At 41.0% G+C, this 123,086-nt stretch overlaps 5 protein-coding genes across 9 annotated transcripts; 4 read left to right on the top strand and 1 right to left on the bottom strand.

Annotated features, from left to right (window-relative positions):
• Positions 1-6,365: 6,365 nt before the first annotated feature.
• On the top strand, positions 6,366-14,777 carry grhl3 (grainyhead-like transcription factor 3). 2 transcript variants are annotated; one of them, XM_085343213.1, is made up of 15 exons: positions 6,366-6,382; positions 7,925-8,093; positions 8,213-8,271; positions 9,108-9,372; positions 9,487-9,726; positions 10,404-10,515; positions 10,629-10,723; positions 11,230-11,388; positions 11,484-11,553; positions 11,662-11,783; positions 12,650-12,675; positions 12,795-12,880; positions 12,986-13,071; positions 13,283-13,347; positions 14,660-14,777. In XM_085343213.1, exons 1-15 carry the CDS (start codon positions 6,366-6,368, stop codon positions 14,775-14,777), a joined length of 1,689 nt encoding a protein of 562 aa, XP_085199339.1. The 2 variants fall into 2 exon arrangements, with proteins under 2 accessions (XP_085199339.1, XP_085199338.1); XM_085343212.1 differs by having other exon boundaries at positions 11,484-11,559.
• Positions 14,778-20,964: 6,187 nt separating this feature from the next.
• Positions 20,965-21,708, top strand: cldn23l (claudin 23-like). The gene has a single exon (XM_085343545.1). The coding sequence runs from the start codon at positions 20,965-20,967 to the stop codon at positions 21,706-21,708; it is 744 nt and encodes a 247-aa protein (XP_085199671.1).
• Positions 21,709-24,799: 3,091 nt separating this feature from the next.
• cnksr1 (connector enhancer of kinase suppressor of Ras 1) lies at positions 24,800-52,896 on the bottom strand. 2 transcript variants are annotated; one of them, XM_085342823.1, is made up of 21 exons: positions 52,710-52,896; positions 51,605-51,762; positions 49,087-49,289; positions 48,861-48,945; positions 40,473-40,514; positions 40,223-40,342; positions 38,308-38,367; positions 35,246-35,314; positions 34,934-35,059; positions 33,326-33,426; positions 31,497-31,633; positions 31,137-31,261; positions 30,982-31,015; positions 29,810-29,985; positions 29,575-29,648; positions 29,349-29,420; positions 28,828-28,898; positions 28,433-28,503; positions 28,249-28,336; positions 27,833-28,017; positions 24,800-26,356 (listed from the first exon to the last, which is right to left on the bottom strand). In XM_085342823.1, exons 1-21 carry the CDS (start codon positions 52,759-52,761, stop codon positions 25,916-25,918), a joined length of 2,490 nt encoding a protein of 829 aa, XP_085198949.1. In that variant the 5' UTR covers positions 52,762-52,896; the 3' UTR covers positions 24,800-25,915. The 2 variants fall into 2 exon arrangements, with proteins under 2 accessions (XP_085198949.1, XP_085198950.1); XM_085342824.1 differs by lacking the exons at positions 48,861-48,945; positions 49,087-49,289; positions 51,605-51,762; positions 52,710-52,896 and adding an exon at positions 42,705-46,747 and having other exon boundaries at positions 31,137-31,264.
• rps6ka1 (ribosomal protein S6 kinase a, polypeptide 1) lies at positions 52,760-106,716 on the top strand. Of its 3 annotated transcripts, none has more exons than XM_085342827.1 (22): positions 52,760-52,909; positions 66,318-66,362; positions 96,851-96,967; positions 97,142-97,223; positions 98,126-98,206; positions 98,370-98,449; positions 98,653-98,759; positions 99,520-99,557; positions 99,927-100,069; positions 100,154-100,224; positions 100,824-100,912; positions 101,044-101,108; positions 101,217-101,319; positions 101,527-101,657; positions 102,919-103,044; positions 103,210-103,299; positions 103,396-103,554; positions 104,482-104,643; positions 104,749-104,825; positions 104,921-105,038; positions 105,149-105,286; positions 105,571-106,716. In XM_085342827.1, exons 1-22 carry the CDS (start codon positions 52,760-52,762, stop codon positions 105,691-105,693), a joined length of 2,295 nt encoding a protein of 764 aa, XP_085198953.1. In that variant the 3' UTR covers positions 105,694-106,716. The 3 variants fall into 3 exon arrangements, with proteins under 3 accessions (XP_085198953.1, XP_085198951.1, XP_085198952.1); XM_085342825.1 differs by lacking the exon at positions 52,760-52,909 and adding an exon at positions 58,534-59,185; XM_085342826.1 differs by lacking the exons at positions 52,760-52,909; positions 66,318-66,362 and adding an exon at positions 95,102-95,698.
• A 12,657-nt stretch (positions 106,717-119,373) lies between these two features.
• Positions 119,374-120,009, top strand: LOC146612375 (uncharacterized). Its single transcript, XM_085379228.1, has one exon. It carries the CDS (start codon positions 119,374-119,376, stop codon positions 120,007-120,009), a length of 636 nt encoding a protein of 211 aa, XP_085235354.1.
• Positions 120,010-123,086: the final 3,077 nt, after the last annotated feature.

The following is a 123,086-nucleotide window of genomic DNA, read 5'->3' as shown; positions in this document are numbered from 1 at the left end:
TAGCTGTCCCTCCCTTAATCTTACACTTTCACCCCCTGCCCTTACACCTAACTCTCCCCCGCTCACTTCCTCCCAACTATGATCCTTCACGCTGGGCAATGTGGAGTTTCTGGGAGTGGCTGCTGATGGCTCGGTGGTTGAAACAGTTGTTAAGGAAAGTGGGATCGATAGAGGGGGGGTTGGAGGAGCTTTCCAGACTCCTGGAGCCTCTCTAGCCCAGGTCAAACAAAGTGACCCGAGTGTTCCGCTAGAAAGAGCTCTTCATCTCTCATCCTCATCAGTACAACGGGTTTGAAGGAGTCCAAATACCTGTCAGAGTTCAATAATGCAAACCAAACACATATTGGGAAACTAGCTGCACAAAGTTCAAATAAATCTAGCAAAAACAACATTATTATGAACACACACCGGCTCATATGCAGGGCTGTTTTCATGGATACAATAGGCTTAGCTGACTAAGAAAACAAAATCATAATAGAAATGTAACAATGACGAACTAAGCATCAAGTATCAGTGCAAGAATGTTAAATTACTGAGTTATAGGTGACTAACCCTAATTCTGCTGTTTGGACTAAGTCAAAGAAAGATAATTCCAGGCTTGTTCTAGACACACACACACACACACGCACACACAAAAAGCAGGAGGTTTCAAGGTTCAAGGTTCTTTATTTGTCACAGGCATAGTTATACAAGTATAACACACAGTGAAATGTAGCCTGACACGCTCCTCGACATGTGCAAAAATGTATATACAGTAGTATATACATATACAGTAGTATATACATTGGGTGAATGTGCAGTAGCACAGCAAAGAAGGACTCATCCAGGCTGGAGAAACTGATCAGGAAGGCTAGCTCTGTGGTCGGCATGAAGCTGGACGCTCTGGTGACAGTGGCAGAGAAAAGGACACTAAAAAAGCTGCTGGACATTATGAACAATGCTGGGCATCCTCTGCACACGGCCATTAACAACCAGAAGAGTCTGTTCAGTGACAGGTTGCTTCTCCCCAAGACAAGAACTAACAGACTTAAAAACTCCTTTGTCCCACATGCCATCAAACTGTTTAACTCCTCTCTGGAGGGGAGAGGGAGGGGAAACAGGAGGACAAAGGAGGGGGGAACAACTAAGCTGTAGTGCCTCTTCACTTCACTGTGCAATACCTTTTGTGCAATACTTTTGTTAATAGTCAACGGTGCAACAGACCTCAATACTTGAAATGTGCAATTCACTTGTATTTTTATTTTTATTCCTATTTATTCTATTTATCCCCTTCGTATATTTTATTTATATTTGTCTCTGTATTCATATATGTGTGTGTGTGTGTGTGTATGTATATATATATAAATATAATATTCTGTAACTCTGTAACTTCTGTCGGTGCTGTGCTTTTTGGAAACCGAATTTCCCAGAGGAACCCACCAGAGGGATTAATAAAGTTTTATCTTATCTTATCTTATCTAGTAGGTTTTTCTTTTGGTTTTTCTTTTGGTTTGTTTTCAAGGCTCAAAGAAATGACCAGAACCTAGAGTACAGCTTTCAGATGAGCACAGTAATAAATTGTAGTAGTTGTCTATCAAGCTTAGTGGAGTGAAACAGTCAATTAACAGAAAATGGAGCACTCAGATAAAGTACCACTGGAGTTAATGTGAGTACCTGCCTGCACAGGGGTGGTTGATGCTGACAGTTTGTCTTTTTTTCTAATGTGTGTTTTGAGTTGTTAAGTGAACAGTTTTGCTATTTGCTATTTAAAAAAAAGTTAAATACCCACATAAGTGATTATTGATGATTATTGCAGTAACTAATCTCATGTTCATTATTCAGCTAAGCGCATCTGCAGCAAGCCTAGAAGCAAGAAGTCACTCCCTATTACACCAGTGAACATCCAGGGTTTGAAATAGTGGAGGAGTACAAATACCTGGGTGTTCACCTCAATAACAAACTGGATTGGTCCACGAATACAAATGCACTTTACAAAAAGAGTCAAAGTCGTCTTCACTGCTACGGCGGCTGAGATCCTTTGGGGTGAGCAGGACTCTTTTAAGGATGTTCTATGGTGGCTATCTTTTATGCTGTGGTCTGCTGGAGTGGTGAAAAGGCAAAGAGGGATGGGGGAAACTTAACAAACTGGTCAAGGGGGCAAGCTCTGTCCTTGATTGTCTGCTGAAGTCCATCAGCAGGCTCGGGAGGAGAGGATGTTGTCTAAGCTAACATCCATCATGGACAACACCTCCCACCCCCTGCATGAGACTGTACGAGCACTGAGCAGCTCGTTCAGCAGTAGACTTTTACACCCACAGTGTAGGAAGGAGCGCTACTGCAGGTCATTCTTACCAGCAGCTGTCAGACTATAACACAGTTTAACATGGTTATCCTACTCATCACCTGTTTAATCGATATATCATATGTTCTTTAATTGCTGCTACTTATTTGAAACATCTTTGTACACTGTATATTTCATTCGCATCATTCAAACACACACACCCACACTTGTGTATATATCTCTGTATATTTTCTGCATATTTTTATATGTTCGAATTTGAGTTGCTTGTGTGTATAGGACTACTTGTGTTTATATCTCCCTTGCTATAAGAGCTGTGTAACACCAAAATTTCTCATTTGTAGGATAATAAAGGTTTATTCTATTTTATTCTATGAAAGAGGAGCTACAGTGGCCATTTATCAGCTAGTTTTAAAGCATGAGCTCAGTTGAAAATTGTCGAGCAAACGGAAAATGTTGATGATACTCTGCGCTCACAGTCAGTGACCCTAAATGTCTCAGTGTGAGTGGTGAGTTCATTAATCCACTTCTGCACATGAGAAAATGTCTCTCTAGTTTAGTACCCTATGCCATATGAGGAGGATAATTTTGGCTTTTTATAACTGTAGCTACATTTTCCTTTGGCCATGCTATGCATGCATGGTTGTGATTGTACACATCGGTTCATAGTGTGGTATAAAGTACCTTGTTTTTGCTTGAATTTCTTTATAACTTCTATTGTGTGGACATAGCAAAGTCAGCTGAGCCAAATATCCTTGCTGTCAAAGCTGGTTAGGTGTCTAACCCATATCCTGCATGCATGTGTGTTTGTGCAGCTGCTTTGCCAAGAGAAATGTGGAAATATATAATTTATTAGTATGCACAGTATACGACACAAGATATTTCACAGTAAAATCCTCTCAGTGCAGCTGATGTGTTTTAAAGGCACTTTAATAAATCATACTAGCAATTTAAGGCTCCAGACACACTCAGAAAATGACAGTGGAGTGCAAAGGAGATCAAAATGTCATATAAAAATAATTACATGTGCATCTTCAACATTATAAAATAATTTGTTAGATTTCCTGCTTTAATTTTTCCAAAGTAATAATGTTTAAGGTTGTGTCGCAATCTCTTACTATTCTGCCATAAACACAATCCTGCTTCATTTTCACAATCCTAAACATAAAAATGACAAAACCTTGAAAACCTTCACTCATAATGTTGAATGCTTAAGATGGAATCAGTTGTGCCTGACAATGCTTTGTATGACTGGATTTTTTTTCAGCAATACTGAGAAATTGAATATTTATGAGAACACAGCAGGTAACAGCAGAAAACTGGTGCTTAAAAAGAAGCAGCAGAAATGGGAACTCCTTGCAGTTGCAGAAAACATGATGGGCCCTTGCAGTAACAGGTGCACAGTCTTAGCATAAGGGCAGATTTCCCAGTATGAAGAAGTCAGTAGACAGTATCACGCCAGAGGCATGTATCTCTCAATCCTCGACACACATTCCTACATGACAGACTAGGCATTAGGGCAGATGAAGAGATACAGAAAGAGAAAGAGATGGGGAGATATGTATAGTGTGGAGTTAATGAGAAGGATCAGCCACAGGACAAAAGGGCTGCTATTTTCATTACTTTGTTCTCTCTGCATGACTTCTTCACTTTGGTTTATCACTGTGGATGTGCGTGATCGTTGCGTGAAGGGGTTTAGTCGTGGCCACAAAGTCCTTAAGTGGCAGAAACAGATAAGACTCACTGGTCAAACGATCACAAGGGAAAGGAGAAGTAGGAACATGAGGTGAAAGGAAGAGTAAGTAGGAGATTGGGAAAGGAGAAAGAGAGATTTATGGTGGGAGAGAGGTGTTGAGAATGATCCTTCTCAGCAGCAGTGGTGCGTAGAGCTGGTGCTGACGTCTGTTTGTGTGCTAGCATGCATGGCTGCATGCTTGCATTCACATCCACACAAGCTGTCACACAGCACAGCAAAGCAGCCCGGCGCTTGTTGGTTTCTTACTCTACGGATAAGTTTCGAGGCAGTCCTTTGAACATCTTGACACCGCCATCCATCTTCCAATTCCCTGCATTGTCAGATTGGAAGAGATCTTTTGGGGGGTTTGGGGAGCACTGCTACATTTGACAAGAAGTCCAACAATAAACAGAAGACCTTACTTTCAAATAGAGTTTGCACAAAGATGCACTTTCTTTCCTAAAGATGATCACGCCTGATATTCAGGAAATTGATTGATTGCTCAGTAGACTTGCTGAACACTGGGGTGTGTGTGGGGGTGGGAGGGCGCTGCATTGGCAGAAGGATTGATGTCAGGTAAACACATAAGATAAAAAGGCAGAAAGAAGAGGTGAGAGTGGCAGAGTGAGAGTAAGGCAAGGATAAAGGAGCCAAGCATTTTGATATGCTAATTTTGCAGCTCTAATGGAGGGTAAACAGAGAGAGCATAAGAAAGACAGGGTGAGAGAGAGAAACTTGGAGAAATAGTTCACACCTTCAACGAGAAGAGTTGATAATTGCTTTGTGAGAAAAGATCCACTTCCATGTTACCGTGGCGTGTCTGTAAACTTCTTATCCCCATGTTCATGCGTTATTATTACTTTATAACTGGCTTTCATTTAAATTACAGGGTTTTTTTGTATGCGGCTGACGTTTTAGGTCATATTTACTTTGGAGTAATAAAAGATGCGTCATACTCACAGACTTCTTTCTTTTTCTCTTTTGATTCAGAGCCAATTTGCCTCAGGGCTTTCTGCATGTATGCGTGTGTTTCTTATCCAGTGAGGGTGTGCATGAGTGTGTGGGCAGACTGCACAGCACGCACCCTTGTGTGTTACCACGCCAGATTCCCTCAGGTGTCCCACAAGAGGGGCTCACACGTGGATGAACAGATAAACAGGTACATATAATCATCCTTGCTTTTTCTAGCTTTCGCTCTGTGTGTTCGTGTAAAAGGCTCGGCAGATTCTGAGCTACAGATAAAATCCCTTAGCGACAAGCGCCTATATGACTCCTGGTAGCACGATGTGTGAGCTTTGGTTAGGGAGTTTGCATCTTACTCTTAAAAAACTCTTGCACAGGGTTATTGTGAAAGAGATTCTAACCAAAGTAGAAGCTCTTTCTCATCATTTCCATGTTTCTTTCTTCAGATGTAGATCCTCCCTCCAAATGCAAAGCATAAAAAGTTGCCCAGACAGTCCTGAGTCCAACAGATTCAGGTGATTGCATTTTTTTTAATCCATCCATCCATCCATCCACTTTCCTAACTGTGGCCCTAAAACTTACATCTAGAGCCTATCTCAGGGCTCATTGTTGTTTATTTAAAGTTTTTTTCCTCTCTGTATGTGTCTTGGTCATCATTTGCTCATTTATTCTGTTATTCTCATTTTTTCATTATATTCTTGAAAGAAAAATCTATAGTTTGCTCTGAAAATTCAAAACACTTCAGATCATTATAAAAACAATGGAACAAATGAAAGATTTCTTTTGAAGTTTTAAATCTCAGGATTCTTCTGCTCTCTGCAATAACGCATTTATAAATGCAATGTAGCTTTTAAAAAGTAAAGAAACCAAAACCTTTCAGTGAAATAATAATGAAGGGGTGAGAGTGAGCAATGATACTGAAAAACTATTAGCATCTTAAAGCTGAGTTCCTGACCTCTGCTGCCTTTCTCAGAGTCATTACCAAACATTTCACACCTCTGGGATCACCAGTCTCCCCTTTTCTTTTCTTTTTAATCCAAAATGTTAATGAGATTCAAAGCTCTCCTGCCATGGATTGTCATGCAAAGTGAACTCCGGGCTTACACATTCACAGTCATGGTTTCTTTCCAATTTGGGAAGAGATCTACACCTTCCCCTCTTCACCTGTCCTATCACACACCTGTTCCACACCTCTCAGCCAATCAGAGGGGAGAGGAAACTTTGTCCGGGCATGAAATAAATCTGGGTCCTCTTCAGAGAGAATCACAACACTTGACTCATCTGCGTTTCACAGCTCTTCCCTGTTAGACTGAAGAAGAAGAGAATCCCCTACGAAAACTGAAGAGTGGAGATTAAAGGAGCCTATTCAAGCTGACTTGGACTGAAGACATGACCAAAGAGACTGAGTAAGTTCTTCAAGGGTTTTGTTTTAGGTGTTTTTTAGCTATTGTAACTGCAAGTTTTTTTTCCCATTAGGTATTTTTTTGTCTTTCCACAAGACAAAAACATTTTTAGTTTGGACTTGGTATAACACAGTGAATGGGTTATTTAAGATTCCAGCCTGGAATCCCCCGTTCTTCTTTGTCAATGGTACCCCATGTGAAAGGGAGCGTTTTTCAGGAGAAAATGTGCCTATCACAGCTTGTGTGTGTGATAAATTTATCACACACACAAGCTGTGATAGGCACACACAAAGTTGGCGTTTTTTGCTGTAGTGGGTCTGCTTCTACTTGCGCTGTCACTAACCTAGGGGGCCACAGAGCACAAAAGGAGCGCAGAAAATAAGAACCTCTTCTTGAGGTGTTGGAGACAAGGGGTAATGACAGCATGCGCTGCATTGAATTACGTAATGGTGAAACCCAAGACACGAGACCCCCCCCCGCCCCCCTCCTATGGACCAAAGTTAAAACCAGCGCTGTCGGCTTGTTTTGGGGGAAATACGCAGAGAATAACTTGTGTTTGTTGTTTTGGGAGGCTGCTGCTGAGTGTGAGACAGGTGCACCTCTGAACAGGTGTACCGGCTTTGCTTAAGGATTTGTGGCATAGCTAAAATTTGAAAGGACACTAGTATAAACTGAGGCTCTAATCTGGCAACCAAAGATTTTGAGGTACGCAGTTTTCCATGCTCATATGTATGTAATGTATTTTTAGCTTTACAGATACTGGGCTGAATTGCATTAATCAGCAGTCATCCATTAATGCGTGTGAGAAGTCGTGGGATTTCTCCCTAAGCGTTAGTTCTGTTGCGGCTGTTCACACCTGTGGTCTTTGCCTCATGTCATCACATTTGATTAACTGTTTATCTAGGTTACACTGCAGCTATTTGTTCATTAGCCGTTTAAGACAAACTCCAAAGGGGGCTTATCCTAACAGTTCTGATGTTAACAATTCAGTGTCGATGTGAGTCTCTACAAACAAATACAATCCCCAGAACCCCAGGCTCTTTGTGTGTGTGTGTTTCCAAGTGAAATGAAAAACCAGAGCTCACCTCTGTGACAGCTGTGGGTTTCTGTTTACTGAGCAAGAAAATCTTGTCATCTCTTTTAAGATCTGAGCAAATATGAGAGTTTATATAGGACTCACAAATGTAGTTTCTCTTTCTTTCACAACACTGGAAACCAAAAAACTCTATGCGTGTGTGTGTGTGCATGTTTATGGGTGGCCCCTGGCTTTTTAAGCCTTTTTGACACCGCTACGTCTGAGAGATGTTACTCAGCACGGTGCTTTTGCAATCGAAACCCTACAGGCTACAGGACAAGTATGTGCAGTGCTCCAGGGCCATGGTAAATGTCAAATCCTGATGGCTAAGCGATCGGAAACATAGTGGGTCTGCTATTAATTAGGACTTTAAAACTAAATAGTTATAGTTTGATATTTAAAGTTGTTTCAGTGTATATTTTAATTTGAAAGTCACCCTGCTAATCTAAACCCTTTCTGGCCTGTTGTAGGACTCTGGGACTGGTCTTTCAGAGCGAGAACTTCAGCTATAACAATTACTCAAACTACGCCATGGACTCCTGGTCTTATCTGGATAACTCCATAACTGAGCCGAACCCCTCAAAATCCAGATTGCCCGAAGAGCTAACAGCCCTCTCGATGTTTTATGAACAGTGCAAGGTAAATAATGTATAAGCACTAGTTGTGTTAAACCAAAGTAGTTCATCTTGAGTAAACCTAAAGATTCATTTTAATTTCCTGACACTTATCGCATTTCCCCCTTTTTCCTATTTTTCCAGACCCCAAAAGTGAACGCTGCCTGCAGCCGCACAGGCAACGTGTGCAAAGTACCAGAGAGGTAAGACAGAGTTTCTGCAGCTGCTCCCACACACACACTTTCACTCACGCTTCACAAACCAGTCATGCCTCTGACATTGTTTCCATGTATCTATAGTCATTCATAGTCATAGTCATGTCACTCTTCACCGCACAGCTTTAAATAGTTATTTCAGTCCATTTTTTTTTTGTCATTTCTGTGACAGGTAGCATGACTCAGATACTCAATCAGTTGTCACTGAACTGAAGTTATTCGAGTAATAATACAGAAAGAGAAAGGCAGGGCTTTAGGAGGCCGTAAACTGATGAGTGGGTAATCCTCTAGTCAAACACAGTCAGAGGGATTGTTGTCTTCCTCTCAAGCTCTTCCATTCATCTACCCTTCCTTGATCATCCTCTCTGCCTTTCTTAAAGAGTTTCACAACAGGAGGACAGGTAGCTGTTTTTTCTCATTTTGGTCTTTATATTCCTACTCCTTGTTAGGTATGTGAGAAAGGCCATTGTTGGGGCTCAGTGTTGTTCCCTCAAACATTTTTATCCGAGAAACTCAAACACAGAGAAGAGGGGGAAAAAACTGGATTAAGAGACAAACAGTTCCCGCCCAGAGTCAAACCGGGCCTTTCTACAAGTTTGCAGTAGCCGTGTGTGTGTTGAGACGCAAGAGGTGCTTTTACTGACCGTTGTACGTTTACTCTGGCAGCCTTTAAGCTTCTGTAACGGTTAAGGGCACACAATAGCCAGTCACTTCAACTATGTTTGTTTCCTTGATGTGTTGTTACCTGAGTCATGATGACATCAACAAGGTGGATTTTCTGTTATAGCTAATCTTCCCCCCCCCCAACTTCCCCATCCTGCCAGGAATCTGCACCAGACCAATGAGATTTCTCCACTGGACACGTCCGCTATCGCCATGAAGATTCTCTCTGAGAACCTTCCCATCCAGCCCAGCAATGTTTTGGGATCTAAGCAGATCCCGCAGATTTCCGTTCCCGCCACCTCAGAAACATACACCTCGCTGACCAGTGTTGTGGAAAATACTTATGACAAACAGGAGCTCAGCAACTTTTTTGAATTGCTGCAAAAGTGGCCAGAGAACACTGCTTTCCCTGACCCCAGCACTGAGGTAAACTTAGTACCATAATTTAAAGTTAAAGCCCTGTCTCCCATATAGTTTTAAAAGCTCTGTGCTGTTTCTTTTTTTCCTTCACTAATCCATATATCTCTGTGTGGCTATCAGAATCTTCCCTACAGCGACCCCTTCCCTGAAAACCATTCCAGCCCAGTCTACTCCCGCTCCTACACCAGTTCCCCATCTGAGAGATCCAGGAGTGAGTTCCAGTTTTCTCTTGGGGCTCCTGCAGCTTCTTCTCACAAGCCCAGCGAGCTCCCCATGGTGTATCTGAACAAGGGACAATTCTACCCCATCACTCTCCATGGGGTGGAAAGCAGCACCTGCATTACTGCCACCAAAGTCAAGGTGAGTCATCGTGACACATCATCAGGAAAGCAAGGACTGCTTTTGTTCTAAGTTATTCTCCAAGATTTGTTTTGTTTTCTGTGTGTGTCTTATGTAAAAAAAAAAGATGACTATTGTTACATCCTTCCCTTCGGGCATTTTGTTTTTTCCATCAAGCCAAATAACACCTGAATTCTTTGCGTGCCAACAAGGCAACCCTTCCCAAATATCTGTCCCTCCCTTGGAGACAGTTCCTTTAATGACTAATACCCTGCTGACACCCTGCACACCAGGTTGGTGCATTTAAAATGACAGCATCCTGCCCTTTATAATTTATTCCTACCTCAGGACAATGAGGCCAGAGCGCAGTACAGCTCACCTCAGCTACATTTGTCTGATGTGACACAAGCAGAACAGAAAGCAAAAAAGGAGTGGACAAGGAGAGAGGAAGGTGTGGTGCGGTTTACAGCCGTTTTCTTTGTCAAACGAATCGGAGGATAAGAATACACAAAAACACATGCTAGCTCAACACAAATAACTGGTGACAATTTGGGAGAAAGGAAGGATTTGGAGTGATGGATGACGTGCGATGAAGGAGAATTCTTAGATATGCGTGCAGGTGTAAAGAAATACGTACCAGCTAGACAAATGAATCTAATTTTCCTGCTCTTTTTGTCACCTTCCTTTCTCCACTTCAGACAGTGGTGATGGCCGTGTTTGAGAATGACAAGAGCCCAGAAATGCAGCTGCGCTTCTGGAATCACTGGCACGGACGCCAGCCAACTGTCAAGCAGAGGGTCATTGACATCGGTATGTTCTTTGCACATGGAAAGTTACCAAAAAAGTTACAAAAAAAATACTCCACTTTCTGTTGTGCCTTTCATACCGCTGTTAAAAAACCGTTTCTCTTTGTTTTTTAACAGCGGACTACAAGGAAGTGTTCAGCAATGTTAGCAATGTTGAAGAAGTGGCCTTCAATGCTCTCTCTTTTGTGTGGAACCCCAGCGAGGAGGCCAAGGTAAACAGACCGGCACAAAGATGCACCCACATCACTATCACACAAGAATGCACAGACACCTCTGACTGTAAGGCCAGTTCTATGAAAATAAAAGAACAGGTGGAAGTTTTAGAGGAAAATAGTGGAAAGGTAGAACAGGTAGGTGAAGGAGAAAAGGAGTGGCTGTGGTGGGAGTGGAGGAATCCCAGAAATGTGTTTGGCCCTAAGGCTCTTGTCACAACAACCGGCTAAAGACACGACAGCTTATGCGAGCTTCTCTGTGGCCCAAAGGCGCTGGGGTGGGGCGAACCTACTGCAAACGGCACGGAGCAGGAAGGCAGGGAACTGTCTCTAGTATATATGATCACAGGGAGAATGTGTAAAGGCCAGAAAAAAAGAAATCTGTCTACGAAACATGTCATTATGATCCTACTGGGACACATGAGCAACAAATGAAAAACATCAGTAAAAGCTGCCCGACACCATAGTGATGTATACATATAATAATCATTTCTCTTTTCCTCCAGGTGTACATTGGGATCAATTCCCTGAGCACAGATTTCTCCTCTCAGAAAGGAGTGAAAGGCCTGCCCCTGAACCTTCAGATCGACACTTACGACTTAAGCTCAGGAAACGGCCAAATGATACAGAGAGCTGCTCTCCAGGTCAAGATTTTCTGTGATAAGGTAACTCGCTTTATTCCATTCATCTTCTTATACGAGCAAACATGCGTTAATTGAGTCAGAATGACTTATCTAATGGTGTAACTGTGTGTCGTCAGGGTGCAGAGAGGAAGATGAGAGACGAGGAGAGGAAGAGATCCAAGAGGCGAGGAAAGAACACTAATGATGGTAACAGTTAGCACTGGAAATGGCAGCACAACCTTTATAGGACCTTTTTTAATATGCTATCTGTGAAAGTCCAATCTAACATCCCTCATTGTCCTCCTTTGTTTGCAGCTAAATCTTTAGTAAGTAGCTCCATAGGCAACGAGTGCACCTTCTTCCAGACCCTGGATGACCACATCACCCAGCCAGTTCTCTTTATTCCAGAGACACACCTGTCCAGCTTACAGCGCATGGTAGGTCCTCATTTAACAACAGTGCTACCCCCACCCATCCATATCCTTGCAGGCAATAGGGCAGGCACGAGCAAGGCAGGGGAGAAAAAAAAAACTGTGGGAAAGTATGCGGTGGGAAAAGTGGGAGGGTGGGGGGATAGTGGTGCCAGAGAAAGTGAGGTGAAACACAGGCCTGAGATCCGATGAGCTAATTGGAGTCGAAACCAGACACAAGTACAAGCAGCTACAGCTGCTGACACCGAGATTAAGCTATGAGCGCTTTCACAGAAACACATGCATGCACGCACCTGGTGAGACAGCACTCACACCTTTTATGCGGCAAGACACCCTCATATCCTCTGTTTCTTCTACTCAGATACACTTGCATTAGTAGTGTGGTGAGAGTGCTGTTCAGACAGGACATTTTTCCCACGCCAGGAAGCCTAGAGGAGCATGCAATATGTTCGGATCAATAATAAGAGGGTTCATGGGTTAGATGTCATTGCTGTTAGGTCCATTATACAGCTAGTCCTGATTTTCAGTGGCTAACACAAAAGAAAAATAAAGAACAGGAAGTTGCAAAATTGCTTAACAATGTGACGCATCACAGTTTTGTATTGCATAGCTAAAGCAGAAAATATCTTTGATTTAACAGTATGATTAAGCGTAGGATGGTGCTATCAGTGTCTCTCCATCAGTGTCCACACTTCCGCTGCTCCGTTAGAGGTTATGGGAAATGCAGCACTAAAATGATGATAACATTCCTTTTCTTTTAAAGTGTTAAGCATAGACAGCTCTGGGAAGGTGGGACATTAGGCAATGCCTTTATCAGTAGAGAAGCGTCTAATCAGATCTCTGGTCTCCTCTCGGTTTCCCTGTCTCTATAGGCCACTCCCATGGACGAAGCGGAAAGGTAAGCATAGTTACGCACACACACGCACAAAAAAACATAACATTTAGCCATCACAGTCAGCATTTTCAAACAGAAGCTAAGTGGCCGCTTTTGTCTAATGCAAATGTTTGCGCTTCCAGGAGTTCTCTGAAGAGGCTGTATCCAGACAGAGAGCAGACGAGCTCCCCAACCAACAAACAAGCTCGCAAAGAAGATGCACAGAGAGGTAGATAGAAACATGCAAGTCTCATAAAAAAATCTAAGTTAAATCAAAATTGAAAAAAAGTGTCCTCTTTGGTGTTAAAAAATGTTTTTTCTTGGTTTATATTAGTTCTTCTGTACGTGAGGACAAACTCTGAAGAGGTGTTTGATGCCCTCATGCTCAACTCGCCAACGCTGTCGGGCTTGCGAGAAGCTGTAAGTATCACATGATTGCTTTAAAGACACACAAAAACACATTCCAGAGTCCTCTGACTTGAGTTTCCTGAGGTGGGGATCAAAAGCACCTTCACCTGTTTACTTCTGTATTCACTGGAACATTTGTACCATACCTTTTTGCCAAAAGTGAATATCATATTTCTTTCATCAGATCATGCTAACAGTCTTCTCGTTCCTTTACTTTCCTCAGATTTCAGAAAAGTACGGCCTGCAAAAAGAAACCATCGGGAAAATCTACAAAAAATGCAGGAGAGGGTGAGCGTCCTGTTCTTTTGTTATGACTATTGCACTGTGATTTTACAAATTACCAAAAACAACAGAGATCATTGGTGGCACTAAGAAGCTTTCTTTTCCAATCCAAACATTTTTTGAGGAATTAACCATAGTGAAAGTGAATGGTTGTCTTGGCCCTCCAACCTTTCCGAGGTTGCTGATACCCTACCTCTCACCCTGTGATATCTCAGACAGGCTCCTGTGTTGCAGACAGATGGATAGACTAGTTAGTCTCACCAAGTGCACCTGTCGCCATGATTTGCATTGATTTTGGGCTTATTTTGTTGTTTTAATCTTATCTTCCCTTAAGGAAGCGCTTGTTGACAAACCGGGCGGGTAGGTTAGTTGGCTCGGCCCTGGAATGTTTTAATTGCAGCTCTTCTAAAGGAAAACTATATGACTGAAAGAAGATGAAAAGATTTTTTTAAGTCCTGCTGTTGAGTCACTGGCAATGGCTGTACTTATTTATGTTTTCATAACATTATCTCTTTGGAACATTAGAAAGCGGCATTGAAAGACGAAATTCCTGATATGATAAAGGCTTTGGATGTTTCCACTCGCTAGCTGAAGGCTGTCTGTCAGGTTTACAATTGTCACGCGTCTTTCAGCTCAATGGCGAAAGGTCATACAGGTAGCTGCGCTTTTTCCACGATGAATACGGATGCTTGTTATTTTAGATAGGAACGGTTTACAACTAGCCGCGAAAGAATAATTTCTATGTGGCTGACAAACTGTTGATAGTCTGTGCTTTTTCTTTTTGAGACTTACTGTCAGTAGCTGAAACACCTTTGGGTAATTTTCCTGCTGCTTGCTGGAAGCAATCACTGCAGGGGGAGCAGCTAAACTAACAGGTTGGGTTACATTCTCCCTGCAGTTCCCTCCCTGTCTATTGCTCTTGTCTTCAATCAATCCTGTCCCTGCAGGCAGAATGCACGGGCCAGTGGTTAGTTCAGTCATTACAGCCTTAAAGGCTAGTGTTAGTGCTGCAGAGGAGGAGGAGGCGGAAGAACAGGGTGACCTGATTTTTAACTCCTACTGATGCAGGAGATATACCGCCTCTATGTCTTTCACTTGAGATCTTCTTCCAAACAAAAGACATGTTGTCTTTAACCCTGGCAACCTGTTTGTGTCACACCAGGGTGAAAGGTTGAGTACACTGAACACATTATTAGGCTGTTTGAACACCGCAGTTTTAGAGACGAATATGATTTTCTCTAAATAGGTTAATGGTTTTGCACCTTGTTTCTCCACAGTCCCCGGAGTAACCCTGTCTTTTTGTTTGTCTCCCCAACAGGATCTTTGTCAACATGGATGACAACATCATCCAACACTACACCAACCAGTCAGCATTCCTCATCGAGGTTTCCGAGTTGGGCAACGGTCAGTTCCAGGTTACCCTTGTTGAAGTATGAGAAGAATCAGCCACCCACTCTGCTGAAGGATGAAGAAATAAAGATGCCAGTTTGATCAATTTCTTGAAGCACTGCCTGAGCAGACAGAATGTAGGATGTGGACTTCCAAAAAGCGAGAAGAAAACTGAAGTGAAAGCAGCACCCCAGTTTTTTACTTCTGCCTAAAATGTTGTACATATCATTCTTCTTCCCCGTTCTTGTGATTGTGTTAACGTCAGAGCAATAATGCTCAGCGGCCCTTTATGTATTTAATGTAAATAGGTTTTAAGAAGACAGTGTTGTATGAGCTATCTGTGTACATATAGAATACCAGTTTCCATAAACTGCTATGTATTTCATTTTTATTGAAAGAGCTCCGTGCATGATTTGTGCACAGCATTTTTTAAGCATTTTTATAGGTTACTATTCTAGCTGCTTGCGATGTACTCATCATTTCTTCTATAAAAACACAATGGTGCGTTTTTTTCTTACTCTCAGTCTGCTGTCACTATTTTTTTTTACTGCCAAAAGTATCCTCCTCTAGGTTCCTGTTAGTTTCACAACCGAGATCACCCAACACTGGGTTGCATTCAGAACCTAAAGTCAGACATTTCCACCCTTAAAACCACACATGAGTTAGTATTGGTCATCATTTAGCCCCTAAATTGTGGACATTTCCTGACTGTATGGTGATATCACAAATTTTTTTTTTCTGGAAACACTTCAAAAACACCCTCAACCCAGCCAGAGGACTTTCACTGTGTGCATGTATATGCATGTGTAAAAACTTGTTTGTTTCTTTATACATTATGCATCATTTCAAAGCGTGCATGTATCCCTGCGTTATTTCATAATTTTACAATCAGGTTATATTGGTCAAGCATTGGCCCTTTTGTATGAAAATAAAGAAAATGCATAAGAGGTTTGGGGTCTGTTTCTGTTTTTACAGCTCTAACTGAAATAAAAAAGAGATAAATTAGCAGTGGGAAAAACAAAAGATACCACTTGTGTAGAGGAGGTGTGAATAATTACAATTAGCCTAGGAGATTAAGTGCATATTGGAAAATTCAGAAAGAGCTGATTGCTCTCTCTACACATCAAACAAAAGCATGAAACTGATCTGTGCCTGAGATTGGTCCTCTCATATTCTGAAAGCATAAATGTTAAATAGGTGTGTGTGTGTGTGTGTGTGTGTGTGTGTGTGTGTGTGTGTGTGTGTGTGTGTGTGTGTTATTCAGACTCCAACAGACAAAATGTGCAGAAAATAGTATATTTGCATGAGACATTGTGAGAGGTGTCAATAAAAGTGAAAAGCATTGAAAAACAAAGTTTTCACAAGACTTTGCAGTCCTGTAAAAAAATGAAGTACTGTCTAATTGCCTCCATAGGAATTAAGGGGTTAAGTAGCAGCTAGGTGCTGCTTTGTTTTAATTGATCATCAGGAAGTGTGAGAACCTTTGTAAAAGCAGATGTTTTGGTGGTTTGCTGGTCCAGAAGATTCAGGTGTGTGTTAACACATTGCCACAATGTGTCTGTGAAGGTTCTCAGTCATCCAGGTCATCGTAGTCAAAGGAGCTTGCAAAGAAAAGCGTCTGGACTTCTTTAAGTTGCTTGAAGATGTTTCACCTCTCATCCGAGAAGCTTCTTCAGTTCTAAGGTCAAATGGTGGAGAGTCCCAGATATAAACCTAGTGGGAGTAACCCCCCACAGAGGGACAAAAGGACCCCCTGATGATCCTCTAATCGCCTGAGCCAAGGTGTGAAACTGGGTGTGGGTCCCAGTCCGCCAGAGTTTCGGGTGTGTTCATTGTGAAACCTGGCCCCACCTTATCATGCGAATTCCTGAGGTCAGCTGGCCCAGGATGTGAGTGGGCGTTAAGGCGTCTGGGAAGGGATCTCAAAACTGGATTATAGATGGCAAAGAGTTGGTGTCGTAAACCCCCGCCTCTGTTCAAAGATGGTCGCTCACAGTGGACATAGATGGCTTCTTTCACTCCTCTTTCAAACCATCTGTCCTCTCTGTCCAAAATGTGAACATTGGCATCCTCAAAAGAGTGTCCTTTATCCTTAAGATGCAGATGGACTGCTGAGTCTTGTCCTGTGGAGGTGGCTCTTCTGTGTTGTGCCATGCGCTTGTGAAGTGGCTGTTTGGTCTCTCCAATGTAGAGGTCTGAGCATTCCTCGCTGCACTGTACAGCATACACCACATTGTTAAGTTTGTGTTTAGGAGTTTTGTCTTTCGGGTGAATTGCCACAATGTTCTCAGGGATGGATGTCCTTGCAAATTCACCCAAAAGTCAGGTCGTGCAATGCTAAAAAAAAAATACATCTTAGGTTTACAATGTTGCATATGAACAACAAGATGTCTGGATCAAAGTCCTTAGGAAAGGAGATGTGAAAGCATGATAAACAGAGACAGGAAGCACAGGAAGCACCTCATACCAACTGTCCAACAGTAGAGCACAGTGGTGGAGGTATGAAGAATTGTTTTGCAATTGTTTAACAGCCTTTTACTCGGACCGAGGCAGCTTGGAGTCTACACTAGAATCAAGTATGTGATCATCGGTCCAACAGCTAATTTTAAAGCTAAAACTGGGTCATACAACATGACAGTGATCCCAGGAACAACAGAATGTCTGGACCTCAACCCAATTGAAATGCTGTGGCAGGACCTTGAGAGTAAAGGTCATACAGAAAGCAATGTTGCTGTAGGTGCTTCTGTCAATTAACAATCATTGGATGTACTTTTTTCACACAAACTGAAAGAGTTATAGATCTGGCATGTGACGGAACTTCTTTGTCCTGAGGCTTTATTGGGGTTGCAGCTGTATGCATCTCTTTTTGACATTAAAACTCTAACAATCAAGACATTTCTAGGTTTGTAGTAGTTTCCATCATACAGTATTTCTCCAATGCATCTCCACAAACTGTGACTTTTTAGTGGCTCACACCTTTCCATGTTCAAAGTGTATCCAGCCAAAGACACCTACAGGTTAAACTACCCTTTGACCACTATGACTGCCTTCTCTTCCCTTTTGCAGTGCCTGTCTTGCAGTGTTTACTTCATGTTTCAGCCAATCAAAATGTGGCATGAAGGAAAAAGGATAAAAATGCTCTGCAGTCCCACATAAATTGGGACACCTGCCAGTGTGGGAGTGATTGTGCAAGCTTGTGTCCCTATGTCCGTGTTCTCAAAACAAAACAGGATTCATAAAAAGGCAAACAATAAGCAGTCAGATTTTGATTTTCGAACACCTCTATGTGGTCGAAAACAGGCAGATTGAAGTGTTGGTATTACTCAGAAAGCTCCCCACATTCCCTACTTGGCAACAGCGACAGGGAAAAGCAGGGAGGGACTGTCCTAGATATAACACAGACATTGGCAAGTCAAAGAGAGAAACACATCCAGGAGAAAGTGGGATAGCGGGGAAGAGAAGCAGACAGCTGAGGAAGCAGCCAGGGGGGAAAAAAAGAGGAGGGGGCAGACACAAGGACACAGACATGAAGACAGAGGAAATTGTTGCAGAGGCAAGTGGAGAAATTTTTAAAGCAAGGGCAGATGAGAAGAAAGAGGGAAAAGAACAATAAAGAAGTCGTCGCACCATCTGCTCCCACAGAGAGAAACATGTTAGCCATTCAGACGACAGCAGGGAGGCAGCCAGCGATCTGCAGTGAGATACAAACAAACCCCTCCTGAATGGTAAGTGACTGCTACTTCATGGACTGTGTCGGTGTGCGTGCATGTGTTTGTATTTGCTCCAAATACGCCTTCATGAGGGAAAATGCTATTAAAAATGTACTGCATGCTTGGAATTTTTTGGCTCATGACTGGCCTTTTTATGTCTTTCTTTTCTGCATCAAACCTAATCAAGCACCTCAGGGAGCTGCACTGCATTTACAGTCATTACAGTGGCAGTAATCAATGGACTTGGCAATGCGACAGCTGCAAGAGTAACAAGTGTGTATAGAACATAATTCATACCTAAGTGAGACTTTGTGGTGCACATGAAAGCCCTCACAGGTGGCTCAGAGCTTTGATTCTTGTCTCTGTCATCTTCTATGATTTTTATGTCATGTCACTAAAGTCAAGCAAGTGATATTTGTGTTTATGAAGCTTGTGTCCCGCATCCACATCCAGACATGCATTCTCATGCAAAATTTCTACTCTAAATTCTACAATTGTCTCTGCACGTTTAAAACAATATTTTTCTAGTACGTTCTGTCCTTTCCTGCCCACAGCTGCTTCTTTGCAAAGTGTAATCTCCGATTAAATTAAAGAGGAACAAGACTGACTCAGTCACGCTATATGTCATCAGCTCCCAAGCGACATTGCTGGAAGTAATATCTCGCCATCAATTATAGGTCAGATTTACAAATGTGATTGCTGTTGGATCAATATCTTCCTGTAAGTTATAAGTTAAGCTTAAAAATAGGCATTCCTTTGTTTTCTTAACCTTCAGATGCAGGATCATATATATATATATATATATATATATATATATATATATAAACACCCAGCACGCCCCTGCGGGCGGTTTATCCTTCAAGCTCGGGTCCTCTACCAGAGGCCTGGGAGCTTGAGGGTCCTGCGCAGTATCTTAGCTGTTCCCAGGACTGCGCTCTTCTGGACAGAAGAGCGCATTATATATATATATATATATATATATATATATATATATATATATATATATATATATATATATATATATATATATATATATATATATATATACATATATATATATATGTATATATATATATATATATATATATATATATATATATATATATATATATATATATATATATATATATATATAATTTGTAATAATAAAGAAAAGATGATTAAACAATTAATGATGGATAAGAATCTGTGTAATATCTAATATGTTAAACTATAGTTGCACTTTTTTTTTTTTACTTTTTAAATGTTTGCATTCTTATGTGTACAGCTCACTAACAGCTTGCATGTTTTGTGACACTTTATCATCATGTGCCTTAGATAAAAATACTTTTCTTTGTTAAAAACTTTTTTGTGTAAACACATTTTGCTTGGTATAATAATTTTCTGCTTATTATTATTATTATTATTATTATTATTATAAGAAACAGCCTCAACATTTCTAGTCGTCCTCCTTTGCAAAAACACAGTGAGCCACGTCTTACAGCATTGTCATCATAACATCTTTGCAGACGTTGTTTGTTTAACAGAGATGTCCGGCTTGTTTGTCTGCATGATTCACTTACGTCTTCACTCTGTCCTCTTCTCCTGGGACATTCTTTACTGTTCTGTCTGAGACTCACTCTGCATTCAAACAGTGGCCTCACATAATTACTAACCCGACTGAATTCTACCAAGGTCACAGCTGGCCATCAATCCTCAAACATTAAAAAAAAAAAATAGTGGCACACTCATCATACACACACATACGCACGCACGCACACACTAAACTCAAGTATGCCAACATTTGTACCATTTGTACACATGAGATCATCACATCTTGTGCAGAGAGAAGTCTTGTGATAAACACAACCGCACACGCATACTGCCACGTTGAGCCTGGCCAGGTTATTGTATCCTAGCAACAGAGGCAGCCATCGACTGCTCTGGGTTTTTGTGTGTGTGTGTTTTTTTCCCCTGTCCAGCGCAGGAGCAGTGAAGCCAAACCTCCTTCTGCTTTCTCCGTCTGCTCGTGCACTTGTGTTTACTCCACTTCAGCTCTGCCTCTGCTTTTCTCTGTCTCTCATCATCGCATTGACCTTCTCTTTCACTCAGGCAGTCAGAATGAAGAGCCTGCAGATTAAACACATGAGACTTTCGTTTAAGAGGTACTGGGCGAGCTTTTTTCTTATTTTATCGTGTTAAATCTTTAATGTTGTGATCGTTGTAGTGACTGTCTTTGCATTTGCCACAGTCTTATTTATAGCTCTCTAAAGCTCTTTGTGTTTCTTGTCAGAAAGTGGAGGAGATGTTTGTGACACAAATTGATTTTTTTTTAAACACAGGATTTTATCTAACAGTTCTTCTTCTTCTTCTTCTTTTAGAGCAGAGTAAACCATGCCAAGATTTGACCAGCAGGCGATGTCTCTGTCTGGAGAAACAACCACTGTTATTTGTGTTTTGTAAAATATTTGTAGCATACTGAACACTGGTACTGTACTGTACTATTTTTTTTATTCCTGACAAGCTGGATTTGTGAGAACAAAAGATGCACACTCCAGCCTCCATGGTGATGGGGATCGTTTTTGCCCCCTTGGGTTTGGTCCTAGTCTTCACTGCTGCCATCACCCCCCAGTGGAGAGAGGGACAGGCACATTTGGGAATGGCAGGACCGGGAAGTCTGCTCCGGTCAGGAACAAAAAGTCATGGGACCAGGTCCAGTTCAGTGGAGGCACTGATCTTGTTGCGCTCTGATGGACTATGGGAGAGCTGCCTGCAGGTGGAGCGCTCTGACTTGAGGCAGTGCTGGCCTGTGGCTGGTCCGTATCAGAGAGACCCCAGGGTTCGTCTGGCACAGGGTTTGGTGCTAACCTCATTGTTCCTGTGCGGCACTGGCATTGTCCTGGCTTGCATCGGGGTCCGGTGCTGGGCAGATCTCCCTCTAAGAGGTGTAGCAGCCTCAGGAGGACTTCTGGTGGTGACAGCAGGGCTGCTGAGCCTGACTGCGTTAGGGGTTTACACCCACAACCTTAAAAGACTCGGGGTGGATCCAAGTCAAAGGATTCATAACCCACGGTACCCACACCTCAACTTGCATCCAGCTGGCTCGCTTTACTTTGGGTGGCTGGGTTCGTGTCTACAGGTGTTGGGAGGCGCCGCTTTGCTTTTCAGTTTCAAACGACCACGATGCCCAACCTGCCCATCTAGGCATGAGCTGTCTGTGTCTCCCTGCCACTCATGTCCAGAAATGACCAACAAGCCTGACATGGATGTATATGAAGTTAGTTGTTAGAAGCTTGTCCAACATTTTAAACTTTAAGAAAGCGTGGACAGAAAAGAGAAAAAAAAATAGCATTAAGGGCACTTTCTAAACCCATTTTTATCTTTTCAGTGTGTAGCTTATGTAATGAAAAGTCATAAATTCATAAATGACTGTGGACTACCAGACATTGCTGCTTAGTAATGAACTGTCATGCAGGTTTAAACATAATGGATGTAGCTCTCCTTTAACACAGGAACAAACATGATCTGGGGGTGTAAATAAAAACAAATGGATGAATGTCACGTTAGAAAAAGATTCAACATCACGTTGCCTTTAAATGCAACATGTGGTGAAATACGATTGAAGTATTGCTTTGTGTTGCCTTTACGTTGTAGCCATGCATTTGTACTGTTAAGAAGAAAATTGTCTGAACAGAACTGTGAATCATAGATGATGCCAGCAGAAGCCTAAAAAAATAGCTTAAATTCTTAAGGTCATCACACTCGGTTTCATCTGTATTAAGCTGGTTGTTAACAGAAAAAAAAGCTTTACATTTATATGTGATATCCTGTTTTGTTGATGAATTTGCTGCTCTTGAGCACAGGAGGAGCTTTCACTGGGTAACATTATATTTCTGGAATAAGATGAGCACTATGAATATTAAAGAAGGCGTCACAGGAGGATATACAAAAGGGTATTTTCTATTCCTTGCAAATGACTGGTTTGTGTTGTCATTTTGTGCTCATATTTGTTGCACTAAATAAAAAACTATTTATCACAATCTGTTGCATTTATTTATTTATTACTTTTCAGATTAGGTAGGTTATGCTGCAATGAAGAAAAACGAAATCAGGAAATAGGAGCACATGCAATTCACTTATGAAGATAACTTTGGAAGCTAAATACATTTACATGTTTAATATGGAAATAAATTCACATTATTTGTCTTAAGACGAGGCCGAGAGCCAGAGTGATCATCTCACATGTTGTACGGCAGACAAGTTCACTGCATTTAAACCAAGCAACATTATGTGAATAGATGTTAGATGTGAATGTTGCCTGGAGCCACTTGGAGAGATCGCAATCCGATGTGAGAATAACCAATTCAATCGCTTCAGCTGGCAACAAACAACCTCAGGAGAGGAGAGAAATTCACATCATGGTTGAGAACGCAGGTATTTGAGACCTGCTCGCACAGAACAAGTAGCTCATAAATAAACATTTTATCTACTTAGTAGTAAACGTCAGTGGACGGCTTAAAAGAGGTCTCAGACACAGAGGAGGGTGTAATTCATGCACTGAAGACAGACACACACATTTAGAAACTAGAGATGGACCGATCCAATATTACGTATCGGTATCGGTCCGATACTGACCTAAATTACTGGATCGGATATCGGAGAAAAATAAAAAATGTAATCCGATCCATTAAATATCAGGAAAGCACCTCACAAAACTTGCAACACGCCGTAACTCACCTCAGAACGTTAGCACGTCGGAGCAGTAGGCATCACGTGATAGAGCGGCTGCGGGACCTGTAGGTGGTCTGGATAGCATTTGGAGCTTCGCTAGCAACCCGGCATTTCATCTCCGACAAAGTTATCCCCGAGAGAAGTAAAGCAAGTGTGTAAGTCCATCTCTGAATGTTTGTAAAGCATTCCTGCGTTAAGCTTAACAAGCGATATATGGAGCGACTGCCTCTTCTTGCTGCTACTTCAATCGTGAAACTGCTTAACGATCAGCTGATCGGCTTTTCTGTCGCGAGTCCATGTCTCTAGTTTGCTTTTGGCCCACTTTGCACCAGAAAGAGGAAACCAGCGGCTGAACAACAGCAGCACGTTTAAGCTTGATCAGCTGTTGTTAGAATGTATTTAATATTACTTTCTACTCGTAGCTGACGGCTGGTAACTGTGCAGGGGCGGATCTAGCAAAGTTTAGCCAGGGGGGCCGATAGGGCATTAACAGGGAAAAGGGGGCACAAAGACATACTTTTCTTTCTTATTCTCATTTAAAATGTCGAGCTTTTAATAAATAATTATCTGACACCCAAAGTTTTAATTTGATGTAAAAGGAATAGAAGTCAATTACTGTATATAGTGACTATTAAGTCTAATATATTGTTGCAGGAATTGCTGTCTTGTGTGTGACTGGGTGCAGTAAGGAGTGTATGTAATGTGTGTGTGAGCATGCGCGTGAAGGAAACGCTGGGAGCGAAAGAGGAAAAAGAGAGTGAGAGAGTGTGTCATGGGTAGAGGGCGACCGGGAGCAGCGTTCTAACGGGCTACAGGCTATGCAGTGTGTTTCCAAAGTGTGCAGTACTATTATTAAAGCCTCATCTCTTCAGTACTCTCCGGTGCCTCGGCTGATTTCTGTCTGCCTCACTACTCCACAAAAGTGAAGGGAGTTAACCCCGAAGGAGGACAAACTTCGGCCCTGGAGGAAGCATCTCCCCTCGTGTCTCCCGACCACGGTCAGGGGACTGACGGCGAGGAATGGTTAACAATATATACCCTAGTAAGCTATAGTACTTTTTCCTTTGGGAAGGTACCATCTGTGCAGTCTGCAATTTTGTTGAAGAAAGATGTTGAATCTATTTAATATTTCTTGAAAAATAATTGATTTCTGTGCATTTTTTTTTCACACTGCATCAAATTAAGGTTGATTACGTCGATTAAGCATCATGAGGTGGAGCGTGAGGGGTGGTTCCCTATTTTTTATTTATTTATTTTTGTTGTTGCTGGGAGTTGGAACCCTATTAGTTAGGTTGCTTAATATTTATGCTAAGTACTCTTTAAAATACCAGAATAGGGAGGATGGTGTAGGTTTAAGTTTATTAGATTGATCAGTATTGCTGAACTATGAAATTTTTTTTTTGCATACAGGTATAACAGAATAGCTTTAGTGTAGTTGTTGTTTTAAACTTGAGTATGAACTTGCAGACTTGCAAAATGCAGCAAGATATTTTAAAAAACACTTTTGTTGATTAAAAAAACACTATCGGATTCATATCGGTATCGGCAGATATCCAAATTTATGATATCAGTATCGGTATCGGACATAAAAAAGTGGTATCGTGCCATCTCTATTAGAAACACAGACACACTACTTTACCAAGTCTGGGCAGTTATCTCCCACTCAGTTGCGGGAAATCACAAAACATCATAACACTCTTCAGTGATCGTTACACTCTCTTTTTTTTAATTGAGCAAGTGAAGGTTACAGTATAAAGCAGCAGGGTCGCATGGGATGTCTTAGTATTCAGGAAGACATCATCTGTCTTAGTGCATTTACAGCAGATCCAGGCAAAAGGTAATCGAGAAACTCGGCTGTCACGCAGCTGTTCTTTATTCTCCTAGGATCCAGGACCCGGTGTCCAAATTTTGGGTTGTCTAGACCACAATACTAAATTTTGCTCTACAAGGGCTGGATATCCACTTACGAGGACATTATACTGCCACTGTTCTACTGAAATTGAAAACGAGTGACCTCATAGGTGCATATCAGGCCCTTGAAGAGCAAAATCAGATAAAAAGATATTTCTTTGTTTTTACATTCAACAGGTCTCAATCAGCCCAAATAGCAAAGAGAAATTAAAAATGCATGCCATGAAAGAGTTCAGGTCTTAGGAGGTTTAAGTTCATTAAATATATAATTTTTGGTGAAAGGTTCTCATTAAGGTCATGAAGGGAGTTTGAAAAGGACTTACCCAGACGAGCAATAGCAGTGTTTCTGGAGTAAAAGTTGTGTACAAAATTATTCACATGGACCTTTATTAAGGTAATGTCAATAAACAAATACATAGAGTATTTATAGTAAAACTGTACATACATATCACATTGCAAAAGGTACAACTTATATCACAAGTTCCAAGCAAAGTCATACTTGATGGTATTTTTAACCACAGAAGAAGAAGAATTATAATTTTAAAATTATATAAATATATACCAAACTGAGACTGTGACACTTGGTAATTTCATGTTCTCTTTGCTGTTGTAAACTTGTCATTTATCGAAATTTGTTTCCTAAACAAAAAGACAAACAAGTATGCATTGATGTATTTCACTGACATGTTTGATTTAAAAATGTTTGATTTTGTGGCCATTTTTAATACAACTTTTAACTGCTCCCAATGAAAAAAACCGTCTGCGCTGTCTCATATTGTTGCATGAAGAAAAGCTTTCATTTGTCTAACATTATTAACTGTTATTAAACAGAGCAACTTTGAACTGGTGTGGCTTTAAATGAAGAAGTAGCTCTCTGAAGTGTCTCCACTTTGTGCCATTTCACTCAGCTGTTTGTTTATTGAATCCTGGAGCGAGCCGAGAGAGAGTTCTAATACTGGGCTGCTGTCTGTGCTCAGAGACGCTTGTGACATCTCCAGAAGAACGTCAGATGGCTCTGCATCGACTAACTGCTCCCCATCGCTAAGGCTTAGTCTATATGCGCCTTCTGCCTCTGCGGCGGCTGTTTCCTTGGCAACAGTTTCTAGGGCAACCTCCTCAGTGGGCGTGTCCTGCTCAGGTGCATGGTCCCCTGCTTTGGAGGCCTTGAGCGAGACCAGTTTCTCGATTTCCTTGAACAGCTCCTCGTTGTTCTCCTTCCACTGACGGTACTTTGAAGGTGTCAGATCGGAGTCGCCCAGGATCTTGTTGATCTGCTGCAACTCCGCTTCTTTGGCCTGTGGAGAAAAAGCATTTCCAGTCAGCGACCATGCAGATGAATTTTAATATCACCCTCTGACCATTTGAACACAAAAACCTTTCTGAGCAAGACAGTTTCTTGATATAGTTTCATTCATGCCTCATTTCATAAAACTTGCACAAACACTTTACTTAACTGAGGAGTCTCTGTATGCGCATATATGCAATGTTCTTTTCCTATATTTAGATTTCTGCAGTGAATATTTGCATAGCCAACGCATAAGTGGCCAACACTGCTATGTCTCAGTTACCTTGTGGTTATGTGGACAGTTTTACATGAAGTGCCAGCCACAATAGAAATAAATAGAATGATGGGACTTTTTTCCCCTCCTGGGTTCCCACTCTTTAATTTAAAAACTGAAACAACAGCAGGAGATGAACATGAGATGTGTAGTTACATTTCCAGGAAAGTGCACATCAGGGTATGGCGTAGGGTTTCAGAGAGGTTTGCAGTTACAATCTACCTACGGCACAGACTTACTAGAAGTATAAATCACCTGTGATACTGAGCAAGAACAGTATTGAATTTGAAGGTGTTTGGATGAGACTTTCTCATTTCACAATATGTGAGGCGTTTAAGGAATATCTGTCATATATACACCATCCATCACCGCCGAGTGAATTTCAAGCTGTGGGAAACAATGCGTTGCAGTTTTAAATAGGAGTGGTTTTACCCATGTCTTCCATGTTCCCTACGGCCAAAGCGAGTTACTAATAAAAGCTGAGTTTTTAATTTTGTTATATAGCTCCTGCCAGAGCAACTTTCGATAATTAAGATGCTTGGTTAATTCACCAGCTGAGCCATTTGTCATGCACTCAGTGATAAATGTACCTGCTACTGTCACGGCTGCAGCAGCAGTCGTGTGGTGTTTTTTTAGAAAGGACCCAAAATGTGGGCACTGGCTGTGATGCGAAGGAGCTTTATTTTGGAAGGTGAAAACAACAAAAGCGAGAACAGAACTAAAGATAAACCTAAACTGGGAAAACTAGAAACAAACAAAACCCGAAACCATAACTCACGGAATGACACGCAGGGAAAAACACCGAGATTCCCCAAATAACACAGACAGAGCGACAATGAACACGGGTGAAACCACACTATATAAACACACAAGGGGAGGACACAGCTGAACCTAGACATGAGAGACACAGACCTTCAAAGTAAAACAGGAAATTTACAAACTGTTTTACAAACACAAACTCAGGAACACGAACAGAGCACTAGGGGAGGACATGGATAGATATAACAAAACACTAAACACAAGAACCAAAACTCTAAGCATTAACAAAGACACATCAAGAAATCAAAGATCAATAATACAAAACAGAAAACACTGGGTCACTGACCCAGGACCATCGCAGCTTTGTGTATCAGTTGCTGGAGTTAATGCTGAATCGCATGGGTTTCCATGCAGACACAAGGAAAGGTAAGACTGGATAAGACCTTTCCTCACCTTTAGAGTGCTTTGCAGAGCTCGGAGCGTGAGTGCCTTTTCATTGATGATGGGATTTTTGTTGCGCCGAATGAATGACTTCCTGAAGTGGTCGTGCGTGAACGGCTGCTCGTGGCCGATCAGAGAAACTCCCCCTTCCTTTAGATTGTTTAGCATCATGCCCATCTCATCTACTTGACCAGGTTCTAACAGAAGGGAGGAAACACACAGGAAAAAAACACAGTCACACAGTTGTTGTGAACCATCTATCCAAAACAGGATTAAAGGTAAGTAAACAACACAATTAATCTTATTTACTCTCTCAGAGAATATTAAAACTTAATGAGTCTTAAAATATTAACACTCATTACGCTGTGATTAAAGACATTTTTTATTACTGAGAGAACAAGAGAGAGGCAGTGTGACATAACAAATACCTGTTCCTTTGCTGCCCTCTGTTGTAGGTCTAGGTAATGGCGCCCTGTTCTTACCCTTGGGGAGAGGTAGGGTGCTGGACTGTACCTTCTGAGAAAGATAATCAAGACAAACATGAAATGAATGTAATCTGGATGTGTATGTGCATGCTTTAATGATTATTTGTGCAATATATAACTCTCTTACCGAGCTAACCTTGTTTTTCCTGCGGGTTGAAGGAGATGATTCGCTCTCTGATTCAGTTTCACTGTAACACTCTGTTTATAAATGAACACAGCTGTCAATGTAATGCCATTACCTAAAATGTGAAGCATCAGGACTGCCATTTGTAAATGGGCAAAGCTACAGTAATTAACAATAATGCTCTGTGTTACTAGATAATTATGAGACTACAATTTGCTCTTATTTTTTATGGTGAAAATATCATTATATCTACCATTTATTTGCTCAAGCAGGACACATCACGATGCATTATTGCTAATGCCGTAGGAAATATATGGGAAAACATGAATTGTATTGTGCACATACAATTAAGTGATTTAGAGTAAAAATTTAAAAGCATAAGAGAAATGTTTCCACACCTTCCTCATTATCTGGGCCTTTGTTGAACTTCTTGTGCTTCTGTATGGCTGTAATCAGACAGTTGATCCATCTGATGAAAAAAAAGGGGATAAGCTATGTCACCAATATTCATACACATTTACCTAAACACTTTATTATTAAGTACTGTACTGGTCTGTGTCCAGGTTCACAGCACTCACAACTGGCCTCCAACAGTCACCTGATCTCAATTCAATAAAGCACCTTTGGGATGTAAAAGGTAAAAGGGAGTCCAGCTTGATACTTGCAGCATCTATCTAATAAAGTGTCTAGTGAGAGTATGTTGAGGATAACATCTTTAAACAATGCATAACAGTCTCACTAGAGAAGCCTGAAAAAAGCAACCAGCAGGGGGCAGTGAACACCACCACCTGTTACAACTTTACCACCTCTAACATAGACTGTTAGCAAAAGGAATGAATAACTGCATTGTGTTCGAGCTAGTGCCCGACACAACCAGCCGATTGTGACATTGTTATATCATTATACAGTATGAACTTACTTGCTCATGTCATTGACATTGTCCGCAGCGAAAATAAAGTTCTGAAATTTCGGGTGGCACATTTGGAATACGCTGGTAGGGAGAAAACAGAAAGAAGGAGCGGGGGTGTCACAAAAATGAAGACCTAAATATGCAGAACATGTGCATACATAATATAATTGCTGTTTTAAACCATGGCTTTCCATTATGGCAACATTATGTGACTCATCACTGGGTTCACTCTTACTATTTTCTCTTGTGCTCTCCGGCGCTTTCTATGCCATAGCTGGATATATTGAGAAACCCCTCTGCCTTCTCCTCCTGAAATACAATTGAAGAAAATTAGACATACTGACAATTAGATGAATGCAAAATATTTTGATAGTTAATAATGCATGTGGCACTAACTCAGATAGATCATGTGCTTTAGGTATTATATGAACTAACAGCGATGATGACCTTTTTCTTGATTTTTTGCTCACCTGTTGACTCTTGTACCAGTAAATGTGAGGCCCATTGAGCACGAACCAGAACCGTTGCCACTTCTGTGCAATGAAGACACTGCTCTCCTTTCTTTTCTTCCAGAGCCAACCATCGCAGTCGGGGTGACTCAAGTCACGGCAGGACACACGACGCCGGCTCATAGCCGTCGTCTTTCCTGAAAGACAAATAAGGAAGAGAAGGGAGATAATGATCATGATAAGTGAACTAAATTTTTGGGTATTTCTTGGGGTTTTTTGGACTTTTGCGATGTCTCCAGTATTAGATCCTTTTAAAACCATTCCAGGAAATATAAAAGCACAGAAAATTTACGATTTAATATTTAAGTCGAAGCAGTTTTTATTTGGGGGGAATTCGACTTGATCTTTCTTTGCAATTCCAAGCACTCAATTCATGTTATTCTTTACTGCTACATTATTGCCACAGCAACTGAACCCTCCTAATCTCTGTATCACACAGCTGAGTTGTCTTAGTATCATCCATAAAGCTTCCAACAAACTCACATCGCTTCTCACATTTGACACTGTGTTACACTGTGTTACACAGTTCACTAACTGCTTAACCCGTACATACTGTTCCCATCGGGTTTTCCAGTAACCTTTGCAGGACAAGTTTCAGGCACTCTACAGGTTTTCAGTGGAATAAAACATCCTCAGTCAGGATTTTTTTGTTAAAGAATCATTATATTTTACCTCTTGTTTCTGTTTAGGCATGTATTTCTTGGCTATTTATCTCTTCTTTCCTTTGCAATGCTTTATTTTCATTGTTTTTCTTTAGTCTTAGTTGTGTTTTGGACATGCTTATCATTCTGTGACCATTTCATGTGGCACAAAATGGCAACAACAGTTGCCTCGAGCCACTTTATATTGTGAGCTTAAGAAACTATAATAATAATAGAGAGAAAAACACAGTAATTAGATGGCCCTTTGTTAGCAGTGGAAAGGAAAAACTCCTTTTTAACAGGCAGAAACCTGGCACAACCAGTCCATCTGCCACGCCTGGTGAGGGAGATTTGCTGTGCTCCTGGTCTTACAGACACTCTTCTATAAGCCACAGCTTACAGAGGAGTTATCAGTTCGGGGCTGATTTTGTCATTACAAAAACACTTCAGTGTTTTGTTTATTTTATTGTCCTGTGATAAAGAAAATCGTACCTTTAGTGGAGGTCTTCTTACCATCCTTGTTCCCCTGAAAAGATAATCAGACAGCGATCACTCAGTGTTTAAAAGCTTACTTTAATTAAATCACCATTAATTGCCTGGATTGTAACAAAAACAATTGTTAGTGAATGTTCTCAATTTCCCCTCACCGTGTGTCCCACCATATCAGGGAAGGAACTGATGCTAGCTCTGTCCTGTTTGGTTCTTACAGGCGAGGGCGAGCGGTCTCTCAGGCGATTTAGTGAAAGCCTTGAACCTGTCAAGCTCTCTGACCCTGCTGGGAAACAGAATGAAGTTTCTAAATAAACCCACATCTTTGCACCTCAGTTACATTGTGGTTTCTGTGCAGAAGGTCAAATGATAGTGAAACTATTACAGTGTGGCATGCCGCGATAATACACTTTGTGTGTTGTAATCAACAGTTTAAAATCCTTCTGAAAAGAAAAACACAAAGTAACTAAAATATAATCAGTTATAAGAAAAGATAAAATCTTGCAAATTTGTCTTACCTGGTGCCAAAAGCGCCCCCTGTCGGCTTTGATATGAAGTGAGGCTCAGATTTTCCTCAAGCTCCTTGACTGAGGATATTTCAGATTCTTCCTGTCCCATGGGCTGCTGTTGCACCTCTGGCCCCTGAACAGCTCGTCTGTAACAAAATATATAGAAATATCAGTCAAAACACTTGGGTTCCACTGATGCAGCATCTGGTATTATAAAATTAAAAGTCCAAATGAAAAGAAACATTGAGCAAAGAATGAGCAGCGAGGAAATTACATAAACATGTTGCAAAAATACAGATTTTTATCTTACTTTATATTCACAGTTGCCACATGTGGCTGATATAAAGTGAAACCTCTAGCTGGAAAACACTAACAGCACATTACAAAACTACAAGTCCTTAAAAAGAGTAATTTAAAGTGATAAAATATGACTTTACTTGCCAGTTTCTCCCTTTTTTCTTAAAATGTAGCTGTTGTATATTAGAATGTGTCAGAATTATTTACAACCACAAGGCACCATCACCGCCCACTCCATCCATTTGCTAGAGTCCGCCTGCTCTTCATCAGCTCTCGCTGTCCCTGTTTGCCTCTTCATCACTCTTTTCCTCCCGTCTACTAATTTTTCCCTGCATTTTTTAAATCTTTCTCCTCATCTCTTCCTTTTAACTCATTTCCAGTCAGTCGTGTGTTGCGAGTGCGCAGTGGAATTTGTGGCATTTGCAGTGTGACCTCATGGGAAACCTGCCAGGTGCTGGCAGATAAACAAGGTCAAAAGGGTTTCAGGGATGTTCAGCTCTACTGAGTAAATGCTGTGTAACCAGATCAGTATTCAACTTCTCATGCATGTATGCAAACAAAGTGATTGACAATTTTTTTTAAAAAGCAAAAAAGAATATTTAAATTCAGAAAATATTAGACAATTGGCAAAAAAAAATTTTTTTTTAAAATCAGTTTTAGACGTCTGTCTACAATTTTGCATATTTTATTCAATTTTGCATTGTTTGCATTCTTGTTTATGTATTTTTTTAATCTTTCATTCTTATTCTCAGGCATTTAGGCGATGTAATGATACCTTTCTTAAAGCATTCTCACTTTTTGGATTGCTAAATATGGCCAAACTATTTGTGGATTGTGCCTCGGGTGTATGCACAAAACCTTTTCTTTCCATAGACAAAAATCGAGATGTTAATGTTTAAACCATGTTTTCATGTACATCACGTCTGAAAACAAAAGTTTGGATTCTTTATCCTTTTGGGGCCCAGTTGCGGGACATTACATTTGACTTACTACTCCTTAATAAAGTATTTTAAACTTTGTTGAGCAGTGGTGACTTTATTGTGTTATTGGGTTAAGGTTTTACAATGTGGTGACCCAGAAAGATCAAACGTTGTTAAGCTGAATAAAACACAATGAAAGCAGGAAAAAACAAAATCGCAATGTTTTTGGTGAGAAAATAATGCGACTAAAAAACAAAACGCAACAAAAACAATGCTGAAGGAAAAAGAGCCACCCGTCTGGGAGCCATTGTTATGCTGCTGACTAATGTTACAGCAATTCTTCTAAGCGATTCCTTTTTAATGTTTACTGAGGGGGCAAATGCACGTGTTCTAAATTGGGGGGTAGAAAGGTTTATATTTCAGATGGGATTCCATGCATCCCCTCGGAAATCTACATCTATTATTCTAACTTTAAATGGAGCTTGGATTTCTTCTTGATGTTTATTTTAGAGACAAACCCAGGTGCTGCTGTATGGTTTAGAATATTAAACACAAGTAGCAGTTAAGTTCTATCTTATTAAAGGACAAGCAAATGAATGCCCTCAACTGAAAGACAAGGACCTGACAGATGCTGCCACTCTCTTGAGTAATGAATGCCGTGGACCCTCTTGATCGTCCTTTTCTTCTTCCTCCTCTGACTTCTCCTCCTTGTCCTCTTCTTTCTGAAAACACAACAGCGTGTGAGTGTGCAGGTTGAACTGTCTGCATTTAGGGGTCGGTGGAGGGTTAAGAAGCTGGATGTCACGGTAGACTCTAATTGCAACCTTCTCCTAGGCTCTGCCATCTGTGTGCTCTGTGGCTTAGCAGACAAGACGGCAACGCAAACAAACACACACACACACACACAGACACCGCGTGCACACAACTCTACACACACAGCCGGCGAAGTTCTTGGAAAAAAAGCAGGGCATCTTCTGAGGACAATATGGAGTTTATACACTCAGCTGATTCACATCTTTTAAATGTTTTTCTCACCCTATGCCGCCAGCTAGATCTGAGATTAGCACGGTGATGGTCACGAGGGGGGTGTGAAATGCTCACAGTGCGTGCGTGCGTGCGTGCGCGTTTGTATCAGATGCAGTGTGTAATTCAGGGTGTTGTTCAAAGACAAACAACAGTTGGCATGGTGACTACTGAGAGTGCGCAAGTGTTTATGGAAATAGATCCCAAATGAGGTTAAACGGAAATCAAAGAGGGGATTCTCATAAAAGAATCCCCCTGATATAAAACAATCAGGTTTCTAAGAGAGGATTTGATGCTCAACTCTCACCCCTGGATGTAATTATCCTAAAATGAACACAGACAGCAGACGCTTGAAAGCAGAATATTGCTGCCTTTGAGGTTTCTTCTGTTTAGCTTCACAAATGATTAAAAGTATGAGCATGACAGAGAGGAGAAAAATGTAATTCATTAAAAATGTTCTAGTCACCGTGAGGGCGTAAAATGTGTCGTATTAAATGCTGGCATCCAGTCATTATAGATAACCTTTTCTAAGCTTCTGAGAAGATTTGCTACAAAAATGGAGATTTCCCCCATGATATATCTATAGTGTATCTGCCATCAATTTCACAGCTTTAATTTTGAGACTACGTGAGGAGAATTAAATCATGACATTTTGTGGGGTTGAGCAAACAAATGGCAGGGTCAGACACATTCTCCCTGCTGGAAATACTCTTGTGTCATTTAGGTGAAGTTAGAGCCTGGGTAGAGCGTACAGCTGGCAGGACACGGTGACACTCACTGGCTGTGCATTCACAGGACAATTACCTTCTCTTTTCTCGCAGAGGCTCAATCAGACCTCACACAGACTTTGTACCAGAGAGCTTGCAGGGTAAAGACCATTAAAAATATTAGATCCAACTGAGCTGGACATTTGTGTTCTCACATACAGCTCCCGCAGATGTCTAGAGACGTTCAGGGCCACTGTGTGAGTGTGAAAGTAGCTTGAGACGACATTGTTATAGATTCTGAAGTGTTATTCACAGGCCTTAGCATAATTTTCCTGTGAAGTCTGTTTTCCAAATTATGTGGAAAGTACAAGTATTGTATAATATATAAAAAGGTAAATACATTGGGGCTTTTTTTTTAATTCACTGACTATTTTGAAGAAAGTTTGTACAGTTTGTGGAGTGAAGAAGTGAGTGGAGGAGGATTTTAATGAGCCCGGACCTGTGTAGAGATGAGCGGGGCTGAGTTGTTGCGTTGCACTGATCCAGGGATCTTCTTCAAGACGAGAGTCACCCCACTGGGATTCTCACGCAGCTTCTTCACAAGGTTAACTCTGCTCCAGCCCACCTGAGGCAGCAACACCGATGGTTATTTCACCGTGAAGGTTATTGTATAAGACACTCAGACTTTGCAGGAGGAGAACTGTCTCAGACTAACAGGACCACACACACACACACACACACACACACACACACACAAATTTATAGTGCAGAGCATTAGGCCCTTAAGTGCTGTATGTACGGTATCACTCACCACTATTTGATCATTGACTTGGATCACTTCATCTCCAGCCAAGACCTTCACGTAGGCATCAGTAGAGGGCTGCAGAAACAGAGAAAATCAACACAATCAACACATCTATATTTGGGTTTAAACAAACCAGATATAGATTTCAGCAATTACACGATTTGTTTTTCACAGACAGCGGCATAAATTTGTAATTGGCACTTAAAGTAGTTTGTTTTATTATGTTTTCTTGTTGTGTGATTTTATTCAGCCTTTGTGAGTCGGGAATAGGGAGAGTTCTGTTCTTTGTTTGGATGTTAGATTAGATACAGTATAGTATTATATTATATTCTGTACTATATTATTATAGTATATATATTATACAGGTGCAGCGACACATTGTGCATTTCTATTAATACTTGTACTTTTATTACATATTCCCCTATCCCCCTCCCACTTATATATGTATACTTATATATATACATGTACACCACATATAACATAATAACTTTAAAAAACACATATAAAAATGCCGAACCCATCTAATTTATATATATGTATATATACATATATACATATATATACATATTATAATGCAAAAGTCTTAAGGTTTACAATTCTTCAACACAACCTGAACTCTTGTAATTTCTTTAAGCAGTCTTCTTGAAGGACATTCAAAGCTCATCTTTAGATGTTTGCATGTTTTAGTTAACTTTTCACCAATTATTTTGTGAACTTAAAAAAATAAAAATTAATAATAAAAAAATTAAAATAAAATAATAATAAAGAGGTGCTATCTTTACTTTTAGTACTTGTTTATCTTGTAAAAAAATCGCTGATGAAACTTTGACGGACCTGTTTATTGAGACTATTGAGAGTCAACTTCTTTCAAAAGTTTTAGTTTTTATTAGAATATCTGTACTAACTCAGACTAAACTGTGCGTCCTGCATATGTGCCTCCATGCAATAAAAGGCTAAAACGAATATCGAAATTAATAAAAACTCAACAAAAACTAAACATTTTCAAGCAATAAAAACTGAACTGAAACAAGCAACGCAACTCTGGAAACTAACTCAAAGTGGAATAATAAAAACTAATTAGAAACTACAAAACCATTATAGCTCTGATACACAATCACAGTTGACCTGTTCACCTTATCTCCTTCTCCATAAATTTCTAACTTGCATTTATCACTCCATAAAACCGTTGATACTGATGTTCAGTCCAACTCTTGTGTATTGTGGTTTACTGTAACGTTGAAAGACCTTCAGAAAACCAGGAGAACCATTGATCAAAACCACTTAATTAGTCTGGCTCCTTTGGAAGCTATCTATAAAGTACATCATCTATGTTTATCCTGTAATGTGTATTCAAGTAACCAGACAGAAGTTGTGTTTATGGCTTCCTATCCTGGTACATTTAATTCAATATGATGTTATCAGTTTGTGAGGAATATTTCAACAAATTTCCATAAAATAATGTTTAAGGGTCAAACAACTAGACAGAAATCTCAATATATGGACACTCCAATAAATTAAATGCATACAGCATCATATCTGTGCAAAAATCAAGCATTGCCGACTATGACTGAATAAAACTATAAATATTGTTTGTGACTGCATTCATAATATAGCAAATTTGAGACTGAATTCGACATCAGACAGTCTGCTGATATTGTGAAGGTCGATATTGTGATTATAAGCCAAGGCCCTGTCTGTGCAAGGCAGTGCATGGATCCTTCCCACATTCATGCAGTTTATCTGTATTTGTGGACAGTGGCCATATCTCTTATTAGCCGTCAGCCACAGCAATGTTACAAGTAGCAGGGGAGCCTTTGAGGTTGACATCATGGAAAAATAACATCTTCATCTTTCTGCCCCTCTCCTCCTCATCCTTTCACAAGCCCTTCTTATTTTCACTCATAAACACTCCCTCATACATTTTATAAGCTCCCAATACAAAGGATCTTTGGCTTTCTCAGAAATTCGTTCATCTGCGGCGCATCCATTAGATGATTTCATTTTTCTCAGAGAAGCTTTTATCCACATCAAAAGCCAAATGGTTACAAAGTAAAGCTAATGAAGTCCACTATTGTAATGTAATGCACCACATGTACCAGATCTCCCTGTTGTTGCCTCCAGTTTCCCGCTCAGCTACAGCCGGTGTTTAACTGAATATCTGACACACATAGGAAAATCCTGTGAGTCACAATGTGTTATAAACTTGTTTACATCCAGTCTTACTTATGGTTGGAACAAGCAGCCTTGTAGAGATTTAAAAATAAACAGTATGCCAGTATTTGCAGCACGAGGACTGATATTGGTGTCAGTTTCGGTGACAGCGAAGCAAGGAAAGATAAGCCAGCAGCTAAAAATAATACCTCACACAAAGTACTTCCAAGGGGATTTCTGCCTGGTAGAGAACTAATGTTTCCACAAGAAATCGATGAAAATCTTAATTTTATACTTTAACTGTGCAGATGAGAGGATAGCCTGATTTAGATTCTGCATGTGACTTTAAAAAGGAAAAAGAGGATGGTGTAGTTTTATGAAATCAGATAAAAGTTTCTTTTTTAGAAGAATCAAAAACAAGAAACCAAATGATGCTCGTGTTTTATTTTTGCTTTTCACAATTGGAAATATACTTCCAGTTCCTTCTAGATAAGAAACTCAGACAGACTTGTGCTATTCTGTCCTAAGCAGAACAAAACCTTCTGATAGAAGAAGTGTAAATGAGTATGAAAGTGTCAGCTCCTGCAAAAATATCTGGCAGAGCTCAGCATAACACGACGCTATCATAATGATCCTTTTAAAGCAATAAATCCCATCTGCTATTTTCCTGCACTTGTAGCCAATCAGTGAGTACACATATACATGAGTACATGTTAACAGAGCTGGTTAAGAAATATAGAGGCACTGTAAAGAATCTGCACGGGGCTCTTGTAAAGAGACAAACTGTTGACAGGTTGGTTTGAAGTTCACGATAAGTGGCTTGCTTACGAGCACTTGTGAGGCAGCGATGGTTAACAGTGTGTGGTTTGATGGCTGAGTCAACAATGAGGAAAGAAAAATAAAGGCGAGAGTCTGACCTCAGCGGCAGTTCCAGTCACGTAGTGGTTGCTGGAGTTGGTGGATGTTATCTCGATGCCCTGAAAGAAAGCAAAAAAAAGGAAAAATGTTACGTACTTTTCCGAGTGATAAATTTATGAACTTTGCCACACAGAATGTTAATTTTGCACATCGCTGAATCAGAATGATTCACCGTAATGGACAGATAAATTTACTGCGTCTTCTTGCCGTCATTATCAGATTATGTACATAAAGATATTGGTGTCAGCCTCCACCTGTCATCTTGCTGTGACTGATCATTTTAATATAATGGGCGTATGGGGAGACAAATAATTGCATTCCAGAAAGCCCTGATCACATAATAAATACTTATCACGACAGAAACTGTGGAAACATGAATGGAGTTGATCCATTTTTGACTAAAAAGCTCAAAAGTGATTTAATAATTAAAAGGCACATCAGTGCTCACATAGTCCTCTTCTACTCAGTTTGAGCTTTATTACTGCAAACCTCATTCACCCATTCACGTACACATTCATAAAAGTACTTTTTTTTTTAAAGCATGTGCACTTTGAACCTAACACTCACACACTCACATGGATGCATATGGGAAAATTCTTGGTTCGGTATCTTGGAGACTGGAAGAGCAAGGAATCAAACCACCAACCTTCTGATTAGTAGACGACCTCCTGAGTCACAACCACCAATAAATCAAATTATTACATTTATAGATACATTTAATAATTAAACGCACTGTAGTTTGGAGTAAATACGGTCCAAGTGTGGATGAGAGTGATGACTAAAGCATAATGAAAGAGAGAATTGCAGAACGCAGCAGTAATTATCTGCCTTTATAATCAATGAAAGCTGCAAACAGCTTCATTGTTCAATAAATGTTTTCAGTGCTTAGAAATAAATAGTCCATTTTAATAATATGCTTAGAAAAAGCCATATTTAGTTTCTTTCTTAAGTCCAAAAAATATAAATCTACCTATAATGAACACTAGGAGCCAGACTGAGTCACTTTCTCTTAGTCATGTACTGCAAACAATTTGTTTGTTACTGACAGAAATGTGAATTTGAGAATTTATTTTTTTGTGTGCTTTGGACTCGTGTGCACGTCATGACTTGAGCGGGTATACGTCATACTGGCTACACTGAAAGTGCATAAATCATCATCCTTCCTGTCCCTCACTTCCCTTGGTTTCTCTTTTTAGTTCTCGTTACTCTTTAATCTGTCGACAGGCAGAAAGCACTATTGCTGACGTGCTCCAATCAATTTCCCTCCGTCGAGGACAATCAGTTTTTGACGCTCGCTGTTAAGCACAAATCACAAAAGGGAAGGAAATTGGTTAAACGCATTTCTCTGTAGGGATTAAAATGAAACTAAAGGGACACAAGATTACGTAAATCACAAACAAAGATGAGAGCTGTAATTTTACTACTTGATGTTCTGACTTGGAGGAAAAAAGAGAAGAAGCGGCACAAAAAGTACACAACTGAGATAAGGGTTCTCGTGAATCTAATAGGAACAGGTACAAGGAGAACCTTGAGTTAGATGGAAGAAGTGGTGATGATGATGGAAACCATCGGGTAATGATGAAGACAGGAAATGAATACTGAAAATAAAACAGCGAGAAAAAAGTAGGACAAAAAAGGGAAGTGAAGAAACAGAGAGATGAGATTTGAAAAGTAGGAGACATGGATGATTAGGAAAGTGGACCAGAGGAAAAACTTTAGCGAGTGAGGTTTAAATTCAAGAATGAGTATAAATAACTGGATTTAATGCACTAAATCTAAAGTTACCTTACTCCTTTTTAAACATGTACACATATGTTTTCCTTTGTGTGCCATTAGAAACAATACGTCCTCTCAGGAGTTCTAAATTCAATGAAGGCAAAAATTCTACAGTTATAAAGCGAAAGATGTCTTTACCAGCTGATCACCGGGTGCCACGGGTATCAGTTCGACACTCTCTAGCTGAGCGGTGTGATTGAGGAGCGCTTCGGGGCAGCAGTTCAGGATCTCGTCACAAACCGCCACCAACTGACGGCACTGAGGAAAGAAACACGTGCCATTCAGAATATCTCATTTACTTCATAGTAAAACAAAGGACAGCAAAACAGGTTAAATTACTCCAAGGCACAATGAAACGGACGAACATAGAAATAAGTGAGAAACTTACGACAGAGATGATGTCCTTTTCTTTTTCGTAGCCAGTGCTGTTCTGTTGGATGAATTAAAAGAAATGATATGAGCAGAAGGCTGACCAAATGACACCCTGTAGCCTATGTACGACATGCTAATGTTATTGATTTGTGGAAATGGGACAGTTTGACTAAAAACCCATGTCCCATTTCCTCTTCACAGCATGAGTCAGGAAGTGAAAGGCCTCGGGTTTTTAGAGGACACAGAAGCATCCCTGGAGATCTTTAGTGTGTTTTTTCTGGCTTTCTACAATGAATGAATGTTTGCTCTTCACATACAGACGAGTCAGTTATCTTTGGATCAGATCTGCACAATATTCTTTTAGAGTCCACCTATTCTGTTGTGTCATCCAGTTTTAAGCTTTATCTAATTTTTTTCCTGTAATTTTATCCTTGGCCTTGATACCATGATGGCAAACAGGCCCAAAAGGCCCCACACTGTGCACTTAAATGGCACATTTTTACCACAGCAGTCTTTATGATGATTCTCATTCACCTATTCAGCCATACTTGGGGCTGCGATTGGTGGACAACCCACTGAACCACATGAGCCACAGCTGCCCCTATGCCCATGCTGATATTCAGCTCCCCTTTCCTATGCTAAACGAAATGAGTTCTTTCAATATAACTGAAACTTTAACAATTTAAAAGGTCCAGTACTCGTGGGTGCACAGGATTTTTTTTATTATTATATTATAAAATTTGCAAATGGCAGACTTATAAAAAGAGATATTCCTCAACTCCAGCCTTTTATTTGATTCGCGTCAGCAGATACGTTTTGTGAGGAGAAAATTGAAAATCTCTGACGAATATCAAAGTGGCCTTGGCCTTGTTTGCGCTGTTTCATTTTTCAGATTTCTTGGCGTTATTACCCAGGAGTTCACATACTGTACTAAACAGTACACACTCTGCTAATACATTTCTATCCAGAGTGGGTAACACACTGATTTGTTGCTCATAACTGTCACGCAAGATGAACCCATCTTTTAAGACAAATGCTCTCGTTTACTGTACAGGAAACATTGCAAACATTATAATGTTAATGTTACAAACGGATCATCTAAACATGCACACATGCACGCACAGACATACACACAGTCAGTATCACAGTTACTAGAATTCATGCGACAGATGTATGTTGGCTAATCTCTGGTTTCTGGGATGAGGGTGTTAATAACGCCTTCCTATGAGCTTTCCTGCGAGGTAGCTGAGTAGTCCCGGGAGCTAAAGAAACAAGCAGAGGCTTTGAACAATGGAGGACAAATGAGGGGTTAAAGGTGAATAGGGCATATGTTTGCACACCATATAATATTCACTGACTCGTCTAATGCCACACACTATTACTGCCCTAAGCTAATTTGCAATGGCCAGCGATGTAATGGGTTACATAAAGGATTGCAAGGGGAAACTAATCCCTGTGAAATGTAGCAAGGGATCAACAGTGAACACGGATGGATTTCTGGGCTAATTAAAGGCTGCGACACAAGGCTGCAGGGAGAGGTACGACGTGATTACTGGCCAGTTCAACTGGTCCGCTTGTGCTTGTGTTCTTTGTATGCTGCTATTCCCCGTGGGGATTACTGCATGAGAGTGGCTGCAAACTGTTATATACACCAAAACAAACCGATAAAGATTCAGATATTCAGATCTTTATTTTGATCCCTACTACGGCAACAGAGTCTTGTCATGGCACATTGCTTGTGAGTTAGGGTGCTAAATGTGTAATAAGTTTGTTAGTTGCTCAGGCTTAAATCACAAAATAAACCAAAGAAAAGATGCAGAAAGCAGAACATCAACGAGTGCCTTGTCCTAAAGCACAAAAGCTGCATCATGTGTAAGTAAGATGCGAACCAAAGCATTATGATTATCATATAAAGGCATGATCAAAGCATTAGGAAAAAATAGATGCAGCGCTAATTTAAGCCATTTGCAGAAGTTTTACATGTCCCTCAATACCACAAGAAAATTAAGATAATCGCAAGAGGCATCTACAGCCATGCTAGAAGGCTTGATACTTTCTGCAGGGACATTTCACAATAATCTGTATAGCATCATTATTAACAATTGGCTTCAAACAAACAAACACAGCTGAGTTTTTCAGATACTGCCTGATCGCTCCCTTCACACTGATGCCTTCAGTTTCGTAGTTATGCTCACAGAATATGTAATATTTACCAAAACACATCCTTATTACAAACACAAGGACTCACCACTGCATTAGTTATGATGTGGTTGGCTGGAGATTGTTCACTGTATCTCTCTAAGCTCCAATAGTTACCAGCTACGCTCCTCCAAACAGCTTTTTTATGTCCAGAAGTTTTAGATGGATTTGGGGAAAACAGCATTTTGTTTGCATCTTTTAAAATGGGATGCTCTGCACATAGACCTAAACTTAAACAAAGTTTTATCTACTGCTGAACTTAAAAGCATCATATAAAAGAATGTCCCCAAAGTTAGGTGTCATTTTATTCTTGAATGACTTTTATGTCCATGTTGTCCAACAAAACAACACAAAACAAAGACAAATCCTCTGAAAATCCTAGAGAACTGTTGCTCAAGAAATGCAAGAAAGTCTGCTCCTTGGAAGCAAAATATAAAGGCATTATGGATGGCTTAAGACTTTAATTTAACATATTTGAAGAACTTAGTTTGTACAAATCAGTGCTGTAAATAGCAACAGCAGCTGCGGTTCTAATTTGGTGCCACCTTTCACACACATTATCTGTTCTGCATAAGGTTCTTTCCTGTAAAAACTCTCACCATAGCTTTATAGAAATATGGTAAAAATAAAGCCAAACCAACGCCTCTACTTTCTGTTGTATTTAAAGTCACGCCACAGGTTATTTCCCTTCAGCAATGCAGTCTGTTCTGCATTCTTTTCTAGCTCTGCCAGAATAGGAAATGACACATCTCAGGTGGGCGACAGGTACAGTTGTGCCGTGAAACTCAGCTGGGCGTGGTGGGAAAACAAAGACCACAAACTAACATTTCTCACTGCTGGTATCACACTAAGAATCAATTACGGGCACCAAAACTGTATGCATGGGCGTGTTCGTGCATATAGAAACAATGAATCACCCCTTTCTAACATAAGTGAGCATTGAAATTACGAATAATTATTACAAATCTATAAAAAGAATATGCGAGCTTGTCTGTGGTAAAGACCTGACAAAGAAAGAAGCAGAGGAGAGGAAATGAGATAAGACGTAAGGGGTGGGAAACATTTAGTTTTCAACAGCATGTTGTACTGTCACTCTCGAGTTGAATCAATTTTAGATCGCCATCAACAAAAGCAGAACAAGATGCCCACAAAACTGAAACAATGAAATTGATGCAGGCCTATAAACTGTGACTTTGCCAACAAAACACAGCAATGGCACTCACCAAGTTTTGAGCAACAACAAGTTTATTCTGCAGCCAGATTCTCAAGCCTAACCTTTAACATTACTCCAACTATAATAGTTACAGATTAGCCACAGTGTAGACATCAATAAATGGTAGACAATCCCAGTTAGGAAGAGCAGCAAACTTTAAAAAAAGAGACACAAATCTTTCTTCATCTCACCTTTAATGAACGAGAACAGTAGTTTGTGCGTCGCCGCACGGTTCTGCTGCAATACTGCGCTTAGTGTTGTGCCAGCCTGTCTTAAAGATGCTGTTGTGCAGCCAGTGCTTAAAAAACCTAATCTTGATTCCTCTGTTCTTGCAAACTTCAGGCCTATTTCAAAGCTCCCCTTTATGTCCAAAATTTTGGAAAAGATTGTATTTGTTCAGCTGCAATCTTTTCTATCTGGTCACAATGTTCTCGAGAGGTTTCAGTCTGGTTTTAAATAATAATAATAATAATAATAATAGATTGGATTTATATAGCGCTTTTCAAGGCACTCAAAGCTTTTCATAGCACTGAAACTGCACTTTTAAAAGTCCTTAATGATCTTTTACTAGACTCAGCTGTGCTTTTGGATTTGATACTGTTGACCACAGCATCTTGATCTTTCGGTTGGAGCAATGCGGCATCAAAGGCACTCCAGAGTGGTTCAGGTCATACCTCTCTGATAGGACTTTCTCAGTGAAGATTGGAGATTTTACCTCTTCCACAGCCTCCTGTACTTGTGGTGTTCAGCAGGGTTCTGTACTGGGGCCAATTCTATTCTCTATCTATATGTTGCCTCTGGGTCTTATTTTTAGGAAATATAATATTAGTTTTCACTCATATGCTGACAACACTCAGATCTATCTTCAGCTAAAGAGAAACAGTTCTGCCTCCCTAGAACCTTTATTTCAGTGTATTTCAGTGTTAAGGCCCGGATGGCCTCTAATTTCCTGAATTTCAACAAAAATAAAACCCAAGTGATCGTTTTTGGACCAAGTTGCAATTCTAGAACCTCACATTTTAATTTGCGCAGTTTAGAACCGTTTATCAAATCGCATGCAAAAAATTTGGCGGTTATATTTGACAATAAGTTCACCTTTGAGAAACAGATTAGTTTAGTTGTACAGCGGTCTTTCTTTAAACTGAAGCTTTTATCCAAGGTGAGATCTTTTTTGTCTTTTACAAACCTAGAACAGGCAATTCATGCTTTCATCCTATCACAACTGGACTATTGTAATTCTTTATATGTAGGCATTAGTCAGACTTGTCTTGCAAGGCTCCAGCTGTTTCAGAATGCCGCTGCTTGTCTTTTGACACAAACGAAGAGAAATGAACATATTTCCCCGGTGCTTGCCTCACTTCACTGGCTCCCTGTACATTTTAGAATCAATTATAAAATCTTATTTGTGACTTATATTGCACTGAATGGACAGGCCCAGGGTATCTGTCAGACCTACTGCAGCTTTATATGCCCCCTAGAGCTCTTAGATCGGGTGATGTTTTGCTTTTGGCCACACCAAGGTCGAGGCTGGTTCTTAGAGATGATCGTGCATTTGCGGTCGTGGTGCCTAAATTGTGGAATGATTTGCCTCTCCGCATTAGACAGGCTCCTACCCTCAGCCTTTTTAAATCCTATCTTAAAACACATTTCTACTCACTGGCTTTTAATACTGCATGAGAGTTATTTACTTATTTATTTGTTATTAGCTGTTTGGCATTGATGTTAATTGATATTGCTATTTTATTGTGTGTTATTTTATTGTGTAATTTGTATGTTTGTACAGCACTTTGATGAACACCACTATTGTAATTAAAAGCGCTATATAAATAAATACATAGAAATAAATAGGAATAGTGCTGAGCTGTCTTGTCTTGTGGATCATGGTGTGTGTGGCCCGATCAGGTGCTGGGCTAACTTTGGAACAACATCCTGTGCCTTAAAGCTGTTTGCTCCATAGTTGTCTAGGAAACAATGACACGCTTTTATGTGGGTGTAACATTCAGAAAAACAAGAATGGGCACAGCCATGCATGGGCACACACACAACAGGAGGCTAAAACCAACAACAAATGAGATGACAGGAATGTACAGTATGCTCAAACATGGACTGTTGATTGGAGGCTGTGCAACCTATTACAGATCCTTAAAATCTACCAAACTTTACATCAAAAGTCTACACAAGATCTCTTGAGACAGACCTCTGCTGCCTCAGCACGCATGTTTACATACTTGGACTACCCCTGTGTTAACCACCAACTCACAGACTTGCTATAAAAAGACTGGAAGACATAACTATGTTAGATCTCTTCCACTCCTGTTGCTCTTTTCCTTGTTTTGTTTTTTTTTCCATACCTTTTTCAAATTCTGGTCTTTTTGGGATTTCTCTTCTGCTCTTGTTTTTTAACCCTAAAAATAACACAAGCTATAGTTTGACAGCTCTCATGCATGATGACTTTTTCATCCTCTTGCCAATTCATCCTGAGTCTAATTCCGGTGAGCAATAAGATCCCAATGCTAATTTTAAAGATGAAGTAGTTGTGTCCTACAATTCGTTTTATACAACAACAACAAACTTTATTTATATAGCACATTTAAAAACCAGTGGTGTACCAAAGTGCTTAATATTATATTATTATGTGTCTGCTTTAAAACACAAGATTAAAAAATAAAAAATAATTAAATAGATAAAAACAAAAGGGTGTACAATGCCTCTCGTCCTTTGACAGCTCAATAGGCTCCAGCCACCCTGGGCATAGTCCTTCAAGAGTTAAACATTAAAATCTCTTGAGTAACACCTTCACCTTGATGTTCTCATGTGAAAGGCACTATTAAAAGTCTGACTGTTGTTTTTCCAGAAGAAATGGAATTCCAGTTATACTCACGTACCGTTTTATAATGAATTTCCTCAGTTCATCGCCACCAATTTCCCTTCTCTGTCCCTCTCTCTTTGCTTGCTGCTTGGCTGCTTCAAAGCAAACTGAGCCTGTGCTACTGTGAAAATCAGACCTGACAACTTTAGTGCGGCATCTTCAACGACACCAGCTGACTACTGACCCCGAGCACCCTCGGGGTGAGAGAAAAGAAACACGCACACACTTAAATATACACAAGCACACAGGAAATAAGACTCCTTTTTTGATGCAAAGGATGTGGTTTGGCTTCTTTAAAAGCCCTTCTTTAGAAAAGACGTCATGCTAAAGGGTGGCCTCCTGACAGGACAGTAAATGCCACAGGGTGGGGTGTGTGATACCAGCCGAGCCTGAAGCAAAATCTTTGAAAATGCTAGTCTGTATGGATGCTTTTAGTGATGCTATGCTGCTAATGCGATTGCAGCAGTACAAGAACGTGTGCACACACGCTGCTCAAAACTGACCTTACAATTGATCTGCCAAGAGTTTTCTATCAAAACCGTTGATATCCAGCATTTATACAATAGATGTGGCTGATGTTTAAGAAGAGGAACCTGAAACAATAGTCATCCTGTTTTCTGGTTAACACATAAGCCCACTAATAATTTCCTCACATGCCTCTGACCTTACTTCACAGAATAGTCTCAGCAGCTCTGAGCAGTTTTATATAAAATAACACCTAGCTTTAAAACACCTGATTATATTCAAAATTTAAAAACAGGAACAAACAAAAGCTCGCCGATAACAAATGGTGATCAACCGGACAATGAAAGAAAACAACAGGGGACAACGCTGATTCAGCTCATAGGATCAAAAAAAATCCCTTCAGAGTCAACAACTAAAATCAATCTTAAATCCATGCTTCCTTCCTTGCCTGCTGCTCACTGAAGCCCATTAGGGTAATGTCCTGTTTTCTAGACCCCAGAGATTGATTTTTAACTACACCAGCAGAAAATACACTTGCTTTTATATCTAAGTGTAGGTATTTTAAGCATTCAAGCAAAGAAAAAAAGAAAAAAAGGATCAACATGTGGAGAGTTATCCAGTTAAAGAGATGAGAACTCTACCTGTTGTGGTGGGCAGGTGTCCAGGAGCTTTAAATAAACCTCTCTAAATACTCAGAGTTCTCTTTCAGCCACAGCTTCTCTCTACTGCTTACTGTCTCTGTATCTCTCGAATTATCTTCCATTCATGTTATCGCTGGAGCTCCATTTTCTTTTTCTCCTCTTCTCTTCTCAACTTCTGTCAGGCTATTTATCTCTAATGTCACCACAGTGCCCAGCTAATAACTTCTCTCTGCTTGTTGCTCTTTGCAGCGCGTCTATCAATCCACACTCCCTCAGGAGTCAAAAGTCATTTAGTAGCGGTGGTGCAATCCCTCTCTCAGTCTCCTCCCCTTTCTCTCCCATACCCTTTGCTTCCCACTCAGCTCTTCCCCCCCTCCTTCCTTCCCTCCCACAGGCACAACAACATATCCAGGCCTGCCTTTCCTGCTACCTGTGAGCACATTTCACCCACCTTTACATGTATCCTATTATAAATATTCTTTCTCCCCACCGCCATTTCTCTCAATCGCACCCTGCCGGGGTAAACACAGACCAAACCAAGCCGTTCATTTTGCCAGCCCTTTTAACCTAAGCGTCTTCAAGTTACAGCTGCCTCCAAATATGCCAGGAATGTAAAGATAAAAATTGCATTACTCGGGCTAAACTGAGGAACAGGGAGTGTGTTTGTGCTTCTGGCTTGCTCGTTTGGGCTTTTTGATTTGAAAAATAAATAAATAAATCGCACAACAGGTTGCAGTTCCCCTTTGGAGGTTTATAGTGTGCATGAGAGTGCTGCTGGAAACATTGTTCAATAGTGTTTGGTTCCTCTTAAAAGTATACACTTTGTGTGGACTCACGAGCACATGTGCTGTGAAGTACTTGTGTTCAATTCTCTGTATTGTAAGAGCAGACAGCTGATAAAAAATATATATTAGTATATATTATATATTAGTTTGTTTGGTTTCTTTTACTGCAATAATGCCATTCACAAGCTCATGCTGAGACTTTGATGCAGTTATTTAGAAAAAATGGGCCTACCTTGTGCACAATGTCTCCCAGCTCTTTGCAGTAACTGAATATGTTCTTGGTGGTGGTGTATGTATTGAGCTGGGAATATTGATATCTGAAAAGAAAATGATTGCAGTTTATATAGAAAAAACTCTAAAAACCAGAATATGCTTAAGAAACAGCAGGGGACCTTCCTGATTTACAATAACTTCAAATTTTAAAAATAAAAAGGTTAGCTTGCTTTCTGTTTACAGACCTGTTGAGCAAAGAGAAGAGGCCTTTGGCTGAGGCGATGAGTTCCACTACGAGCTGCAGAATTGTGGGAGTCAGCTTGGTAGTGCTCCGTCCGTCGTAGCTGTTGAGGCGCCAGCGGGCCTGGATGCCCATCTGTAGGCTGTGAGCAACAGCGCGGTGCTTCTCTATCAGACCACGTAGGTTCTCACCGCCTATACCATAGGTCTGGACACGCACAAAAAAAAACACAAATCCAACTAGTACAGTGCCCTTTTCACTCAAAAAACAATGTGTTACATTAATGATGTTGAATGTTTAATTCACAACACCCCTTCTTCGTTTCTACTGTCCCTTTACAGTTAACACAATATATCGCTTAAGATACATTTGATATAGTGTTCACAACATGTCCCTTTGACTCTGAACTGGATGGAACCTGCTGTGTGTAGCACATCGGCCCCCCGCTCTCTCGTCATTTCCTGTCGCTTCTATTCGGTGTATTTTTGAACAAAGCCAAAAAAAATGCATCTAAAATCCTTAGAACACAATCCTCAGCATGTCATTTCAATATAGCTGTGGGGAGAGAGTTCAGAGAATTCATTATACAGACTTTTTTCTTGGTATTGTAGCATGAATGCTCAGCAAAGGCTGTGCGACCTGCACAAAATCCAGCATTTCTTGTTGATGGAAAAATGTGTGTTGTTTCCTGTTTTGTTTTAAGATATGTGAAAAAGTGACCATGTAAGTTACTGTTGTCGAACATTTACTACCAGCATGACAATTGAATTGTTTATTACCCAATCAGACCTCTCAGGTCATCAGGTGCAGAACCAGAATTAGATACAAGTGTGGGTGCTTTCAGTTTCTGTGGTTTTTTTCTTTGGAACAAGCTGCACGTTCGTCTGACCTGAGGTCAATTACAACCGTATCTACATTCAAAGACAAGCTTCAAACCTTTTATTCTCACAGGGTTACGCTTCATGACTCTGTGTATGTATATTTTATATGTAATCTTTTGTCAAGGTATTGATATTGTGTTATAGCACAGCTGTTATGAAAAAATGCATGTCTGTTTTAGATATTTTAGCAATTGTCTGAGCGATTATAAAGAACCATAATGAGTAATTTAAAAATTCCATTAAACACCTGTTTTTCATAAACTGCCCACATGGATCTAATCCACCCAGAGCAATTAAAAAGAAGCACAGCATTTTATAAACAGTCTATCCTGAACCCTTAACTGCATAAATGATCAATCACAGCACAATGCAATACAAGTGAAAAGGGGAGAAAAGCAAATAGATTACACTGTAACAAAGAGTAATATCAATACATAATAATACAATCATATGCTTGTCATCACAGTTTGCTGGCCAGCAGCATGAGACGTGACTCTTTAAAATCACTGAAGGAGGAGCATGCAATTGTCGTGACCCACTCACCCATGGTCAAGAGGCTTGTTGGTACACAACCAGCCGGAACACTGGGCCTGTCAACAAGTGGCCATGAATTTTTCATGGCCTTTTCAACACTGTAGCTGGTAATTATCTAACCATGCGCGTGAACCTGTTTGGTCTACTCCATGTGAGTATCTGATGGGTGTTTTTATGAATGAGCGCAGTGTTAGCGCTTCGTGGAGCATTAAGTCCTGGAGGGAGGAGAGGAAGTGGGCACATGAAGCCACATGCACACTATAATGGAAGCTTGAAAAGCAAAGCTTTTACTTAAGTGTTGCACCCTCATTCGCACAGACTTTGGGTTTGAACTGTTCATGTTGTAACGACTAATCAGTATTAGTTATTTCGGCAGTTTAAGCAGCCTGAGTCTTAGGCTGATGTTTACAGGCTGTTACGCCACAAGAGCTGGAACCCGGCCTGGTACTGTCCTCCTCAATTAGTCCTAAGGCCATTCTGGAGTCCCCTCCACACACACACACAGACACACACACACACACACAAACACATACGCACACAGAATTTAAGTCTCCTAAAACTTGCTCTTAAAATTGGACAAGCAGGGTAAATAATTAAGCAGCAGAAAAAATGGGATAGAGAATCAAAGGGAATGCATAAGTTTTTTTTTTTTAGTTGACTGCACGATTTCCCTAAAATTTGCATGCAAACTATTAAGCCCAAGCTTTTGTATTCTAAATCTGCTTTGCTTACAGCTGATGCATGACTAGTCCTTTGATCTTAGCTAGAAAACCAAAGTAAGTACTTTACTGTGATATGTTGGATTGTTGTAAAAGTGACAGAAAAGTCAAGTACTGGCTGTATGTTCTGGCTAGATTTGCAACCGATTGACCAACAGCTGCTCATTCCACTGTGCAAACAAAAATAAGGTGTAAAAACACAGCAGTGAGGCAAAATTATATCTCTGTGCTGCTGTATCAGAACATACGCACCACCAGAACATGATAGCATGATTACTGCACCGTTACAATCCGCAGCATAGCAAAAACATGACAAGAGATACTCAGAGATACACTCACCATCACTGTCTACATGTATTATAATATGTAATTCTCATTGCTCACTCACCAGAGAGCACAGTTTCTCCACAGCCTCCAGTATAAGCTCCTGGTGTCCAATCTTATGGACTCCCAACGCCTCCAGGTCCTGAGAAGTCAACTGGAGCAGGTCCACCCCTGATAGATGCCACTGTGCAACTGGATACTGATGCAGTGGGGTATCCAAACCTTGCCGAAGGGCACAAAAAACAACAGGCTTTAGCTGCACACATGGCAAAAGTATAACTGGAAAAGTCCACATACTCATAAAGTCCCATGCATGTGCAGGCTTGAAAATGGTCTTCTTCTTCTTCTCTACCACATGTTGAGTAATTACGTTTGAAAAAGTAAAGACTTGACTGTGAAACACGAGTAGTTTACTAATATCTGAACACTATAGTGGTACCAAAGTAATACCTGTATTATGTGTATTAACTGTGCTATTAACTGTGTATTAAATTAAGCTATGATTTATGATCAAAACCACATCAGTAAAAAGCACAAGTCAAAAACATGATATTTAGAATTATCTCTAAAGCATGGAAATCATTAACACTTCTGTATATATATAACTACAATATATCAGTAATATGTAAGGATATTTTAATATGCTTTTAAATACTCAAATACTGCTTTTAAATTAACACTAAAATGAAAGTATTTACAGCAAAATGTACTTTTACTGTTCAAGCTGTATAATATATAGAGTGACTCCTTGTCAACAGTAATCCATAAAAAAGTAACATGTTTATAATTACAAAAAAGGAGCTTACCATAAATTCAGAATATTAAAGTTAATCAATTACCTCAAAGCTGTGCTCAGTTACTTTCCTCCACTACTTTAACACGCTTTAACATACCAACTGGGGAGGCCTGTTTATATGACGAGATCTAAATGTACATGACAAGCATTCATATAAACTATTGTTTATGAGGACACTATTTTAGTTGTTGACACTGATCAGAGCTACACTGTTTTGGCTTCTCCCTCTGCACGGGCCACTTCCTCATTCCACCTTCACCTTCCACCTCCAAGAGGATTTGTGTGGCGATTCTATTTCTAACATTACCGTGCGAGCCAAAGTACCTGTGAAGTGATCAAGGCGTTAGACAAGGAAAAGCAATATGTGTCTCACCTTGGAGCCACTTGCTCACTCTCTCCTCGCTCCACGACGTTATAGGCTCCATGCTCGGAGTCCTGTTGCAGTCGCTCGTTCAGTTCCCAGCGGTCCTGGCCGATTTCTACCTCTCTGGGTGGCTGGAAGAAGAAAAAGTAGATCCTGATTTGGAATCAGACGACGACGACGACGACTGGCACTCCTTCTCTCGGGTACAGGTAAGAGTCTCTCACCTGCTGTCAGCCAATAACACAGAACTGTCAGCCTGCACCAGGAGCAAGACCCCTCCCACCTATCCCCCACCCCTTCCTTACCTGAAGGAATAGTGTGTTTACTGCGGCTTTAAGACTTCAGAACTTCCCTCATACTTTACTTTCATGCGCAGTTCACGTCGCCGCTCAAAAAAAGGCGCACGGCTCATGCAGCAATGTGGAAGTATGTATTGCACACAACACCTCAACACCTGTACAATGCAATATAATAACAATGCGATAATCCTGTAATAGCCCTGCGCTACTTGTGGCTGGACCTGATTCAACCTTTTGATTGCCCACAGAAAAAACCGCAGATGCTGTATAGAAAATTAGGTTTATAGAAATATTATGAGCCCTTTAACTCACACCATTGCTGATTTCCTTTTTCTTAAAGCTTCAAAATAGCTGAAAAACACAGAAACTGTAACTTGTTCACTGAGACGCAGACTTAATCCTGTCTTCCAAGAATAACTGTTAGCCGGTTTTCCCGGGAATTTTCCGGAAATGTTTCCTTTTTCATCATTTGAACTCAGCTGACTAGTTATTTTTAGCTATGGATAGGTTAACGTGACATTGCTATAACTTTATAAATATTGTAATAATGTCCAGTAGTTTTGCAGTGTCAGACATTTTCCGCTTGCTCATTTATTTATTGTATAAATAAATATCTTAGGATCATCCTCCTGGAAGAAGAAATATCTTAGCTTATTTGTAAACACATTTTTGACCCACAAGAAACCGCACAGATTATTATAATGCATCAAGTTGAATATATGATGCAGTTATCTACTTTAATATGGCCTCTTTGGCTTCTTATTTCTTCACCATAGGCTCCAATTCTACAGTAAATAATCTCTTAAAGAAAACTGTGAGTACAAAACAGCACCGTGAGAATGTGTGCTCTTGATCAAAATGTACTTTGATCAAGTGTGCTAAAGGGCAAGACCTGATGGAAAGGCTACTGGCATCAAAGAGCTACCCTCTGATATCTGGCACCCTCTGCTGTTATCCTCTTTGAACCAAGAGAAAGAGGCAGAGGCAGGGGGAAAGCTGACCTCATAAGTCAGTAGGCAAAATGACACTGTGCCCATATCCATGTGGCATATATGAACAGTGGCTATTCAGTTAGGTACACATGTTCATCCGCTTGTTAATGCAAATATCTAATCAGCCAAAGATGTGGCAACAACTAAGTGCATTTAGGTATGCAGACATGGTCAAGAAGACCTAAGGATGAGAAAGAAAAGTCACTGAAGGGACTTTAAATGTGACAAGTTTGTTGGTGCCGGACAGGCGGGTGTGAGTATTTCAGAAACTGATTGACTGGGATGTTCCCCACACAACCATGTCTAGAGTTAACAGACAATGATTTGAAGAAAAGAAAATATTGAGTTAGCAACAAATCTCTGGCTAAAAATGTCTTGCTGGAGAATGGCCACATTGTTTTGAAATTATGGAACAGTAATAGTAACAGTAAGAGCATTTCCAAATGCACAACAATTTGTGATTATTGCTGACTGAACCGCTATTGTTACTGTCAGAACTGTCTGTTGTATATTCTACTACGTGCACTGATAACAAAGAAATAACCAGAGCCAAACCCCTTGTATGTGTAGACACACTTGGTCAGTACAGCTGATCCAACTCTTGCTGGGTTAAGATGTTCTCAGCTGAAAATGTGAGAGGAAGAAGAAACAAACTTGTGTGTAACACATCACTCTACTAGCCTGACAAATCAAGTCTGAACCTGTCCCCAGTACTGCTCTGTGATCAAGTCCTAGATCAAGATCAAGGCTATCCTGTAGTGTTTTGGGGCTTTTTTAAATTTAGAAAGAGCACTTTTATTGGACATGGATCGCTTAAGCTGTTCTTTGGCTTTCCTGTTTTCCAGTCTACAAAAACCTAATAATAGCCTTTCGCATCGTGACTTTTGACTCACTGACATCACAATCTTAGATAGTTGTTTGTTCTTGCTGACTTTGGTGTCTGGGATTGTTTTTGTTTTAATATATATTTTTGTATAGGCATGTCCTTGGCCCACCTACTGGCCAAGCCCAAATACCTGGGCTACAACTTCAAGCCTCAACATGCTGTTTTTTTACTCGACAGTGAAGATTTGCTGTTTGTAGACCGGAGAGGTGTTCAAGCTGTTAGTGTAAAAAAAAGTGTCTGTGTCATTTAGATCTATAACCTGTCTTCTCTTCTTTATTCCTCACTCTTTTCTTGGAATAACTGTAACCCACATAATTTTGTTAGGGATTATTAAAGTATTTTGACTCTGCTTGATTTTCTTTTATAAATTTCTATGCCCAATCAGTATTGCCAGTGGGCTTTATCCTTAGTCATTCTGTCCTTTTAACTATTTCTTAATGGAAATTCCACAGATGTTTGAAATATAATAAATCTTTCTTCTCTTTGTTCATGATTTGTGCATGACACAAAGCCAGGATGTATTTTCAGTCATTACAACTGCATCTTGTCCTTCTCTAGTCAGTCAGCAGAGATTGAATAATTAGCTTTGCTTCACTATTGAGCAGCTAATTAATTTGTTCAGTGCAGTAATTTCCTGGTGTCTCTGTTGCATAATCAAATTAATCCTTTGGATTAACTACCCATAAACAGAATTATACTTAACCTTAGATTGTTGCAGATCTACTCATTGTTATAAAGCTGAGTAGGAAAGAAAACATAAAACATAACTGTTTAAAATCTATTAACCTTACATATATCATTTGGTTATATGTAAGGTTGTTCCAACATACACACATATACAAACAGAAATATACTAATACTGCTACTAATAATGTGTTGCTAACCATTTTTCCTGTGTACCTCCCTAGTTTAAGAATAAAGGAGTTGTTAGAAACCCATGTGGTATCAGTCTTGTGTAAATAAAATAGGCTATGTCTACTGTTTATTTTTATTATATGTCGCATTTCGACAGCAGAAAGAAAACGTTTAATAAATGCTGAAATACAGTAAATACAGACAAAGTGCTTGGTTCACTCAGTTGATGTTAAAGAAGCGCAACACTTCAAAATACAGATAAAAAATTGATGTACATCTATGGCACAATAGTAATGTAAACATACAAAAAATTAAAAGAGCAATAGAAATAATAAATCAGAGAAAAGCAAAGGCAATAGATAAGCAGATTTATTTTGAGATGCTTTTTCGAAACCGACTGCCACTTCACAATTGGAGTATCCATGTATTTGCATTTTAATTGCCCTGTTTACAGGGACTTACATAACACAATTCATTGTTTCTCCTTCCGCATGCTCGGTCTCGCTCTCTCTCCTTTTTACCTCTGTGATTTCAGCTCAAAATGAAAATGAGGTTAATCAACAAGGTCAGGTTTGTATCCGTTTGTCTACGTTGCAGGCAGCCCTTTAGGGGGGGCCGAACAAGCCATCTACTTTGCTGCTTCTTGGCTTCAACAGCTCAACAAACACGCTTTAGTCATCTTTCCAATAAGCTAGTCTTGCTCCGCTGCACGTGCATATGAAGCTGTATAGAGTCATATTGCCCATTTCCTGTTGAAGGTGGGGGTAGGGCATTCCCAGAGTCACTGGATGGGAAACACCTCTGAGTCATCTGTGTAAGATGTGATATCACCACAGCATCATGAACAGAATAAGAGATTCCTTGTAAGTTAGTATAGCAGTGTACAGCACTCCTAACACAAAGACAGTCTCGACTTTCATTTGTTCGGTTATTTGTTTTATCAGGTTTGCCTCCTTTGTTGCTTATAATTTGCAGTTTACATTGTATTGATTTTAGGTCATCCGCACTCTTCCTAAATCTCTTGATGCGACCTTTCAACCCTCTAGATAATCACTTTATTTCCTCCTATAAATTGCCTTTATTTACACCCCCACTTCCACTGAAGGCTCACACCAAAAATGTCATATAACACAGGATGAGCCGTGCACAGTGGCAAACCATCAGGATCATTCGACTGGTATCCTTGGAGAGGTGGAGAGAGAGAAAGAGGAGAGAGCGACACTTGCCCAGCACATAATGGTCAAGGAATAATGAGGAGAGGGAGGATGAGAGATGATGAAAAGAAAAGGATGGTCTGTCGTATGGCTTCACTGACAAACACCATTACGAGGTGCCATGAGCTTTCTCTTAGCAGCTCTTTTTACCACGGGAGACAAATCAATGGGTTAATGCAATCTCTGGGTGAGCTGTGACTTTCTATATTGCATACAATGTCAGCATGATGCATAATACTCCACTTAGGAAGGGCGATGTCACCTTTTGGTCACTCCTTGATGGTATGAATTTGTTACACGATAAATAGGCTACACATAACCACTGCGATATTTGAAGGGAAAAGGACAGTCAGCATATTCCCTCCCCCCCCCCTTTCAAACCCCTGTGTGTGGCAATGTTTGTGTGGGTATATGCATGTGTATTTTTTATTGTTGTTGTTGTTGTTATATAGTATGAATATTAATAGAAAACTGCAGTAACCCTTGAGACATTAATTAGTGTGGCAGTTTTTCTTGAGTAAACAGAAGAGGTGCTGCCAACAGGTTAGAAACAAAGTGCAGCTACACAAGAGAAGAAGCGCTTCCTTCTCTAGTTCATTTCTTTTGTGTTTAACATCTTGTAGCACTTAGATAAACAGGCTACATCAATGCAGCAGTAGAATTTTAGACCTAGATAACGCCGCCACTGAAAGAAAGGTGCCAAATTGTGAGCAATTTTCCATTCCACTTAATTTTTTATTTGTGTTTCTGTGAATGCATTGCCTTCCCCATCTTGGTTTGAATCAAAAGTTTATCAGATCCACAACACAAGGCGTTTTTTTATGCCCTCCAGTTGCCAATAGTAACCAAAGCTGGCCAAGAGCAAAATCCACTTAGCAGTGAATGAAGCGGAGAAGTGTTGAGGGTGGAGGGCTGTATTATATCGCTGAAGATTACAAGGACCTTCACAAGAGCTGTTGTCAATGAAGAGAATGCTGCATCAGAGTAATGGCCGGAAAGAATAAAACACCACCGGTCACGACCTTTGATTCTAGTCTTTTCTGCTCCCTTCTCTTGAATTCTTTACATCATTGTGTAACCACAAATGTTATGTAATGTTTGCAACGGTGCATGTCATTTTTAGACCCAGAGGAAGTGATGATGCAGGTCCAAAAGCCAGTGTGCACTAAATGTAATTTCATTGAATTAAAAATTTGAGAGGCCTGGCTGAGGAAAGCAGTGCCATTCTGGGTAGGAGAACTCTATTGGACTCTGCACTGGCAAGTCCATCTGTGATCAGTATATTGTGCAATCCAATATTCCTCCAATGCTTTTAGCTGATGGTGATTTAAAGGTTCCTCTTTGAAAGGCCAAGGATCTTTACTCCTCTGATGCACCTGCTGCACCACATCATCAAAGAAAGCAGGCCGTTCCATCGGCAGCAGGCTCCCGGTACGCATTACGTAGTTGCAGATCCACTCTCTACCAGATGATGGCGCGATCAGACTTGGGCGGAACAAGCACAGAAGGGGGCTGGATAAAATCCTGCCGGAGCCTGCCAATAACAGCTCGAGTTGCATCCCCGCTCGTACTACAGAGCCACACTGAGGTCTCTGCGCGTATCGCATAGCGTTAGGAAGCTGGCGGACAGAAAGAAGTCTTGCCGTTCTGACTGGATCAATTCACGAGCGCACAGGAAGACGTAAATAAAGATCCGATACGGCGTCGATTGCAAGGACAGCCCGTGCTCCGGATAATTCCTTTAGGTGGCATTAGACTCTCACACAGCCTCATTAAAGGAGCTTGGATCAGTGTTGCTCTCTGCGCTCTTCTCTCCCGCTTGTCAAACCAAAATCCCGAGCAAGCCAACGCTCTTACCTGAAAGGACACGCTTGCTTTGGGTGTGTGTTTGTGCTGTTTCCAACAGGATAATCACTTTCAACAAATACGCACGAGTTACCCATCGTCGCCGAAGTCAAATCACGGGGATTACGTTTGTTTGCAAAGCTCTTGACTGCAGAGACCGTATGTGTGTCCCCCTCCGCTGTGTAGAGAGCAAAGTGCTGATAAATCTCCTGTGACTGGACTCGGGACCTGAGTGAGGAGCTTCTCGGAACTGCACTTGACAGGAGCGGTTGGGACGAACCAGGACTGACCAAAATTCGCACCTGAGGGGGAAACTGAAAAACCGGCGAAAATGCCTCTTGCACAAATCGCGGAGCCATGGCCCACAATGGAACTAGTGCAGCTCGAAACGGAGGTAAAGAGAGGTGACAGTGTTGGCACTGGGTGCATGGCTTGGGCGGATTTTTTGTGCGTTTTTGCGCATTTTGTTTTCAGATTAAAATAGCCAACATTTGCGTGTGCTTTTTCACGAACAACCCCACATCCACTGTGTTCACCATTCACTACTTTCTATAAAAAGTGATTGAGAGTAAAGTTACTTGAAACGACTGAATAAAATGTGTATTTGTAATTGGGGTAACACAAGTTTTGCAATCAGACTGACTTGTCCATTCAAAAATCTTCACTGATATTCAGGTTTTTGGGAGGGGTAAAAGAACCAATCCAAAGCTTTGCCGGGCTCCCTTAACCAATAGAAAAATGCTTCATTATTATCAGTTCATTTGAGAGCTTTGGATTTCCCTAAAAGTAGCTTAAAGACCCCCCCCCCCCCCCCCCCCCCCCCCTCCTTTAATTCACCTTCTAGTCAGTCACTGAAGCTCACGATCAATTCAATTGCAAAGCTCAACTCCACAGGGTAGATTAGTTTGTCGTGCCGTGTAAAGGCTCATCTTCACACTCTCTCACTGTTATCACCTCTATAGTGGCTTCTATAGATCGCTGTTTGCGGTATATAGGGTAATCACAGTGGGAGAAGCTGTAGCCTGATTATGGTGGGTGATAGATTTCAAGTCTAAGTTTGACTCTTATAATTTAATGCTAATGAGTTGCAGGTTAAACTGTAAACATTTGTCCGGCATAGTGCACAGAAACAACCTGCTTACACGAGGGAGGATGCCTGCTATCAGATTTGAATGCTATCTGGTGTCCATCTGTAAGCCCTAGGGAGGTGCACACAATATAAAATAAGCTATAAAAAAAGTGCACGATACACACCCAAGATGCATGTAAAGCAATATAATCAAAAATGCATGCATATCAGTGTTCAGCATGCTTTTTCCTCATATTTCACTTCAGAACTTATAGAATTAGGGAAATAGTGAGAGAGATTTGTAGCCACAGTGTTGTCCACCCTCCTGTAATTGTGTTGTTGCATTATTATTAATGAGCACTTCAGGTGCTGCTTGCAAGCTACCACATTTATGGTTATGAAGGAAAAAAAATCAGACTGCAATCTAGTCTAGTCTCTCTAGTTTGCTGTGTTTTAAAACAAAACCTGGCTTGTAGTAATGATACTGACAGTAGGCACAGTCTGGTTGTTTGGATTTGCTCTTTTTAATTACCCCTGCAATTAAGTGGGTAAAGTGATGTGATGCTCCTGTTTCAGGTGCCTGATCTCTACAATGAATAGCTTTGTGCATACTACTGCAAGTCTCCTCAATCAGCTTTGCGAGATCTGTCATTTAGAAATGAAGCTCATTTTTCTACCTCTCAGTCTGCATAATCATTCTGATGTGATAGCAGTGGGAATTTAACTTGGTTAGAGAAAATGTGAAATTGTCTAAATTTGCTCTATTAACCTAACTGCAACACAAGAAATATCCCAGACAGCTTAACAAGTCTTCACAAATTAGACCCCTGCAGTTAATATGAAGATTTGGAAATTGAAAAATCTCCCCCTACAGATTCAGTTACGGCAGTTACTGTTGGAGGAGAGAAATATGAGTCTAAGAGTATAATGAATGGAAAGAAAAGTCTTTGGTTAACATTCAAACAGAGTCATCTTGACATCGTTTGTTCACGCAGGCACCACTATTGACAGTATTCTGCAGCATGTGAGTTGGCTGAGTAGCATATCACAGCTGAACAGATGGTGGTGCAGAGCCTGTGAAGAGTGCTAAGTTTAACGCTGTGAAAATGCCCTGCCTTTGGAACGTGTTATAGTTACAACTCTGTGAATCAAATCTGTGCAATTCCTGGTTTAAAAAAAAGTGTGTGTGTGTGTGTGTGTGTGTGTGTGTGTGTGTGTGTGTGTGTGTGTGTGTGTAAAAAATTAATAAATAAAATAAAATAAAAATCAGGATATATGATATATATATATAAATTTTATATGTATATCTATATTTTGGTGTTTTGTTTTGTTTTTTTGTTTTTTTTATTGTGTTTCAGCGTTGGTTACTGAAATCCAAGATCTGTAATTGGTTAGATCAGACAAACACTGCCAGTCAGGATGGGATCTCTGCCATTTATCTCCACCAACCTACCAACCAGCTGCACACTTTGGTTTCAAATAGCTTTGGGATCAGATTGATTGAGCAGAAAGCTTGAGTTTTAGACAGGAGGCCGTGCCAGTGAACATGCGAGTCATATGGGCAGATGGAACAGACAGAGATACGCACTTTTGGATGATTTAGAAGAAAAAAAAAAAGGGAAAAAAAAACCCACACAGAGAATGATGTGCTCTGATACACCAACTGATGGGAAGTCTGTTTTCCCTTCATCACTCATAATAAAAGTACTTGTGTTTGGAGCTCATCACCGTGCCATGAATGGAAATTGGTTAAATTCGCTTTTGTGCTTTATTCTGCGACCAAGCAAGCAAGAGAGAAACGCGTGAAGTGAGCGATTTGGGAAAAAAAGTGTTTGATTGAGACCTTTTATGCCATATCTGTTGTGAATGAACTTCAGTGATTCATCCCTGATAAAGGCACTTTAACAAATATGCTCATGCTGTCCCAGCTGAGTCACTAGCACCTGCATGAGCCCCTGTCACTACTACGTTGAGGCAGGTCCACCAAAAGTTCTGAGTCATGCTTATGTCAGTATTTGGTAATTGTGGATTTCAAATAGAGGAAAAACTGCGCCGATCCAAATGAGTAAATTCCTCCACTCATATTCGACATATTTTCCACGTCGACCTTCTGTTTTGTTTAATTTTTAATTTTTAAGTTCACAAGATTTCCCTCTCGCTTCTGTGTCAGCTCAGGTTTAATAGCTCATAAGTGCGGTGAGATGTTGGCAGAAAGTTGTCATGTACAAGCTGGCCAGGTTGGGTTAGAATGTATTTCAGTCCAGATCTGGGCCCACATCTGTTGGCTTAAAATTAAAATGTAAACATGCGTGTTTATTTATAAGAACTTCTCAAGCCGTGGCTTACAGAGCAGGATTCCACAAGCTTATGTGGCGAAGGAGGTTAAAATAAGTAAGATTGATAGATGGAATGTGTGCTGTTTCCCAGCAAGGTGTGGTCAGCAGTGTGCTGTCAGGTTCTTGAGAGTTCATTTCACATTCATGCTTTGCTGTGTGTGTGTGTGTGTGTGTGTGTGTGTGTGTGTGTGTGTGTGTGTGTGTGTGTGTGTTCGCACTGGCGGGCTTAGCTGCAGCTAATCTGGGTGTGATCTGTGGAGCACCTGAGCACCTGGGAGTGGAGGAAGGCATGTGATAACATAACCCTCAGCTTGATAGGTTCAAAGAAAGATTGTGTTCTAATACCTTTTTTGGTTTTTAGAGGTAAATATTAATCAAGTCACTAAAGCCTGAAGTGTACATTGCACAGCCTCAGCCATACCTGTAGGCAGTAGTGCTACTCTCTATCTTTTTAAGGTTGCTGACTTCTGAAAGGAACTACTTGGCACACAGTAAAAAGGAGAAACACCTATTATCCTTTTTCTGGAACTGACTAGAAGCTGTCAATATTCACTGATGAGATTACGAGAAATTATTTCAGATAGTATTACAGGCATAGAGAATAAGTGGTTATTGTATTTCTTAGTTGCCTAGTTACAGGGCTGTACTGCTCACACTGTAAAACGTGGACTTATCTGTCAAACTCACACAGACCAACAGTGCTCTGAGATTTTTTTTAATTTGCCTAATCATACAGAGTCCTGTGAGAAAAATGTGAATTTCTGCTGTCTGGCTCAGACTTGCTTAACACGTTGGTCTTTAAATCTGTTTACAGCATGCTTGTGGTCTGAATATTTCTCCCATTGCACATTTTTTTGCTTCTGTGTTTGTATTTAAACGGCACACTTTGAGCATATTTATATGCCCTTTTTTGTGTGCCTGTGCTCTCACTAAGGAAACCCACTGGGGGGGAAAAGCACCATTAACTGGGCCACTTGGATCAGCCATGCAGTGCTAATGAGGTTGAAATGTGTTGAGCAGCAACGTCAGAAAGACGATGCGAACCGCACACACAAACTTACACAGTTACATTCACACACATAGAATCCCCAATCCTGGTACAAACAAAGCTAGCCACACCGATATAGGGAATACCAGAGTAAGGCGGGGAGAGTTCCTTCAAAGTAGCCTGATGTGTCTATTACACCAACAGACTCTGCACTTCCTCAAGATTTCCTTTATCATTCCTTAAACACATCTGGGCCTAACTTTTGACTGTACTTCGCCATTTAATTGCTTCCATTTTTCAGTTTTCTACCCTATCCCCTCACATTACGGCTATTAAAATCTTTATGAGTGGTGCAGTATGGCTAAATTAAATCTCCCCCCCCTTGATCATGATTAAAGTCCAACTTGTAAAAATGCCTGGAGGTGTACAGAGCTGTACTATCCCTGCAATTTAGAAGTACTACTGGAATAAAACTCAAAGCAGAAAATGAGCCATCTCATTCGGTCGGCAGGCACATCCAGTCTTACAGAACGGGAGCGAATGTGTTCTGAGGTATTACAGCGACAGTAAACTAAATCCACAGTCTGCGTGCTTTCTGTCAGAGGGCCTTTTTTTTTTTTCTCCTTTCAGCAAACGAGAGTAGCAAAGCTGCTCTGCTGTCGCTGCCTGTGCCTATATCTTAAAATCAAGCTGTATTAATCAGCACACACAAGAAATTTCCCCTACTGCACTCAGCGTTTCTATACAGGAACAGCCAGAACAGATAAGTAAAAGTAAAACAAAGCTGTAAGTGGTGTACTTTACAGTTAAGTGTTTAAGGAATAATTGTCTGTTTTGTCACCTTTTACAGGTTTTTTTTCTCTATTTCCTCTTATTTAATAAATAAGTAAAATAAATATTTAATGTACATGGGTATATTATTGAGCAGGTATATTTATTTAGCCTTTATTTAATGTCTAATTTACAAGAGAGACCTGATTCAGACAAGCATTAAATCATAGCAATAAAAAATAAATAAAATTGTTTAATGCATGTATACATATATGCTGTTTAAGTCTACAGTTAACAAAACAATGTATTTAAACAGTATTGGGCAAAAGTCCTGAGTCACCCCTAATTTTTTCATATTTTTCCAGGACACTGGTAAATATGTGTAACCATACTTGGAAATACAGTATATAAGACATAAGCAGTTTGCACAATTCTAATAAACTTGAGAGTAAATCTTTGTTATGACTGCCTTCATTCTTCAACGCAGCCTGAACTTTCTTAGACAAGCTTTCTGGTAACTTCTTTAAGTTGTCTTCAGGAATAGTTCTCCAGGCTTCTTGAAGGATATATCAACACTGTCCATCGGATGTTGGCTCTCTTTTCTTCTGTTGCCTGTAAAGATGATCCCATACTGCCTCAATAATGTTGAGGTCTGGGCTCTGGGGAGGCCAATCCATGACTGATCTCCAGGTATGCTGTAATTGCATTGGCACTGTGTTTGAGATCATGGTCACGTTAAAAAAGAAAGTTGTTCATCAAGCAATCACATGCTTTCCAGCTGGTATTTCATGGTGGACCAAAATCTTTTGGGACTTTTCTGTGTTCATAATTACATTTTGGTCTATAAACCAGCTCTGCACTGGATAATGAGTCTAATGATCATCAGAGTAAGCACCTATAGAAAGAAACTCCCAGGGTTGTTCATTTCAATACAATTTACGTCCGTTCTGTTTATTGCTTGTCATTGTGTTGACTCCCTGTTGTGTTTTCTGCAGTCTGAGGGAAGAGGAAGACTGCATCAAGGAAGTGAACAGTCTCATTCTGAAATGGGAAAAACAAAGCATAAAGCGGAAATGGGGTGGGGAGGTTTTTTTTTTTTAAGTCCTCACTCATGTGTTTCCTTAATCACTGAAAGCATTCAGTTATAAGGAATCTCAAAAAGTAGAGTTTAAAGTACACAGGCCCTGAGCATGAAGGGTGGATCTGATGAAAGAGTGGGATCATGCAAGAAACTGAGGTCAGGTTATTTGAACCTAGCAGTGCAGTGTCACATTAAACAGAACTTAATAGAACTTGCCTTTGAGATAGAACTCTCTTCTAATGCAAAATGCAGGAGCTAGGAGACACATTTTCTGACGAGACAGCCTCTGATGAACATTAGTAATGCCGGAGTGCACAGTTAATCGCTTATGCCATTAAAATGAAGTTTGTGCCTAATGTGGGTTTTAAGCTATATCAAAACAGTTTTAAATAATAACCAATTTCATACGGGTCTTTCATTTTTGCTAAATTGCACTGACTTCTTCTGTCTCGTTAAAAATGAAAGAATGCAAAAAAATAATATGGACATATTTGTGTAGATATCGCCATAATGTCAAGATGTTATGAGTCGTAACTTTGCATATTAATGCAGTTCAGTTATTAAACTTGCATACAGTTGCAACAAATTCTAGACTGGCGTTGTGCACCTCAGGCCTGGATACCTGAGATAAAGATGAAAGAGTTTAAACACACTATTCTGTGTTTTGAAGAGGTGTTTGAACCTCATGCAAGCTCTTATTAAATGTCTAAATGCTCTTAGCCAGCTAGACAGTCGGTCTTCGTCTGCCTGGCCTCTCTGACCAATGATCCTGATTTGGACTGACATCATCGCAGCCCCTGCTATGTAAAACATTACATCACTCTCCTCTTGTTATCGTTCTGCTGTGGCTTTTTCTGTCTCTCTCTCTTTTTTTTTTTTTTTTTTTAATCTTTGTTTGCAGTGGAATAAGATCCACATCTAATCAACTAATCTGTCTGAAATCCCACCATATGTTCAAAGTTAGTCACTCACTTCTTCTGTGGGAACAGCATGTTGATTTTCACAATAGCTACCATTGAATCATTGTTTTCCAAATACCAATGATTACCCTTTTCAGTGAGACTTGCCTACTGAGGATATGCAATTGTGTGTTGGCCTTAGATTATTAGGTTTGCTAGTGAAGGAGCAAAGTGCTGGATACAGTGGACTGCTGCCGCCCACGCAGTCTTGCAAATATCGCCGTGCCTCGCTTCTTCCTCCTTTAGACCCATCCAGACACATGTGATATATGCACTTAACATCCACACTGACCGACTTTTTCTCATCTGCTTGTCTTGACAGAATGGACAGAGCACTACAGAGGATGGAGTCACAACTGCTGTCAAGGTAGGTGGCATTTCTGGAACAATGACACGCACTCGCACAAACATGCACAAATGTGACTCAATATTCATGCAGCTTAACGTCCAATAAATTACAGCGAGAACTTGGACGCAAGTCTTGTTTTGAATTCTTGGCTTTTGCGCGCGCTCTTCTGTGAAGACGAGCAGCAGAAGGCGAAATTCCATCAAAGGGCAAATTTTTGTGCGAATCTTCATTTTGAGCCGTTTCAATCTCTGTAGCAAAAAAGAAAGCCGTGGCGCTCTGTCACGTGTCAGGCGTTTGCAAGTGTGTGTGACTGTGCGTCGATTTATTCATTTAGCAGTCGCATTGACAGCCCTGAGAGGGTATTAGCTGGCTCAAGTTTGATGTGTTGAATATTCCCTGAGTGAGGCTGATTGAGCAGCAGTCTGGCTAATGGGTATAGTGATGAGTCTGGTTGACTAGAATAGAAAGGCCATGTAGTGTTACACATAGTGCACGTCCTGATCTGGCCCGCTTACATGCCAACATGTCATACAGGGACAAACGCACATCAGCTCGCACTTACAGAAACTCGGTGAAAAAACACCGCGTCAGCCCTTTGTGCCTCCTGGTTGGCCTCTGCCCCGTATTGTCCGGCTCTGAAATATGATCCCGCTTCCCCTTGCACTCTTACTGTTCAGTCATGTAGCAGAGGACAAGGAAATGTTTGTTCTTGCGTAGCTAGCCTCTTCTTTTATGGCCTCACTCTCAAGGGGAAGAGCCTCTAAAGAGCGTGTCGTCTTTTCTTTCAGTGCAATGTCACAATGTGCTGTGACCGTGGACGAGCTGAATAAGAAAGGTTTTTGCTTTAGGAGTCCATGCACATATGCCACACTGGGCAAGGCAATTAACGTTTGAGGACAAGAATTTAAAAGAACAAAGGATTGTTCTTTTATCTATGAATTTTACTGCTACGTGATCAAGGATTGGGGATTTTTTTTTGTGTGTGTGTGTGTGTGTGTGTGTGTGTGTGTGTGTGTTTACGCATACAAGAAAATGGCAAATCTATGCAAGTTTACCCCCCAAAAAATCATCTTTGTGCTCGAACCACTCTGTTCTGCTCCTGTGAACTACATGAGGACAGATTTGTCAAACCCTTTTTCTTTAAACAACTGATTTTTCATTTTATCTCCAACTTCCTTTAAATAATGAACTTGGAAATGATCATGCACACTGTGGATATTATCTTTGTACCTCACTGAACTTGTAATAATAGCAACCCAGACACCAAAAATGAAACCAGATTTGTCATGTCACAGCACATCTGGCCACATGAAGTCATTATTGGAAATTGTACCAATCCAGCATATTAGATTACTACATCCCTAATCATATAATGTCAATATGAGTCTCCAAAAAGTGGCTGATATTCAATTATGACTCAGTCCTGGTAAGCACTGTGATAATTTACATGTTTTGCTAATTAACCGGTGCATTCCAGTAATCTGATCAATTATGTAATCTCTTTAAATAGGCTGCTGGATTTTTCTCTCCTCTGACTCTGCAGCAGTGCTATCTTGTGCTTCTTCCACACCATGATAGATGATCATGGGTTTTTGGTAATATGCTGAGAATAATGGACCACTATATTAGGAACTCAACCTGCTCTCGCTCTTACCTGGGATGCCCAGCCGATACCTATTAATCTCCTTGATGCCTTGAGCTGTCTTTGATGCTTCAGACATAGTTACACGTCTCATCCTCCTAGCGGCATAGTGAATTCGGGTCCTTGTCGAGCTCCTGCTTGCCTTAGACAAGTTTTCATCTAAAGATGGCGTAGTGATCTCGTAGTGCCTTCTGCATCTCTGTGTTAGAAAAACTACAATGAGAACACTAACTTGGTGGAGTCTTTAGGAGATGGGTTTGTTAGCCCCATGTAGGGTTGGGCAGTATAGCCTCAAAATTAGATCACGATATCTCATGATGTAGGAAAAAAACAATAACTTTTGAATGCAGCTGTATTTGCAAGTGTAAGGACGTAAAATACATTTTCCATCTTTTTCTCTAATGAGCTACTGTCAGCTGTCAGTGCTGACATACTACTTAATTAAAATGTTAATCTATTGGAACAAGGGGCCAGCAATAGCAACACAAGAGGAGTCAACTGTGAGTACAAACGTATTTTAATTAAAAGTATAAACTGCTTAACACTGGAGTTCAACATTGACTAAAATAACTTGACCTTGTAGCTCGACAGGAACCCTAACAATGTTGTCCGATAATAAAAACTGAAAAATATATATATATATTTTAACCTAATTTAATGTTTTCTTTATCTTAGGCTTTGGGACTTGAACTTTTTGTATCCACACAAGTAATTTCCATCAATGTTTGCTCTTACTGTCATAGGGAGTGCAACCAGCTGGTGCAGCTAGCGAAGCCTGGCTGAGTCATTTGTGTACATTTAGGTCACACATCACAAGCTGCTGGTATCTCCTCCTTCGTAGCCTGGTTGTACTTGACGGTTTTAGTTTTTTATCATTATTATTTTTCTTTTGAAACAAATGTATTTTTTTCCCACGTTAGGTTTGTATTTCCTAGTGAACTCTGCTTTCTTGGAGCTTGCTGAAGTAGCTCTTTAAGTACTAAATCATCATCAGAGGCACTCTTGCTCTCAGACATGCCTGGGCTTGTCTTACTGTTATGCCTACTTGAGAATTGGTGTATATAGTGTTAGTATAGCAATGATATCGCTGTTTGCCTGCCGTGGTTGACCCTACCAGGGCTAAATCTCCACTAGTACGGTTTCCAGAATTCAAACACTTTCCTCAAGCCTACCCACCATAACATGGTAGCAGCACATGGCCAGGAACTAAAGATGAAGAGGCTAAAATGGCTTGGCTGTGTTTTATGGATTCAGAGAATTTCAAATGCTGTCTTGAGATGGGCCAGTGTTGGAAAGTGAAAGAGGGGCAGGCCGAAGACCATCTGGTGAAGGATATAGATGGCAGAGTTGGAGGAGATTGGATTTTCACGAGGTGAAGTAAGTGCTCAAGCCCAAAACGGTTTCAAGTGGACAAAAAATATTGCAGCCATATGATCCACCAGGGAAAGCATGCTCTACTCTAGCACATTAGCAAGACTTGGAAAGCTTTTCCAGTTTCATGAATGATAGGATTGGGAAAATATTAGGAATGCTGTTTTATGTGATCATTTTAGGTGATCATTTGACTAAAGGTTTTATTGCACAGTCAACAAAGCTAAAAATGTAAGTAGTATGTAAATAATGAATCACACCGTGAAATGCTAGATGTTGGTGGGGTTGAAGGTAGACCTCATACCCAGACTGTCATAGCATCGCGCAGGCAGAGCAGTTGTAACCAGGCGCTACAGCGATCAATACTGAGCTGCTCTTTTAATGCTGGGAATCTGATAATGGCGGCTGTTATCTACTCTAGCCATGGGAGTTACCTGCCTCCAGCAGACCTAATAGAGGAATGGATGGTGTGAGAGAGGCAGGGTTTAGAGGCAACAACTGAGAAAGAGAGAGCACAGTGTTGGGAAAGAGAGCACCTGTCCTTGTCGTTCAATGATGTTAAAACCTATAACAGGCTTTAAACAATAACGTGATGGTCCTCAGCATTAAGCCGTGAGTGTTTGGGTCTGGGGGTGGTGAGCTCAACTGGGTTCTCTCTCTAATGAGCGATCTGCTCTCTCCTTTGTCTCGTTGTGTAAAAGCTGAGCGACATATGATTCTTGCCTAGTAGAGCTTCCCAAGCTATTTTTGGACCCATTAAACTGATAGTAATCATGATCAATATCTGTCTCTCTCGGTGAAGCAAGATGAAACTCATTTCTTCTTCACACTGACACAGATAATCAGTTTCTTTATTTACAAGTGGAATGTTATTAAGTAGATTGAATTAATCCTGGAGGCCATAAGATGATTAATAATAGTTAATAAGAGCAAAGAAAATTGCGACGCACTTTTGTTCAACCATCAGTCTACAATGTACCAACATAATGATACGTTTTCTCAAGGAGAAAAGAAAGGAACGCAGCAAATCCTCATATCTGAGATTCCAAAGAGAAATAATATTTTGCTACCTAATTGACATAAATGATACATTATCTCAATTGCTACATTAGGGGAAAACAACTCTTATGAATAATGAATAGATTATTTAGCCTATACTATCAGCACTGGCCTTCTCTGTTTCATTACTTTCTGTCAAAGCAGTAAAAGTTATTTCTTGTATTATTGCATATGCTTTAGACCAGCTAAAACTAAGAATTCCAATACTTTGATGTGACATTAGAGTAGCAGTTAAAAAGACAGCCTTTGTATTGGTGTGATGATATCAGACAGCTGTGGACAGTCACCTGAGAAAGGAGGGTACTTAGTCGTGTCGTCGCAAGGGGATGATCTTACCCAGCAATTTAGTGCCTGGCAGGGTGCCAGGCTTTCAGTGATCTGCTACCACAGAAGTGATGCATTTGGCCTATTTCTAGCAACAGATCACATCAACTCCATTGCCCTTGAGGATGCCAGTGAGGAAGATTTGTTCAAAGAGCTGAAACAATGAATAAGACAATAACAACCTCAAACAGAAAAATTGAAAAAGGCATCGCATACTGTGCAGTGAGTGATGAGAGGTCTACCACAGGGCTGTCAAAAGAAGATAAAAACTAATTAGCCTGCCGAGCACGCAATAGGTCACCAAATCCATTTCAAGGAAAAAACCAACCATGCTCTGTTTCCACCTTCTCCAATGAGATATTTTGTTTTCTAGAAGTGTAAGGAAAGTAACAAGAATCTCCCATTTTTAACGACGTTCCTCTATTGGAGGAGCTGATTTACTTGCTGTGTGTGTGCGTCAGCTTAACCCTCCTAAGCTCATAACTGTTTTATCAGGGATTTGTGGGTGTGCTTTGATTGATAGGAGCCTGAAATTGACAGCAAACAACCCACAAACTGCCATTAGATTTGGACTCCGATGTCGGGAAATCATGATTGGTGCTGCGCATCATGATCTTTTCACAAACTTCAAACTATTGACACAAAAAGGCCGTACTGCTTCATATTTTTCCAAATCATCCAACTTTCATTTCAGGGGAAGCATTTGGGGATATGCTTCATATTTTAACAGTGACCTGCCATTAAAATGTATTTATGTGTATATTTAAAAAAAATATTTTTAGGTTTTATATTTTATTACCACAACAATAAATCACTGTGACCTAAAGAAGTTGTTATACTTCCTGAGTATAAGCCAAAGCAAATGACAGCCAGCCCAGCTGAGTGATAAGTAGATAACACATAATTTTCTGCATTCCTGTAAATGGTGGACATTTTCTGAGATAGTTATTACAGCCAGAGAATTTTTAATTATAAACAAAATCAGTGTGAGTGAGAGAGAGGGGGGTGAAAGATGAAAGGAAACTACTTCAAGGATGGAAAAAAATGTTACTGCCTGCAGCAAGGTGGGATGTCAGTGTTTTGTTGACATTTTGGGTCAGCGTGATTGAAGTGCAACAAAGGAGTGGCGTCGTCACACCTTAGTCGAAATTTGACTTGTAATTAAACTCGAGGGCATGACATTTAAATGTGCGCATCTGAGGAATGCACTGTGTGGTTTTCTGACATTCAAAATAAGCTGTTTGAAGATGTTTCATGGGTGTTTTATTGAAACAGTCATCCGTGGGCAAATGCAGAGTAACATTCACTATATGGTCAGGAGTGTGTGTCTGTGTGTGCACTTTTTTGTCTGACTTCCACTTCAGTATGAACTCCCACCTACCAAGCCCGAGGGCAGCAAAGCAGTAAAAGGTATTGCTTTTTCCATTGGTGTCAGTGACACTTTTTGTTGTCCCTAATGTAGGTAATGACTTTTTACTGCAGCTAGGTGCTGAGCGAGTGGTATTTATGCTTCAGTGGCCGAGGGACAAGAGGACGTAGCGGAGCGCAAGCGGGAGCGAGGAGATGTCAAGAGCGTGAGAAGAGAGGGAACGGAGGGAGGAGAAAACCGCATAGGACTGCAGTGGAGTACAGAGAGGAGAGAAAAGAGGGGAGGAAACGGGAGGCACCTCCTGCGTAGCTCTTCATCAAGTCAGTTAGCTGGGGTTCCAGACACAGTCATAGTTCTGAGCTTTGCAACTAAAGAAAAACTCAGCGTGCAGTAAACTCAAAAGGAATCAGTGGCAGTAACTCGGCATATCAAACACACTCTCCGGGTCTTTTGGGAAATAGATGCACACACACTCAGGCATCTCCTTGTTGCAGTGTGCATTGGTGCATTGCGATCCAGTGTACCTGCGGCTAATTTGCCCTTTGTTGGATAACCACAAGCGTGCACATGCAATGCTTCTTTGCAAATATAATTATTTGTGTCTTAATATGATGGACATCCTGCAGCAATGGTGTTAAAATGTGTTCAAGACCGATTAAATATTTACCAGTGAGAGTGCGTAGGCAGGGATTGCAGCTTACATGATTTGTGTTTTGACCTCTGGGCTACTGTAGAGCTCAGCTGGGCTGGCGAGTCAGGAAATGGAAAGATGGCTGATGGCTGCGTAGCCTTGTGGCATGTGTTTGTATAACTGTGAGCCTCTGTTTGCACATGCATGTTGCAGGCATGGCAACTGCTCTCCCCATTTTTTTTTTTTTTGCAAAGCTGACCTTGGACTTGATTTACGTGGCTCTGCCTGTCCCCCCACATTGAAACACACCAAGCTCACCTCAACAATTCCTACACAATAAGTATAACAGATTTATTGCAGCATTTTAATTAGCAATAAAACTCTACAGGCAGTCAGACTGGTGAAGACTTAACCAAGATCCCAGAACTGCAGTGTATATGAACTGCATTGCACTGTGCTTGGATTTATGTAAGGGTAAAACATGTTCAAATCCCTGCCTCTTTGTTGTAGATGAATAGTTGTTGTTGCTACTGTCAGTCACATTAATTAAGACAATAGAAGATTCTTGTGGTAGTTGGAGCCATATATAAGCTTGGGCGCAAAGAAAAAGAGAGGAAGTGGGAGGGGAAGGAAACATAATGGGAGACAAAAAAGAGGATGGAGAGACTAAACTATACAACTCTTTCCTTTTACAGCAAAGAAGGGAGTTCATTTTGCAGTGTGCCACTCAGAACTACAGAAATATTCAATTCTTTAAAATCTCACCAACACTTGTTCGCTATGGGTGGGAGAAATTGAGTGGGTTCAGCTGGTCATTAAAGAGCATATGTTGCAGTGTAGGATAAAACAAAACAAAACAATTATAAGAACTATGGAATAGACTGCAATAAGACAGCCATCACCACTTCCTCTTTATGCTAAATATGAAGCTATTATCAGCCTAAGTTAGCATAAAGATTATAAACAAGTAAACCACAATTGTTTGTTTTACTGTTTGATATTGAGATGTAAGGGTTTAATTAGCAAGCTGCTGTAGAGCCAGGCTGAATGCTGATTACCGTTTTTAGCCTCTAAGCTAAGATGAGATAAGCTATGATAAGCTAACCATTTGTAAGCTAAAGCTTCATATTTCTGTGTTCTTTGAAAGTCTCAACACGAAAAAAATGGGCATATTTCACAAATACAAAACTGCTTTTGTTCGAAGTGAAATGTTTTCATATAGTTTCTCTTCTTGACTTCTTATTTATACTCTTTTATGGGGGATATTTTTAGTAGCCATACCATTCCTTTGAGGGCTTTCAGTCTGGAAAATTCACTTGACTCTCATCAGAGGGTGCAAATACAAAGGAGAAAGAAAAGGTAACAGCATTCCTTTTCTTAGTTCCTTGTCTGTTTCTATCTTGCTACTTTAGATGCCTCCCTTTCTCCTGGGATGGCATCCCTGCAGGGGATGTCTGCATTATAATCTCTCATTGAGATGCATTCTATCTTCTTAAACTGCTCTACTTCCTTTGGGATTTGGTGACTGGGATTTATGTTTAAAAAAAAAAAAAACATGGCCATGTGGTGTTTTGCAGAAGAGGTCTAAATTTTACCCCAGGCTCCTATTGGATTTTATTTTCACATCTGAATGCTGTGTTGCATTTCTGTTAAACTCCATGTAGTGCTAGATAGTGGAAGATTGCAACATGGAGCACACGTCAGTTTCCTTGTGTTAATTAATAACACAACGCTATCTTAATAAAACTCTACAACCATCTGTTCCATGTGTTCCTGTTTGCCAACTTATAATAAAGGCAAACAGTTATTTGCAGATACAGCAGATCTCTGATCCTGCATTTGAAAATGTCTGATTTTTGAGCTCCTTATTTCTTTTTTCAACTCTGTGTTGTTAGCATGTCTTGTCTCGTCCCCTCCTACCCTTTTTACCTTGAGAAAGAGCACTGCTTTATTCAGCTGTCCAATAAGAATGCAGACTTTTGACTGGCATACGTTACCTCTGCTTAACAAAAAAGAAAAGAAAAAAGAAGCCATGATCGTTTGTTATTTTTCTTGGCCTTTCCAGGTTTGGAACATAAACGCCATGAAATATGTAAGAAACTCCATAAATACTTAATAAAATGGACAATTAGTACAGCAGACGGCTACTGAGCTGTACCTCCAGCTAGAACCTGTGTTTGCTGTGTTTAATTTTTCAGAGCTTGAAATGTGCATCACAAAGAGATAGAAAAAGCATTTCATATAGTGCTTTTCTATATGGGCAAAGTTTGACGTTTCTTAGAAAACTTGAGCACCATCTTGCAGAGCGCATGAAATCTTGCCAGAGGAGCAATGCATTATACCGGCATCTGCTTGGCTATGATCCCCAGTGAGCAGAGGCCTGTATTAACAAGGTCTGGACAAGCCTTGGAGCTGCGCAGAGCTAAACACTTCACATTCCACTGCAGGGTTTGAAGAAGGGGTTATTAACAGGGTAGTGCGGGTGGGGTGGGAGGGGGACTGGGACTGATTATGTCACACTCTGCTTTGGGACGTAGCCTGAAATGCACACCTGATGCTTTAGTGTGGCTGTGTAGGTAAATTCGCAACACTTTAGTCCTGAAATCAGATTAACTTTACTGATATTTGCTTTTAAATCAACTGTGTACTCTCATCTTCCTATTGCCGAATAAACACTATAATGTTGCAGCTTTCTGCATTTATTCATTTCTGTTGAATTGTAAATCTACTTTGTTTGTATTTGTGCAAATGCAGGGTGTTAAAATGCGCATTTTCCAAAAGATTTGTGTTTCGTCTGAAGGATGCGACAACGGAAAGAATAAAAACTGTCCAGGTTTACTGGACTATTGATGGCAGCATTGTGACTCAGGCTCAGAGGTGACGTCGGTTCCCATCACAAATGTTTCTCCGGCACACACACACTTAACAACCAGGGCTGGGTGTGCATATTTGGTTTGCATGTTTATAGCACTGTTTTGCTGACAGCTCTGTCATTGATCACACTTTGTGATACGACATCTAGGTGGAAGCCTTCAGCCATGCACACACTCATACACATGCATTGATACAGCACAGACACCGATACTGTGCTGTTTGTCTGCTTCTAGTGGAATATTTTATTCTTTTTGTTTGTTTCCGTTGGACTGCTCATCCTTTTCTTGTTTCTTGATGCCAGATTGTTTCCCGTTCATACGTGACTCACAGAGTTAACAAGCCTCTTGAGTGTGATTATTAGTTGACAGAACTTATTGCTCTTTCCAGTCCTGCTCTGCTTCACTTTATTTTATTTCCTTGAAATTATAATTTTTTACTCATCATATCTCATCCCGCCTACAGCAACAGTACAACATAGCACACCACCATTTAAACTGACTAGAATAACGCACTCTCTGGGTGGGAAGCTCGCTTCCTTGACTCTCCTCTATTGAGATTTTTGCCTCCATACCCTAGCCATCTTAATTGCTTTCACTTCCAGCTTCTGCTACACCACTACTGACGATGTGCGACGTAGCAAAAACAGAATTGAAACATAGGATTGAAATCAAGAGACGGCCTCCGTAGCTGGATCGTCTCTGGGGCCAGCTTTTCAAGTCAGGATACGATACTTCAATCTAAATACATTATCTCTACATGACTGTATGTAAAAAGCATGTGTAGAAACGTATATAAATATAACTAGCAGTTGAGAAGTAGTAGCACATAATTTGGGATTTTTTAAAAATATATATTTATATTTGTGTTTTTGTTTTTTTTTATGTGCAAGTCCAAAATTAGAGGAGAATGCCTAAATTTCTGTAAAATAAGCTAAGGCTTCTTGTCTTTACTGTACGCAGACTGACTGTGTACCACCGTTTACCTGAGGCCCATTCAGCAAAGCTCTCATATTATGCTAATTAGCCATGTGGTTGTGTTGCTTATGCTAGTCCTTGTGAAGCTGTGGTGAATCAAGCGTGGCTAAATCATGCTGATGTGGTAAAAGCTGTAATGTGTAACTGAATAGTAAACTGGAAATGCATCAGAATAAGCAAATTTTTTTGTTTGTTTGTTTATGATGCAGTCATGAATGCTCCATCAAAACAAAATAACACTTTTTTTTTTCTATTAATACTGAAATATTCGTACATTGGTCTTCTTTTTCAGTCAGTCAAAAATCAAATTAATACAAAGTTAAAACGGTTCAATGTCATGATAAAGCAGAATATAGTATTGTAGCTGATTTGAGCTTTGTGGTATGGCATGTTATCCTGCTAGAAGCAGTCATCAAAATATGTATATGCTATAGTTATAAAGGTCATATACCATTGATACAGGGCGATGTAGATTCATAGATTGAGACTTATCGTATTAGCAATATATTTAAAATCTTCTCCAAATTTTAGTGACTTCTTGCGATTTGTAGCCTCAGTTTCCTGTTCTTGCTGTCACCCGGTGTGCTCTTTAGCTGCTGTAGCGCATTTGCTTCAGGGTTCTATGTATTTTTCATTCAGCGATGCTCTTTTGCTTACCATGTTTGAGTTACTGTTGCCTTCCTGTCAAGGTATTTTTACCCAGAGAACTTTACTCAGACCTACCCATCTGGCACCAACAACCAAAGTTACATAAATCACCTTTCGTTCCCCGTCTTGATGCTCAGTTTGAACAGCATGTGTCTTTTTTGTGTGTCTCTCCTTTTTTTAGGCTTTTTAAAGCCTTTTATTTGGATTTCACCACGATCAGCATTTCATTAGCTATTGGTGAATAACAAGTGCAACAGCCAAATATTTGGGTGACATCAAAATAATGATCCATTAAGCTTACATTAGAGCAGTAGGAATAACTAGTCACATCAAGCACATAAAAATTAGATGAAGCTTCTTTTTTTTGTCATTGTTGGCTATATGGTAGTTATACATGGGCTATTGTGCTTGAAAAACACCATCTGATTTCCTTCAGTGTGAGGTCATCTCGTGTAAATTAATAAAGTAAAGTGCACTTGAGGCAATATATTCCAAAATTCCCATTAGTTTAATGTTATTTGGTTGTTTTTATTTATTTATTTATTTTTTACCAGAAGGGGTTAAAATGCTGGACTTTCAGCATAATTTGTGGTAGCTCTTTTAAAGGGCTTTTCGGCCACAGACTGCATTGAGATTGAGGCATCACATACTGTGCTCCTTTCTGTTCCTGCTTTTAGCGACAAAATCAGCACACTCCCAAAAGATTTATGCATCCTGTCACCCTGCTTTGCCAAAGTCCTCAAATAAAACGAACAGGCCAGCATTTTCTAACTCGCTTTGAATATGCATAACTGAATATGATGAGACTCGATAGGCTTCTGAATGGATGCAGAAGTCCCATTCAGTTTACCTTGTCACATTGTTGTGACCTTTTGCAAAAGATTTGTTTGTTAGTAAGACGCTGAATGCTAACACTTCAGTTTTTTTTCCCTTTTTCTTTTTTCAGGCCAGCGTGTGATTGCTTTGTGTGTATTTGCATAAATGTGACAATAGGCCTGTGACTTTCTTTGCATACTTTCCATAACTTACAGTTATTCTTTACTCATTCATTGTAACAACACTTAGCTTGACCCGCTGTCCTTTCTGCTCTCATAGGACTCGGTGTGAATGAATGGAAATAATATTTCATTATGTTGTTATTTCTCATCTATTCTTCTTTTTTTTTTTTTTTTTGGCTTATTTCTACGTGTTTAATTACCTTGGTGATATGATTTCATGTCATCTGTTGTGTCACTGTAGAGTCAGTATAAAAATGCTGACATAAAGTTGCACACTAATGATGTTACACGTCAATAAACCTCTTATTGATACTATAAAAATACATAAATGGCAACATAAGTATTATCAGCACATGATTTTTCAATTTTATCATTTTATTTCTTCAGTGGAAGTCACAAGCACATGACTTCCACATCTTGCAACACCATTTTTTATATTCCATTTCATGCGTGATTATGATATGAGGTTTCCGTCCTAATTGAACATTTGTCTAGACGCAGCTGAAAGATAAAGGCGCAGCAGATAGATGAAACACCACAATACAGAAGCTTCAGTTAGTGTTGCTCAACTGTAAAGCGGCTCTGCCTTAGACTCTGAAGTACGAAAAACTGCAATTGCATAAAGGGGAAAGCTAAAAACCGAAGATTTAAATAATAAATTGGCTCTTTGAGGAAGGGAGTTTTGTGTGCGCGCTGTGATAAACTCGATGCGAAGACATTTAGATACATATGAAGAGATATTTTCACGTGACGGCAATCGAGTAAGATGTCAAAATAAAAACGCTGCAACTGTTTCTGTAACTATATCAACCTAATATTACTCAGATGCTGAAAAGCTCTAATCAACCTTTTCCGAACCGTGAAATTAAGTCAACTTTATGCTGAAGAACCACCTCAGCTCAGGAAACCTCTTTAAAGACGGTCGATATGATTGCTGTTTTGTAGACGAGCGGAGCCGATGGCTCTGGCTGAGGTTCCGCAATTGTCTGAACTTCACAAGTAAGCCACATCCTGAAAGTTTATGTCAAAGTCTGAGACAAGACTTTAAGCAGTTGTTGTTCCTGTGTGTTAATAAAAAGTAGCTCGGGCCTATGAGAGGCACAGCAAGTGACCTTTACGAGAAAAGAGATGTTGAAAAGCCTGGATTATGGAATGGAAATTAAAGGATTAGTAAGTGAGCTGCATCTTGTTTTTTTTATTTTTGAAATATTTAGCTCTGATTTATTTAACTGTGTACGCACAAGTGATTTGATTAATTAAAATTAGTTGTGTTTCTTTGGGATTTTTTCCCTCTTTCTTGAAGAGCACTCTTCAAGAAAGCAACTTCCTACTACTTTCATATACTATGTATAATTATGCATGCTATTGCTGGTATATTTAAGATAGGCGACCACAGACTTGCAATAAATTGCCGCAGTGTGCTGCAGATTCACTGTGGTCACGCATGCAGGCAGCAGGCACACTCATTGCTCACTTTAAAACAGAAGGTACAGTGTTGCATGGTTTAGAGTCTTTATCTAAAGTGCATCACTTCTCTGGAAGTTAATTACAGCTCCTCCTTCAAGCATCTGTTCTGCAATCGATCCCATTAAACTGCGTGAAAAAGCTCTCTAAGTGGTTGAGAATAAGGTAGCTCGAATTTTGATTTGTCATTGTCCAGAAAGGAAATACACATGTTTCATTCTTGTTTTTTTCCAGAAAAGAATTGTGTAAAAACCTTCTTATCACAAAGACTTGATCTTATCAGGCTGCCCATATGGGTGTTGGCCTGGAAATGTCAACTTTCTTTTCTTTCCCGTGCTCTCAATCTGTTTGATTTTCCCTGTTTCCTATTTGTCTCTCCACCCTGTCACATCACACATAGAAATGTGATTGTAGGTGTCATTTTCAGAGGCAACAAAGTCAGGCTCATTTGATTATTTCACCAGCAGGCCGACGCTGAACAACCGGACTTGTCAATTGCCTTCATTTCTACATCACGCATTTTGAAAAGCCACTGTGATGATAACAAGTGCAAACAGCCTCTGGATTCTGTTAAAGTGGGCTCTGCTGTTCTAACGGCACTCTGGATGATATAAGGGAGGGAACCCTGATGACGCACACATACACGTGTGCGCATGGACGAACGCACACAGCCCTGCTAAATGAGAAAAGCACTGAGGCTTGAAGATGCCCTCCTTCATTCTCTCTCTTACTCTGCCCTTCATCATTTACCTGGTACATTCCAGTACATCATCCCCTTCCTCTCTTCCTCATCCCTGTCTTCCATCACTACTTCTCTGCACTCTTCAGCAAAGTGTAATTCATCATCATGTCTTGTAGTTCAGATAAAGGCCGACTAATGATTTGTTAAGCTTTTGTCCTTGACTCATCTCCCTTTAATCAAACTTGCGTTATGAAGTTTCTCAGTCTAACTTCTTTTCTATGAAGTTAGTTGTTTTCAAGGCTGTTTTTGCTTTTGTTTTTTTGTTGGTTTTTTTTGTTTTTTTTTAAAGCGACTATGTCTAGAAGTCCTTTCTGTGACTATGAATCCTTTTTTTCTCTCTCTTCTTGAACAAGGTCATCCAAAGTATTACAGAAAGGATGTTTGGCATTGATGAGCCCGATTGAAAGGGTTCAGGTAAACTTGGCTTTCCATGAGTGTTAACAACGATGTCTGGCTCATATGTTGTGCATAAACTACTCTTGGTGTTCCTTTTCATGGCAAGTTAGTCAGTTAACAAGATTCTTTAATGGAAAATTGACTTCATTACGCAAGATGGACTTTGTGCTGAGACACAGCCTTGCACACAATCATCAGGTACAATAAAAAATGATCTATTAGCAAGGCTTATCCACACAGGCCCACGCAGACACAAGTAAACACGCAAAAGCGCACCATCATTCACGTCTTATCAAGTCCCAGTCATGCAGTTGTTTATGCAGCAGGTTAATTGAGCCTCTCCAGAAGGTTTTAATGCAAATTAAAATGCCCCCCTATTCTTTGTAGTAGCTAACAGACGCTGTTATGATTGCATGTGCAGACCCAAGGGGAAGGTGTGGTTTGTGTGTGTGTGTTTGTGTCAAGCGGGTATCCTCTTATCTGAGTTTGTCATCAGCAGTAACAGATGCAGATTGCAGTTTCAGTTTAGGTGCGTTAGAGATCTGATGAGCATATAAACAGACACACACACAAACAGAGACACTAGGAGATGTGGTTTGCAGCCTGCCTCTGTTCTAAAAGGGGGCTCTAAATCTTTGGATTTTGTCATACACATGGGAATCTCTGTTACCCTCTCCCTCTTCTTGATTTGCAACTATATAGCTGATCTCATTGCTCGGTTTTCATAGGATGGTGTTACACAAAAAGTGTTCAAGGTCCAGTTTTGCCAAGAAAAAGAAGCGGTGAAAAACACCTAAATGTTTTTGGAAGTTCAGCATATGTTACCTGAAAATTAATATTAAATTAATATTAGAGGCCTCTGTCTGCCTAATGCCACAAAAAAGTTTTTTATGTACATGCACTGCAGCCTTGAACTTTTGTAGGCATTACCCGATGGAGGTGCAGGTGAGAAACCAAATGTGCATTGCAGTCACAGTACGCATTAAACACTATTTAACCTGTGTGATTCTAGTCCACGTGATGTCTGATTGTGCCCATGTGGAAATAATCCATTCGACCAGTGAATTCATATCGAATGATTAGGCATTCTGTGCCTAAGTGCACTACTAACTTTGCAATCAATTTGAGAAGTGATTAACTAAAGTAAATGTAGTGATTCATCAAAATTACAACATTATGCATGTGTTTCACTGGCACATTGTGTTACCTAATGCAAGCTTTTTTTATGATAAAGGATCAACTGATCATTTAAAAAAATGCAAGCCTGTTCTAAACTGTAAGGATGTGACAATTAGGCATCTAGATCTGATCTATTGTACAATAGAACAATAGTTTGATAAGGGCTGTATTTCCCCAAAAGAGAAAAATCACATTTGACGTTCAGAGATGAAGAAGAAGCAATGAGATATTTTCAAAGTAAGCACTGCTCAGAAAGAGATACTTGATTAAAATGGAAATCTAAGGCTAACTTTTAACGCCTTAAGTCCAATTTAGAGTTTAAAGTGTTTTTTAGATGTGCATCTAATCGATATAGGATGTCTTGCTGAAGTTGTGTTTTTTCCATATTGTAAAACCTCTTGAAAACAGGTTTGTTATAGCTTATTAAAAATTGCATGAAAATACAGGCAGTCTTAGTGCAGTTTAGTTCATGCTACACTGGTTAGTTTTCATTATTGTCGAGAAGTAATGCGACATGTTGGAATGATGTAGAGCAGACTGTGGTGTTCATGGTCGGCCTCATGAAATCACATCTATTTCTTTAAACAAGGGATCCATCCATCTTTTCTGGTCCTTTTATCAAATTTTTAGTGTCATATTAGATGTGCTTTCTTTCAAAAACAATGTTGTTTCTAACTTTTTGGTAGTTTACGTCAAAGCTGAATCAGAATTTCAATTTCCTTATCATTCAACTTCTTTCTCCCTTTTCAACAATCTTGCCCGACCTGAAGGGTTATCATGTGTTGTAGCTGTTTCCCTCCCTGTTGATCTATACGAATGACAAAACAGATTAAAAAAAAAAAAAAAAAAAAGAAAAGTCTTAACTTGAAGCAGATGCCCCTCAGATGCTTGAGCCATCCATCTATTCACTTCATCCCCTCTGTCATCCATTCATGTCTGCTATTGGCCTAGTCGTCATGGTTACTCTGCCCTCAGCGTCACTAAGCCCCGATTGTGACTTGTGCTGCCAGGAGGAGAATGATAATGCATATAAACACAAGAGCAGACTCACACAAACGTATACTTTCGTAAATCGTAATGGGTGTGCTCATTGGGATTTTCATTCATATACCAGTTGGGTTTAAAGACACACACACAGAGAAAGTGACAGTCTGTTTCTCTCTTTCTATCACATTCAGACATGGTCATGGTAATACACAGGGATGCTCTGACAGAAAGTCAGCTCCATTAATCATCCAGTCTGTGTGTGCACTCTGATACGTCTGTGTGTTCTGAAAGGTCTCTGATATTAGAGTCTCAAGCTACATAACCTTTAAAGGCCATCATCGTATATTACCTCCAAAATAAACATAGTATAATCCATTTCATGCTGCATCGGTGATAAGTAGAAGACATTTCTGGCATCAGATTCCAAACTGAAGTAGAGTGTGAACAGGAGTGCTCCATTTGTGAAGATGGAGGCTGGCAAGTGTTACCTGGAAGCATCATCTAAAAAGATGTTTCCTATGTGAATGGCCTTGCCTCTGAAACTACCTCTTGTCTTGCAAAGAGGATGCTGGGAGACGGAGACTGCAAAAACGCAGTTGCCATAGTTTCACACTTTTGCCTCTGAGGGTCGATTAAGGAAAACGTTCCGACCATTTCCACTCATCCTTTATAGTTCTCATCAATATGGATGCTGATTGTGTCGTCTCCATGCTCTGCCCTTTTGCACCTCTCTCTCTCTGTCAAGTTAACAAAAACTATCCTTTTTTTCTGTCGGTTTATCTTTTCAAGTTAAAGTCTTGTATTGGTGTCCCTCTGTTCCTGCATTTAAATACCTACAATACATACAATACAAAAAAAGCTTTGATGTCTGTCTGTATGTGAATTTTGGGGGTTTATTTGGCATTTGGTTGAGCGGATTTCTAAAGGGGAAAAACCTGGGACTAAGCAGGAAGTGCAGATTGAGTAGCACTTGAAGTTGCTATTTTAGATGTTGTAGAAATGTTTGTGTGATGACACACAAATTATAGATGAGTGACAAAATGCTCAGGAGATGTTGAGGTTTGGTGTTTCTGGCTTGTACTCTTTATTTATTTATTTTTTATATATATTTGCAACCAGGTCCAGAGTGCTACACATTTCCACCGCAGCCATGCAGCTTAGGTTTAACATTGATGACCTCATTGTGTATATTCACTCTTCCGTCTCTCATTTATCCTTCTATCCCGCCCCTTTGTTCTCTCTAAATCATTTCTGCCATTTCTTTTCGTTCTTTTCTTAATGCATTTATTGACCAAAGCTCCCACTGTGGATATTACACAAGGCCGTTTTAACCCGATGTCAACTGGCCCATTGAACTGCCAATCATCTGACGGCTATCCATGCTGCTGCTATAAATATTACAGATGCCATGACAGGATTTCCTGCAGTATCTGTGCTAATCCTATACTCCTGCTGGGGCATTTCCTCTGGCCTCTACCTTCCACTTGTTCATGTGATTAGTTGTTTTAAAAGTCTATAGAATGCTTCTCCTTTTTTTTACACATTTGCTGTTCTGTTGTTACAAAAACTGCATCCAATCAGGAAGTAACGTGGCAACCAGAAACCACAAAAAGGGAAAGACATTCAGCAACTTCATTTGAGCTGAGTTGCTGATGAGCAATTGAAGAGACTACCAGTGAGATTGCAGGATACTATTGACTGACATATAACCTGGTAGTAAATACATTATAGGGTTACCTAGGCAACAGGAGGCTGGAATGTCCACAAGAGACTGATCGTCAGCTTCAAAACAACGCGTGATAAGCAAATCGCCTTCAGTGTGGATGCAAATTTAATGATGCCATGTTGTGTAGTGTACTCTGAATTTGGTTCTTAATTACAAATCTCTCTCGAGAAAATAAACAAATAAATACATAGCTTAAATAAGTGCTTTAATTTGGCAAACATTCCCTTTGTAGTAGGCTTCCTGGGCTGCGCTGTGATTTTCTTGTGTTTTCATCATGCACTGGATCTTGTCCACTTTATCAAAACTGCAACCCTTCAACTTCCTTTTGAGGAAGAGGGTGAAGTCACAGTGAGCCAGATCTTGCAGTGGTGACCAAAGAACTGTGTTTGCAATGGATGTTGTGCAGTCGAATTTTATGTGGACAGACTAACACTTGGGGGCGATTCACAGTGCAAAATCCAGTGGACACCAGAGAAACAGATTCTTCTGGTAGCACTAATGATCTGATCTACTGCCTTTAGGACTGCACACTTTTGACTCTTTAACTAAGATCTGCTCTTTAGGCTCTAGAGACATAACTCTCATCACTAATGATGATGCTGTGAAAGTTTGATTAGTTTGCAGAAGTTAATGTTCAGTCATGCAAAGTTTAAGACGCGTGCAAGTGGTCAGAATGGGCAGGACTTCACAGAGTTGCTGTTTTTTAAAATTATTATTATCATTTTTAATGAAAGGAGCTGCAGAACATCATTGCACTGTGTAAAAGTGTAAAAAGACAGTAACAATTTTCCAACTCCACAGTTAGGGTCATCGCTAATTAATCATCTCAGCTGTGCATTGCAAATATTTCCCCATAGTTGTTATTAAAGGTTTTTATCAACTTATCCTCACATACATACTTTCAAAATTGGTTTAAAGATTTTTTTAAACTTCCTTAGAAAGCTTGGCTTAGCTAACACACAAGTAGTGTCCCTGCAGTTAGTTATACTGCTCGTGGTAGACTGGACAGCGATGTAGAAACAACAGGCGGGTGACATAATGGCAGGGTAGTTCCAGCAGGCATATCAGCCTCCAACTGAGGATGAAGACGAGAGGCTGACTGGACTGGCTGTGCTACGGCTACAGGCTGGGCAGCTGGCTGTGCTACGGCTACAGGCTGGGCAGCTGGCTGTATAAACATAGCCCCAGAATAAACAGTTCTAGACGAAACGGTCCTAACTCCTGGGTCCGAAGGAACATCAGGAGCACAGTCTCTTGAACCAGGAGGAAAAAACTCGTTCTCAAAACTAACATTGTCATCCTCCCAAACAGGAGAAACACGAGCTCTAGGGTTCACGGAGCTGGCATTCACAGCCTTGGGGGAAACAGTCTGTTTATCCCTAGGCACGAAAGGTGAATGAAGGGAGACTCTGTCACTCACCCTAGGCGGTTGTTTGAGCCGAATCCCTGGCTCCTGCTGGAGCTGTGAGTGCTGGCTGCGTGTTCGCTGCCTCCCTGTTGAAGAGGGAGCGTCACTGGCGGAATGTGACGAGGGCGGATTCTGAAGTGGCTGCTCCTGCTGTGATGTGGAAATGCTGGGTGAGTCAGGTGGCACGATGATAATTCCTAACATTTTGTAAAAAGCTTGTGCAGGTGTAAGCAGATTGCTGGCAGGCTCGTAGTAATCCTCCCGGGACCGGCTGGAGCGTTTTCTGCGAGACCGAGGCGTCCGCGGGGAGGAAACAGACGAGTGGGCCGACGGGTAGGCTGCCAGCGAGGAACGGCAGCACGGAGGCCCTCCAAGCACTAGTCGGGTCCCGTCAAAACGGGAGCTGCGCTTCCGCGGTGAGTCCGCTGGGTCCATAGTGGCAGGATCGTTCTGTCACGGTCTGGGGGGCAGACCGTGGGGGATGTTGGAGAAAGGACCCAAACGCTGGACTTAATGAAATGAACAGTGGGTTTATTTACAGTGAGGTAAATGTACACCACACATTGAATCTCCAAAAGTGCTCCCTCGACTCCCGTGACGTGTCTTCTCCCAAGTGCTGGTATCCCGTGCTCTCTGCCCCTGTGCCTTCACACACCCCGTGTGTCTTGCAGTCCTGTGTTCCACTCTCCTGAGGAAAAAACACAGACACAGCCGTTATGGCACCAACTCCAGCAGGCATACACTGACCAGCACTACAAACACTGACATGGAGTCTAACTCAACGATCCTGCGCCGGAGGAAGCTCCATCGCTCTGTTAAGTAGCTCCCCCGACGATCCTGATCAGAAGCAGGTGTGTGGTAAGCTAGGCGTGACCAGCAGCTGGCAGGGCCACACCCATCAGGCCTGCAGGTGGCTGTCCTTCATCCTCCAGCCTCACACACATACACACACCAGCATTGAACACAAGAACACAGTGCAGCAAACATACATCCAATACACTAATAACAATAAAGGTCCACACTGTTCACGAACCCCGAGTCCCCGGAACCGGGTCCGTGACATATAGTTAGTAAAGCAGTGCCTTCACTTGTCCGTCCTAGCTGTCACTTAATCCTCCTGAAGTGGCTCTGTCACATAATCCTTCTCCCATTTCTGTGTTTACAATGTGCGTCTCTAAAACATAATGTTAAAGCTTTAAATAGCAACATGATGACAACTGAATAGTTGTGTAACGTGCACTTCAGAGTATGAATTCAGTGTCATCTTCAGGGCACTTACTTACCTAAAAACCTGATGTATTTTGGGTGTGGGAACAGATGGCTCAGTCTGCTAAGGGATGGATATTAACCCCGGAAGTCCCCTTCATCAGCAAAACAAATGTCAAAGCATGATACATGTTGCAAAACACCTGATGGCTTTGTCATGCTTTCTTTTTTTCTTTTTTTCTTTTTTTCTTTTTTTAAAAAAGGCACTGCTGTACTGAAGAGGTCCTATGCAGTACAGATTTACTTATTTATTATTTTTAAAGTGACAATTTTAATTAAGAATAAATTATCCTTCTAAGATTATTTCCCCTATCGATTTTCTCAGTGCTGGACTGTGGATGAAGGCTTGATCCTCCACCTTTCTGCTGGACAAAGGCAGAGATATTCATGTTAAGCGTTGAGGGCTTAAGGCTGTTTACCTTATGTTGTCATTAAGCCTTTAAGTTCAACCTAGGAGACTAAACCAATCTTTTCTCCAGTGGTATCCTATGATGTAGTGCCTGTAGGGCTCAGCTCGTATTAAAGCACCATGATGGGATGACTAAGGATTTCACTGGAACCAGGTGAATGTCCATCTTCCAACCTTCCTTCACCCTCTTCCCCCTTTTTTTTTTTTTTGTACCAGCCTGTCAGTCTTGCCTGTTAGCAGGTGTTGGTGGAGGTCATAGAGAACAAATGGGACATGGGAGAGGACAAAATGAATTAGAGCAGATGGAGAGGCTTAAAAATGTGAAAAGGTGTGCTGAAGGACCAGCCTGTCCATCAAAGGTGTTAAATTGACTTTGAAAGGAACTAGTTGAATGAATTCCCTGCCCTCCAAAATATAGTACCGTTCTTTGGTGCCCACCTTTAGATATTAAAGAGGAGAAGGAAGATGCTCCGGCTGATTTAAAAACAGAGAGCCACTTTCTAGCCCGAGTTCATGGTGTGATCGTCGGATACAAAACTTTTAGACCTCCTGCATTGAAATCCTGCATGAGTGCATATGCATAGTTACAGTGTAGAGCTCTAAATACCTCACTTTAAACAGTGTTTATACATTTGTTTTCTTTCTCAAAACATGCCAGGCTATTGAACATCTTTGTGCGAAAATTTTTGTGCGAAACAGTTGATAAAAAGAAAACCACTTTTAAAAGTGGTTAATATTTCATTTATTAATGATATGTAATTCTCTTCAAGGCTATGGGCATGAAAACCAGTAATTAGTATAAAACAGTTGGGATTTGATGAAAAGGGAGCCATATTTCATAATTTTCGTATCATTTATCATTCTCAACACAAAAGTGCTGCTTAGCATTTAGGCAAGAGCCCTTTTATGGGAAAAATGTGGAAGCAAAAATGAGTTTTATGTAATCATTTGTGAAACCTAATACACTCAACAAAAATATAAACGCAACACCTTTGTTACTGCTCCCATTCCCCATGGGATGGACGTAGAGACCTAAAATTCATTCCAGATACACAATATAACCATCCCTCCCAAACAGTGGTCACAAATCAGTCCAAATGTGTGGTAGTGGGCACATCTGCTATATTGAGATAATCCATCCCACCTCACAGGTGTGCCACATCAGGATGCTGATCTGACATCATGAGTAGTGCACAGGTGTACCTCAGACTGCCCACAACAAAAGGCCACCCTGGAATGTGCAGTTTTTTGCGCTATTGGGGGTCTGGGGACCCAGAACCGGTCAGTATCTGGTGTGACCACCATTTGCCTCATGCAGTGCAACACATCGTCGCATGGAGTCTATCAGATTGTCAATTGTGGCCTGTGGAATGTTGGTCCACTCCACTTCAATGGCTGTGCGAGGTTGTTGGATATTCGTGGGAACTGGTACACGCTGTCGTATACGCCGGTCAAGCACATCCCGAACATGCTCAATGGGTGACATGTCCGGTGAGTATGCTGGCCATGCAAGAACTGGGACGTTCTCAGCTGCCATCTGCCCTGAACAATGTGAACCATGATTCATCCGTAAAGCGCACACCTCTCCAACGTGCCAGACGCCATCGAATGTGAGCATTTGCCCACACAAGTCTGTTATGGCGACGAGCTGGAGTCAGGTCAAGACCCCGATGAGGACGACGGGCATGCAGTTGAGCGTCCCTGAGATGGTTTCTGACAGTTTGTGCAGAAATTGTTTGGTTGTGCAAACCAATTGTTCCAGCAGCTGTCTGGGTGGCTGGTCTCAGACGATCTTGGAGGTGAACCTGCTGGATGTGGAGGTCCTGGGCTGGTGTGGTTACACGAGGTCTGCGGTTGTGAGGCCGGTTGGATGTGCTGCCATATTCTCTGAAACGCCTGTGGAGACGGCTTATGGTTGAGAAATGAACATTCAATGCACGGGCGACAGATCTGGTTGACATTCCTGCTGTCAGCATGCCAATTGCACGCTCCCTCATTGCTTGTGGCATCTGTGGCATTTTGCTGTGAGACAAAACTGCACATTCCAGGGTGGCCTTTTGTTGTGGGCAGTCTGAGGTACACCTGTGCACTACTCATGATGTCAGATCAGCATCCTGATGTGGCACACCTGTGAGGTGGGATGGATTATCTCAATATAGCAGATGTGCCCACTACCACACATTTGGACTGATTTGTGACCACTGTTTGGGAGGGATGGTTATATTGTGTATCTGGAATGAATTTTAGGTCTCTACGTCCATCCCATGGGGAATGGGAGCAGTAACAAAGGTGTTGCGTTTATATTTTTGTTGAGTGTATATCTGTTTGCAAGTCATGGGAACTTGCTTATGAGGGTTAAAATTCGGGTCCAGATGATAGTCAGAACAGACAGTATGTGTCGAGCTTAAGGGGCTTAAGTGGTCGTGATTTTAGATTGTGGCTTGAATTCTGATCTTTTAAGTTTTCCTCCTTAAATAAGCAATAAACGATGAAGCGAGTGCAAAAAATGTCTTCTCATTAATGACCCGTAGAGGGTTGTACACTAATATTTGAACTGAATGGTTAGTTAATCACGTGCAAGTGATGGGAGTATTTGCCAATATTACTAAAACATGTGAGTTTTAAATGAAACTAGTTCTACGTTCACATACATATTACTCAGGTTTAAGTATCAGTGTTTGACAATTTTTAGACATTTTTATACATTAAAAGTTGATTTAACCTCAATCAACTGATTATGCAGCTGCAGATTTTAATGAGGGTGCAACATTTCACTACAAGGACTTTTATTAGGCATTAACAAAAGAAGCAGTTCCTGTTTATAACCTTAAAGCATTTTTATTAGAAATGCCTAAAAATATGGTCCATGCTGCCTACAGTCTCTTTTTGTCTTCAGTTCTTATATAATCTCAGACTCTTTCGTCATTGTGAGGGTACCGCTGCAGTGTGTTTTTTTTTTTTTTTTTTTTTTTTTACCCCTCTGAGTGTGTTTGCTCTTGCAGGCAAAGTCTAGTGTGGGTATTTGTTTTTACAGATGAATGTTTAGACTGCTCCGTCTCCCTCTCTGGACCTTCCCGCTTTCACTCGTCATCCTCTGTCTGTGCAGTCGGAGCTGTCTTGCAGTTGAAAACGTACAGGTGCTTGCGCTTCATTTTCCAGGAAGGAGCAGAAGCTACAGTGCAAGACACAAACACTAGGAGAGCAACAGCCTAAATTAACTCCTTCTTCCAGGCTCATGCACCATTTGACCAGTGACTTCTCTTTTCCTCTTGACTCTTCCTCTTGTCTTATTTTTTTGTAATGATTCTCTCCTCTGAACTCTGCCATCATTTCGAGCTTTGGTGCGTTGCTTTGACGCAAGACGTGACTGTTGTAGGGTTTAAACTCGTTTGACCTCTGCTGCTGTGAATGGACAGTGTTTGGACAGCACTCCAGCCTATCATCTCCCACATGCTCCCTTTCTGTCCCACTTTGTCTCCCTTACTGTAATTGGTGTCAGAGCCAACACTAGGATTTGGATGAGGCATGAGCTAACAATGTGAGCATGCCCTTACTTGGCTAAAGCTCCTATCTTATGACATCCTTCTTTGGAACACCTACCAGTGGACTGGCTGCAGACCTGCACTGGCCCCTTGTGTTAATCAAAGGGCATTACACCATATCTGTCTCTCACAGTTGACGCATCTGTTCTCTAGCAGTCTGAAAAGGTGATCAAATGTTGCATAAGCGGACTCAGAGAAGCATTTGTGTTAGCTCGTTTAAGCTTCGATTCGACCAAAGATTATCATGACTGTAGGATTCTCTTATTGTTAAACTTTTACTGTGCCCTTTTTCAGGCTTCGTTAGACTTTTAGTCAGATGATGTGTCAACGGAAATTGAAAACCTCGCATGATTGCTATCTTGAATCTCAAACTGAAGAAAAAGCATGAAGTCAGTTTCCCCACTTTTTGCCTAAAATGACACAAAAGATTCAAGTTCTTCTCATTGTTTCCGTAAACTTGTCCTTGAAGCTCTTGTATAGACTTCTGATTCATTTTCCCATTGAGAAAGAGCTATTTCCTGCTTGAGTTGAGCCTTTTCCTTCTACGCTGTCCACAGCTAATCGGTCCCCTGCTCATATGCATTTTTTATAACTTTACTTCCCATTTTGCTTAGCATACAGGAAGGTTGTATCTGTTGCGGTATTGCATACAGAGTTGTTGGCTAACTGACACAGGCTCACATAGAAGCAAGTGTCTAAGTGTGACTGTCACAGAGGTTCACTGACACCCAGTGACAGCATCAGTGACATGGAAGTATCTGGACACAGACATGTGGAGGTTCTTATTCCGCACCAAAACCCGCATGGCAGAGGCAAGTAGATGCTTTTATTTCATGTGTGCGTGTTATGAACCTCCGCTTGTTACAAAGTGGGCAGCTGCGTGTGAGTGTGGTCAGGTGAAGAATGTGCTGGGGACTTGCCGAAAGCTTTAGGGAGTGCTTGGCGTGTGTGTGTGTGTGTGTGTGTGTGTGTGTGTGTGCATGCGTGCGAGTGTGTGTGTGTTGCGTGATATTTTGGGAGGGATGAAGGGGTTTCCTCTGTGAGGGTGGATGTGAGAGTTTTCATCTTCCCAGCTGTGAATTGACGGGAAACAAAGGAGGATGTGGATGGAGGATCTTCCACCTCCTCCAACCTCAAAAATCATAAAAAATGTTATTTTCAATGCTAGGGTTAATGCTTCACTGAAGATTCTGCCTTTTCACTCAACCGGTGTAGCAAATTTAAAAGTTAGATGCTCAGTTTTTTCATCTTTGCGTTTTGGCCAAGTCATGGTATTAATGCAATCAAACTGAAACTGATCTGCAAAACCACAAAAAATATGTGTGAGGCCATGAAGTGTGAATACTCTTTTTCTTTTTCATTTTTTTAATCTCCCACACACCATGTGACTTCATTTCAAAAGACAGCTGTTCCTGAGTACTCTAGATTCCGGATAACACGAGAACCTTTATAAATAGTTAGTCATAACGCTGAATTTCAGCTTCTTCTCTGCAACAGCTGTCATGCTTGTAAACTCAGCTCTCCTGTGTAGTTGGTTATCTAGTTATCGAGCAGGAAGGATGTGAGATCAGTTCAAGAAAAGAGGAAGTGAGAAGTAGGAGGGAAGAGAAGTTTCCTGTCACTAATGTGGCCCTATTCTACCCTCTTCTCTGTGTGTGTGTGTGTGTGTGTGTGTGTGTGTGTGTGTGTGTGTGCGTGTGTGCATGTGTTAATGAGATGTACCTGCAGCAAGCCTGTATGAAGAGGTACAAATGTACCTGTTGCAAAACCCGTCATGTTTTACGTAACTCATGTTAACTGCTCCATTCAAACACTTCCTAGAACGAGTCTCATATCACCTGGATAGAGAGGGACTATGCCACTATTAGAGCCCAGGTAAGCTCTCACCACCTGTGTACTGTTGCTTTTAAATCCGTTCATTCTGCAGCTCCTCCCTCGCTAAACAAACATTACATCCTGCTTCATCCATGTCACATTGTATTTCCTTTTTCTTTTTTTTTCTCGTCTCCCCACCCTCTGGAAAATGTACTCTCCCATCACAAAATTGTTAAGCAAATAACCTTTTCTGAGCACAGGCTGCAGTGCAGGTTCGCTGCCAGCCAAGTAACGCTGCTCTTTGGTCAAGAGGAGTTGACTCATGCTCTATATACAGGCGCGTAATGGCGTATTCTCTCAGGTTAAAGAAGTGTTTGCTGTATAAACGGCAATAAAGTGAGCAATGGAGGAAAGTAAGAGGATCTCAAGACCACTTTACGAGCAGCGAGAGTAGGGCTGGGCGATATGACCCAAAATTCATATCTCGATATTTTTTAGCTGGATGGCGATATAAGATATATATCTCGATATTTTTTTTAAGCCATAAAGTAAGAACAAAAAGAGTTCTTAGTCAAAGCTGTGTCCCAGATGTCACACAGGCACTTTTATTAACATACAGCACAGATGTACATGAAAAATTACTCAAAATTAAATTATGAGCATTCATTAAATAATAATGCTCCATAAATAAAAGAAAACAAGGTTGTTTTTGTGCTAAACAAAGAGCTCACAATTGTGCAGTCAAAATGTAAACTAAAAGACGCTGAGCGTAATAACAAAGACAGACAGATTTTACAGCTGCTCTGTTCCCAAGTTTTACTGTGTGACTGATAGCCTGGAGTTTGAAATCCGCTTCATAACCACGTCTCTTACAGGTGCCATTTATGGTCCTTATACACACACAATACGGTAATATTACGTTGATGCACAGTACGTATCACTCCGCGAAGCTCCTCGGTAGCCGTAATGCGCCGACATTCTATCAAGCGGTGCAGCTCCGTAGCTTACCAAAGTCGTACTCAAACATTTTTGACAGATTGCTGAACGCCGTGTACCACATAAAATCGGTTCGCGGCCACCAAGCACAACCAGAATTCATACATAAGGCGCGCTATCAACTTTTGAGAGAATGAAAGGATTTTAGGGTTAGCGCTGTTAGCTCGTTAGCGCGGTTAGCTCGTTAGCATGTTTAGCTCGTTAGCACGTTGACGCCGTCCAGCCCCACGCATGGGGCGATGCGCAGTAACTCGTTAACGGAGATTTGCCGTGTCCGTCTTGTCGCTGCCTGCACGTGAAGCGATGGGGTAGGAGGGGGAGTTGTCTTCAGTGAAGGCGAGGCGGAGTAACGTTGCGTAGAGACAAAAGTGGACGAAAGAGAGGCAAACTTGCGGCTCCACAACTATAATTATAACGTAACATAGACTATATCGATATAAAGGATATTGTCACATCTTATATCTCGTATAAAAATATATCGATATGTTTTAAAAACTCGATATATCGCCCAGCTCTAAGCGAGAGCTGTGTTAGGAGACAGGATGAGCAGGAACAGGACTGTTAAGAGGGGGAAGAGAGCAACATGCCTGGCCACAGACAGGAAAATCTCTGTCATCCAGAGGCAGTGAGTTGTCTGAATCCTCTCTGGTGTGTTGACACCGAGAGGGGACACATCATCCTCTCTCTGCCATCCTCCTCCACGCTGGCCTCTGTGTTGAATTATGGGTAAAGGGAAGTGGCACAGAGTTGGGTTCTTGAGTCTGTAAAATTACTGATAATGCAAGCAAATTTATTCAAGAAAGCATTTAATTGGCATTTTCTTTTTACTTTTTCTCCACCTCTATCTCTTTTTTGTGCTTCTTTTGAGTTTCAGTGTACTCCTGTTGCTCGCTTGCTCTCTCACTCTCTCTCTTTCAGCCGCACACGTGTGTGTGTGAGAGAGAGAGTGTGACAAGAAGTTGGGTGCAGGACTGTGAGAATATAGCAGGCTCTTCCTTCCTGCTCGCTTCGGTTCCAGTTCATTTCAGCTGCAGTCATTCACCGAAGGCACACCGGTCTAATCAGACAGACACAGAGGCAGGGAGCGAGCAAGGACCGGAGATAGAATGGAAGAGAACATGAAGATGAAGCACTGAAGGAAATTTAGCAGAAGGCCTCTGCAGTCGACTAAAGAGCAGAGGCTGAGAGACTTTTCAATATTTATCTGCAGTCCACACAACGAATCCTAACATGAAAGCACAAACGATCTTAAAGTGTGCTCTCGGTGAGATGAGGTGAGATTTGAGATGATTATATGAGAGGTAGAAGAGTGTGTACCTTGTTATGGATGAAGGTAGGATGATACAACACTCTGGGAAATGCTGAGATGGAGAAGGACAAGAGAAAGTTCAACCTGACTCGCATGCTGTCCATCTACTTGTTCAAAAAGAACAAATCCTTGACTGGCAGCCCTGCTCACTGTAACACCTACAGACCCACGGCGGCAACGGACAACGACACTGGCACTTTACCTCCGCCGGAGAACCACTGGACGGTAAAGTGACACCTCCTGATATTGACATCTCGATCAGCTTTGAGTAGTTAAGTCGTCGACAGAGCGTTCAGTGGCGTCGTCTTAATGAAACTGAGTTTTAAGAAAATGAGGAGAAAAGAGGGATTCATCAGCACAGCAAAGTGCAAACGAGGTTTTGTATTCGCTCTTGTCGCGGTTGTTCAGAAAACAAGGTGCAACTGAAAGCCTGCTGTGTTCAGCCAACTCTGGTTTCCTGTTGTCAAATTAAGTCCCAGGCTGCAGTGGTCTGTGGTGATGGCGGTGGCTGTTGTTTTGTAGAAACTTTTAAAAAGCTGAAAGAAGAGACTGCTGAAAATATGTCTTTCATCACTTCTTTGAAATATTGATTATGCAACGGTCAGCTGATTGCACTTTATTTTTTGTTTGGTTGTTTTTTTTAAATAACTTGTAATTGCCAAGTGTAACTTTATTCAGGATCCATGGTAATAGTGTAAACCTGAACATGCCTATAAAGGAGAAATTAGGAGCAGGACAGCCCAGATGTTCTGCTTTCTGATCCCTGAGATTTGGATTTCATAGGCAGAAGTAGGGGAAAAGTCTTTCCCCTGAAACTGCACTGGTGAATCTAAAATTCTCCCAGCAGGGTACCTACTGTACTTTGCTTCATCACAGGGCCCGAGGTGTGAAATTCAAGGAAGATTATCAAGGGAGGGGAACACTCTTGAAAGAGAATTCTCTGCATCGTTGTTATTGTTGTTGAGTTTTGGGTGAGGCTGACACCAGGTCAGCTGCGCGTGTTCATGTGGTGGAGCTATGAGCGGTGTCAGCTGGGATCCACCCAGTTGTGAGAGTGCACTTGCTGTGAACTTGCTTTTACACAGATCTTCTTCCACTGAATATTTACACCACCAGTTCCCGTGTGCTAAAAGCAAATAAACGCATCGATAAGCAACTGTTTGTGCTCACGTGCACATCTCACTTCTTACCATGCTTCCTCTTTTTTTGAAATGTGTTATATTGACAGCAGGAGGCACCTCCACAGGAGAACTTATCTTTGCATAAAGCAAGCGGCTTGTGAAATTTTTTTTTTTTTTTTTTGCAGCTGTGCAGTATTGCTGTCGTTCTGTGATCATTGACTGCTTTCCCTCCGTCTGTTTTCTTTTCACTCTTTAGGAAGATGGAGACATCAAAGAGATCAACATCACCCATGTGGTCAAGGAGGGCTCAGAGAAAGCTGATGCCTCTCAGTTTGAACTGCTCAAAGTCCTGGGACAGGGATCCTTTGGCAAGGTAATTTGCTTTTACTCTTTCGGTTTCTTTCTATTTTGACTACATGTCTATTTTTCTCTTCCTCCTTTGCTACTCTTACTCCCCAACCTACAAAAATCGTTGCATCTTTAACAGTGTTTTTGGTGTTTGTTATATTTTTGGGGGGAATTTTTTTGAAAAAAAATTATTTTGCAGGTGTTCCTGGTACGAAAGGTGACTCCTCCCGATGCCAACCAGCTCTATGCCATGAAGGTCCTCAAGAAGGCCACACTAAAAGGTACAGCAACGTCAGGCTTGGCTATGGTCGTGAAATTTTAAGAATTGCTACTTTTCTCTGTTTTGGCTTTTGGCTTCATTGACAGGGGAAAAAAAACAAAGAAAAGTGAGTGAGTTGGGTTTTTTTTTTTTTTTGTAGAGCTGCACCTTTTACCTTTCCGGTGATGTTGATTTGAAAAGGCCTTGTGTTTGGCAACTTCATTTTTCAAGTGGTTGTTTAGTTTCATATAAAAGGGTGTATGAATTTCCTGTAACACATGCAGTGGTATGTGTGCATAGTAAGACCACCACTGCTTTCAGTGGGTTCCTATGAACAGGTGTTGTGGTCTCACCTTCTGCAAACATCGGGGCATCAGATTTCTTCTCATCATCTCCCAAAATCACGTGGGTGGTTCTGTGCAGCTTTGCAAATTTAACAGGGACCTGTTACTCTCATTTAAATCTCCGTGTTTTTATTCTTTAACAGCTTTTCATGACTAGCAGGTCAAATTGATCATAATTCGCCTTATTTTGGGTGCAGCTCCTCTCTGTCTGAAATTCGCTATTTTACATTCCTTCCCTTTTGCTTGAAGTCAGCTTTTTTCTGATTGGCTGCCCATGGTGAAGTTTTTAAGCAGCAGCTGAGTTAATCTACTGTGCTCAGAGTCGCAGTTGCATGCACAAAATCCCCAAATTTAGGTCATCATTAACATTCAGCACTGACCCCATTATTTAAGTTTGGCTATGCTTTAATTTGAGGATCCTCTCCTATTGCAGCTTAATGAGTCCAAGTTGAATTGTACTCTCATCAGCACCAGCATTTAGTGTGTTGTAGTACTTTTACCATACTCTGTGCTTACGTACAGACACGTTATAAATCTTTAATGCATACTATCACACTAACCCTCGATCATTGGCCTTCAGTCAGAGACCGTGTGAGGACCAAGATGGAGCGAGACATTTTGGCAGACGTCAATCACCCATTTGTTGTCAAACTGCACTATGGTGAGTCAGCCTGATGCTTTTGTTAGACTCTGCTTCCCTTCCCTCTTATTAATGTTATTTGATGTACTGACTTGATTTACTGTTTTATTACTTCAACTTCCAGAAGCTTAACTCATGCTTCCTGATTTACAGTTGAACTAAATGTGAATTTGTGCATCTGTAGCATTCCAGACTGAAGGGAAGCTGTACTTGATCCTGGACTTTCTCAGAGGAGGGGATCTTTTTACTAGACTCTCCAAAGAGGTAAAAAAAAAGAAAAAGAAAAAAAAGAAGTGACTACTTAGTGTTGTTATGCTGACCTGAGGTCAGGATTTCTATAAACTGATATGTGCTTACCCATTTATTCTGCATTGTGTCACTCTGCGGTGTTATGCTCTCTTATTGTCTCATTTTCCTTTTCTTTGTGTGTCACATCCTCTCTCTTCTTTGTCTCCTTTACCCCTCAGGTGATGTTCACAGAAGAGGATGTGAAGTTTTACCTAGCAGAACTGGCATTAGGACTGGACCACCTTCATAGCTTGGGTATCATTTACAGGGACCTCAAACCTGAAAAGTAAGAGTGGAAAACCAAGCGTTTTGCATGCCATGCTGCAGGAAATGTATAATGACAAATATATATAAAAATATACACACAGTGCATCAGTCATAAACGTCTCCAAGTTAGATTAATCCAGAAGAACAGCATGCATTTCAGTGAGTGTGGGAAAAGTGTCTTCCCTGCTGCAGACCTGTAGCCACAACCCCAGACAGCAGTGATGACTTCAAAGTGCAACAATTTCCTCCTGTCATATTTCTATTGCACTCACTGCAAAGTATTTTTTACTTGTTGAACCCTGCACCATTTTCATTAGCTTGTGTTCCCTCACTCTCTGTTGTAATTGGCACATCGGTACTTGTTATGGTACATTGCTGCCACCAGCTGTCGATGCTTGTTCCTCAGCGTGTGCTGTGCACAGCACTCGATCTCATAGTATGCATGTAAGACCCGACACCGTCGCTAATTTAAAGAGCCGGTGATTCATTTATGTGTTGCTTTTTTAAATTTTGGTGCTTTTGAATGCTAACATGTTGTATTGAAACTGAAACGTGTTTTTATAACTTTGACCACCACATACAGACTGCTATATTAGCCTTCAGTTGTTTTTAAGGGTACCTAATGATCCGACAGCCGAGTATACTTTGACACCAAGACATACTACAACTGAGCAAAGCATACAGCAAAGAAAAGTTTACTTTGTACAATCCAGATGGGTAAAATGTTCAGACTCTGTAAGATTTTAGTTTGTCTTATATGTGACATTGTTTTCTCCTAGCATTCTTCTGGATGAGGAGGGACACATCAAACTCACAGGTGAGCCTCCTTGTTGTTTCTTTTACATCTACCTCTCACTATTCATTTTGCACACACACTTTCCTTTCCTCTACCACATTGACCTTGATTCACAGCAGTGATGGCTTTATCTCACTGACTCGTATCTCCATAACATCCTGTATATGTTCCCCAAGTTAATTATAATACTTTATCTTGAATATCTGTGATAAACCTCTTTAGAATCTCTTATCCTCAACCAGAGGAAACGAATGATAATTAAGATGTCGCCTTAACAGAGCTCTTGTGGGAAAACTGTTTCATGTTAAAGCTTTTTGTAGCTATTATCGTGCTGCTATATAATATAATATAAGGATCCAGGTCCTTGGTTAATGTCTTGTGTGTTTTCAGATTTCGGCCTGTGTAAAGAAGCCATTGATCATGAGAAGAAAGCTTATTCCTTCTGTGGCACTGTGGAGTACATGGCACCAGAGGTCGTGAACAGGCAGGGACACACCCACAGCGCCGACTGGTGGTCGTTCGGGGTACTAATGGTAAGGAGGAAAAAACGTACTGGCTGAGCGTAAATATTACGTAAATAAATATGCCGATTACATTTTTTGTGTTTTCTCTCCCAGTTTGAGATGCTGACGGGGGCGTTGCCATTTCAAGGGAAGGACCGCAAAGAAACCATGAATCTCATTCTGAAGTGAGTACCACCTGGATTCAAGAACATCACTCATTTTTTCTTTTCTTTTAACTACTTACTCATGTCCATCAGCAAAAGCGTGTGAGTGGACTAGAGCCTATTCCACCTCACTTTGGGTGAGAGATGTGGGCTACACCTTGGACAGGAAGCCGGTAAATTACAGGGCTAACACAGTTAGACAGCTGAGCAGGCACATTCACAACTACATCTGAAGTCAATTTACAATGACCAGCTAAGTAGCTCTCAAACGTTTTGTGGCACGCCCCCCATTTGTAGGCTGAAAAAAGTTTTTTTTTTTTGTTTTTTTTTCTCCCTCGCTCAGGAATCCCTTTTACCAACTTATTTTAATTCAGTTGTTTTCCCAGATTGTCCATGCCCAACCTGCATAGGCGGTCAGGTGGGGTATGACGTCCTAAACAGGCTCTCAGCTTAAGAACTAACCCGGAGAGTAAATTTGCAGGCACATGGAGAACACGGAAAAACTAAATTCAACACAAAAACCTGTTGCCAAATGTACTTATTCCAACATATTCCAACTGCCTCATTCTATATCCGGTGCAATAATTAAAGCTGGAAGCCCTCTTTGTGTGTTTGTGCAGGGCTCGTCTTGGAATGCCTCAGTTCCTGAGTGCAGAGGCCCAATCTTTGCTCAGGGCTTTGTTCAAAAGGAACCCTGCCAACAGACTGGGTTAGTATCAGCTCTGGAACATGACTTTGACAAATGACGGTACACACTCTATCTGATTTCACAGGGAAAGGCTGTGCTTTACATTGGTTTGTAGTTTTCTATTGTGATTGATTCTATTTGATGTTTTGCAGGATCTAATGCCGATGGCGCTGAGGAGATTAAGCGGCACGGTTTCTTCTCAACCATAGACTGGAATGTGAGTTCTGTGTGATTACATATGTGTTTGAATTTATAGCAACCATCACAGGTGGCATTCAGAACTTCAACTGCACAGCGTGAGTTAAGCTTCTTTATTCCTTTTTAGAAACTCTTCCGAAAAGAAGCAAAGCCTCCGTTCAGACCAGCGGTCGCACGTCCGGATGACACTTTCTACTTCGACTCCGAATTCACCTCCCGCACACCTAAAGGTCGAAAATCAAAAATCAATACACATTTTTTTTATTTAAAGGAGACACAGCAACATTGGGATGCACTAACATATTTGTGATTAGCTGTGCTTGTCAATAATACCTCAATGTGAAGTTTTTATAGCAGTGCCTTTTTTGTTTTCTAACATTACTGCAATAAACCTGTCTGTTTTTCCGAAGCCTTTATTTTTATTTATTATCCTGCAGACTCCCCTGGTGTACCCCCCAGTGCTGGAGCTCACCAGCTCTTCAGAGGCTTCAGCTTTGTTGCATCAACTCTGTTAGAGGAGGATGGTTCATCAGAGCCAGTGCAGGCCCCACCACATCCAGTGGTTCAGGTCAGTAGCTATTCACTCTTGGGATAGATAAATACTGGATACTGGAGCCTGTTCTGGCAGGACACAAAGAAAACCGAGAAATTTCCCCTATGACTCCTTTGGCAACAGTGGGAGGGGAAAAAACTCCCTTCTAACAGGAAGAAGCCTCCAACAGAACCGGGTTTAGGGAGGGGCAGCCATCTGCTGCGACTGGTTGGAGGTGATGGGAGGAAGTTAGGTTAACTGGTCATTTAGAGTGTCCAGTCAACTAAGTGCATGTCTTTGGACCCTGGGAGAAAGTCGGAATACCTGGAAAGAACAAACTCATGACATGGGAAGAAATTGCAAACACCACACAGAAATTCCCCGGCTAGATGGTGGTGAGGCAGCCGTGCCAACCACCACACACTGTGCTGCCCGCAACATGATCAACAGTAACTCGACACACTAAAACTGAACAATGGAAGATTATAATAATATTGGCTGGTGTGATGAGTGTGAATTCGAATAGTAGGGTTTGGCACACTTCAGGCCCCTTAGTTATTCTCACATTGTATCCATCTTCTGATGGCTGTTATCAGCAGGAAAACAGACCACATCACAAGGCTCAAATCATCTCAAACTGGTTTTCTGAACATGACAGTGAGTTCATTGTACTCAAATGGCCTCCACTGTCATCAGATCTCAACCCAATAGAGCATCTGTGCACTCGAAAATTTGCAACATGGGTGTGCAGCTGGAAAATGCGCAGCAGCTGTGAGATTAAATCATGTCACTATGAACTAAAACCGCTGACGAATGTTTTCAGTTCCTTGTTGATTCTATGCTATGAAGAACTAAAGCATTTCTGAAAGTAAAAGGGAAGTGAGCCTAGTAATTAGTACCTGATGAAGTAGTCGGTGAATATGCCCATGTACTGTAATCTAAAGGTGTGGACAAAGTTATTTCAGTGTGTTATATTTCTGTCGAGTTCTGACTGCTGATGGCATGAAATAGAGACAGATTCTGTGTGTACGGTGTGCGAAAGGCAGACAGGAACACGATTAGAAAGAAACGACTCAGATGAGGTACACGGCTTCAAATCTTGTGTAATGCCTGGCAAAAGCAGTTTTTCTACTGCGTGTGTGGTAGATTTGAAGAGACACTTTGACAAAGAGGAAGAAATTGACTCCAGAAATAGATTTCAGCCCCTTCCCCAACATCATCAACCTCCCCCCACATGAGCTCTTGTCAGTCCGTCACTCCTCCAACGCTCATCACAATTTCAAATCTTCCTCTGCAGCAACTACACGGGAAAAACGTCCTTTTCAGCGATGGCTACGTACTGAAGGAAGATATAGGGATGGGCTCTTTCTCCGTCTGTAAACGTTGTATCCACAAAGCCACCAACACTGAATACGCTGTCAAGGTATGAACACATAAACACACACACAGGGAAAAGTTAGCTTGTGAATACAGGACAGCAAAATCTAACAAATATGTTTTTCAGTAGTTCTTCAGTAAAAGAAGGAGGAAAATATGCAGCCTTTCAAAAACATGATCCTAATGCCGTTGTTGTGCTTTTGATTTCCAGATGATTGACAAGACTAGCACAGACCCCTCTGAGGAAATAGAGATTCTGCTTAGATACGGACAGCACCCTAACATCATAACACTCAAGGATGTGGGTCTAAACACGCACTCTGTCTGACAACCTTTGTTCGCCTTGGGTGTTGAGTGTAATAAGACTCGCTGATGTTTGTTTGTCTTTCTGTCGCAGGTGTACGACAACGGTAAGCAGGTGTTCATGGTGACGGAGCTGATGCGTGGAGGAGAGCTGCTGGATCGGATCCTCAAGCAGAAGTTCTTTTCGGAGCGAGAGGCCAGCGCTGTGCTACACACTATCACCAAGACTGCTGAGTACCTCCACTCACAAGGGGTGAGGACCACTAAGACCACTAGGACTTTTAGTCCTGTTTTATATGTATGTTTTGTCTAAGGAGCTTGAAAAGAAAAGCCTTTTGGACTTCTTTGAGTTTCTTGAAGACGTTTCACCTCACCTGAGAAGCTTCTCAGTTCTAAGGTCAAATGGTGGAGAGTCCCAGATTGAAGTCCTAGGGGAGTGTCCCCCGAAGAGGGTCATGAACCCCCTTGTTGATCCTCTACCTAAACGCACGAGCCAAGGTGTGAAAATGGGTGTAGGTCACAATCAGCCAAGGTTTCGGGTGAACCCGCTGTGAAACCTAGCCCCACCCTATCATGTGACTTTGAGGTCAAATGGCATCTATTGAACCGGTTCTTTTATTCTGAAATGGCAAACCTGTGAAGCACACAATGGGTTTTTTAAAATTATTTTCTGGAGCTGTATTTGAGCAATAGTGTTTTATCAAAATAACTGCTGTGAAATAGCTCTGTCTTTTAGAAATATTAGTTAAGGTGCTATTAGAGTTTAGTTATTTGATGTTCATTTTGCTTTTTTAAGAAAACTGTTGAATAGTAGTGCCTTTGAAAACCAGGCTAAAGTCTTTACTTTTCTTTTTCTTTTTACTTTTTTATGTTTCCTGATGTTTAAAAACTTACAACACATGTCTACTTTTGTTTACTTTTTATGAATTTCTAGCTTGAAGATGTCAAACTGTGTTCATCCTTTTAATTATTTTGGTTTAGTAACAACACATAGGGGAATAATCACTTGAAGCACCTCGGTAAATAATTCAACTTCTGATTAGAATAAAATTGAAAATAATTTATAGAAGACATTTTTAAAGCAGATAAAAATGGGAAAGAATTCCACCCAAGAGTGTTTACTGACACTTTCAATCCTAATTTTCTCCCTCCATTCCACTCTTGCCCTCTTGTGTTTCAGGTAGTGCACAGAGACCTGAAGCCCAGCAACATCCTCTATGTCGACGAGTCGGGGAATCCCGAGTCAATCAGAATCTGTGACTTCGGCTTTGCTAAGCAACTGCGTGCCAACAATGGCCTGCTAATGACCCCGTGCTATACTGCTAACTTTGTAGCTCCTGAGGTGAGCAAGTGACGAGTGCGCTCGCAAGACATACTCACAAAAGTCAAGGTTCCCCCAGTCATTGTGATATATAGTAATATGTGATTCCTTCTGACTCTGCTATAGGTGCTGAAGCGTCAGGGCTATGATGAGGGATGTGACATCTGGAGTCTCGGGGTTTTGCTGTACACCATGCTGGCTGGGTTAGTAGGAACACTTGAAATCATTCTTTGAACTTTGTTCTCTCTCATTATTCTTTGCATTAACCTTACCGTCTGTCTACTTTTGTTCTCACCAGTTTCACTCCATTTGCCAACGGACCTGAAGACACTCCAAATGAAATCCTGAACAGGATAGGCCACGGCCACTTCAGTCTGACTGGTGGTAACTGGGACTCTGTGTCTGATGCCGCCAAGGTAGGAGTCAATATTTGTTAGACAACTCTTTTACTCCCTAGAAAGAATTTTTTGTTGTATTTGCGTCAACCTACAAGTTTTCCATAATATTATTATTTGGCTTTTTCTAGGACCTGGTGTCCAAGATGCTTCACGTTGACCCCCATCAGAGACTGACTGCTAAGCAGGTTCTCAAACACCCATGGATTGTCCGCAGAGACAAGCTGCCCAACAGCCAGCTCCCACACCAGGACCCCAAGCTGGTCAAGGTAACAAAACTGCCTGGAATCAGGTTAAAGGAATTCATTGATTCATTGAAGTTTTAGTAGTTGAAACTCAACATGTAGAATGATTTTTATATCATATCAGTTCCTTTTAGTGTCACCAAAATACCAATATGATTGTACACTGCAATATACTCGCATCGTGTGTTGCATTGTCGATTAGAAAACACAAGACGAGCGGGTTTTTTGCATTGCAGTAAATCAGACAACATATCAGTAATTCATACTCTCATCTGGGCTTCAATCATGATGTTGCTCTTTATGCACAGGGTGCAATGGCAGCCACCTACTCCGCCCTGAAGAACTCACAACCTACTCCAGAGCTCAAGCCCATTGAGAGCTCCTTCCTTGCTCAGAGGCGTGTTAAGAAACTTCCCTCCACATCTCTGTAGAGACTCTGAATAGCCAAACAGGTCACAGGAGTCTGATCAAAACCACACCTCCTGGCTCCAAACCACCCCGTCAGCTTGCTCGGGGACTTGGTGTCGACCCGCCAATACCAGCCAAGGAACACTGACTGTGGTCCTGCCCCCATCTTGTGACATCAGTTGTCCCGCTCTAGCTATCATCCTCCTTGTGTGGGCTCGCCAGCTGCAGCTGTTAGCCGATCTCCTTTTGCCTATCAAAATATCATGACATGGATGGGGGCAATGAGGGCGAAAAAAAAAAAATGTAAAAAAAAATGGGTGCAGGTTTTTTGGCAGATGTTCTGGCGCCGTGTGGGTGTTTGTGCGAGTGTGTGAGCGTGTTTGTGCATGACCCGCTACAGAGTCGATGCAGCCCTGTTTTTGATGGTGACAATGAAAGTTTTCTCTTCTCATCTTTGCTGTAATTGGTTGTCATTCTCGCTGCACGCCTATCCATCTGCCTGTTTTTTTGGTTTTTTTGCCGTCTGTCCGTTCTTTTTGTAGGGTTTTTGAGCTTCGTATTAGCGGTTGTGCTGCCAATTCAACCTGTGCCGACAGCACAAAACCACAGTACTGTCCAAACTGCTGTTAAATGTTTCTCAGAGAACGTTATTGATATGAATATTAAAACATTTCTGCCATAAATGCCTCTTTGGCTTTGGTACAGCCAGAATATGTGCATTCTAGAAAATGTCAGTTGCTGATGTTTTGGTTAGTGTCAATCTATGCTTGCGTTTTGTTTTATGGAGAGTGTGTGCGGACGCGTGCGTGTGTGTGTGTGGGCGTGTGTGTCAGTTGCATGACTTGCAGTGTGTGTCTGTACTGTCTCGCGGGATGCTGCAGAGTCATGTGCATGGTCCGGTGATGTGGCTTTCTCGTTTCGCTCCTATTCCTCTTCTCTGCTTGGTCAATCTGCTGGCAACCATTTGAGATGTCTGTTATTTTTATTACTATAAAAACTAGTAACATAGATGGCTTTCTGTGAAAGAAACCCTGCCCAAAGAACAATGTGGCATGTTAAAAATTCTATATTTGCATTGTTTTCTTTTTTTTTTTTAGTTGTTTTCACTGTGTTTCTTGGATAATGCCTATTGAATACTGTTTCCTGTGTTGGTTGTTTTTGCTGTCGATTGTTTGTTTTTTTTCTCTTTATCCAAAGAAAGTAGTGATTCAAAATAGTGAAAGACATGCTGAGCACATCGCAGCCTGTGGACTTGATGCCGCACCGGTCTCTTCTTCTGTTTAATAAGTCAGGGCTGGCTGCTGTCTTTACGGAAATAAGCACTTGTTAAAATCTCTGTCAAATCACTGGTTATAATGTCACACATACTTGCCCTTATTGTGGATTATCTTTTTTTCATTCATTATATTGGAATTCCATTTGTTGATTATCTGACTCGTTGGTATTTTATTGACACTGAATACGAGGCCTAGAGTTAAAGGTGTCTCAGTGTAAGCTTCTCCACGGAGTAGGTCCTGCTTTTAGCTCAGTGCCTAGGCCTACAGGTGAGGCGGAATGTCTTGCATGGAAAGCACACCGTAAGGATAAGAAGATGCTGTGCATGTGTAGAAGAAAAGACCTGTGTGGCTTAAGAATCTATGAAGCAGCTGTCTTACCTCAAAAGAAATCAAAGTTATATTATAATTCTTGTTTGGTGGCAAAAAATCTCCCTCCTTTGTCAAAATTTATGGTAAGATGTTATTGTATGATAAAGATGAAGATTTTTATATCTTACAATATTAAAAATCGAGTTGCTATGACAAAGTGTCTGTCTTGCTTTATTGTCTTTTTTTTAACTTCAAGTGACATTCAAGTGTATAAAAAAAACACAATTCCCAGATATAGAAATATGAAAAAATATCACATTTTGAAACCTACAAAGAACACATAATACTGTAAGAGCAGTAGTACTTCTTATAACTAATAATTCTTTATGCATACAGTTTTTTGTGAGTAGCTGTTTTTCATCCACAAACAAGTATTGGTGCTGGACCCATCACTTGGTTATGCTGCTGGCTCAGGCTGCTGACTTCCTTACACTGAGTACTTCTCCACTCCCGTCTTCTCACTCCCCAGTTGTTTACACAAGAAAACTGCACCCAATTAAAATGTCATCTCTCTCATAATGTGTGCCGGGGGGCTCCCATGATGCACTGAGTGTTTCCTCTTCACTGATCTCTTTCCACACTGTGTGTTTATCCACCATTTTGCATTTAATTATTAGTAACTATTAAAGTCTGACTCTCTCCTATAGTTCGCCTTTTGTCCTGTCTCCCTCTGTTCCTTTCTCATTTCCCTCACCCCCATCTGGTCGCGCTAGACGGCCGGACCTTCCATGAGCCTTGCTCTGCCAGAGGTTTCTTCCTGTTAAAAGGGAGTTTTCATTGTCATCACGTGCTTATTCACAGGGGGTTATGTGATTGTTGGGGGGTTCTTTCTAATGTTATAGATACCAATCAACGTTCCCTCTAAGCTGCGCGCGTGCGCAATTGCGCACGGCTGGCACGGTCTCTGCGCACAGGAAAAAAAAATCTAACCTGAATTGAAATTAAAATTAATACTTTAATAATTCTGTTTTGCAGTGTTAGTCAGTAAGTGACTGGCTGCTCCCGTATGGGATTAGAACGATGCCACTTTATCCCATAGTCCAGCCAATGATGCGATTCACATTCGTATATATGCAGCTAATCAACGTTGTTGACAGGCTATGACAGCGTCCTTATGTGCCGACACCGGTGTTTTAGCAAAGCGGCGTGGCTGATGTGGAGTGAAGCCACGTTAATGACAATGTGTACAACCATTGGAGACGTGAGCAGGACAGACGGAACAATTGACGGGAAAAGTGTGGACTTTATACCAGTTTTTAAATTGTGTAAAACCAGAGTTATGATAAAAAAAAAAAATGCAATGTTTCGAAAGCACTCTCCGCCTGTGCCCAAAACCCAAAGAAAACCCCACCCTTTCCTATTGGTGGAAAAATCTACCATGTCGACCAATCAAAAAATGATATGGCAACATGGCATTTAGTTGTTTAGGAAGGGGGAAGTTTTAGGAGTGACGGCAGTGTTTTGAGATGTGAGATATTTGCGATGTTCAGCGCAAATCTTGTGTAGTTGGTGTGTAGTGTAGTCAATAGTTTTCTTGTGTGTGTCAGAACAATGAGGCGACTACTGAATGTTACAGGAGTGATAAATCTGCTGTTGTCAGGCTGTTGTTCTCTTTTATCTCATAGTGGACATAAATTATTTTTGGAGTGGCACAAATAATTTACATGGCATCAAATTTGATGCAGAACAGCTGATTGTTCTGTAAATAGTTTGAAATGTTTATTTAAAAAAAACTTGGCTGCATTTTTAGGTAAACAGCTGCAAAAAACTTTGTTTGCATAACTCAGTTACCTTTTTGAAGACGTAATGATATAATTAACTGCCCAACATTGGTCATTATTTACTGTATTTTGCAGACAGAGTTACAGGACTCTCTCCCAGACCACAGACTCATAATACAAGTCAGAGCTTTATTTATTTATTTATTTATTTATTTATTTATTTTTAAAAAAGAAAAGAAAAAAAGTTGTGTTTTCAAATTTGGAGCTCAAGATATTTTTACTTCCAATAGTGTTAACATACACAGGTCATGAAGAAGATTTTTTAAAGTTTTCATTGTAAGTGGGCTAAAGCAGTTAATTAAAAGTAGTCTAACATAAATGTAAATGCTGTAATTGGATTATTTTAATAAACCATGTGACTTGGATGGATTCGATGCTGGCGTGACCACAGTGCACACGTCTGCTGTTGCTCACAGAGGTCCAAGGGACCGCTCAGGGAGTTTAGAATAGAATAGAATAGAATTCAACTTTATTGTCATTGCACATGCACAGGTACAGGGCAACGAAATGCAGTTTGCATCCATCCAGAAGTGTTTTAGTGATATAGATATATTACAATATATATTAGCAATAGTATAGATATGTAAGTATATTACAGAAATGGGTCTATTATGGTATGTTATAATGTACACGGTATGAAGTATGTTGTGAATATGCTATAACTATAAGTATGTACAGGCTGTAGTGAGTACAAGCTATGTACAGGCTATGAACAGGATATAAATATGAAAAACTATACAGAATATGAAATAAATAACTTTACAGAAATCTGAGATATACAGCTATACAGAAATGTGAACTATGGAAGTTGTAAACAGTTGTAGAATTAAAGATTATCGAATGTACAGAATGATTATTTACACAGAGCTATACAGTAGTGCAGTTAAGATAAGTGAGGGTGTAGATAGTTTCTACAGAGGCTATATAAAGTGCTAGTGGTTGTGAGTGGTGGTTCAGTCCATGTTATTATTGTGTGTTTGAGGGTACAGTTGTCCATTGTGGGTGTGTGTATGTTCAGTCCATATGTTAACGTGGGTCAGTGTTTGTGTGTTCGCTCAGACACATGAAAAATTAGAGGGAACATTGCTTACCATATAAAGCACATTGAGGAGACTGATGTGATTGGTGCGCCTTACAAATAAAATTGAATAGCCAGGGGTGTCTAACTCCAGGCCTCGAGGGCTGGTGTCCTAGAGGTTTTAGATATGCTAGGTCAACACACCTGAATCAAATAATTAGTTCATTTCCAGGTTTCTGGAGAACTTCAAGATATGTTGAGGAGGTAATTTAGCCATTTAAATCAGCTGTGCTGGATAAAGAACACATCTAAAACCTGCAGGACACCGGCCCTCGCGGCCTTTTCCCCCTCTTCTCTTTATCCTCATACCCCGAGTGACTATGACAAATGGCTGCTCCCCACTCTCTGAGCATTTTTCTGCCAATGGCTCTTCCTGTTCAAAGGGGTTCTTTCTTCCCTCTGTCACCATCTGCTTGATTGTTGTGAATCTAATTAAGGATGTTGTCCCTGCTTGTGAAAAACTTGACTCGATTGGGCTGGGTTGGTGCATTGATGTGTGCCTTTAATGACCTTCACTTCCTGTCTCAGCAGACCAAAGCCTGGTGTATTTCCACAGATGGTCACTGGAGGGAGATAAAGTGCAAACATACAAACATAGGTTAAATCAATCCATGCCTGCATAAGTAGATGGATTGAGGCAAAGGTCAAGGCTTGTCAACATGAATACTGTACTTCTTTATTTTTTTTATTATTCCACTATGTTTAATTATTCAAACCTCATGTTTAAAACTGCTGCTGTCACTTTTTCCCTGTGATGAAAAGCATCAGTTGGTAGACCAAATTAAAGCCACATTAAATATTGTGATTCATATTTATGCATTCGCTTGGAGACAATATCAGTGTGTGAACGACTTTCTTCTGCAGCCTCTCTCCATCTGCTCTTGCTTGTAGCATTTTAACTGTCGTGTCCCAGCTTTCCCTCCTTCAGCAATATGGCAGATTCAGCTTTATTAGTATCAGCTCTTAGTATCGCCTCATGGTTGTACTTGATGTTACCTGCTTCTGTATGCACAGATGCAATCACTTACATAACAGCCACTGCTGCTCAGCGGTTGTGGGGGAGGATGATTTATGCTGACACGGTGTGCACCATCATGTCAGAGACAAATGCAGCTATTTATTTACAGACACACACAGTGTGATATATTCCCACTGGTCTGTGTTTGACGTCATCTTACCAGTAAGTCACACTGCGACGAATGACTTCCTGCTCTTTTACACTTACACACACGCACACGCACACACAGACAGACTGACTGACTCAGCCTGCGGCAGCAGAAAGAAGTCACTGATATTGATTACAAAAAAACAGAAAACCATCATCTGTTTCCCATCTCAGTAGAGAATAAAGTGGTGCTGTTTTTTATCCCCATCCTGTCTCCTTAGTTTACAGCAGCTGTCAGCTGGAGTGGCTCTTCTTAGATGCTGAATTTTCCTGGGTTTTTACAACAGTGGAAGTGTCTGTGGGTGTATGTGATGGTGCATTCTTGTCTGATCTGAGCTGTAAAAGAGGACACTCTGTATGGATGAATATTTTAGGTGAAATTCCTCGCTATTTTTGGATGTCTTTCTGGCTGTGTTTTTGTTTTATTCTGTCTGATGTGAGTTGGTTGTGAAGTGCTGCTTCGAGCATCTCCAGAGGTTCTGTTAAAATAAATACAAAATCTATTATTGAATCTTAATCTTGTCTTTTCTATCCTACACAGCAGCCTCCAGCGTGAATTTAAAATTTTATTGCAACAAAATAACCACATTTATAATTAGTTCTTACCTCCACATGTAGATAAAAACACAAATGTGTTGGTGTGGAACGATGGCGGTATGTCTCGTCTCAGTGACTTATCAATAACAGAAGTACAGTGATTGAGTACATGTTCAAGGAGCCAATCTGAAATGACTTGAGTTTTATGATTTGGTATATTATGATGGGTAAATGATGCGTACACTTTCATCATAAAGGAATGGACATGGTCATGTCAAATCTAACCCTTGAGCCGGGCGATCGTGGCTCAAGAGTTGGGAGTTCGCCTTGTAATCGGAAGGTTGCCGGTTCGAGCCCCGGCTTGGACAGTCTCGGTCGTTGTGTCCTTGGGCAAGACACTTCACCCACTGCCTACTGGTGGTGGTCAGAGGGCCCGGTGGCGCCAGTGTCCGGCAGCCTCACCTCTGTCAGTGCGCCCCAGGGTGGCTGTGGCTACAATGTAGCTTGCCATCACCAGTGTGTGAATGTGTGTGTGAATGGGTGGATGACTGGATATGTAAAGCGCTTTGGGGTCCTTAGGGACTAGTAAAGCGCTATATAAATACAGGCCATTTACCATCCAAGTTTCGCAGCAGAAATTGGGAGTAAGACTTTTTTCTTTCTATATTCTGTTGTCCAGTTTTAGTGAGCTTGTGCAAACTGCAGCCTCAGCACTTGGTGTGTTCTTCTGCTGCAACCTATTTAATCTCCCAAAATACTCTTTTGCTTTCCTTGGCTGTAACGAGTAGTTATTTGAATTACTGACCAGCATGTCTGGCAACAACAACCATGCCATGGCTGCTCAGTTTGAACCTCAGCAGGTCATCTTGATTATGTCTACATGCCTAAATGCATTCAATTGCTGCCAATTAGTAGATTCGATATTTGTTTTAACAAGCAGCTGAACAGGTGTACCTAATAAAGTGTCCAATAATGTCTGTGACAATGAGTGCTCCAGCTATAAAGGAACTAACCACCACTACTGCAGTTGTAGAGACCTAAGAGTCACCATTACAGTAGTTAAATATAAAAATAAATAAAACTGAGAATCCAGTACTTCAAATCTGTGTTCCATGTATAACCATATCCAACATTTTTGCCTTATAATATTTTCCATATCCTTAGGATCCATACTGCTACATACCCCACTACAGATAACTTGTCCTTAAGACAAACCGCAAAAAGAAGCTCACAATACTGTTATACAATTCTAATACTAGTTAATTTGACCCAAATAGATTCAGCAATCAGAAGGCACACAGATCCTCTAACTCCTCACACGTGCACGCATCACATACAAACACAGCACACAGATTAAAGTAATCTGGAACAGAGATTGAGAACGGACGTTAATCACAATTTTAGTTTCGCGGGTAGAGGAGAGACATTGGTGAAATGGGGTGAAAGATAATTGTTTCTGAGAAGGATTTTGCACTTAGACTCAATTAATTCTGTATATTCTGTGACAGAATGACTTGTTTTTCTGAGTGTGAAAAATGTGTGAGTACATGAGGCTTTTTTTAAAAAAAAAAAAAGAAGCTTCCTCTTCTTTTCAGACAGGCCCCGTCTTGCCAGTCAAATTGTTCGCCAGTGATGATGGCAAAGCGCGCGTACAGCTGTGTATTCAACATTCGGGATTGGAGTGGAGTGAGTGGTTTTTAACTGTGGAATGTTACACAACCAGTAGAGTCTTCCAAAAATGGAAATCATGTTGGAGAAAAAATAAGAAAACTCCACTGAGGAATCTTTCCCTTGATCCCTAAAGGATTTACTCACACAAGCCATCGTGCTTATTGTATATATATTTCTTTTATGTATATCTAAAAGAAATTGTAAAGCATGTATTAGCTCCATATGGTGTTTCATGTAGACACTTTAACACCATGCAACATTTCCATAATAACAAAGTTTTATCCTGAGCCTTTAAATTTCTCTCAGCCCTTTCATCTCTTCCCGAAAATCACAATGTCTTCTTCAGAACTGCAATCTCTGTCATGTTGTTGTTTCAGATCTTTTTTTAAATAGCAGGATAAAAGCCTGAAGAGCATCTTTGGGGTTTTTTGGCATTTAATCTTCCTATAAGCACTTATAATCCTGCCTCCACTCTCGCTTCTTGTTTGCTTCATTATCTGTGTAATTTTCTGTGTTGGATCCTGCTCTGTCTTCTCTCTGGAGATGAGTAAAGCTAAGAGCAGGAAGAGAGCAGTTGGTGTTACTGCTAATGCATTGTCAATCCTCAGATAAAAGCAAAGAGCAGAGTGAACACTGAAATATGCATGCACGTAGATGCTCGCAGAAATACAAGTCAACCTCTGACCTGCTAAAAGCTTCAGTTGTTGATTCAATCTAGCAGAGGGCAGTTATTTAAAGCATCACTTCTTACTGTAAGGCTCTGAATGCAGCAGTGTTACCCTTTCAAACTGTCTAAGTATGCGTGTCCTTTCAGGTGTGTTTGAGTGAACTCACCCTGTGTCTTACTTTACATATACACTGATCATATCACTTGCAACCACAGGATGAAGCAGTCAATACTTGTCTAGACAGAGAGGGTGTGCACTAGGGATCACAGCAAGACGGGGTGAAAAGTCAGGGTACTCTATCACGATGATGTAACCAGATCATACTGACTAAAATGGTTAGACTAGTCATTAGTTTACATACAATACAGCTCGGAAACATGAGAGTATTTTTCAGTATTTAATGTTGCTGCATTGCAGTAAAAAGGTGAAACGTGTAGAAAGTTCAATTCAATCCAATTCAATGTGCTCGGTTTGCAGAATTGATGTTCAATTCAATTTTATTTATACAGCACCAAATCACAACTGCATCGAGGCGCTTTATATTGTAAGGTAGACCCTACGATAATACCTGCAGAGAAAAACCCAACAATCATATGACCCCCTATGAGCAAGCGCTTTGGCAACAGTGGGAAGGAAAAACTCCCTTTTGACAGAAAGAAACCTCCGGCAGAACCAGGCTCAGGGAGGCGCGATAGATAGTCCCTGTCAGTACTCTTGCTGCAGCATTTTGGATTAGCTGAAGGCTTTTTAGGACATCCTGATAATAATGAATTACAGTAGTCCAGCCTGGAAGTATTAAATGGATGAACTAGTTTTTCAGCGTTACTCTGAGAGAGGATATTTCTAATTTTTAAGATATTGCACAAATGGAAGAAAGCAGTCCTACATATTTGTTTAATATGAATTTAATAAGAATGACGTGTTTAAAATGAGGATTACAACACTGCAGCAATAGTTTAGTTTAAAGAGCAACTCTGCAGCAGAGACATTGAGCTGTTAGCCGTTAGCATGCGTCCGTACTACCTGCCCCGGGAGTTCTCGCATGTTATCGCGATAACAGCGTATGTCCCCCCCTCGGCCAACGCGGATGCAGCCTGTGACTCTCTCCACTCTGTGGTCAGCAGACTGCAAACACAATCACCGAGAGCCCTTCTCATAATATCAGGGGACTTCAATCATGCCTCACTGGACTCCACACTGCCCACCTTCACCCAGTATGTGACCTGCCCAACCAGAGTCAATAAAACACTGGACTTACTGTATGCCAATGCAGAAGAGGCATACAGTTCATCACCTCTCCCTCCCCTGGGCAGATCTGATCACAACCTGGTGCACCTTGTCCCTGTGTATGAGCCCTTAGTGCGCAGGGAGCCACCAGCCACCCGCACAGTACAGAGATGGTCAGAGGAGAGCGAGGAGGCTCTTAAGGATTGTTTTGAGTCGACTGTGTGGGAGGTGATTTGTGATGACCACGGAGAGGACATCGACAGCCTTACTACATGCATTACTGACTATATAAACTTCTGTGTGGATAACACTGTACCTACTAGGACTGTACGGTGTTTCTCCAACAACAAACCTTGGATTACCCCAGAAATTAAAACCGTCCTCAAGCAGAAGAGGAGGGCCTTCAAATCCAGAGACAAAGAGGAGTTGAAAAGGGTGCAGAGAGAGTTGAGGGGACTGATAAGGAATGGGAAGGAGAGCTACAGGCAGAAGATGGAGAACCAGCTTCAACAAAACAACGTTGGTGAAGTCTGGAGAGGCCTCAGAACCATCTCGGGCCACAAACAGCAGAACTCTCTGCCTGGGAGGGATGTGAGGTGGGCAAATGAACTGAATCATTTCTTCGACAGATTTGATTCAGCCATGAGGCAGTCTGCAACATCGGCTGCAGACTCACCCACCCCCACTGCTGCTGTTCCACCTCAGACACTTCACACCTCCTCTATTCACCCTGCTCACTCCCCCCCACCCCCAACTGCAGCATCCAATACACACTCAACACAAGGCTCCAGCCTGTCTCTCTCAACCACCCAGGTTAGGAGGGAACTGAGGAGGATTAATGGCAAGAAGGCAGCGGGTCCAGATGGCATCAGCTCGAGGGTCGTCAGGTCCTGCGCGGACCAACTGTGTGGGGTGATGGAGCACCTCTTCAACCTGAGCCTGAGGTTGGGAAGAGTCCCACAGCTCTGGAAAACCTCCTGTGTTGTACCAGTGCCAAAGACTTCACGCCCCAAGGACCTCAACAGCTACAGGCCGGTGGCTCTGACATCCCACCTGATGAAGACCCTGGAGCGGTTGGTCCTGGCTCAGCTTCGGCGCCTAATAAGCTCATCACTGGACCCACTTCAGTTTGCCTACCAGCCTGGCATTGGAGCGGATGATGCCGTCATTCACCTCCTACATCGTTCCCTCGCTCACCTGGAGACCGCTGGAAGCACTGTGAGAATCATGATCTTTGATTTCTCCAGTGCCTTCAACACCATTCTTCCCTCGGTTCTAAAGGACAAGCTGGTGAACTCTGGAGTGGACCATCACCTCACTACCTGGATCCTGGACTACCTCACCGACCGACCACAGTATGTGAGGACTCAGGGCTGTGTGTCGGACAGGGTCGTCTGCAGTACGGGGGCCCCACAGGGAACGGTTCTGGCTCCGTTCCTCTTCACCATCTACACTGCAGACTTCTCCCACAATTCCACCCAGTGCTTCCTGCAGAAGTTCTCTGATGACTCTGCAATAGTCGGCCTCATCACTGATGGGGACGACAAGGAGTACAGAGGACTGACCCAAGACTTTGTGGACTGGTGCCAGCTGAACTACCTCCAGATCAACGCCAGTAAAACCAAGGAACTGGTGGTAGACTTCCGCAGGCACAAGCATTCTCCACTGCAACCACTGAACATCCAAGGTATGGACATTGAGGCTGTGGACAGCTACAGGTACCTTGGTGTTCATCTGAACAATAGACTGGACTGGACTCATAACTCAGACGCCCTCTACAGGAAAGGGCAGAGCAGGCTGTACCTGCTGCGGAGACTCAGGTCGTTTGGAGTGGAGGGCCCACTCCTGAAGACCTTCTATGACTCTGTTGTGGCTTCTGCTATCTTTTATGGTGTGGTCTGCTGGGGCGGCAGCATCTCTGCTGGGGACAGGAAGAGACTGAACAGGGTGATCCGAAGGGCCAGCTCTGTTCTAGGATGCCCTCTGGACCCAGTGGAGGTGGTGAGTGACAGGAGAACGGCAGCTAAGCTGTCATCCCTGTTGGACAACATCTCCCACCCCATGCAGCAGACTGTGACAGCACTGAGCAGCTCCTTCAGTGGGAGACTGCGGCACCCACGGTGTGGGACGGAGAGATTTCGCAGGTCTTTCCTCCCCACTGCTGTCAGACTCCATAATAAAGACTTTAACTGATCAAGCACACACATCCATACATATGCAATAATACTAAGTGCAATAATCCTTTCGGTCATCATTGTATTTTTACTCAGTTGTATATAGTATTTGTATTTGTATTCTATTTTTATCTTATTGTATATTTATTTTATTGTATTCTACTGTATATAGTATTTTATTCTATTCTGTACAGCTGTGTACTGTATTTATTCTTATTGTATTCTAATTTTTGCCTCATAACTTTTGCACTGTCCACTTCCTGCTGTGACAAAACAAATTTCCCACGTGTGGGACTAATAAAGGTTATCTTATCTTATCTTATCTTAAATACAAAAAAATAAGAAGACACTGGCACTCTGAATGTTAGATGCTGGCTTTCAGTTCTCTTTGTTTTCCTAGTTAAATTTTTTTACCTTTGTGTTTATAAAGCACCTTTAAAAAAAGTTACAAAGTCCTCAACAATGATAAAAGCGACCGATATGACAAATTTAAGTTAAGAAATAAACACAATAAAAATGTTAAAAATAATTTCCAGTTCAAAAGAATGAAGAGTTCTTTTGTGATCTCCATGATGATACTGTTGGATGTAGTTGATGGTCACAGAATATTTTTGGTAGGCTGGTCACTCTGTTCCAAGTTTTTTTTTCCATTTGTGGATAATGACTCTCCTTGTGGTTCATTGGCGCTCCAAAGCCTAACGAATGGCTTTGTAACCCTTTTCAGACTGATGGATGTTAATGACTCTGGCATGATTTCTTGGTTCAACAGTTCTGGCACTAATCAGGCCTGGGTGCGGCCACTGAAATTGAACTCAGAGGTTTACTGGGGTTATCTTTGTATTATATTAAAATGTGTTTGATGATCTAAAACATCCACGTGCAACCAATGTGCAAAAAACGAAGAAATTAGAAAGGAAGCAACTACTTTTCAGTGCTGTATCATAGTGATTCATTGTGTTTTCTGTCAATTACTGCATTAAATCTTTGAAGGAGACCTATAAGTGGTAAAATTCACAAAAGTGTTTGTTCTCAAATTCATCTTTTACAGACATGAAGGTGAAGCAATTTAACAGACAAAGTTATGCAATTTGCTGGAAAGACTGCACATTCACATATGAGTAAAACAAGCGTCAGGGTGTGAGGGAGAAGTGATACTGAGCAGCAGGCAATAAAAGAAGGGAGAAACTGAAACATAACCCCCACCCCCCTGTTTTTGCTATTTTATGTCAAGGCGGTGTTGCTAGGGGTAACCATCCGAGCAAGAAAGGAAAAAAAGGAAAATGGAGAGACCAGCTTGTAAGAGGGATGGCAGCAGAGAGGCTGGGAGAATAGGAAGCAAGTGAAAGAGTGCAGAAAAAAAGAGAGCGACCTGATACTACTGCATCTCTCGCTTGAGTGAGCAGAGCTGATCAAAGCTGTGCTCCAGATGATGATGACGACGACGAAGCAAAATAGTCAAGCAGCGGACGAGACAGCCTGCCAACATCAGCAGTAGAGCGGGAGGCTGCCCAATCATCAGCTGACATGCTCATGAGTTCAGCAGCCAATGAAATGCCGCACAACCACTCAGACGCAGAGACGGCACAAGCCTGGCTCAGATCTCTTATTAATGAATGGAGCCGTTCCCAGGCTGCATCACAGCACACCTCTGCACTCCCTGCTCGGCTGCTCTCTCAACTGACACAGGAAAACTGGGAGAAAACATCAACAGTGACAAAAAGGACAGCAGCAGCACAGGAAGAGTCAAAAACTGGCTATGAAGAGACGACAAAAGAACACAGAAACCCACAATGAAGACACAACTGAGTACATGACGGAAGCCATTAAAAGCCCGGATTCAGAGCCTGATCTTGAGCCACCGGATTCTCCATCGTCATCATCATCATCTTCCCCCCCTCTTCCTCCGTTAGCCATGCCACCTTCTGGATCTGCCTCAGCTCTCCTGGCTCTTGCATCTCCAGCCACCAGGCGCTCCATTTCCATGGGAGACTTCCGGAGGGTGACAGGGGCTCTGCTAGCAGGTTCGGAACCCCCGTCCACCTCTGCCACGGCCCCCTCCTCCAAACTTGTCACCCCCAGCTCCAGCATGGAGTTCGAGGCAGCTCGGCGACGCCTCCTGGAGGTAGAGGAGCGCCAACGTGTCATCAGAGAGATGGAAAAGCGACTGGAAGAGCTCAGGGAAGTGTTTGTGCGCTCCGAGCAGGAGGTGGTGCTTCACGGGGAACTGGTGTCGCGGATATCAAGTGCAGCCCAGCAGGGGGAGCTGTACGTGGCGGAGAACAGCCAACGGCTCAAGAAAGGCCTGAAGTTCAAGAAGCATCGGCCTACCATCGTTTTTTCCTCTATGCTTGGACTTCGCACGTGCCTCCCCTGGTCTATGAAGCTAAAATAGCTAACATTTCATCCATAACTTTAGAAATGTGCTTTAAATAACTGGGAAGACAGACTTCCGTTCTTTAGCTATCACTCATTGACACGGCTGCTCTCTAGTTTCCACCTTTTCTTTTCTTGTTTCCTGAGGCTGGTCCTCGGGGGGCTTTAGAGTGCCTACAATAATCACAGTTGCTAGTAAAGAGCTTTCCTTTCAGTGTATTACTGAGGAATTTTTTTGATTAGGAAACTAATCAAGCCAGTACCAGTGCAATGTGTACAGGATGTCATTAGTTCTCTATTTTTTCCGCACACAGTTTGCTGCTTGCAGTTTGTTGTGAGGCTGGAGTTGCACAGGAGAGATTCAGATAGAATCTATCTGTGGTGCATGGATGAGTCATATTTCAGGTGATGTGCAAGGAGAGGTTTAGACTGTGAGGTACCGAGAGCTTCCGTGTATATGGCTTAAGTTATACGGCTATGAGAATTATGTAATATTTACCCATTCACAAAATGGAAAAGAAACAACTCTGTGAATTGATTTAAGAAAAAAAAAGATGAAGAAAGGATGAAAGCATCTGCGTTTTCGGCCTCGTTGTGAGGGAAGTGAAGGGCAGTGAAAGAGCAAGCTAAAGATTGCTGCAGTGTTATGTAAAACCAAGTATGCAGGAACAGGAGATGTAAGAACCAGAAAAATAGAAAAGGAACAAATCTAGAACTTAGATGGCTTTTACCTACAAAGTAAACGTGCCTTGGCTTCTCTGAGACCACTCGTCCACTACCACAGCATCTGCTTCTGGCAGCATAAACAAGGAAAGACAGCAGGAAAGAAAATCGGGCTGGAAGAGTTCCACCTGTGGCCTCTTTTTATCCAGTCACCTAGCAACCAGTTGTCTCTCTATCCTAAATCCTCTTGCGCAAACATACAGAATGTATCCAGCAGAGAGCTGTAACTACAACACTATGATTTGGCTTTAGAGATCTACTGAAGGATTTAGGCGCTAATAATTCTACTTATTTAAAAATCTACTAGAACTGCCTGCGTAGGAGGAAATACTATTGATAAAAGCTTGTGGCTAACACGGTTTATGATTTGGGGCTACACCCATGCATCTATCATTTAGAAAACTAGAGCATCACCATTTGCTGATTGTGTCTTGGTGCTGCATGTGACTGTAAGAGTTGCAGCGGCTCCCCCTGTGATTGCACTCTTAAGTTAGATAAGTAGTTCACATTCAGGGTTTATTTGTGAGATGTGTATGAACATCCAGAATATATATATTTGTCTCGTTATATTAAGCGATCAACCTGTAATTACATTGTAATCCTTAATGCACTGCAAAGCATTGTCCCATGTGCAGAAGGTGACCTAATTTTTACATATAGATTGCTCTCATTTTTTTGCCCCAGTTCTTCATTTCATTCCACCCATTTCTTTTGTCTTTGGATTAACAATGACAAAGTATCTCTTGTATTCACCTGATCCACCAATCCCTTGCTTCAGCTAGGTCTGAGTGTCCAGAATTCACAGCCAGTACTCCGGGGACATCTATTTCCGGCATTTGAAGGTTATAGCAAAGAAGCAAGCACTCAATTTCAGTGCAGCATATGTTGAAAAAAAGCATGTATAGAGCTGTGAGTTCGTGCTGGTTTCCATCTACGTGTGCTACTTTTCAAAAGAATCAAAAAAGGGTTTTCACAATCCCTGATGGTGCTTTGTTTGCTCTCCTATTATAAACGACCTCTCTGAAGAACAAAGGAGCAGGGCTCGTCATGTGACGGTGTCATTGCTTTCTGTAGGTTTCTACAAAATCCCGTGAGTTTAGGCATTCCTGTTGTAAATGTTTCAGAGATGATGCATCACAGAGTCTGTGACTCTGTAAAGTAAGGAATTTCAAAAGAAACTCGTAAAGCGTTCAGTTTCAGAATCATGCAGTCAATGTGAGGAAAAAAAACAAGCAAAAAAAACAAGATGCATGTTAAAGTAGATGTGACAACTAAAGCATAAGCTTAAATTTTATAGGATTGAAAGCAGTGAGAGAAATAGTTGGGGTATTTTCTAACTTTCATTTTAAAGGCTTAAATGGTCTGTTTGTCTAAGTTTCTTTTCAGCACAATATAAAGGGGGTACTCCATGAATTTTACACATAAATTTCAGCTCGCTTGTAAATAGAAAACCACTAGGACTGTGAAAACTGATGCAAAATGGAGAGATTATTCAAAAATCTGATTTGGAAGACAAAGAGGTCTATCAAGAAAGCTCCTCAACTTTGTTACCTTACAGAATCACTGGAGTACCCCTTCAAGCAAAGGAAACGGCATCTTCAGTGTTACCGCTGAGCAACCGACCTTATCACTGAATGTTGACTAACTCTATTTAAGCATTCCACATGACTAAGGTATTTATCTACTGCTTGCTTGTGCACATATACCAAACGATATTCAGCTCTGCTAGTTGATAGCAAAATGCTTTGCAGAACAAAACGGTCTCATAGGCCTTAAACGTGTATTCATGGTCCTATGTATATAGCTTGAGTTATAACTGATCATCCAGCTGACCTATACTGTAGATTGCTTTCAATATGCCTTATTCAGTATGTGTGCATTGGCAGTTCCTATACCGATGGTAATGATATATGAACAGGTTAACTCATGGCCATCATAGACCTCATCCTGAAGCATCTTTGTCTGAACAGGAAAAAACCCACACTAGTCATGCACTGCTGTGGGACTGCACCTTTTGTGTTTTCTATGAATGAAAATAACAACAACTATGTTTCCCAAAGATCTCTGGGCCCACTTGCAGAATGAATGTAATGTTTATTGCTTTTTTTTTTTTTTTTTGCTGTTTGTTATCTTTTTTCTTCCAATATAATAATTACCGTACATGTATCTTTTTTGGACCTGTGGTTTGCAAAAAACAAAACAGAAAAATGCTCTTGTGTTCATTCTGTACTGCTGGAATTACTTAAACTTTTGATACGAGGGATTTTAACTCTTTTTGAAGATGTGGAAACTATTACCACAATTGCATCTCTTTACAGCCCTTTACAGACTCAGACGCTGGCCGACCACAGATCCAAAACTACTTTTCTGATT

Source organism: Diplotaxodon limnothrissa, linkage group LG19 (genome assembly GCF_057381915.1).
Source record: "Diplotaxodon limnothrissa isolate DT_005_m linkage group LG19, D_limnothrissa_male_GT1.1, whole genome shotgun sequence".
Classification (NCBI taxonomy): Eukaryota; Metazoa; Chordata; class Actinopteri; order Cichliformes; family Cichlidae; genus Diplotaxodon; species Diplotaxodon limnothrissa.
Note: the sequence above shows the minus strand (reverse complement) of the source record. Positions and strands in the feature narration are given on the sequence as shown.

What these genes read in the sequence shown, in the direction of transcription:
- grhl3 (XM_085343212.1), top strand. An exon ending in GTGTGCAAAGTACCAGAGAG is followed by an intron (nt 8,272 to 9,107) that starts GTAAGACAGAGT and finishes CCATCCTGCCAG; the next exon opens with GAATCTGCACCAGACCAATG. An exon ending in GAACACTAATGATGGTAACA is followed by an intron (nt 11,560 to 11,661) that starts GTTAGCACTGGA and finishes CTTTGTTTGCAG; the next exon opens with CTAAATCTTTAGTAAGTAGC.
- cldn23l (XM_085343545.1), top strand. Translation starts at nt 20,965, where the DNA reads ATGCACACTCCAGCCTCCATGGTGATGGGGATCGTTTTTGCCCCCTTG.
- rps6ka1 (XM_085342827.1), top strand. Translation starts at nt 52,760, where the DNA reads ATGCTCGGAGTCCTGTTGCAGTCGCTCGTTCAGTTCCCAGCGGTCCTG. An exon ending in ACCATGAATCTCATTCTGAA is followed by an intron (nt 100,225 to 100,823) that starts GTGAGTACCACC and finishes GTGTTTGTGCAG; the next exon opens with GGCTCGTCTTGGAATGCCTC. An exon ending in CTGTGTCTGATGCCGCCAAG is followed by an intron (nt 105,039 to 105,148) that starts GTAGGAGTCAAT and finishes GGCTTTTTCTAG; the next exon opens with GACCTGGTGTCCAAGATGCT.
- cnksr1 (XM_085342823.1), bottom strand. Translation starts at nt 52,761, where the DNA reads ATGGAGCCTATAACGTCGTGGAGCGAGGAGAGAGTGAGCAAGTGGCTC. An exon ending in TGGGAGACATTGTGCACAAG is followed by an intron (nt 40,515 to 48,860) that starts GTAGGCCCATTT and finishes TTCATCCAACAG; the next exon opens with AACAGCACTGGCTACGAAAA. An exon ending in TGGCACCCGGTGATCAGCTG is followed by an intron (nt 38,368 to 40,222) that starts GTAAAGACATCT and finishes GCTTTCTTTCAG; the next exon opens with GGCATCGAGATAACATCCAC.
- LOC146612375 (XM_085379228.1), top strand. Translation starts at nt 119,374, where the DNA reads ATGAAGAGACGACAAAAGAACACAGAAACCCACAATGAAGACACAACT.